The sequence below is a fragment of the Acomys minous genome (assembly GCF_964271855.1).
Source record: "Acomys minous genome assembly, chromosome: 16".
Classification (NCBI taxonomy): domain Eukaryota; kingdom Metazoa; phylum Chordata; class Mammalia; order Rodentia; family Muridae; genus Acomys; species Acomys minous.
In genome coordinates, this window is record NC_140498.1 from 42540311 (window position 1) to 42662206 (window position 121896).

At 49.5% G+C, this 121896-nt stretch overlaps 2 protein-coding genes and 1 long non-coding RNA gene across 7 annotated transcripts; 1 reads left to right on the forward strand and 2 right to left on the reverse strand.

Annotated features, from left to right (window-relative positions):
- Positions 1–45784: 45784 nt before the first annotated feature.
- Positions 45785–91225, reverse strand: SRL (sarcalumenin). Of its 2 annotated transcripts, XM_084764025.1 has the most exons (7): positions 91144–91225; positions 62335–63657; positions 59562–59663; positions 58691–58786; positions 53702–53818; positions 51950–52183; positions 45785–48964 (listed from the first exon to the last, which is right to left on the reverse strand). In XM_084764025.1, the coding sequence occupies exons 1-7, from the start codon at positions 91202–91204 to the stop codon at positions 48153–48155; spliced, it is 2745 nt and encodes a 914-aa protein (XP_084620151.1). In that variant the 5' UTR covers positions 91205–91225; the 3' UTR covers positions 45785–48152. The 2 variants fall into 2 exon arrangements, with proteins under 2 accessions (XP_084620151.1, XP_084620152.1); XM_084764026.1 differs by lacking the exon at positions 62335–63657 and having other exon boundaries at positions 91144–91218.
- LOC311587355 lies at positions 55642–66082 on the forward strand. The gene is made up of 5 exons (XR_014775827.1): positions 55642–55894; positions 59958–60127; positions 60437–60554; positions 63578–63679; positions 65489–66082. It is a non-coding gene; the product is annotated as an uncharacterized lncRNA (long non-coding RNA).
- Positions 91226–103977: 12752 nt separating the features above from the next.
- Positions 103978–121355, reverse strand: TFAP4 (transcription factor AP-4). 4 transcript variants are annotated; one of them, XM_084764049.1, is made up of 7 exons: positions 121336–121355; positions 110683–110848; positions 110475–110573; positions 109953–110123; positions 108770–108910; positions 106502–106657; positions 103978–105010 (listed from the first exon to the last, which is right to left on the reverse strand). In XM_084764049.1, exons 2-7 carry the CDS (start codon positions 110755–110757, stop codon positions 104813–104815), a joined length of 840 nt encoding a protein of 279 aa, XP_084620175.1. In that variant the 5' UTR covers positions 110758–110848; positions 121336–121355; the 3' UTR covers positions 103978–104812. The 4 variants fall into 4 exon arrangements, with proteins under 4 accessions (XP_084620175.1, XP_084620173.1, XP_084620172.1 ...); XM_084764047.1 differs by lacking the exon at positions 121336–121355 and adding an exon at positions 120159–120690; XM_084764046.1 differs by lacking the exon at positions 121336–121355 and adding an exon at positions 120100–120690.
- Positions 121356–121896: the final 541 nt, after the last annotated feature.

The following is a 121896-nucleotide window of genomic DNA, read 5'->3' on the forward strand; positions in this document are numbered from 1 at the left end:
AACTTCCTTTGACGCTCGCACTTAGTTCTCGTCCACGTTAACTGCAGGCTCTTGTTCGTGGTGACAAGGACATTGGTGACTAAATTACAGAGCTTGTTTTGAAGAGCCCTCTCTCTGACTATATTTTCTGAACAAACATGCATGCATAAGATATGAAATATTCCTTCTTAATGTGCGCATCTGGAGTCTGGTGTCTTTCACGGCAAAGTTCCAGGTTTCTCCGCGAGCCTGAGGGCCGTGCGTCTTGAAGCCACTCCACGGATACACACATGACTGTTGATGTTTTCTTGGATGGCAGAAGAGCCCCTCTTTTCTTGCCACCCCTCTTTGTGGGAGCCACTCTACAGTGTCATGGATCTGTAAGTTTAGTGCCCTCACCAAAGTTGGAAACATTTGGCAGCTTTAGTGGCTTTGAATACATTTCTGCCTTGGCCTTCCTCTTCTTCCTCCTCTTCCTCAGGCTTTGTTGTTGTTGTTGCTTTGGAGACAGGGTCTGAGTATAAATCTCAGACAACCCTCCTTCCTGCCTTGGCCTCCTGAGTGCTGGGTCACAGGAGTACAACGGCATACCTGTCCTTCCGTCTCAGACGCTGATCTGGTTACACACGTGTTGCGCTTCGTGTCCCACAAGTTAGAGAGGCTGTGATTTCCTCTTCTCTGCCGTGGAGCTATCCTTTATTGTTTCCAAGTTTTCTGATCTATTCTGTAGTGTCTCTCAGCCATTAATTCTATCTGGTGAATTATTTTGCTTATTGAATTTTATAGCTCTAGAAAGCATTTGTTTTCTACATCTGGTTACTTTTTTTTTTTTCTTGTAGGGGAGTGCACAGGCGTTCAGCTGTCACCGTACGCGTGTGGAGGATCAGGGACAACACGCAGGAGTCGCTCTCTCCTCCCATCATGTAGGTTCTGGGAACCGAACTCAAGTTGTTGAGTTTGGCGGCAGCATTTTTATCCGGTTGGGTTTTCCTTTTTGTTGCTGTTTGTGTCGTCCTGGCTGGCCTGGAACACGATGTGTAGACCAAGCCGACCTCTGACCTGCAATGGTCCCCTGCTTTTTCCTGAGTGCTAGAGTGATAGGCATGCACCACCGCACCTGGCCTGATTATTTCTCAAATACCCTCCATTTTCCTCAGCTGTGAGTGATTTCTTTTGCATCTTTGAACACTTTCAACAGAAGTTTTTAAGTCCTTGTCCTCAGTGACGCTGGCCCTGTTGTCTGAGTCTGCATCCATTGGCCGGTTTTGCTCCTGATTATGGATCACATTTTGCGGCTGCTTTTGCTGACCAGAACATTTTATTATCACGCCTGCTTTGTTGAATATTAGGCCTCGTGCTCATTTTTAAGAGCATTAGAATTTGTTATACAGGAGGCAGGTTATCTGCAGGTACACTTGACTCTTTTGAAATATATTCTTTTTCGATTTCTTTGATTTGGTTTTTGCTTTTTGTTTGTTTGTTTTTCGGGACAGGGTTTCACTGTGCAGTCTTGGCTGTCCTGTAGACCAGGCTGGCCTCCAACTCACAGAGATCCGCTTGCCTCTGCCTCCTGCGTCCTAGGACTAAAGGTGTGTGCCACCACAACCAGGCTTGAAGTATGTTTTTAAGGCCTTTGGTAGCTTTGACTCTAGAAACAGCCTGACCGCAAGGGCTCACCTTTTGAACTTTCTCTTGGATGTTTAAAAGGGATTTCTAATCCAGTTGGGCAAAGTCAAATGTTTCCCAACCCTCTGCAAGGCCTAGGAATGGTGTGGTTCCTGGTTCTGCAGTGGCTCCTCGGCTGCCCCCGCGGACCTTGGCTTAGGGTTCCAGCACCTGAAATTTCCAGGCACTCCCTCCCCCTCAGCACAGGATCCTAAGACTCTGTGAATCCTGCCTACTCCGGCCTCTCTGTGTCCTGCCCGTGTTCCCAGAGCTCTGTTAGTCTGCCCTGCTTAGCTTATGTTCCCTCTCGTGCCCAGCTGGGATGTTCCAGAAATACAAGGCTGTTGTCATATTAGAGATTTTACTAATGTAGAACTGGGTGTATGCATGGTTCAACCCACAGCACCATGGGAGTGGGCGGGAGGTCGGCTAGTGTGATTACACCCAGTACCACACTGGATCTCGGTACACAGGTGCAGAAAAACTCTACAAATTTGACAACTATTGATAATAATTTCAAGTATATAAGTAAGCCTGGGGATTTCCTTAATCTATCTTTTTAAGTGCCTTTCAAGGGCAGACTCAATCATCAAGAGCTGCCCGGCCAGAGAACCTGCTCCTAACACCCATGTCAGCTAGCTCACAACCACTTGTAACTTCAACTCCAGGGGGTCCAAAATATGCACACACACACACACACACACACACACACGTAATTTTTAAAGTGCTGAGCAAACCAACACAACGGTAGATTGTAAGAAAAGCAGCCTCAAAAGTCAATGTTCAGGCCAGGCGTGGTGGCGCACGCCTTCAATCCCAGCACTTGGAAGGCAGAGGCAGGTGGATCTCTGTGAGTTCGAGGCCAGCCTGGTCTACAGAGTGAGTCCAGGACAGCCAAGGCTACACAGAGAGACCCTGTCTCAAAACAAACAAACAAAAACAAAAAAAGTCAATGTTCAATAGGATATGAATGACTGCTTTTTCAACATCATCTGAAGTGGTCTAGTCATGTAATAATATAGTAAGAAAAACAAAAAACAGATGGAAAAGGCAGAAAAAAATTGTTATTTATTTGCAAATTCATAGGAAGCACTTACTATACATGATACTCTTTGTCGTCTTTGGTTGGTTGGTTGGTTGATTTTTCAAGACAGGGTTTCTCTATGTAGCCTCAGCTGTCTTTGAACTCGCTCTGTAGACCAGGCTGACCCATCTCCTCTGCCTCCCCAGTGCTGGGACTAAAGGTGTGCACCACCATTTGCTGTATGTAGTGTATGTGCATGTACACTTGAGCACACGTGTGTGCTATGGCACAGGTGAGGAAGTCAGAGGACAACTTGCAAGAGTCAATTCTCTTATATTTTTGGAGGCAGAGGCAGGCAGATGACCGTGAGTTCGAGGCCAGCCTGGTCTACAAAATGAGTCCAGGACAGCCAAGGTTACACAGAGAAGCCCTGTCTCAAAAAAACAAAAAAAGAAAAAGAAAAAGTCGGTTCTCTTTCCACCACATGGGCTTCAGGGACTGAATTTTCATCTCCAGGCTTTGAGGAGAACACCTGTACCTGCTGAGTTATCTCACTGGCCTGAGGCACTTTAGCCAGAGGCAAAATGCACTTGTAGTACTTGCCTGACCACTTAGAGCTCCATCCCAAGAACCAAGTCCACACAGTTGCACTGCCCTCACCCCAGATACCCATGTGCACACACTTAAAATAATAACAATTTTTAATAGTATACTAGTGGTGATCAGAGCCAGGGGGCTGGATGGAGAGTTTATGCTAAGAAGTCTTCTCTGACATGATGAAAATGCTCTAGAATCAGATCTTACACACCATTGTGAATGTACTAAAAGATAGTCACTGCGGCCAGGCCTGGTGATGCACGCCCATGACCCTAGACTTCCAAGGAAAAGGCAAGAGGATCGGAAATTCAGGACGGTGCTGTACTACAAAGTGAGTTTAAGGCTAGCCTCGACTACCTGAGACCCTACCTTTAAAAACCAAATAACGGATGGTGATCAACAGTAAGAACTAAATTATTGAATTGTGCATTTAAAAGTGGTACATTTCACCTCGGATGTAGAGTTGTTAGCATGTAAAGGGGCCTTGGGGTCCATCCCAACACCACAAAAGAAAAGGAGGTGAGATTGGCGAATTCATCAGAACCCTCCCCTGACGTCCATGAGCCCAGCCCGGTGAATGGCTCTCCTCCCCTGAAGACACATCAGTGGAAATTTCCACCAGCAAAAATCCTGGAGACGAGGCACACACTGCCTCTCTGGCCACGAGCCAGACAGCTTCCTTCAGTGGCCATGCCAGCATGGTTCATAAAGCAGCAACAACAGAAAAGCCATTTCTGCACGCATTTCTCGTGACAGAGCAGAGAAAGTAGGTCCTTTTACTCCGTTCTCAGCAATCTCGGTATCTGGGATATCCAGGGTCACAAAGCCATCCTTGTGAATAAATACTGTACTGGTTGCTATCCTCATAGTCGAAGGACATGCTAAATATACTCTAGATGTTGACAGAAGATACAAATGTTTGTATTCCGAAGATATAAAAGTGGACCGATCTGAAATGCTTTGTGTGGCTCCTGGCACACTCTGAGCGCTCAGTAAGTATTAGCTATTGTACTGGTTGAATTCAAAGGCACTCCATTACTTTCTGAGATGACTCCTTGGTCTGACTAAGTCTCTGTTGCTTTGTGTCACACCCTTCAGTGTCCCCACGGAAGCTGTCCGTAGCCATGAGAGCCGACAAACTGACTCAAGCTGAGGAGGCATGGATGGCTGTTAAGGCCTAGGGAGGGCCGCCTCTCTTTTCCTCTGCCAACTGTGTTTCCAAGCAAATAATTCTTGGGCTTTATCACATCAAAGTCACCAGTATTATAAGAATGCATCATCTTCTACTGACAAAATTGACCCTATTGCCTCCCAGACTGCTTCTTCAGGGTGGACGAGGGCCTGTCTGTGCTGAAGCAACAGTCAGCGACACAGCAAACAGGGCAACCCAGAGACCTGGACTTTTATCTGGGACCGTGACAAAGGGACCAAAGAAACGCCCACCCTCAGAACAGCCCACACCCCCACCCTCACCGGCATCCCTAAGCCTCATCCGGATCCTCCTCTCTGCACCCACAATCCCAGCAACACTCTGACCGAGAGGCCAGGCTGGGGAGACCTAGGGTACCAGACACACCCAAGGTGTCCTCACCACTTCTCAGAGACAAAACACCCTTGTTGAGAAGCAGAAAAGTAAAACCTACAAATAATTAAGGCTAGGGCTGACAACATTTCTTGCTCCCAAGCTTGATAACCTGAGTTCAGCCCCCCGGGACTTATGTAGTAGGAGGAAAACTGCCTCCCCCGAGGTTTGTTGTTGTTGTTGTTTTCTTTTCCTGAGCTCTAGATGTGCACATACACACAAAAGCAATAAATAAACGTAATTTTTAATTGTAGAAATGAACAATCGGAAGAAAGAAAGAGAGAAAGAAAGAAAGAAAGAAAGAAAGAAAGAAAGGAACAATCAAGGCTTGCTCCTAAACCCTTGGAATGCTCCAGCTCTGACCTGTGTATGTGGAGACCAGACATGGACCCATATAGCTTTACTGTTACAGATAAGAAACGCAGATATAGGCATATCTCAGTGAAACATTGGACAAAAAAAAAAAATCTGACCTAATCCCTCAACCCAAGAAGCTGTTTGCATTATCTTTATTTTACTGATAAGAAAACCGAGCTCTATAGAGCCAAGGTTACTGGCTTAATCAAGAGATTGGTCAAGCTGGACCTGTTAGGAAGAAGCTGCCCCTGAGGTGCACAAGCCCCTCTTTGAGCTGTACCAAGCGTTCTACTATGGCTCGGCTGGTCTAGACTGCACAAGGGGTGGCCCCGTTTTCTTCGTATGCTGTCTTCCCCTCTTTCTTTGGAGTCCCTTCTGGGACAACAGGTCCCAGCGGAGTATAGCTTCAGTCAAGTCTCCCCACGAAGCTAGCCCCAAATACCAGGTGGAACCCGTCCGTTCCTCCCTCCGTCTTCCGCCTGAGTTTCAGGCTGCAGTCACCGCATCAGGGAACGTGGGCCAGGCTGTTGCTCTTACCATCTGACCTGGGGGCAGACATGTGGCCACCTCTCTATCCCCAAGCTTAACTCTGAAGTCGGCCGGAGCCAGCAGCCAAGGAATGCTGGCTGAATAAATGAACAAGTGCATAAATATTTCCTATCTCATACATGTTGGTTCACACTGTTACTTTTCAGAAATGACAGAATGTCATAACTTTTAAAATGTAGAGTACTGGTTAGATTACATAGACGCATACCATCCCTACTGTAATGGAATATGCGTGTTTTAAATGTGTAGCTCATATAACTTGATGACATTAAGGACATTTGCATCGTTCTACAATGACCAGCATATGGTTTTCATTTCCCCATGTTAAAACTCTGTCTCAGTGGGCACAGCAGTGCACGCCTTTATTCCCAGCACTAGGGAGGCAGAGGCAGGTGGACCTCTGTGAGTCTGAGGCCAGCTTGGTCTACAGAGCGAGTTCCAGGACTGCCCTGCCAGGACTGTTACATAAAGAGACCCTGTCTTTAAAAAAACAAATGAAAAAGCCTCTGTCTCCAGTGCCACTAGCTTTACCCACCTCCCCTGCCCTGCCCCAGCTCCCCTCTGCGTAATTCTGAGTACTCTAAGCACCCCACCTGAGCAGAATCCTGTCACTTCCTTGCATCCGGTTTATTTCACACAAGCATGTGTCCTGGAGAACATATGTCACGTCACGACAAAAGTCACGATATTCTTCAAACGCATTCGCTGAGGGGACTCAGGAGGTGATTCAGCTGGTGAGTGCCTGCTATGCAAGCCTGACCAGCTGAGTTCAACCCCCAGCGTCTACATCAAAAGCCGGATGTGGAGGCCTGTGCCTGCGAGTCCAGGGAGACAGAGAGAGGAGCTACGGAGCTCCCTGGCTGCCTAGTCTAGTCAGTCAATGAACTCCGGGTTCCAAACCTTGTCTCATAAGATGAGGTGGAGAAGAGTTGATCTCTTTGACCATTATAGGCTCTTTCTTCAGGTGTACCTGACGCTTCTAGAAGACAATCTAAAAATGGCAATCCATTCACACATGTGCTCTTGGGAACACATGCATACACACTGCATGCACATGTATGGAAACAAATACTTATGCATACACTACACATGCACACACACATACGTCTATGCCACACACACAGATATACCACAAGCACACATACAGATACATCACATGTACACACAATATACATATGCCACACACACACACTGTATACATACACACAATATACTATATATATGGCCACCACACACACACACACACAACATACACCATATGCCACATATACACTCAACATATTGCATACAAAATAAAAAAAAGAAGTGTAATAAAAGTTAGAAATGAAGCCTCAGCAAACCCATGCTGCGGGCAGAGCCTCTTACCCACTTTGTCCTGTGGGAGAAATGGCGAACGACAGTCTTGGCTCTGAGTTATCAGTCACCTCATTTCCATCTCAAAGGCTCTAGTGAACTACTTCCTGAAGGAGAGGCAGTGGACCGGCCTGCCTGGTCCTGGTCTCTATCCTTGGAAGGGGCTTGCTTCAGCCTACAGGCCATTACAGACTCTTTCTCCACGTGTACCTAATGGTTCTACAGGATAATAAAAAAGAAAAAAGAAAAGAAAACATGGCAATGGCTAATGGGAGGAACTGCAAACACATCAAGAAACGAGCAAACAAGTGACAGATGGGGAGCATGGCCCCTCCCCAGGCCGTTCTCTGGGGTAGCAGGATGTGTCCACATACTGCATCTCTGGACCCTTGGGGGTTCTAAAAGGAAGCAAGACTTTCCACCACATAACTTCGGTCCTTCCACACCCATCACCACCTGCTACGTGGCCACCAAAGAGACCTTGGGCAAAATGAAAATGAGAATTTCTAGCACGTGTGGAGGTGGGGGCAGAGCCAAGAAGGCAGCAATCTCCTGAACTCCCGCCGAAAGCCAAGTCCTACACCATCTGCCTCCACCTCCAGTATCTCACCCAGCCATCTCAGTGATCTAGCACTGAGAGACGTCATGGCCTCCAGGGTCACACTGCTAGCTTGTGTTGGGACAGGCAAACAAACTCAGACTCAACAACCTCAAGGCTCCTTTCTTTACTCATCACCCCCCATACCCCATGATGCTAGTAGCTCACCCTCATCCCTAGTCCCCTGCACTGCCCTCCACCTGGACCCCAGGCACGTATCTTAGAGAGATGCGCTCACAGAGGGCCTGATGCACAAGGAATGAACACTGCCGTCCACCACAAAAACAGTGGAGAAGGTCCTGGGAGGGGACACATAACCTCTGAGACCTTAAGTGTGAAAGGAGCAAATGCTGGTGGCACTGACAGCTTGAACACAGGGAGAGCTTTGGACTGCATTGAAGAATGCTCGGGCAGTTTTGCTAATTAACGATAGCTGAGTCATAAGGAAAAAAAAAAGTTGGCTCCAGGCTTATGCTGCGGGATGGGTGCCTCCTTGGAGTGCCTGAGTAGGCAGCCTGCCGCCTGCAGCCTCCACGCTCTCCTCCAGCCCGGATGCCAGCCCTTCTGGCACTTTCTCGGGGATAAAGCTGCAGAGAGGCAGGAGGCCTAGCTCAACTGGCTTAGGGGAGCTCAGTTTAGCCAAATGACCAGTGAGGATGGGTGCAGTAGAGCAGATAACAGTTGATCTTGTGAGCTGGCTCAAGTTCAGTTTAGGGGTGACAACCTTTTGCCCTTGGCCAGAAAACGCTCTCTACATTGATAACAAGGCTCTTAAATTTTCACCTCCGAAGCGGGGGGGGGGGGGGGGGGGGGAGGGGGGGGCTGGGGGGGGGAATTAGCGGTTCACACCTTTAATGCTAGCACTCGGGAGGCAGAGACAAACGGATCTCCGTGAGTTCGAAGACAGCCTGGTCTACAGAGTGAGTTCCAAGACAGCTAGTGCTACACAGAGAAACTCCTTCTTGGGGGGGGTGGGCAGGAGGGACTTCCAAAAATGGCTTCCTTTGGAGTTCTCTCCTCTTGGAAGGGGGAGGGGGAGGCATAATCAACTGGCCTGTGGTAAAGTGCCAGAACAGAACCAAAGGCACCTTGAGCTCCTTGCTCATGTGCCCAGTGAAGGAATCTCTGAAGGCATTTGCTGGTACCCTCGATGAGTGGAGAGTGCAGATTCTCAAGCAGGCTGGGAGGCCCAGTCCGAGGTTGCTACAGCTCCTGAAAAAAATCTTTACACTGAGCCAAATCTTTTTCCTGTGGCTCCACCCTGTTCCCCGTGTGGCACTGGAACAAGTGGGCTCCTGTTGGGAGCAGTCTTGCAAGTTCAGCTCCCGCTCTCCTGTTCTCCAGTTCTCTGGGGGTGCTCTTGGGAACTCTCCTGACAGCCTCTCTTTGGCTTGGGATGCCTCCCACAGGTCAGTCCAAATTTCCTAGCACACCTTTGCCCGTGTGTCACAGGCCGATAAGGAGAGAGCAGTAGGGCCCTGGGTTTCTGTTTGCGCTCACACAACCTACTAACCTATGGAAAAAACAAGACTCCAAACTGGAGGCTGCAGGCTCAAGAGACCCCAGGGAAGGCAGCGGACACGCCCACTCTGTACTTCCTGCATCGAGCTGCAGCCAGACCTTCAGATTTGCTCATGTAAAGAGATGGGTAAGGCTGCTAGGCACGTGTAAAAAGAAGGAACAGGTGAGTCTGAGCTGGATCAGCCCTCACAGGAGCTTTTTAAAAAGTCTGGGCAGGGCTGGAAAGATGGCTCAGAGGTTAAGAGCACTGACTGCTCTTCCAAAGGTCCTGAGTTCAATTCCCAGCAACCACATGATGGCTCACAACCATCTATAATGTAACCTGATGCCCTCTTCTGGCTTGCAGCGGTACATGTAGACCACTGCATAACTAATAAACAAATACATTTAAAAAAAAAAATCTGGGCGACCCAGGGCTCTGCCATTTATTTAATGCCTGACTCCCCTCTCTGCCTCTCCCTCTTGTCATCCACCTCCTCCCCTGTCAAGCATGTGGCTGATTCCACCACATTTCCCAGCCTGCGACTGAAGGGCAGTGGAGCCAGGCCTCAGGGAGACCATTTAGTTGCTGCTGTTCCTGCAACAAGTCACAGAGGCTCATCAGGTACTGGACACCTCAGAGGCCACCCAGGGAAGGCCCTCCAGCCTGTGACAGACCTGCCTGTGAGGGACGCCAGATCCGGTGGGGAGCACTAAGGAGGTGCTCATTTCAGTGGACAAGGAGAATAAGAGAACCCAGGCTTCTTGTCTGACGAGTTCCCACCCAGGATCAGCCTGTCTCCAATCTCCGCACGGAGGAAGGGGTCTCTCACAGCGCCCAACAGGCCCCAAACCCAGACACGGCCTCACTGTCCTGTTTTTGGTTTGGTTTTGTTTGGTTTTTCTTTTGCTGCTTTACTTCCACCCCTCTGGTAATTCTAGTCCCTTCCAATAGAATTAAGAGTGCTGCTTCGGGGATTAATTTAGTAAAAGCTGTGCATTGCAGTCTTCTGTGTGAAGACTACAAACGAGTGTTGGGAGACATTAAAGACGGCCTAAATACATGCCGGTGGGTTGGAAAACAACATTATTAGCATGTCTGTCCTCTGAAAATTATCCGCAGGTTCAGCAGAGGCTAATTTGTCTAGAAATTGGCAAGTCAACTAAATTTTAAGTGGACTTTTTAAAAAGAGGGGTAGAACAGCTAAACTGCTGCTAATAGGGAGCAAAGGTAGAGTAGTTGCATTAGATGCTTCAGGACTTGCTACAGGTCGCAGTTTTTAAGATGGCAGGTGCTGCAGTAATATGCAAGAGAGAACCTATGAAGCCCAGGGTAGACCTGCATGCATAGTGAAAGTTTGATTTCTTTTTTTCCAACAAAGGCACCAATAAAAAACAAAAACAAAAACAAAAACAAAAACCATCCTCCTGGTGATGGTGGTGGTGGTGGTGGTGATGGTGGTTTGTTTGTTTTTGTTTTTGTTTGTTGTTTTGGGGTTTTTTTTTCCAGTTTTTTGAGACAGGGTCTCTTTGTGTTAGCCTTGGCTGTCCTGGAGTCGCTTTGTAGACCAGGCTGGCCTCGAACTCACAGCGATCCACCTGCCTCTGCCTCCCGAGTGCTGGGAGTAAAGGTGTGCACCACCACACCCGGCGGCAGTGGTGGTGGAGTTCTTACTTATATCAGTCGAGGGCAGATCAGATGGCAGTCCTTTGTTCATCCTAACTTGATGCTTGGCTTGGTGGCCAAGGCTGTCTCACACACCTACGACTCATAAAAATCAAATCAAATCCAGGTAGCGCAGAACAGGAGGAGGAAGGCAGACAGAGACCTGTCCCCCCCCTCCCAGCGCATAGCACGGGAGGGTCACACGCCTGCTTGCAGCCATGCCATGCAACATGCACGGAGGATGTCACCCAGAGGCCCGACGGCCCTGTGGCCAGCCTGCAGCAGAAGCCACCACAATGGGTGAGTATGTGGTGATCAGAGGGAGAGAAGGAAAAGTGGGGCAGCTTGAGCACTGTGGAGAGAGAACTGGAGAAGTGGGGGTGGAGTGGGACAGCCTGGCATGAGCAGCCAGCCCTGCCACCCAGGCTATGGTGAGGTCCCAGACAGCCTGGCATGAGCAGCCAGCCCTGCCACCCAGGCTATGGTGAGGTCCCAGACAGCCTGGCATGAGCAGCCAGCCCTGCCACCCAGGCTATGGTGAGGTCCCAGACAGCCTGGCATGAGCAGCCAGCCCTGCCACCCAGGCTATGGTGAGGTCCCAGACAGCCTGGCATGAGCAGCCAGCCCTGCCACCCAGGCTATGGTGAGGTCCCAGACAGCCTGGCATGAGCAGCCAGCCCTGCCACCCAGGCTATGGTGAGGTCCCAGACAGCCTGGCATGAGCAGCCAGCCCTGCCACCCAGGCTATGGTGAGGTCCCAGACAGCCTGGCATGAGCAGCCAGCCCTGCCACCCAGGCTATGGTGAGGTCCCAGACAGCCTGGCATGAGCAGCCAGCCCTGCCACCCAGGCTATGGTGAGGTCCCAGACCGAGCTGCCACTTAGGACCATGTCTAAGTTATGGCTACACAGTGGCAGGGGTCTGTGCCGACATCTGTGGCTCATATCACCACTAGAGAACATAGGGATGTCCCTGGTCCAGGCAGCCACTCGGGACCACGTGGATGTCCAGGGATTGTGCATAACTGGCCTCGCCTCTCACAATGACAGCACTTGGGAGAGTAGGTCCCATACCTTGTTGGGGCAACATAGTACAGTTGGCCCTGGTGGAGGGGGCACAGGTGGAGAGCTGGCCCCTGGCTTCTGTTGTGAGGTTGGGTGAGTGTGGGAGTGATGCCCTCCTCCTCCTCCTCCTCCTCCTTCTCCTCCTCCTCCTCCTCCCTTGCCACTTGCAGCAGCAGGGAGACCTGACTCTGGGGTCATGAGAGCCAGAGAGCTAGCCCTACCCCTCACTGGCTGTAGCACTCGGGAAAGCAGGTTCTGCGTCTCACCTGGGCAATATAAAGGAGCTGGCCCTGATGGTGAAGGCACAGGTGAGCCAGCCCCTGGGGTGTGAGAGTCCCAGCCCCTTGCAGGCTGCAGCACTTGGGAAAGTGGGCCCCAAAACTTGACTGGGTAGTACAGTAGAGCTGGCACAGGAGGTGTAGGTGTGGGTAAGCTGCCCGAGGTCACGAGACCTGACCCTGCCTCCTGCCGATGGCAGCATGTTTTGGGTGGCCTAGCTGGAGCAGTGTTGGATGGACATTGGGCTCAGCCACCACCCAGGCCCAGATCCAGGACTCTGAACTGACCCACTTCAAAATCTGTAACATCCGCTAATGGTTGGGAATATGTGACAGGGCCAGTCCTGCTGTTCCAAAGCTGCAAGATCTCCATAACACAGGGCAACAACAGGATATCTGAGAAAAGTCCCAATGAGGATCCAGTATTGATGATGTCACAGAAGCCAGAGATCTCAAACCAGATCAGTGGCTCATTGCAATGAACATTTGCAAGTGAAGATGTGCGGACAGAGGGACGTGCTCTGTGGGGGACACGGTGACACACTACAGCTTCCACCGTGAGATGTTTTCTCTGCTTTGTTTTTGTTGTTTGCGTGTTTTATTTGGGGGGGGGGTTGCAAGGGTGAAGGGCAGATATGACGAGAGCGGGAGAGGAGCAGAAATGGGGTGCATGTTGTGAAACAAAGAACCTATAAAAAGGGGGGTTTTGTTTTGTTATTTTTTTTTCCAGCAAATTGTCTACCTCTAAGGGGAAAAATGAACTTCAACTCCTTACATCATAGCACAAAGTAAGCTGAAATAGGGGTCTGGAGAGATGGCTCAGTGGTTAAGAGCATTTGAGGCTCTTCCAGAAGACCCAAGTTCAGGTCCCAGCACCCACATCTGGAGGCTCATAACACCTGTAACTCCAGGAAAGCCAGCCAATGCCCTCCTTCTAGCCTCTGTGGCTATACGTACACATGTGGCATACACTCATACAGACACACACGTGCACAAAAATAAAAATATAGACTCAAACATTGGGGGATGCCTCAGCAATTAAGAAGCCTGCCTGGGGGCTGGAGAGATGGCTCAGTGGTTAAGAGCGCCACCTGCTCTTCCAGAGGTCTGAGTTCAATTCCTAGCAACCATATGGTGGCTCACAATCATCTATAATGTGATCTGCTACCCTCTTCTGCAGATAAAGCACTCATATGCAATAAATAAAATAAATTTTAAACCCTTCATTTAAGAAGAAGAAGAAGAAGAAGAAGAAGAAGAAGAAGAAGAAGAAGAAGAAGAAGAAGAAGCCTGCCTGATTTCCAGGTGGTGGTGGCACATGCCTGTAATCCCAGCACTCATGAGGCAGAGGCAGGTGGATCCCTGAAAGTTCGAGGCCAGCCCGGTCTACAATGTGAGTCCAGGACAGCCAAGGCTACACAGAGAAACCCTGTCTCAAAAAAAAATAGCCTGCCTGTTCTCCCAGAAAGCCAGGGTTCAGTTTCCAGCACCCAAAGGCAGCTCACTCCCAACCATCTAGAATTGGATCCAACACCTTCTTCTAACCTCCCAAGACCCCAGGCATGTGCATGTTACACCTCCATATACGTAAGCAAAACATTCATATACATAAAATAAATAAATCTAAAGACAATTTTTAACTAAGTTGAAATAAGCTCAAGGCCTAAAAGAAAAGCTAAATTCATATCACATCCAAGACAAAAATATAAGACAATATCTTCATGGAATTTATGGGAAAACACAAAAGGCATTAAACTTGAAAAATAGTGTCTTTGCCAGGTGTGGTATTACACACCTTTAATCCCAGCATTTGGTAGGCAGAGGAAGATTTCTGTGAGTTCAAGTCCAACCTGATCTACATTGCAAGTTTCAGGACAGCAAAATCTGAATAATAAGATCTTATCTAATAATAATAAAATAATAATTTATTTTTTAAAATAACCATAGTGCCTAGGTTTTTTTTCTGGATGCAGCGATTAAAAATTAAAAAGCTAAAAAAAAAATTAAAAAGCTGAGTGAGCAGTTACAGTGAGATGTTTCAATGGGTACAAACACTTAATACCAAGCTTGATGGCCTAAATTCAATCCCTAGAACCCACAAGGTGGAAAGAGGGGAACTGGCCTGCACATACATGTTATGGCACATATACACAGGTACCAAAACAAATACACAAAAATAAGAAGTAAATGTTCTAAATAATAAATATAAATAAAATTTAAAACTCTGACAAAAGTAACTTCCTGGAGAAAGGCTCACCGTTCAAGGTGCAGCCACCCACGACAGGGACGTCATGGCACCAGATGTTTGAAGTAACTGGTCACATTGCATCCACCGTCAGGAAGCTGAGAGTGGCGAGCACGTGGCATTACTCAGTTCTTGTTCTCCGTTTATACAGTGCAGGATCCCAGCCAGGGAACGGTGCCGCCCACAGTAGACAGGCCTTCCTACCTTAATTACCACAGTCAAGATAACCTCCACGGGCAGGTGCAGAGCCCCATCTCCCAGATGATTCTGGATTCTGTCCCATTAACACTTAACACTAACCATCACAGGCAGTAAAGAAGAACTTATCAAAGGTTTTAAACTTCAGCAGAGTGTGGTGGTGCGCACCTGTAATCCCATCCCTAGGGAAAGGGAGACAGGAGAACTGCAGCAAGTTTGAGACCAGCCTGGGCTTCCTAGTCGGTCCCTGAGCAGCAAGACTCTGCGTCCAAAATTCTCACAAATTTATTTTGTTGTTGTTGTTGTTTGTTTGTTTGCTTGAGATAAGGTCTCACTATGAAGCATTAGCTGGCCAGGAACTCGGTATACAGACCATAGATCCTGCCTCCCAAGTGCTTGGATTAAGGGCATACACCACCATGCCCCACTCACCAAAAAAAAAATCACAAGCTTAAATTTAACACATCCACCAGAATAACTATAGTTAAAGAGACTAGCTATTCCCAAGTTAGTGAGGCTGTGGTGCATCCCAAGACTCCCAGACTTTCTTCATGGGGATTTAAAATGGCAAACCCACTTAGAGAAAGGCTCTAGCTACAAAATAGAACCCTATATCCAGCAGTTTTACCTCAAATGTCCATGAAAACCTTTGTATAAGACTATCATACTAATTTACTTAAAATAGAAAAAAATAAATGTCCATCGGTAGAAACTGTTTTTTAGCTGTAAATGGATAATGGCTTGTGAGACGGCTCTGTGGGTACAGGCACCTGCTGCCAAGCTGGACGGCCTGAGTTCAATGCCCCGTCCCAACATGGCGGAAGGAGAACTGGCTCCCACTAACACGTGAAGTTTTCTCCTGGCACATGGGCTGTGCTACATACACACATTTACACACACACACACACACACTAAATAAATATAATTTTAAGACTATTCAGTCATCAGGCGGTTGTGGCACATGCCTTTAATCCCATCATTTGGGAGGCAGAGGCAAGTGGATCTCTGTGAGTTTGAGGCCAGCCTGGTCTACAAAGTGAGTCCAGGGTACACAGAGAAACCCTATCTTAAAAAACAAACAAACAGGGCTGGAGAGATGGCTCAGTGGTTAAGAGCACTGCCTGCTCGTCCAAAGGACCCGGGTTCAATTCCCAGCACCCACATGACAGCTCACAACTGTCTATAACCCCAAGAACTGAGACTCTCACACCAATGGACATAAATTAAATAAAATATTTTAAAAATTTAAAAATTAAAAACAAAAAAAAAAAAACTATTCAGTCAGCCAGGCAGTGGCAGCGTACTCCTTTAGTCCCAGCACGCCAAAGGTATTAAGTCATAAATTTAGAGGGGGAAAGGCACAAACTACTGTCACAATGACATGAACAAATCTCACAGACATTATTCAGAATAAATTTTTGTTTTTGTTTATGTTGTTGGTTTTTGTTTGGTTGGTTGGTTGGTTTTTGGTTTTTTGTTTGTTTGTTTCGTTTTTTGTTTTTTTGTTTTTTTGGTTTTTCAAGACGTTTTTATGTGTAGCTTTGGCTGTCTTGGACTCCTTTTGTAGACCAGGCTAGCCTCTGCCTCCTGAGTGCTGGGATTTAAAGGCATGCGCCACCACACCCAGCCTTCAGAATAAAAAAAAAAAGTTTAATTATTTCTCTTTATTTTTTTAATGTGCATTGGTGTTTTGCCTATGTATGTCTGTGTGAGGGTGTTGGATCCCCTGGAACTGGAGTTACAGACAGTTGTTAGCAGGAATTGAACCTGTGTCCTCTGGAAGAGCAATCAGTGCTCTTAACCACTAGGCCATCTCTCCAGCCCCCAGAGTAAAAAAAATTTTTAAAGTCTTATGAGAATGAGCAGAAATTCAAAATCTGATTATAGTCGGACACCTTATAAGGGTGTTTCAGTCACCCATGGACCACAATACATAGGCAAGCCACTGCTGTCCTGTGAACATACGACCTGTGAGGCTCAGTGACAGTGTGCCTGCACAGCACCATGATCCTGAGGTCATTCACAGTGCTCTGTCCCACAGGCCTGTACCCGGACCATCACCACTGGGGGCTGGGGGCTTCAGGGAGCAGAGAGTGACTGGGATTGCAACCTTGACAGCACTTACTATGGTAATGACAACGTTCTATATTTGTTAAAGTCTCAGACACATTCATATATAGTTTCCGTACCTGGTGTTGGTGGCTCACGTCTTTAATCCCAGCACCTGGGAGGCAGAGGCAGGCGGATCTCTTAGTTGAGCCAGCCTGGTCTATAGAGTGAGTTCCAGGACAGCCAGGGCTACACAGAGAGACCCTGTCTTGAAAAATCAAAAAAAAAATAATAATAATAATAGAATGCATAAGGTTTTTACATTATATTTGATTATTCTGTGTATGAATGTTTTGCTTGCATACATGTGTGCATACCACATCCATGCCTGATGCCCTCAGGACTTAGAAGAGGGTGTCATATCCCCTGGGACTATAGTTACAGATGGTTGTGAGCTTCCATGTGGGTGATGAGCACTCGGGCCTTCTCCGGGAGCAGCATGTGCTGCTCTTAACCACCGGCCCCTCTCTCCAGCGATTTTTAGAACATTCAGTTATACAGTTATTGTCACTATTTAAGTCCAGAAAAATTAGTCCCCTTAGCACTCAGCTTGCATTGAAGAATGCTCAAGCAGTTGTTGTAAGAGGGGAACCACTAGTCTACTTTGTTCTGTTTGCTGAGCCTAGACTCCCGTATAAGTGGAGCCACACAACCGACTGCCTTTTAGGACTGCCTTTCTCCTCCTAAGGTGTTCTCTAGGCCCGCCTACGTAACATCCCTCCTCGGGGCTGAGTGGTGCTCTGTTGTATGGGTGAACCACGTTTTGCTCATTCATTTATCATTCCAGTTGCTACACATACGGGGAGGGAGGGGGGTGCTTGGCTGGGAAAGATACAAGAGAGCTTTCTGAATAATGCAAGCGTTCTTGGCTATACATTCATCAAAACTTATCCAGCCACATAAAGCAATCCCCAGAAAAAAGAGAGAAAGGATGGACAGATAGACGGAAGAAAGGAAGGAAAGAAAGGGGTTGGGGACTTAGCTCAGTGGTAGAGCGCTTGCCTAGCAAGCGCAAGGCCCTGGGTTCAGTCCTCAGCTCTAGGGGAAAAAAAAGGAAGGAAAGAAAATACATTGCAAGAAGTAACGCATCCTTCCCCTTCCTTTGGCGTGTTGCCGATGAATACCAAACACGAGTGGTGGCCTAGTGGGGACTGAGCCATGTGTAGGGCCGCCCCGCGATGCCCAGGTTAGGTGGGTGCACTTCACCAGCTCCACTCACCTGCAGCAGGGTGCACTGTCCTACAGAGGCAGCCAAATAAATACCTTTTGGGAAGCAGAGGATGTCCTAAGTAAATGTGTAAGGATAGGTGTCGTCCTGAGTGAGTGTGCATTGTTGACATGACCACGGCCATGAACCAGGCCTGGGTTGAGGATTCCCAGCACCTCAGGTCCATGGAAAAGGCAGCGCCTTCCCCTGGTCAGGCTTAGGGAAATGGCAAAGCCTTCTGTTGGTGCCCTGTGAATGTTACTAACATGTGCAAAAACTAGCAACTGCAGCTTCCTCCTCCAGGACCCGAGACTTCCTGTCCAGATGGGTTAGCTCCTCCTCCTCGTGCTGCCCACAATAAAAGCACTGATGTTCTGGATACAGTAGGGGTCCTCCGTCAAAGCTAGTACAACCCAACTGATTTGAGTTTTCCTGTTGTCTCTTCATTCACACAGTTTTCCAGAACCCGGTGGAGCAGGATGCAACACTACCCAAGGCCCTACTTGCTGAGGAAGGGCTGTGGTCTGTCTGCTTTGGCCAGGACCAGCCCTTTTTGTACCCTGGAGCTGAGTGATCTCCATCCTCCCTTGGAGATCATCTGTGCCCTTTGCTTCCTAGGCAGCTCCGACAGGCCGAGCTGTCCTTCAGGATAAATTTTTCTTGCAGTAAGAGAGAAAGAATCTAGTCAGCCTGGCAGCTCTTGCTCTTAATATAAATAAATCAATACACTGATATCTGACTACACATTTAAAAAGCAAGTCGCCAGAGGGAAGCCACATTAAGGAGTGGTGGGAAATGTGGGTGAGGGCATAACAAAGAGCCACCAGAACTGGGAGGGTAGATGTAGTGACCAGTGGGTCAGAAATCAGTGAGCGATGATTAGCCACACATACACACACACACACACACACACACACACACACCGTCTCCTTGTCAAAAGACACTTATTAGTATGTAGGCTGGAAATGGTCATGCCAAGTTCAATGGCACGGTCATTTGGTTTGACCCGGTGGAACACTGTGTGCTGCACTGGAGACCTTGGTCCTGATGTGTTTAGGTGTGGGGACCAACAACAGGACATATGCAGAAAGTAGCAGCTGGCAATGTGTCAGCAGGCACCGACTGCTGTGCCAAGCAGAGCTATAGGTCATGCGTGCCATAGAAGCTCAAACAGTAGACAGAGCTTCACACTGCCCCGTCCACATGTGCTGTGGGCTTGCTCCGTACCAGCACCTGGGTAAGATGGGCCGCCTGAAGGCAGTGGTGTTCAGAGGCTCACTCACTGGCCAGCCCTGTAGGCTTGGCTGCAAGCAAAGAGTTGCGGTATACTGTAGTGACTTTCTTTATTTATTTATTTAATTTTATTTTATGTACACTGGTGTGGGGGTGTCAGATCCCTTCAAACTGGAATCACAGACAGTTGTGAGCTGCCCCGTGGATGCTAGGAATTGAACCCGGGTCCTTTGGAAGAGCAGACAGTGCTCTTAATCACTGAGTCATCTCTCCAGCCCCCAGTGTGGTGACTGTTAACACAATCTAGAACCTCTGCCTGAGAGTAAGAGTGCCGAGAAGGGGTGCTCTGTGGAAGAGCGAAGACAAGCTGGGGTCAGGCTGGGACTTTGCTGAGAACACAATGACTCCCGGAGTGAAAACACAGAGGCAGAAACATGTGTCCCCCACAGAAGCTTGATTCAACCAGAGAGCGGCTCAGGCCCTAAGGGGCAGCAGCAAGAACCAAGGCTGGGTGCTGGAGAGATGGCTCAGTGGTTAAGAGTGCTACCCGCTCTTCCAAAGGTCCTGAGTTCAATTTCCAGCAACCACATGGTGGCTCACAACCATCTACAGTGAGGTCTGGCGCCCTCTTCTGGTGGACAGGCATACATGAAGGTGAAACACTGTATACTTAAATAAATAAATCTGAAAAAAAAAATCCCTTTAAAAAAAAAAAAGAACCAAGGCTGAAGAGTATGCGGCTGGTGGGGGCAGATGATCTCTGGAGGAGACAGCACAGGTCTCTCACAGCAAGAAGAATAACACAAACAGATGAGAAGTCGCAGGCGTCATCGTGCATAGGACAGATTGGACGTCGGGCTCCTCCGAGGTGCTTAGGGTCTATATCTCAGAGCCTGTAGACATGTCACCTCGCGGATATAATTATGAAAATGAGAGGTTATCCTTATTGTTTGTGTGGGCCCAGGAAATTCACGAGAGCTCTTATCAGAGGGACGCAGGGGATGATGGTCCTGGGAGTCAGGCTGGCAGCAAGAGGTTGGAGTGATGTGAAGCAGGCAGCTTCCAGATGCTTCAGTGGCAAGGGATTCTCTCCTGGGGCCTTCGGAAAGAAGAGGGGCCCAGTGACTTACCCCATGGTACGGACTGCAAACTTCTGGTCTTCAGAACCTCCAGCTGCTAACTGTGTGCCTTGACCCACTAAATCTGTGGTTGTTCGTTATAGCAACAACCAGAAACTGGCGCAGCGGCAAGTCAGCAAAATGCACAGCTGCACGTGGCCCCTTCTAGAAACCCCGCTTCACGCTCCGGATGGAGATGTTCTCCTCCGGAGACTTCATTCCAGCAAAAACAAGGAGCTGGAGCTCACACGGTCCTTGCAAACGTGGGCGCATGTTAGCTGCTGTTTCACTCATTCACCCACAAGGCAACCAAAATGGAGCTAGGATGAGCCACGGCCAACACTTCTGTCCTTTGTAAGCCCGGAATCTGGTATGGGAAACGGCCGTACAACATGTAGTTGTAGCACAGCACCTAAACGCTTGGATGGAGGTGAGGCAGGGGAGAACACAGGAGCAGAGAGGAGAAAAACGGTAATACGGCTTCTCCCGGGAAGCAGGTCCCAGCACCGGAGACCTTAGCCTGGCCAAGCAGTCAGAGGAAAGGGAGCCCACGCAAACAAATGAACCACAGTAACCAAGCCGGGGGCAGGAGAACATATGGGAAACCACAAATTAACTGGGTATGGACTGACCAGAGACCAAGCTGAGATAGGAGGTTCCTGGCAGATAACACGTGGGCAAACTGTTTCCTGGCCGCTCTCTAGCTCCCTCTTAGTTCCTTCCAGCAGCTGCAGGAAGGCTCACCAGGCAGAGAGAGGCAGAGATAATAAAAATCTGCATCACAGACAAAAGCCTAGACACGAGCTCTCGGCTGCAGAACTCTGACCCCCATTCCTGCCTGGGTATGTCCTGCCCTCCCTGCTACACCTGCACAAAGAGGCGACACATTTACCTCCAGAGGCAGAGTCCTGTACTGGGGCGGCCAACTTCTCTAGCTAGCTTATGGCTTCAGACATTCCTGGGTAGCTGACGGGCCAAAGGACAGTGACGAGCCGCAGTGTTATGTCCTGTCTGCATGCAGAGACCATGGCTGTGTCTTTGACAAAGCATTACACATGTGTAGTAAGTGGATGGTATCAGCTTAACCACAGGGGTGTGTAAATCTCTTGTAAAAAAAAATGGAGTGAGAAAGAAAGGAAAGATCCCAAAGAGGAAGACACAGCTAGAAGGAATGGTGCAGCAGCTCCCTGTGCATAAGGATCTGCCTGCACCAGTCTCTCCAACACCCGAGGGCTTTCTAGGACTCCTGACCTCAGAGAGCAAGCTCAGGATGTAAGTGGCAGTGACCAGGGGACAGACCTTTTGAACCTGCTGATCCTAAGCCAGACTTCATGCCTCAAACCTATAATCCTGACCCTCAGGCTGGACCAGGAGGATTGCCATGAGTCTGGGGACAGCCTGACCGATGAGACCTTGTCTCAAAACAAGTCAACAAATGTAACAAACCACTGATCTTGTTTGCAGTGCAGATCCAGGCCAGGAACCAATTATCACAGAGGGAGGACCCTGGAGGAACTACGTAAATACCGAGGGGGAAGATTTGGAGAATAATTTTTTTTAACTTGCCACTGCTCAAGGACTAGGGCTCTGAAGTCTGGAAGCAACTTCATTTTTCCTTTCTAAGCCATCAGAGATGAATCAAAGGAGAACTCTGTGTCTTAGTAAGTCTGCGTTGGTGTGGGCCCACACTAGGCAGAACATGGTGGAGGGGGTAGGCACAGTGATCATCCCAGATGGTGCAGCCATGGAGACGGGGGCTGCAGCAGGGAGGGCAGTGTGCCAACCGTGAGAGAAGACTGATCCAAGGAAAGCCAGAGGAGCAACATGTGGGGGAGCTGGTCACGGCACAGACACAGGCTCTCTAGAGAGGTCCCAGCAGAATCCAGGCTCCTCGCTGCTCTTCAGGCAGGGACGCAACAGCTGCTGGCCTCACTCCACTAGGCATGTGGAACTTGAAGGAAACATGCAAGAGTTCAGGAGTTCTGCCTCAACTGCTCGTTGTTTGTACAGTCTTGGGCCAGTCATTTCCTCTTCTGGAACCGTCTTCTCATGTGGAAGGGTGGGCGGAGGGTCTGTACTATCTTTGGTAAAGATCTAACACCTTCAGAGGTATTGTTGGATTATAAGAATTTGAGTCGGATGCATGGTATACACTCACTTATAAGTGGATATGAGCCACATAACACAGGCTAACCACACTACAATCCACAGACCTAAAGAAGCTAAATAACAAGGAGGACCCTAGGGAGGATGCTTAATTCTCATTCAGAAGGGCAAATAGAATAGACACCAGAAGCAGTTGAAGAGAAGGAACAGGAAGGGAGCCTACCATAGATGTCCTCTGAAAGACTCCACTGGCAGGGGATCCAAAGCAGATGCTGTGATTCACAGCCAAACTTTGGGGTGGAGCCCAAGGAGGCTTTCAGAAGAGCTGAGGAATAGAAGGACCTGGAGAGGACAGGAACTACACAAGGAGACCAATGGAGCCAACAAATCCAGGGGAGGGGCTGCCGAGACAGATGCACCAACCAAGGACCATGCATGGTGAGGACCTGGACCCCCAGCACAGTCTCCTTGTGGGTCCCCTAAGATGTGGCGTAGGGGCTGCCTCTGACATGGACTCTAGTCCCCACCTGTTGATCACTTTCCCCTGGTGGAGCGGTCTTGCCAGGCCACAGAGGAAGAGGATGCAGGCAGTCCAGCTAGGACCTGATAGGCTGAGATCAGATGATAGGGGAGGAGGCCTTCCCTTTTCTGAAGATCAGTGAGGGGGAAGCGATGACGAGGAAGGGAGAGTGGGACTGGGAAGAGATGAGGGAGGGGCTACAACTGGGATGTAAAGTAAATAAATTAAAAATAAAATAATTTAAAATTTTAAAAAGAGAATTTGAGTTGGGCATGATGGTGCAACGCCTTTGATCCCAGCACTTGGGAGGCAGAGATAGGCGGATCTCTGTGAGTTCAAGACCAGCCTGGTCTACAAAGCGACCCTGTCTAGAAAAACAGAACAAACAACAAAGAATTTGACAACGCTACCTCAAACTCTACCAAAATCTGCTCCTAACACCCATCACCTGAAGCTCCCTAGTCACTTTCTTACTGTGTCAGGGAGGCAGCCCACAAGGAGCCGCTCCTCCAGGCTTTCCAAGGAACCCGCTATAGGAGACATGCAGGCTAAGACCTCAAGAAAGTGCCTGGCACTCATTCAAGTCTATTGTTGATGCCCACTGCCCGAGTCTGTGAAAGCCCAGGGGCCTGGTGGCTTTGTCTGGTATTGTGTCCAGGGCTACCCCACCATGGAAGAAGGACCCTTCCCCAACTCACCAAACTTACTTAACTCAAGGACCTTCCAAAGCTTCCTCCAGTTAGACTCTTATCACAACTGAGGGCCACGGGGCCAACAGCAGTGCATCCCAGCCCACGGGAGGTACCTCTGACAACGGATGGGGAACCCCTTAGACGTTGTCATCACAAAGGCAATGTGTAGGGGCCCGTGTAACACGGCTTAGGCAGTGGCTTGCTCTGCTCCCTCTGTCCCTGGCCACCACCACTGTCCAGGGTGTCCTCGCTCTGAGCAACTCAGACTCCACAAGCTGGTTTGCTCTTCTCATCCACCTTTCCACATGTAAGTGCCCGAGGAGGCCTGTTCTCTTCCTCAGATGAAGGCAATATGTCTCCTAGAGTGGTGGAAACTGAGCAATACCGATGACAGAAACAGATGAGTCAGGATTGATGGGGGACATGGGGAAAGAAGGGGTCTAAACTTCTGGGAACAGACGTAAATTCATCCGAATGGTGCAGCCTTCACTCCTATGGGGGGGGGGGGGGCAGGTGGATAAACGAGCAGCAACACTTTGTTGTTATTGTGGCTTCTGCGCTGGCTCTCCTGGCAAAGATAGCACCACAGCAAGTAATTTTTTGAGACATGTCTCACTATGTGGCTCTGGCTGTCCTGGAGCTCATTACGTAGACCAGGCTGACCTCGAACTCACAGAGATCCCCACCTGGCTCTCTCTTTCTGAATGCCAAGACTAAAGGTGTGTGCATCATGACTGGCTAGCAAGTAATTTTAAGATCATTCATTCAAAGCGTAGAAATCGCTGGCTGCCAGTGTGTTCACAGTTGTGTGCCCATGACAATTCAATCCTATGGTATTTTGTTAGCCCCTAAAGAAACCTCTACCCACCAAGTCACTTCCTAAGCTACTCCTGCCCGGGCGACCTCTAACCTCCTTCTGTCTCTGTGGATTTAAGAAATAACATCCCCCCCCCTTTAGGTCATTTTTCTACTATTAGAATATTCCATTATTATGTAGCCTTGCGGTTTAATCCAGATCTCAGAACCCACGCATGGAGGATCAGCAAGCACTTGAAGATGCACAGCAGCCCTAACCAATAGGGAAAAGCAACCGAAACCGCAATGAAATGCCACCCAACACCCTGGGAAATGGCTGCTTCCCATCAAAACCACAAACAAGTGTGTGCTAGGATGTGGAGAGAGATGGGGATCTTTCTTCACCGTTGGTGGGAGTCTGAAATGGCGAGGCCATTGTGAAAAGCAGCATGGGGTTCCTTAAAATTTCTAAAATAGAACCATCTTATGATCCTGTAATTTCACTGTGGGCTGTGTGCCCAAAAGAATTGAAGGCAGGTGGGTAAGCCACGCCGGGACATTCACTGCACAGCTGTTCCGCTCTGAGCAGGCTCCCTCCCAACTTTCAAAGGTGAAGGCAACTCAAGCATCCACATCCAAGGATGGATGGATAAACAAAATTGGGGTGGGGTGCAAAGGAATGCCACTTAACCACAAAAAAAAGGAAACATTCCGACATAGTCCACAATACGAATTAATCCTGAGGACATTAAGTGGAATTACAGCTCACAAAACGACAAATACTGTGCTCGCTACGTTCATCTCACAAGATGACAGACTGTACGATCCCATTCTCATGAGCCATGTCTAAAGCAGCCAGAGTCACAGAGCCAGGAAGCCGAGTGGTGGGGCCTGGGAGCTGGGGGAGGGGCAACGGGAGTGGGTGCTTAGTGGGAGCAGACTTTCAGCTGTGCAACAGAGTCCGGTGGATGGACAGTGATGGTTTCCAATGGCATGAGTGAACTTAATACCACCAAACCATACACCTCTAATGTGCTGGGTAGAGCACTTGCCTAGCACTGCATAAGGGCCTACTTTCAGGTCCCAGTTTCACTATAAATAAATCAATAAATATTTTTAGCCTGGACTTTTAGGGCTTAGTGAAGGGATTTAATCCCAAACAATGGCCTCCCGTAACATCTTTGCTCTGGTGACTCCATTGCTTGAAGTCTGTCTTTTTTTTTTTTTTAAGTCTGTCTTTCCTGTCAGCTAGAGAAGGACATGGGTTACTTGTTGCTTGTTTTATTTCTTACCATTGCAACATACTACAGAGCAATCGCTCCATTCTGAAGAAAGTGAGAATCTGAGCTGGGGCGGTGGTGGCGCACGCCTTTAATGCCAGCACTTGGGAGGCAGAGGCAGGCGGAACTTTGTGAGTTCAAAGCTAGCCTTGTCTAGAGAGTGAGTTCCAGGACAGCCATGGCTAAAGCAGAGAGCCCCTGTTTCAAAAAACAAAGAGAGAGAGAGAGAGAGAGAGAGAGAGAGAGAGAGAGAGAGAGAGAGAGACAGAACACATGTACATATGTAGGTACAAATGCATGTGTGCACACATACATGTGCATGCCAGAGGACAACTTTAGGTACACTATTACACACACCTCCTTTGGGACAGGATCTGTTTTTCCTTCCTTCCTTCCTTCTTCATTTGTTATTTCTGGGGTTGTTTTTTTTGTTTGTTTGTTTTGTGTAGGCTTTGACCTTTTCCAAACCTACTTTATTTGAAGTTCTTTAATGCTTATACTTCCCTTCCAACCCACCTACCCTAGATAGGAGAGAAAAGATGTTATTGGGAACAGGAGAAGTAGACCTTTTTGGACTCAGTTCCTGGGAGCAATTTCCTTGGTGTAGTCGGCAAGATTTCAGCAGACCAGCAATTCCACCAAAGTTGCTGCTGGAACCTGGAACAGCAGCTGGAGCCCCAAAGCGCTCTCTGGAGCTTTCTCTCTAGGAGCGTCTCGAAGTGCAGCCAAACAATACCAACACCCAAAAAGCCCCTGCCTCCTGTTTTGGATACATATATATATATGCTCAGAGTCTGTACTAAGATGTGTTTCAGCTGGCAAAAACCAAGCCCCCACTCGAGGTGGTTCATCTTCTAGTGGATAAACATCACCTGATATCTCATAAGTCTGTTCCCCATCCCACACTGGGGATCAAAACAAAAACATGTTTATATCCACTACAGTTTTGTTTTGTTTTCTTTTGCTTGCTTGCTTTTTTTTGTTTTGTAGACCTGGCTGTCCACTCTGTTGTAGATCAGGCTGGCTTAGAACTCACAGAGATCCACCCACCTCTGCCTCCCAAGTGCTGGGATTAAAGATATGTGCCACCAAGCCTTGTTTTGTTTGTTTGTTTGTTTGTTTGTTTTAACTTTATTTTGTGTATCTGAGTGTTTTGCCAACATGTATGTGTAAACACCATGTACATGCTTGAGGGCCAGAAGGGAATTTCGGGTGCCCTAGAGGTGGAGGTTGTGAGCCATCTGATGTTGGCGCTGGGAGCCAAACTGGAGCCCTCTGCAAGAGCAGCACATGTTCTTAGCCCCAGCACCTCCTCTCTAACCTCTCCGTCTAGCACCTGGAAATGGGTTTTAGAGATTGGATTTCGCCTGCTCTTAGGCTTGCAAGGAAAGGGCCTTACCACCTGGGCCATTTCCCAGTCCACTACCAGAGCATTTATTTGGTGGATTTGGTGTCCCCTGACTCTGAGGGGCAGCTATTCTCAAACGTGGGCCCCAGGAAAATATACAGCGATCACTATACTCGAAAAGCATCCCTTGCCTAACATAGGAGGAGTTTATATTCAAGGACAGCCTGGCCAACTTCATAAAATTCTGAGTCAGGAACAGTCATAGGGGAGGGGAATAAGGGGAAAATGGGAGGGAGGGAAGAATGGGAGGATACAAGGGATGGGATAACCATTGAGATGTAACAAGAATAAATTTTTTAAAAAAAAGAATGCAAAAAAAAAATTCTGAGTCAGAATAAAAAGCTAAAACTGACCTGAAAACGTAGCTCAGTGGTAGAGAACCTGTTTAGCAGCATGCTCAACCCACAGTGTGAAGAAAGAAGAAGAAGAAGAAGAAGAAGAAGAAGAAGAAGAAGAAGAAGAAGAAGAAGACGACACCTGAAATCCCAGCACCCCAGAGATGGAGGTGGGAGGATCAGGAGTTCAAGGTCACCCTCAGCTATGCAGGGAGTTTCAGGCCACCCAGGACTACATAAGATTGTATCTGAAGAAAAAAACACGCTATTCTTCCTCTTGAAAATAAAAATAGTGCCAGGCGTGATGGTGCACGCCTTTAATCCAAGTACTTGGGAGGCAGAGGCAAGGTGAATCGTGAGTTTGAGGCCAGCCTGGTCTACAAAGTGAATCTAGGACAGCTAAGGCTACACGGAGAAACTCTGTCTTGAAAAAAAAAAACAAAAAATAAATAAATAAATAAAATAGTAATGGCATAAAAATGTTAAACAGTAGTCAGTCATGGTGGCGCACACCTTTAATCCCAGCACTCAGGGAAGCAGAGACAGGAAGATCTCTGTGAGTTTGAGGCCAGCTTGGTCTACAAAGAGAGTTCCAGCAAAGCCAAGGCTACACAGAGAAACCATGTCTCAAAAATACACATACATTAAATGGTTAAACTTAGACAACATTATCAAAAAATTATAGAGTATACTTAAAAATAAACACTTAGGCTCAATTTGGGTTTTTTTGTTTTGTTTTATTTTTTGAGACAGGGTTTCTCTGTGTGGCCTTGGCTGTCCTGGACTCGCTTTGTAGACCATGCTGGCCTTGAATTCACAGTGATCTGCCCGCCTCTGCCTCCCTGAGTGCTCGGGGTTAAAGGCGTGCGCTACCACCGCCAATTTGTTTTTCTGCTCAGTAGCTCTCAACTGTCAGCAAACAGGCTTAATCGATAATATCTGCAAGCTCAAGTTACTGAATTCCAAAAACAACAAACACAGGACCAGAGAGATGCTTGCTGCCAAGCCTGACAATTCACATCTCAGCCATGGGTTCCACACATGAGAAAAGAACCCAGTCCTGCATGCTGCCCACTGACCTCCACATGTACGCCAGAGCAAATGAGGGTGCTCATGTACACACATAAAATAAGTGTGTTTTTTTTTAAAGAATGCCAAACACACAACACACACTAATTCACACTCTGTTTTTTAAACTATGAGTGCTAAAATCTCCAACTGAGCTGCCTCCCAGACCTGCCGCGTACTTCCTGACTCCGTGACGTAGATCTTGCTATGTCATTGTGCAGAAATAGAGCTAAGGCTCCCAGATGTTTAAAAACTTTCCCAGGGAGATTCAGACCAGTCTTCAGGTCTCATAACAAGCACCATGTTTTGTTTTTATTAAAGGACACTAGTCCTCAGATAAATAAACAAACAAATAAACAAATAACAGGCTAGGAGTGGTGGCCCAGCCTGGTCTACAGAGCAAGTCCAGGCAGCCAGGGCTATAACACAGACAAACCCTGTCTCGGGGGGAAACAAAAAACGGAAACAACAAAAGGAAACAGGGCTAGACAGAAGGTTCAGCAGAGATGGCGCGGGGAGCTCAGAGCACTTGCTGCTCTTGCAAAGGACCTGGGCTCAGCACTTGACACCCACACGGTGGATCACAAGCACCTGTAACTCCAGTTTCAGGAGATCCGATCTCTTCTTCTAGCCCTGAAATGCACGGGCATATATGTAGTGCAAACACACATGATCAGGCACACACACATAGATATAAATGAAAATAAATAAATACAAGACAGAAACACAGGAGCACTGTTTTCACATCAGTTAGGGACCCGTTTAAACCAATCTGACTCAAACAAACAGCAACTTTTCCTCAACCTCCTTCACCAAACCATTCTCCAAGAAGAATTTTAAGTTGAATTGATTTTCTCAAAGTCAGAATCCTTTTAAAAAACATAAAACCAGCCGGGCATGCTGGCGCACGCCTTTAATGCCAGCACTCAAGAGGCAGAGGCAGGCAGATTGCTGTGAGTTCGAGGCCAGCCTGGTCTACAAAAGCAAGTCCAGGACAGCCAAGACTAGCACAGAAAGACCCTGTCTCGAAAAACCAAAAAAAAAAAAAAAAAAAAAAAAAAAAAACCAAACAAATAAAAATATAAAACCATCCCAGACGCCCAGTGCTGCCCGTAACACTTGGCACAGAGGTTTCCATATTCCACTGTGGAGGCTGCCGCTGGCTGGCATCGGCTCCCCAGCCCTGGCCCTGCCTGGACCTGAGGGGGTCCTCAGCTCTTCCCTTGCTCTGGAATCAGCAATCAGGCATTGCTGGCCCTGACCTCCATGCTGCGAAAGCCAGACTTTCTGGAGGTAAAAGGCAGGATTTGTGGAGCCTGGGGGTGCTGAGTCCTTGAATCCACATGGAAATGGGGTACCCTTTCTATCAGCAGAACTGGGAATACTTTTGCTAGTGACCTCAACTGTCTGCTGCCCCTCTTCTGGACCCATATTGGGCTCCTTACCTTTGCTTTATGGGGGCGGGGGGGGGGGGGAGGCGTCACACAGGAATGTCACTGCGTAGCTGTGTTCTTCTTGTCTTTTGAAGGGAAGTGAACGACACATGCTTTCAGGTTTGATGTGAAGATGAGCATGCTACTTGTGGAACTGTCTGATCCACTGCTTGTCAAACACAGCTTCCGTCTTCCCTTCTGCCATTGCGTCCAGCCCTATGGCTGGCCCCTTGCGCCTTGCTTTCTCATATAGCCGTTACAGGTAGAAACTCAAATTTCCTACCTTCAAGATTTCTCACTCCATTCTGAAAGACCCAGATTATGCGAGGATGCCCAACAAGGGGGCTTTCTGCCAGCATAATTAAAGTTTCTAATCAATTGACTTTGAGTCAAAGGAGGCGATCCAAACAGATTGTCTAATCAGACGAGCCCTCCAATGCAGAAAATAGGAGAGGAAGTGAGGGGTCCAAGCATGGGGAAGTTTTACATGCTATTGCTAGATTGCAGGTGGAGGGGAAGCGCCAAAAAAGGGTAGGCGAGTGGCCTCTGGGAGCTGAGAACAACCCCAAGTGACAGTTATCAGGAAAAGGGGGATCTCGAGTCCTCCACTGCAAGGACACGGCCCCCACCACCAGCGGTGAGCTCAGAAGCAGGCCTAAGGCTGTTTCCAAGAGCCTCTAGCACACAAGTTTGTTCAGTTGTGTGATGCCCAAAGCAGGGGACCCAAGCACAAGCCAACTATGGCCGAAGGCTTCTTTTTCATTCTTGGTGGTGATGGTGGTTGGTCTGTCTGTGTAGCCCAGGCCAGCCCTGAACTCTCTGTCTCTCTGAGGATGACTTTCAATTTATAACCCTCCTGCCTCAGCATCCCAGATTACAGGCATCTGTGACCGCACTCGATTTATTCAGTACTGAGGATTGAACCAAGGGGCTCCTCGCATGCCGGGCAAGCATCCCACCAACTGCGCTGCACCCTCAGCCCCATGCCCGGGCTTCTGTCCTCCAGAACCCAGATATGCTAAATGGATACTTGCTTTCAAATTGCCAAAACTATGGCATTTTATAATGCAGCAACCGGGCCAGAAAACTGACTGGGTCAGAAACAAGCTGAAGAACAACCTGTGGGAAGCAAGTCTCCACGGTGCCTATCCGTCCCTCGCGCTTCCACCCCCGCTAGACCCACCCCACAGCTTCTAGGATCGCCCCGCCTCGCCCGTCTTCCACGTCAGTGATTCTCTGCCACACCCTTGGCTCTCTGGGGGGGGGGGGGGGCTGCCTGCAACCGGGAATTCCCTGAGCCTCCACAGTCGCTATCTTAACCATACTGTTAAGAATGGCCAACTCAGAAGCCTTAACGTCCTTTATCTTGTTCCCCAAAGCACCCAGAACGGAGCCAGACACACGATAAACGCAAGTCTTTGTTAAGAAAGCCATTTTCTTTCTGCGCCGGTGACCCCCAGGACCAATGAAGGTGTTCAAAAATAACTGGGTTACAGGCAGACAGAGCCTGGCTTCAGGGCCACCTGGAATCAACAAAGCTAATGACCCTCAGGTGCTGAAGCTGGGCAGTCATCCGTGCGCACAGTCAGGCCTCCATTTCTTCAAACCATGTCCCGGCTTTCCATGCCAATTTACAAGTAGGATTTGCAAACAAAGGAAATGAGAAGAGGAGTGATGAGGAACTCTCACAAAGTACACTACCTGTATTTTGTTGAACACAGTTCTTTTCTTGAATACCCATCATGTACAGACAGACAAATAAATCATTGTGGCCCTTATATTTGAACAGTAATCTGAGTTTGCCCCAGCACACAAGTCGGGCCATCTTTGACTGTTTAGGAAACAGAAAAAGGAAAGACAACACAATCAGGTCTTCTACAGGCAGGCAGTGGGTGGAGTTCCCTTTAGCATCCTAGCCTGCCCCCATGACTCCGGGTCTGACTTCTGTGCCCCACCCTGGACTCCAATAGCATGCATATGATGTCACTGTCTAGATGCGCAACAGACCTGGCAAAGCCCTCGAGCAGAGATTAAGAACTAGACCTATAGCATTTATGTACAGACTCTCACAGTCTATAGGCTGGGTCACATGTCTCATTGGATCCCTCCCCCCCCCAGTAGCCCTACGAGTGGGTGGGATACCATTATCTCCCGGGGCTCAGAGTAGAAGGCCACCAAAGTAAAACGTGGCATCAATCCGTGTTCTTTGGGCCAGAAAGATGGCTCAGCAGATAAAGGCATTTACCACAAGCTTGTTGGTCTGAGTCTAACCCCTGCCTCCTACAAGCTGCCCTCTCACTTCCGCATCTTGTCATGTGTTCTACAGTGTGTATATGCCTGTGTGAGCGGACACCCAGCACACACACACACACACACACACACACACACACACACACACACACACAATCAGTCGAGAGGCTGGGATGATGACTCAGTGATTCAGAACACATGCTGCTCTTGCAGAGGACTGTTCCCAAGCACCCACACCAGGCAGCTCACAAACACCTGTAACTCCAGCTCCAGGGAGAACTCAGCAGCTCCGGCCTCTTAGGGCACCTGCTCTAAGCTGTACCCTAGAGTTAGATGAAAAAGTTGGTGTGGTCCTTCTGCTTGAGCTGTACGAATGTACATGAAATTAAACATAACCTTAAAGAATATGCCGGACATGGTGGTACGTACTTTTAATCCTAGCAATTGAGAGGAGGGAGGCAAAGGCAGGAAGATCTCTGTAAGTTCAAGGCCAGCATGGTCTACATGGTGAGTTTGAGGTCAGCCAGGACTACATGGAGAGACCTTGTCTCAAAAACAAACAAAACAAAAAAAGATGTAATTGTAAGAAAATTAAAAACAAGCCAGGTAATCCCAGCATTTGGGGAGGCAGAGGCAAGTGGATCACTGTGAGTTTGAGGCCAGCCTGGTTTACAGAGCAAGTCCAGGACAGCCCAGCACCCACAGAAAAACCCTGTCTGGGGCGGGGGGGAAAGCATAAATAAATAAATAGTTTAAAACATGTTCTTCTCTGATTACTGTTTTGGATCTAGTCTTTGGAGAATCAATCGTGTCAGGTAGGTATTAGTGACTAGTGGGAGAGAGCCCTCTCTGCAGAGAGGCAGGGCTGAGGATGTGGGGCTACAGTGACCCAGAGCTTGCTTAGCAGGAGGGCATGAAGAATCTTTGCCTAATTATAAAGGTAGCACTTTGTATCCTAAAGGATTTTCTTTTTTTCTCACTCGGTCTACACACCATCAGATTAGGGAGCAGCGATAGTGTCACTAAAGAGCCATCCGAACTCGGCCCCAGTTCTCTGACTCCATGCTCTAGGGGAATCTTCTGTCCTCTCGTGCCCCGTTATTATCCCTTCAGTCCTAAGAGGTCAAGACCAAGATAAGGCTAGACAGAACACTTTTTTTTTTTATAATATATCTGTGTTTTTATTTTTTTTTTCATTTTTTTTCTCCTTTATTAATTTATTCTTGTTACATCTCAATGGTTATCCCATCCCTTGTATCCTCCCATTCTTCCCTCCCTCCCATTTTCCCCTTATTCCCCTCCCCTATGACTGTTCCTGAGGGGGATTTCCTCCCCCTGTATATGCTCATAGGGTATCAAGTCTCTTCTTGGTAACCTGCTGTCCTTCCTCTGAGTGCCACCAGGTCTCCCCCTCCAGGGGACATGGTCAAAGGTGAGACACCAGAGTATGTGAGAAAGTAATATCCCACTCTCCACTCTACTGTGGAGAGTGTTCTAGACAGAACACTTATCTTGTGTGTTATACAAACCCTACTTTTTATTTATTTATTTATTTATTTTTGGTTTCTCGAGACAAGGTTTCTCTGTGTAGCCCTGGCTGTCCTAGACTAGCTTTGTGGACCAGGATGACCTTAAACTCACAGCGATCCTCCTGCCTCTGCCTCCCAAGGACTGGGATTAAATGCTTACGCCACCACACCCAGCCTACAAACCCTACTTTAAATCATTTTTCTCTCTGCCTTTCTTGGGTTTCGTTGTTGCTTGGGAGACTTGGAATCTACCATCAAACTAAGCCCCCAAAGCACTCACAATGTCTCCTGCCAGAAACAGGACCCAGGAAGCAGGACCATTCCATTCTGATGTTAGTATTATTTTTACAGAACCAATTCTACATAGCTGAAGTGCCATGGAGAATGAAATCTGCTGAACTATTTTCATCCATTGAGCAAAACAGTTTTCTGAGTGACGAGCCACTCTAGTGGAGCCACTGGGGGTAGAGAGGTGAGGCACACACGTGCTCTGCTGACAAGCACCTCATGATCCAACGGAGACGGTGCAAACCCAAATCCGTGGATCAGCAAAAAGGGCTGTGGAGAAGCAGAGGAGACTACGCCAATCCTGACTGAGGAGAGCAAAGGATTTTCACGGAAAAAGAAAAAAGAGGCATTTGAGCTGCGCCCTGCAGGATGGATGGAAACTAATGACTTGTAGGGAATGCATCCGAAGGAACCAGGATGGACATTTGTGTGGCAGCAGGGCCACAGCCCCATGAAGGCCACATAGAGGGCTGCAAAAAAGAGCTGGGGCCAGCTTGGACCTCTGAGGTAGATTAAGTAGATCCAACCTGCAACCTGAGACCAACGGGCCTAACCCATTTCCTTTCTTTCTCAGAGTCTGTGGTATTTCTAGTCCATGCCCCTCATGTCAAGCTTGCTGCCTTTCTGCTCTTTAATCAGTTCTCATGGTTTTGTTGTTTCCAACTAGAATAAAATAAAATAATGATAGTGTCGCCTGATTCCTTACGAACATAGCCAGGGGGCATCTATAGCCTACCTCAGCCCTGTACTATAGTGTCAATTATTAAATTAGCCATGGGTTCTATTTTTCTCTCTGCTGCTGTGATAAAACATTCCAACCAAAAGCAACTTAGAGGAGAAAAATATTTATTTCATCTTATGCTTCCAGGTCATGGTCTGTCTATGAGGGAAGTCAGAATAGGAATTTGAAGTAGAAATCATAGAGAAATACTGCTTGCTGGCTTTAACTTAATTAGCCGCCTTCTTCTTCTTCTTCTTCTTCTTCTTCTTCTTCTTCTTCTTCTTCTTCTTCTTCTTCTTCTTCTTCCTCCAAGACATAGTTTCTTTGTGTAGCCTTGACTGTCCTGGACTCACTTTTGTAGACCAGGCTGGCCTTGAACTCACAGAGATCCGCAGGGCTCTAGCCTCCCTGAGTGCCGGGACTATAGGCGTGTACCACCATCCCATGGGTTTAACTAGCCTTCTTATATAACCTAGGACCACCTCCCTAGGCATGGTACCACTCACAGTGGGCTTGACCTTCTACATCAACAAGAGGATCCCGACACATGCCCACAGGCCATCTAATCTAGGCAATTTCCCAATCAAAACTTTCCTCTCAGATAACTCTAGGCTGTGTCAAATTGACAAGGCTAAGTAGGACACCATAGATACCCATAACCTATTCGTTGGCTGACTGCTAAAGTCAGTTGGCCCAAGAATCATTAGATGACAGCTTTATGAACAAACAGAACAAGAAAGGGCAGCTTGTGGATCCCCAGCCAAGATAGCAACAGGGAAATAATTAGAAGGCTTGTACCTTCAGTTTTCAGATTACATTTTCTATAGCTGATCTAAATTTAAACCAAGATGCTCAGACTTGTCCGGTCACCATATAGGACTGCCCTGCATTTCACCTTCTGATCTCTCTTAAGACCGAGATCCCAAACTTGGTTATTAGTGCAATGTTTTCTAGTTCCTGCTTGTCAGTGTCTTACATGAGCCCGGTGCCTCATCTTTCCTTCTGCAAAGAATAACAAGGACAGCAGAAATCTCGTGACCAACCCAGTGCCAGAGAACAGAGTCAGTGCTGAAGACAGATGTGAGAAGCACTCTGAGGCAAACAGCAGTTTCCTGGCTGCTCTCCAAGAAGCAGATCCTCCTTGGGAAATGGAATAGGCTCAAAACCCAAACAGGTCACAGACACCTACAAAGCTGCATTAGGGAGGGGACCGCACAAAAAAGTACCCGAACACAATCAAGTTCAGGAGCACAGAGCATTGGTTTTCAGTGTTCTTCCTATGCCCTCAGGAAAAGGCCCACAGCCCATAGGCCATGGAAGCCTTTTCCTACTAGACCCTGATAGGTCTAAACTCTTGGCCCTCTCAGCTCCTCCACGTGCCATTGGCACTATAGTATACAGCATCACCAGAGGCAAAGAGCTCTAACCTTAAGGCCTACTCCAGTGCCCCATCTTTAATCTAATTACTCTCACTTGCTCAGCTCCACCCCCGGGAAGGCGGAGTTAGTCTCTTCTATGCTACAAAAAGGTCCTTAGTGTGTCATGGTTACTATAACATATACTTGGAGACTTGGGGTGGGGAGAGGGTTTTTTGTTTTCTTGTAACCCTTCTACCCGTAGCCCAATGGGACTGTAGGTGATTTTTTTAAAGTGGGGGAGGGTTCAAGACAGGGTTTCTGTGTGTAGTCTTGGCTGTCCTGGGCTCACTTTGTAGACCAGGCTGGCTTCAAACTCACAGAGATCCGCCTGCCTCTGCTGAGATTAAAAGGCGTGCGCCACCACGCCCGGCTTGAAGGTGATTTTAAGAAAGAAAAGAAAGCTCATGTCCTTCCACAAGGAAACAGTAAGGTCCTGGCAGAGCCCAAGTAAAAATCTAAGTTGTCTGATGCCCAGAACGGGAGCTACTTTCTATGGCAGGTCCAACTCTGTGACTGCTCACCCACCTGGACTTTGACCCACTGGGACAGGGCTATTTGCTGTCTTGCGGGAGCCCAAGCTACTATCTCTAAGGAGAGTCTTCTGTGCCTCTCCTGGAGAAGTGTTTTGATTCCCAAGGGCTCTGAGCCGAGATGTAGGTGGTGACAAAGTAGGTGAGTCATCCCAGCCCACACCCGCTCTCTGTGGAAGGGGGCCCAGCATCTGTCTGTCTTGGGTGATGTGGGAAATGAATTTTCTGAACCAACTCGGGCCCCACATTGAAGGAAGTATGCAGTTATGGGCAAGGCCTACCTCACCCCCACAGGGATAAGATCAGGCGTGATGCTTTTGCTATCTGGACAAACATAAAGGAAATAGGATCAAAAAAGCTACAGCATATGGTTAAGGTGAAAGGTCACACCTACCACGCTGTTGGGCCCTACCTGGAGAGGAAACAGTGTGTTTTCCCCTGCCCGCTAGCTGGTATATCTTCCTTCCTCCACATTTAAAGCTTTCAATAAAAGCACAAGGAATTTCACCTACCCCGTCTTCAACCCCAGTCTCTACCACGGCATTTATTTCACAGCTGAACTTCATTCTAAGCAGTTATCCCATTAAGGGAAAAATCTTCACTTTGTCAATTCTCTCTGAATGAAAACAGGTAAATAAAAAGGAAAGGGCATGACTTCTCCTAGGTATGGTGAAGGAGAAAGTTTATCATAGATACGTGAGCGAGCATAGCCAGAGGCAGAGACATCTGGGAGAGCCTAGCGTGGACATGACCAGACTGAGGAGATGAGGAAGGGAGGGAGAGAGGAGAACCAGGGGCAGCAGCCAGGAGGCCCAAGGTACAAAACGGGGGCACAGGTAAACCAAAATGGCTGGATTACATGGGGAAAGGCAGCCCCTGGGCTGGAGAGTTCAGGTTAGGGGGCCGGGTATACCAGCCACATCCTGTAGAGGTAAGGACTGAAGGATGCAGGGGCGGATGCCAGGTCCGCTGTGACATGTTGACACCTCAGCACTTTCTCCCCGGTTTGAGACGTAAGACTCCCCACCATAGAAAGCTCACTTACTGCATTTGTTCTCTGGGGCCTTACAACATGCAAGGTCCTACTACACCGTGTGCCAGGCCTCATCTGGGCTGAGTTTTGAGGAATGGGTTGGATGTCGGCATTATAAACAGGTGGAGAGGCCTGTAGGTGAAGGAGACGCTATAAAAAAAAAAAGGAGTTATACTAGGACAGAGTCAAATGTTAGGCAAATCCACAAAAAAGTTAAAACAGCACCTGGGCTACGCCGGAGCCTAGGGAGCACAGGCAATGGCACAAAGCAAAGGTTCTGAATAGCAAGCATACGAAGTGAACCCAAACACTCAGGCAACAGGCTTATTCTGAATGACAAGTGTGTCAGGGTGAGCCTTGAAATAGAATGAGATCAGCGGTGCCTCTACTCTTACTGTCTGTGGGCTTCCAGTTTTTCTATTATGGACTTTGTAGGCTGCATCTGAGAAAGAGAGAGAGAGAGAGAGAGAGAGAGAGAGAGAGACTTAAAGGGAGGAAGGGGCGGGGGGGAATAGAAATGATGTAACACAGTGTACTTGTGAATGAAATTCTCAAAATCATAAATAATTAAATTTTAAAAGTCTGAAATTTAAATTTAAAAAAAGTTCTATACACATGAGCTGACGAGATAGGCGACATAGCGTAGCAGTTAAAAGCAACTACTGCTCTTGTTGAGCAGCTCATAACTTCTTGTGATTCCAAATCTGAGGGATCCAACACCCTCTTCTGGCCTCTCTGGGGGCACACACACACACACACATAGAGACATAGACACACACACACACACACACACACACACACACACACACACACATACATATACTCACACAGACATGTACAAAGAAACAGATACACATGTAAATAAAAATTTTAAATATCATTTTTAAAGCTTTCTAGGTGAAGTCCCTACTTTCTACATAATGGACTGCTGTGAAATTAAATAAATAATGGGTATGAAGCATCTAGCACAGGGCCAGGCTTATAGCACACCCTGTTATTTCCTTTGATGAGGGGCTTAGATTAGGACCAAAAAAAAAATTTTTTTTTGAAAGGCTACTGAACCCTCTAGGAAAGAAGAGGTCAATAAAGACTCTGAAGAGGACACATAGAAGAAAGAGCACAGTGGTTTTTAAGTGTTTGACTCTACAACACATCATCTTAGGGGTGCTGGTAAAACTCCCCACCAAATGGGTTGTTGCTTATCCCTGAAGAACTCTGTGTTCCTCCAGAAGCATCCGCAACGCAATTAGCAGAACTGAGCCTGTGGGTGGACCGACAACAAGTAGGAGTTGAGCAGAGGCGAGGCAGCACCCTGGTCCCCTGCCCAGATTGTGGGGGGATCTCGGGAATCAGGAGGTGGAAAAAGATGGCTCCAAACAGACATTCGTAATTCCAAAAGCTCTCTTACACTCGGAAAACCAAACAGAAATCCAAGATACATTTTCAGATTTCCACACTTGCTTTTAACCTACAGAAGATGGTCTATTAAAACCAGCAGTGGAAGACGCCAGCGACACCGTGCTGACGTCCTGTAGCTGTCCCTACATAAGTCCCACGGGTAGATAAAAAGAAAAGAAAAAGCCCTTTAGTGAGCCCTGCCACTTACTGTGACTGCTTTGTTCTGCACAGACCTGCACTGGGAAGCCACCCTTGTCCTTATGCTGGGGAAATCCCTGACTTCCCAAACAGAATGACCTTATCCTGTACCCTGACGGAAGACACAAAGTGCTGTGAATTCTGGTCCTGTCACTGGATTAGTTCCAGAAAGAGTCTAATAATCGTATTTTATGAGGAGGAGGAGGTTTGTAGGGGAGGGTGCTGGGCGTACTCCAGGGCCTCACACGCATTAGTCAAGTCCTCTGCCTACCCCAAAGCGATGCCTTCTTCGTTTTGTTTTTGGTTTGTTTACCTACTTGCTTATTTTGAAACAGGGTCTCTGCACTCTGGCTGTCTTAGAACTCGTTATGTAAAGTAGGCTGGCCTCAAACTCACAGATAGCTGCCTGATTCTGTCCCTTTTTTGGGTTTTTTTGTTTGGTTGGTTGGTTTGGTTTTGGTTTTTTGGCTTTTCCAGATAGGGTTTCTCTTGTAATCTTTCTGTACTCGCTCTGTAGACCAGGCTGGCTTCGAACTCACAGAGATCCGCCTGTCTCAGCCTGTCTTCTCTTTCTTTGGTGCTGCCTCTAAAGGCATGGGCTACCACAGCCAGCTCTGGCTTCTTAAGTAAACTACTACAGGGTCTCTTACAGCTCCTAAAGTTGGTGATTTGGGGAACAACCCAAAGAATTCCAATCCAAGCACAATAGTACCCCTGGTAACCTCAAGCTGCCGCTTTCATCAGTGTCACTCCTGAGCTATTCCCTCCTTAGGGTAGGAGGTCAGATTAAATTCAACCTCCCCTCCCGCCCCTGCTCCCCGCTTCCTGTAATCCCAGCCCTCAGGGAGACAGAGGCAGGCCTATCTCTGTGAGTTTGAGGCCACCCTGGTCTACAAAGCGAGTCCAGGACAGCTAAGGCTACACAGAGAAACCCTGTTGCGACAAAACAAACAAACAAACAAAACACAAAACAGTGTCAAACTCCTGGGATCCTCTCTTAAAATCCTCACTCAACGGTTTCACCTAGGGGCTGGCCCAAGAGAAAATAGCCCTCTGAAAACTGGCAAGCACCAAATTCCCTCTGATGTTCTTTCCTTGCCACGTAATTTACTCTCAGCAAGTTCAAGGCCTCTGTGGATCCTAAATCAGACGTTTGGGGGTGCCTCGGGGCTTCAAAGTCGTCCAAAGGCCAGGCAGAGCCTCAGCAACACGGGCCCTCAGGACACAGTCTTGTCCCCTGGGTAACTCTGCTGGCTTCGTGTCCTCTGGCTGGGGGCTGCGGGTGACAACCTGCAAGGACCAGATGCACCTCATGGGTAGGTCCATGGGCACTGAGGTGATGATGGCGGGCAAGCACCTCGCGCCCACTAGGTCTGTGACATGAAGGAACTGAAGGGACTTGGAGTCTTGAAACCATCTAGCGCCAGGACACCCAGTCACTGCCAGCTCCCCAGAGCCTCAAGGAAGCATCTCAACGCCCTTCCACACCTGCACTTGTGCTGTGCCATGGGCAGAATGAGGTGAAGGCTGCCAGGGTCCAGAGCAGCCTTGATTGTTGCCGTGTGTGTGCACAACTAGGCTACCGTACTGTGAGCCTGGCTGCCTGCTTGCAACATGCTCTGTGGCTGGTGCCTGTAGGACCCGGCCCTCGTGACTGCAGCCATAGGTGGTAATTCCCGCTCCCGGAAGGCCTATTCGTGTGAAAGAAGCCTGGCTTGAGAGACTGGCCACGTTCAGTCAGGAGCCCTGCTTCCCCCACCTTGGGGACCCTGGTTCAGAACTGGCCTCGCTTTCCTTACGAAGAGCGGGAGGTGCACTGGGGAAGTAGGCCAAGGCCAGGTGCAGTGACAAAGTTTCCTGCAGTCTTATTAAGAAGAACCAGATTCGGCCCCAGAGAGGATGCCAGCTGCACCCCATGAGTTCCAGATGTGCATCTTCCCCCTGCCCTGTCCACCTGTGGCTATGCAGAGGTAGAGGACCAACAGTAAGTAGTCCTGTGTCCTCACAGGGCCACAGGGACACAACACATCACCACGTCATATCCTTGCCTCCACAAGCACTGCCACCTGTTAACTGGCTTCACGAGATAGAATATCCCAAGATGTCGTGGGGAACCAGAGAAGGGACGTGGACTGGATCTCCTTAGTGCCTGTGAGGGGGCAAGGTTCAACTGGGGCTGCCAGACAGTGCAAGGCTGATGGACTGAGGTTCTCCTTCAGGGTCCCAGCCTTGGAGTGGGACAGAGACCCCAGTGCATGCCACACGGCAGGTCAAGGGACAAGCAGGAGACTCCTGGGTCCCAGCAGAGCACTGCCAGCAGCGTCTTCTGTTTCTTCATACTGTTCCCTGCCCAGAAACTTGACGTAGTATAGATTCCCTGGACTTTTACTTTTAAAGCCCCGTGTTCCCACCATGATTGATCTGTCCTTTTCATCCTCTCTGCCACACAAGGGTCCGCTTTCCTGTGAGTGTAAACCCTCATCTTCCCCAGGACCCACCATCATGTCCAGCCATCAAAGAGTAGCTAAAATCGCACTCACTCACTCCCAAACTTGATCACCCTTGCTGGTGTCCTGGTGTTCTAATGGTCTCTGAAGAGGCCGGTGTTATGGAAATGCCTTTTCCAACAAAGGTAATACATTCCTGTTCAAATAAATATAACAATTTCAATTCCAAAAAAAAAAAATTCAATTCACAGGTTCTAAACAAATGGGAAAAAGACTTGACGACTGAAGCAGGAAAATTACTTTAATCTCAAGCATTCCAGACCAGCTTGGCAACATAGCAAGACCTCATCTCAAAACAAATGGGTAAAAAACAAACAAACAAAAAAACCCTTTGTCAGATTGTCCGGATAATATGATTTGGGAAATGTCATCTTATTCCTGGAGACTTCTGATCACTGCCGCTACTGTGCCTTGGGTCCCCACTAGGTAGTTACTTCCCAAGGTTAAAAATTATACCTTACAAGCCCAAAAAACTTCCGAGTCTTTGAAATACTACTGAGAAAATCACTAGCCCTAAAACAAGTGGGAATATGATGAATATTTTCATACTCTTCACAAAGTCATCTTTGTTTGTTTGGGTTTTTGTTTGTTTGTAGTGGGTTTTTGTTGTTTTGTTTTTCTTATGAGACACTTTTGTTTGTCTGCTTGTTTTTGAGACAGTCTCACACTGTGGCCTCCTGAGTGCTTACAGGACTTACGAGCACTTGGGGAGCTGGGGCAGGAAGACCACAAGTTTGAGGACAGATGACTACGTAGCAAGTTCAAGGTCAGCCTGGGCTCCATAGTGAGACTCTATCTCAAAAAGGCTTTCTTCTAACATATGTTTCTTGTAATTTTTCTTTGGCTCTTTTTTCCTGTTTGTTTCCTCCTATTCTGGTTTGCTTTTATTTCTATCTTATAATTATTATTCAGATGCCTGTTTGTGTTCTAATGAGAGAGAAAGAAAAGGAATGTATTTGGATAGGCAGGGAAGATCTGGGAAGAGTTGGGGGAGGGAAAACATAATCAGAATATATTGTGTTTTTAAAAATCTATTTTCAATAATAATAAAAAAGAAGTAAAGAATATAGTAAGGATGTCAAGCTGTTTCAGCTGGGTACAGATACTTGTATTCTGCCCTGATGACCTGAGTTCAGTCTCTAGAACCCACACAGTAGAAGGAGCGAACAGACTCTCAAAAGTTGTCCTCTGACCTCCACATGCATGCATGAACATGCACATGCACGCGCACGCGCGCGCACACACACACACACACACCAAATAATAAATAAATCATAAACAAATTTAAAAATAAAAAACTAAAAACTCAAGCAAATCTGCAGTTTGAGAAAAAGGCCTAGGGTCAGAAAGGCAGGGTTACCTAATGTGGCAAATAACCTAGCAGAGGCCGTAAAGGGAGCTGGGTAGAATATTCCAGCTCTCTCATATACACACCCTGGCCACCCTGATCATCAGACGCGTTGGTAAAAGATGACTAACAATAGCAACAACGACTGAAACTCACTGGATACTATCTGTGGAGTGCATGTACCGAGCCGCTTACTCCCTACCACAGCCCCTTAAGGGAGGAACTGTCAGTGTCTCTGTTTCATGAGTAAGGAAACTGAAACACAGTTTAGTCATTTTGCCCAAGGCCACTTGTAACAAGCCCAGGATTAGTTCCAAGCAGGGTGACTCTACAGTCTGCGTTTGGACCTCTGCTCGCCAGCTCCCTCCCTCCAGCGTTGTGACGACTAGACAGTGCTCAGGCCTCAGTGTAGCACCCGGCACACGGTGTGATCGTCCCGCCTCTGTTAGGTATAAGTATTGTTCTGCTTACAGGGCTGAAGCCCAGTTCCCAGCACAAAGGAAATACTTTAGAAACGTTCTTTTCCTAATGGTCAGTCCGCACTTTCCATCCTATACACGTTGTAGGCAGACAGACCACGCCCCAGAGTGCAAGCAGGTGTGGGGAAAGTTCCTTTTTATGCTTGAGAGTTTAACCTTAGGACAAAAGGCAGGCACGGCCCGCTGAACATGACATACAATGTTAAGCCACTGGTCAGTGTATTTTTCTGTTGCCTCCTCCTCATCACCTTCATGATCTTCTAGAGAACAATTTCTTTGTATTAGGAAAAGCCCAAGCTTTATGTCGCTCAGGGGAAACTGGCATTAAATATTGCTAGTACCTGTGTAGTTTCTAAGCTAAGACATACCTGCAAAGCCAGGGGCTGATAGGGTGTTGTTCCTTAAATGCCTCTTCCTGGGTCTCCATCCTGGGTGGGCCATCCAGGTACACACACACACACACACACACACACACACACACACACACACACAGAGTCACCTTCCCCTACAGCATCCTTGTATTCACTCCAGTAACATACAAATGAAGGGTACTGGGTGTCCAACACTGTACACTTAGACATCTTTGGGCCACAAGTGCACACATCTCCGCCTGCTTCCCCATTGCGTCATATGAATAGCCCCTTATATGTATAACCACATTAGACGCCACGTGCACATACCCTCCCGTCCCTCACACTTCCTGACTGTGTCTAGAATGGCTTTTGCCTCTGTCTCCTCCACTTCCTGTTTCCTTCTCAATTCCCATCATGGCAGCCCTGAGCTGTGGAACAGAACAAACTGGAGGCAGAACTTGGCCTCTTACTTGCATTTCTCTTTGAAAAAAAAGACTTGCAGGCCGGGCGTGGTGGCACACGCCTTTAATCCCAGCACTCGGGAGGCAGAGGCAGGCGGATCGCTGTGAGTTCGAGGCCAGCCTGGTCTACAAAGTGAGTCCAGGACAGCCAAGGCTACACAGAGAAACCCTGTCTCGAAACACCAAAAAAAAAAAAAAAAAAAAAAAAAAAAAAAGACTTGCTGCCTGCCTTCTCTCTTCCAGGGCAAAGGTCTATATTTCTGGCCTAGGCAACAGGGAGTCCAGGCTGCAGCAGGTGAGCAGGTCAGCTTGCTGAGTTGTTCAAAGACAGACCTAGATACGGTAAGCGTGGGAGAGTGTGGCCCACTGTTCAGCCCTTGGATCAGCCCCTCCCCAGCCAGAGAACCCAGAAACATTGGCCTCAGCCGCTGACGGGCACCCATATGGGTGGGGCCTAGGTTTATGGGCCCTGATGCCCCTTTGGGGTTCTTTCCCACCTTCCACCTCTTCCCCAGGGTCCACACTAGCTCTCAATCCAGGGTATGAACTCTCTTAGGAAGGCCGGCATGGTGGTACACCCGCCTCTAATCCCACTGCTCCAGAGGCAGAGGTGGGTGGATCTGTGAGAGTTTGAGGCTAGCTAAGACTACGAGAGAAACCGTGGCTCAGGAAAAAAGAAAGAAAGAAAGAAAGAAAGAAACCTCTTAGGAGGATCTCAGAACAGAAAGCATCCAAATTAAGGAAGCCCTGGTCTGATCAGGACACCCGAACTGATGAAACGTGGCGGGATGGGTCGTGGCTCAGGGAGCTGGACCATGTTCAAGAAACACACACCCAGACCTGCAGAGGGACGGTCACTTTCTGGGGTAGCTAGAGGGAGGTGACCACCCTTACCATTCAGACAGACATTGCTCCGTCACAGCCACAGGGACGTGGCTGTGTGTAACAGAAGGCACTTGGTACCGCTACCTGAGCTGTTTCTGTGAAGGTTCCGGGAATGGAAATTTCACGCGATCCCTATTCCAAAGGGATAGTGCCCTGGATGTTGGACATGAGGAACTAAGGTGCTGCAGAGGGAAAGTTCTTTGGGTTTCCCATCATATAAATGTGAGGAACTGAGGTATCTCCCACACCCAGGATGCTAGGTGCTAGAAAGAGCTACCAAAAGAGGCCCGGGAAAACATGTAAATCACGGGCAAATGTTTGTAAGTGTCCAAGCTGTCCCCCAGAAACTTGAAAATAAGTATACTCTACTAGATAAAAGGAAAGCACGACGTCCACCTGGCTGGAGACGATCAAGACAAGGAAGGTGTTGAGGAGACATTGGAACTTTATTGAGACGTTCTCCCTGATGAGACCAGAACGGCAGGGATGCTGGAAAGGTCAGCCAGCGTGCAGGCACAGACACGGATGTTCCACTCAGGAAATCTCGGGATCCCGTGTTTCTCCTGCAATGAAACCCCCTCCTCCTAGAGTCAGAATCCTGCTCAAGACCCATCTCTGCGGAGCTGGGCAAAGAGTGGGTGCTGAAGCCTGTGCCGACCCACCAGCAGCCTGTGGGCAGGAGAGGGGAGTGAATCGGAAGGTGAGAAGAGGATCAGAGTGAAGACAAAGAAGGAAAAAATGGAGAAAACTCCAAAAGAAAGGTACCACCACTAGGGTACCCTTCCCTCCACACACAAATACTGTAAAAATGTATTGGCCTTATTTCACCTGCTTCCTTCCAAGCATGCAGGCACTGACAAGCTAGGACAGGGTCCGTACAGCTCAGCTTCCCCCACCCTACAGATGTGCCACACAGAGCCCACAGGCATGAGGAGCATCAAAGGGAACGGTGGGAGGGACAGTCTCCCTAGAGGACACGTGATGAGGAGAGGAGGAGAGGGGTGTGGGGGTTGGATGTGTATTTTGATGGGAAGAAAAATCCAAGGCAGACTGCAGTTCATCCACCAGGCCCCGCGGCTCACCCTTATGGGAGGAATGCACTCCTTGGAAACAGTGTCCTGGCAGCTCTGGAGTTTTTGACTCGTGGGAAGTTCAGGGCCTTCCACAAAGCTAAAGCAGCAGCCTCCCTTACGGCAGGGACCAGACTGCTAATTATTCAGAGAAACACAAGCTCCTAAACTGAAGTTCTCTGTGAGGCCCCCGCTGATTACCAGTCGGCTTATACTACCTACCTGATCCTCAGAAGGTATAGCCTCGGCCCAGCCTCCATTCCCACTTTCCTTCCGCTCCAGGTAACTTCCTGGTGCTGGTAGATCCCAACCCATGCCTCACAATCAAGGCCCCCAGGACCGCTTGCTCCAAAAAAAAAAAAAAAGCAGCAACGGTGCTCAGAGGAAGCCTTCAACACTGTCTGAACTTCGCCTTGCCTGCTCCTTCAGAACTCTTCCCCTCCCAGGGCTTCTAGCTCCCCTGCACTCCAAGGTGGCAGCATATGTCTTCCATGCAAGACACACTCTCTGGAGTCCTCTCTCCGTGCCCTCCAGCCTGTCATCCTCCTAGCCATCTCTTGTACAGTGGACACAAATGCACACTCACTGGTGTCTGAAGGTCCTGACTGTCCTGACTGCACGCAGTGGGCATGCGCAGAAGCTCGGGTTGAACCCGAACCTTGGCCTTACCTAGCACCAGTACCAAGGGGCTGGGGCTGGGGCTGACTCTGGGGATTTCTCTCAGTTGGAAGTACTGATGCATCAGGGAATGGAGAGAAGGGAAGGGAGAAGCTTCGGTTCTGGAAACTAAAAGAAACATGTCCTCTGTTAAGTGCTCCCACAAAAAAGTTGTAAAACAGCTTCCCCACCCGCCCCCAAACTTGGGAGAAGTGCCTGTCCAGAGAAGCCGCCAAGGACAGGGAGTGAGGTCTCCACTGTCCTCTCTGAAAGCCAACATCTTTGGGATCTGAGTTTTCCAAGACATGCAACAGACAAAGACACACTGCAAACCACCTAAGCCCCTGAGCCCTTCTGGTGCTTTAAGTAAACCATGTAAGAGGAAAAGCCCTTGAGTACACCACCCCCTTACCCTCCTTTTAGGGACAACTAAGTGTCTGAGCTCTCCAATAGGGACATCGGTCAAATGATACTCGGGGTGGCAGGTCAACACTATTCTGAAAACCCCTGTTTTAGTTTTCTGGACGCCCCCATCCCTTGGGAAGACAGGGACAAGATTCCAAGGTTGGCTCAAAATTCATGAAGACCAGACTCAAGGGACTGTCCACTTCTGAAAATCAACCCAAGCTTAGGAGGGAACCAAGGAGGGGTAGGGATTGAACAAAGAGGTGTGTGAAAGGAGTTAGCACACCTGAGAACACTCTGACTCGGGAAATGTCAACGGAGTTAAGCTTACTTGACCCTTGCTGTCTTAGGATTCACCAGAATTCAGCTGCTCTCTGTGCCTCCAAGACAGGACCCAGGAGAAGCAGGGGGGAGGGGCCTGACTTGCCTGTGTCAGGCCTTCTAAGAGAAGCAACAAGACAAGCACACTGTCATTCACAGTTTTCACTCTCCTCCACACAACCCTGTGCCTTCCCTGCTTCGCCGGCCTCAATGAACTCCCAAATCTCCAATGCAGACTGATTGTCGCCAGTGTGGCTCAAAGGGTTAACAATCCAGGACTTCTCAGACAGGCAGGACACAAGCGTAATCACCAATGGGGACCCAAGAATGGCCACACACAAACTAATGCTTCTTGTACCGATTCTTCGGGGTCTCGCCACAGCCTGTTTTGTCACAGTTAGGGGCACCTGGATTCTTCCCAAGCCCAATGCTCCCCAGAAGGCTGGGGAGCTCCTGGGTGATGGCCCGTTCAATCTTCTCCAGGAAGCAGCCCCCCATGTACGAGCACTGCTGAGAGAGAAGTTTGAAATTGGAAATGGGGTTGATGCCAAAGAAGTCCTTATAGGCCTCGCGGTTGGGGAGGTCAAACTTGCTGACATTGGTCTTGGCCAGGATGGTCTTAAAAATGTAGAATTTATCAGGATCTTCCACGATGTCCTTAAAGACCAGTTCCCCATCACTGAAGAAGGTCATTTTGTCCTTGTAAGTCTGCAGATACCGGTCAACCAGAAGGGCGTGAATTCGGACTCTGATGGCATGCTGGCGGATAAACGCGATCTTGTTCTCTAACCTGTTCTCAATCACCTGGTTCAGGTCTTCCAGGAGGGAGATCTCTTCCTTGAGGAACAACTCACGGTGGGTGTCGGGCTTATAGTCCTGCGGCCAGAAGGAGCTGACATAAACCCGTGGAGGCTCCGTGACATTGATGAGAGGGGCCAAGCTCCAGAAGAGAGCCCCATACACCCGCATGAGCATTTGCGTGGCCAGGTTGTCAGCCTTGTTCAAAATGATCCTGATCTGGGACTCACGTCCCTTGAGTTGGCGGAAAAGCATCTCCAACTCCAGACCCACGTCCAGCTTGGTAGGATCAAAGACAACAAAGATGAGGTCGGCTCTGTCGATGAACCACTGACACACGTCGTTGAAGGGGTAGCCTTGGAGAGACATGAAGGAGAAGTCAAACTGAGTGGGGCACACACAAAGCCTTTGCACCTCCCTTCCATACTAGACCACTGCGTGGGCTGAACAAGTCACAGCACTGGCAATTTCCTGGGTTCCTAATGATGGGTGAGCACTGTCTCTTGTTCTTTGTCAACCTTCAGTCACGAACAGGCTGACCCATGCTTTAATATACAGTAGCCTGGAAGTTTTCTCCAGAGTAGAGTTTGTTATGCACTGTGTGGCACTGTAATCCCAGCACTCAGGGAGGCAGAGGCAGGAAGATCTTCAGTTTAAGGCCAGGCTGAGCCACATACGGGACTAGAGAAATGTCTTGTTGGCTAACAACACTGACTACCCTGCCCGATGACCCAGGTTCAGTCCCTAGCACCCACATGCCACTCACAATTGTCTGTATCTTGAGTCTCAGAGGAGCTAGCTCTCTCTTCTGGCCTCTGTGGGCACCAGGCATGCCCACAGACATACATGTAGGCAAAACACCAGTACACATAAATAATAATCATTTTATTTTATGTTTGTTTTGTGAGACAGGGTTTCTCTGTGCAGCCCTGGTTGTCCTGGAATTTGCTCTGTAGGCCAGGTTGGCCTTGAATTCAGAGACCCATCTGCCTCTGCCTCCCAAGTGCTGGGATTAAAGGTGTATGCCACCACTATCCAGCTAAGAAATAATAAAATTTTTTAATGAAAAAAGCAAGTGGTTTCCCAAAGGTCTAAAAGATCCAGGGCAACGGCTAAGATGTTGAAAGCAACCAGGAAGCCGGAAGGAGAGAGGCTGTGTGGGTTAAAAGAAAGAAATATATGTCGAGTGCCTGCCAAGACCTGGGCCAGCCTAGCATTTGGGCTCTGCTTTGGCCAGCCAGATCATAACTGCTCTTAAGTTCTTGATCATCAGCTATAAAATCACAAAAAGAACAATAACACCAAAGCTGACGCAAAGACCACTATGTTAGGCTGGGTATGGTGGCCTACTACTTTAGTTGAAGCACTCAGGATAATCTCAGCACCGAGGAGGCAGAGGCAAGGAGATCTCTGTGAGTTCGAGGCCAGCCTGGCAATCACGACAATTTCCAGAATAGCCAGAGCTGTCTCAAAAACAAAACAAAACAAAACAAAAAACAAATAATAATGTTGACAGAGAGAGATTACTGGTGTTGTTGTGAAACAGTAAAGCAGCCAGCTGCAGGTGCTCATTACATTTAAGTCTTCTCACTTGTTTCCTTGATTTTATTTATAAAGCAGTAAGATGAGGAACACCACTGTGGTGGCCACTCTTAGTTGTCAACTTGACTACATATGGAATTAACCAAAACCCAGGCAGCTGGGTTCACCTGTGAGGGACTTTTGCTAATTAAATTATTTGAGGTGGGAAGAACCACTTTTAATCCGTGTCACAGCTTGGGCAACCTGCATAAAGAACATGGAGGAAGGGAACGTGCTGCATAACGGACACGGAGGAAGGGGGCGTGCTCTCTCTGCCTACTTGCCCTCCATCTCACTGCCAATTCCATTCCTTTACTAGCATTCAGGATCCCAGGATATAACGAAGACCAGCGGAGACGCCCAGCCTTGTGGACTAAACAACTACTGGATTCTTGGACTTTCTGTTGACAGACAGCCATTGCCTGTAATCCACTCTAATAATCTCCTTTAGACAGACAGACAATGATACATAGAGAGATAGATTCTATAAGTTCTGTTTATCTAGAAAACCCTGATCAATACAGTTCTGAAAACACTATTTTTTATAATGATCAATCAATCTATTAAGTGATCTGATTCATAATATGGGCTAATATGGTTATCATTAACTATAAATTATATTATCGCTAATAGATCAGGGTCTAGCTATAACCCAAATACCCAAATGTAGGTCCTAACCATAACTGAGGTTTGCCATTTGATCACATGTCACTATGACTGCCTGTTTAAGACCCTCAGTGCAGATAGCCCTGTGCCATGGCAGTGTTCCGTGCTTACCAGGGCCAGAACAGCAATCCTCTGCTGTCTGAAGGCAAGCAGGGCTCTAGGAAACCTAGTGACCATTTAGGCTAAAGCAGATACTGGCAATAAGAAGAGATGGGGACCATGTTCAATGGAAAAGAAGCCTAAGACCCAGGTTAACCAGAATTCAAACACAATTCACCAGGATCCAGTTAGGCCAGGCCCTTTAATAACCAGGACAGACTGAGCACCCAAAGACGACTTGTCCCCAGCTTGGACATCTCTGAGACATTGCAGAGACGACCAGTACTCCTAGAACAATACTGGCCATCTCCAAACTCAGTCAGCCCTTTAGGGGGCAAAGAACAAGACACCAAACCCCAAGGGTCACCACAGCAACAGTAAAAGGAGTAGAAGCAAAGAGTGCATCTCTTGGTCTTGAATATTGACCATCCTTTCCTCCTGGCTGGCCTACCACCCTCTGCCGATCACAGTGTCCTAAAACATAGCTCTTGGTATTCAGAAATAGCCCCCCCCCGCCGCCTCTGTGCTGTATGCATGTGAGGGTGCGTGTGCACATAAGCGGGCATATATTGGCCAGATGAAGATGGCAGATGTCTTCCTCTAGTGCTTTCTGCCTTATTCTTTTAAGACAGGGTCTCTTGACAGTCAGTGGTGGTGCACACCCTTAATCTTAGCATTCCAGAGACAGAGGTAGGTGGGTCTCTGTGAATTTGAGGTCTACAGAGTGAGTTCCATGACAGCCAGGGTTCCGTGGAGAAACCCTGTCTCAAAAACGTGAACATAAAAATAAAAAGACAGGGTCTCCCATTTCAGCTAGGCTGGCTTGGCCACAGAGCTCCAAGGACCCACCTCTCCCCACCCTGCAACACTGGAGCCATAGTCACGGCAACCATGCCTGGCTGTTTACATGGGCGCTAAGGATTTGAACTCGGGTCCTCATGCTTGCAGAACAAGTGCTCTTACCCACTGAGCATCTCCCCAGCCCCCTAAATTACCTCTTTCTTGTTGCTTGCGGTTCTCAATGATGCCCGGTGTATCCACAAAAGTGACACGTTCCAGGAGTTTGTGGGGAACCTCAATGCCAATCAGCTTCTCCAGAAAATTCTGCCCAAACTTTTCCAGGGGCGAGAAGGACCGGGCACTGTCAGCAGCCATGACGATGCCCTCGATGGTTTTCAGTTTGGGCCCGTGCATAAGGACAGTGAACTCGGAGGTGGTAGGTTCAGCACCTGCAGGCATGGGTGAGAGGTGGGAAACAGGAAGCACTGAGAAACAGCCTCCCGGAAGGGGTGTGAACAAGCAAGGAATCTTGGGAAGGGCTTCCACAGGGGCAGGGCAGGTTTGCCAGGCCCCCTCCACCTTCTCACTTTGTTTGGTTGGTTGGTTTTGGTTTTTGGTTTTTGAGACAGGGTCTCTCTGTGTAGCCTTGGCTGTGCTGGACTCACTTTGTAGACCAGGCTGGCCTCGAACTCACAGAGATCCACCTGCCTTTGCTTCCTGATTAAAGGCGTGTGCCATCATGCCCGGCTCACCTTCTCACTTTTAAGTGTGCTGAAATATACACAGAACATAATACTTAACCATCTTAATCATCTTCAACCCTATTGTTCAATAGCATTAAACATACTTACATTATCGTGCACCCAGTTATCTTCACTCTCCATTTCCAGAACTTTACCATCTTCCCACGCTGAAACTCTGCCTCCATCAGGTAGTAACTCCCCATCCCCCTTCCCTGGCAGCCTGAACTCTTTTTCTGTCTCTGAATTTTTTTCTGTTGTGGCACCTTATAAGAGTAGAATCATAGCCGGGCGTGGTGGCGCACGCCTTTAATCCCAGCACTCGGGAGGCGGAGGCTGGCAGATCGCTGTGAGTTCGAGGCCAGCCTGGTCTACAAAGCGAGTCCAGGACAGCCAAGGCTACACAGAGAAACCCTGTCTCGAAAAACCAAAAACCAAAAACAAGACAACAAAAAAAGTAGAATCATACAGGAATCGTGCAGTATTTGTGCTTTATTGCCTGGCATGTTTTACTTAGCATGTTGTTTTCAAGGTTTATCCATGTGTGGCAAGAATATGTTCTGACAGCATACATGTTTCATTCCTTTCTATCTGTTCTAGCAGATGTGTGTGCGTATGCACGTGTGCACGTTTGTGCACGTGTGTGTGCATTTGTGTGTGTGTGTGTGTGTCTGTGCGTGTCTGTGTTGCATGCAGCTGCTGTGGCACAGGGGTGGCGGTCAGAGGACAGACCACCATGGGTCTCCTCACCTTCTACCTTATGTGATGCAGGCGTCTCTTTCGCATTGCTCCCTAGGCCAAGTCAGCTGGCCTCTGTGCTTTGAGGGATTCTCCTCTCTCCAGCTCCCAGCTCCCTACAGAAGTTCTGCCATCACACACACATGTGCTACAGTGCCTGGTTTCTCTATGGGCATTAGGGGTCTGACTTCAAATCATCAGGCCTGCACAGCAAGCACTTTTCTAACTAAGATGCTGCCTCAGCCCTGCCCGCTCCTTTCTAAGGCTAAGTTTCCGTTGTACACTCAGACTGCATTTTTGTTATCCCTTCGTCCAGCAGTGGACAGTTGAGCGGTTTCTATTTTGCGGCTTTCACAAATAATGCTGCCATAGATGTAGTGGAGCTGCCGGTTCTTGCATGAAATTCTCACTAATATTACCAAAAGCATACAAGTGCTTTAATTTTTTCACCTTATTTCACAATCTATACACCCTTCCCCAAATCCTCACCTGTATAAAGCTGGTAGCGAGTGTCTTCCAACCCAAGGAGGTAGTTTATCATGGTGGACTTGCCAACGCTCCACGGTCCCAGGAACAGCACCATCGGCTTGGAAGTAATCTCCCCATCTACAGACAACAAGCATTAGAAACGGACGTGAACTAATCAGTTCTTGCTATGGGAGCAGCACTGCTCTCCAAAACACTCTGCATCCCCTGTCATCCAGCTGCTGTGGGGGCTACATGGCTCCCACCGGGCCAAGGTCAGTGGTGCTTTTGTCGCTTTATAAGAGCATCATTCACTCAACAGACACTGGGGGGTCATTGTTTTGACCTTTTCCAGATCCCTGCTCCAGACGGAGGAGCTGAGTGAGTTGATACACACAGGCTCGGGCTCATGCTGGGTGCGGTCTCCTCGCTTAATCTAGAGAATGGTTCACAGAGAGGACAGAACTTCTACGTTGAGGAAGGCTGAATGTTGCTACCCAGACCAACAACAAGAGAAGAAAGGACATGGAAGAGACATATACAGTGTTGAACTGTCTGAACTCCAGGCTCTGCAGCTTTCCTCTCCTCTTCACTGTGGCTTCCAAATCCTCACCTCACACTGGTCTCCAAAGTCCATGAAAGGTCTTCCAGGGTCTAAAGGTGAACACCAAAAACTGCAAATGCTTAGCTGGGCCCTGAGGCCAAGGTCCTCCCAGGCGGCATGCGTGGGCTGCCAAGTCTACTTAGCTGCGGGGGAGGGGGCCCAGAATTCTGAGGTGTTTTCAAATGTAGGGATGGGGGGGCCTAGAAGGGTGCTCAGTGGAAGAGCGTTCCCATAGTGTGTGTGAGGACCTGGATTCAGTCCCCAGGCCTGCAAACATATAGACTCAAAACAAATATGGGCAAAGAGGAAGATGAGAGCCTTTGCACAGAGCCACGGTTTACCTCACTGTTGCTTTCTCCGTTCTTTTCTGAACTAGCTCCACTGAGCACCTATGTCCTCCACACTCTCTCTTCCTGAGCCTTGCAGATGGTCCTCAAAATGTAGTGCTCCTTTTTAAACTTTTTCATTTATTTCTTATAAGTTTGTATAATGTCTTGACTCAAAAGTCTGAAGTACAAAAAGACCCACTCTGTCTAGGCCATAACACCCTCTGTAGTAGGTAACTAATGCTGGGTTGTTAGGGTTTTTTTGTTGTTGTTTTTTGTTTTTTGTTTTCTATCAGACAAGGCTTCTTTGTGTAGCCTTGGCTTTGCTGGACTCACTTTGTAGACCAGGCTGGCCTCGAACTCACAGCGATCCACCTGCCTCTGCCTCCTGAGTGCTGGGATTAAAAGCGTGCGCCACCATGCCCAGCTTCTATTTTCTTTTGATACAAGGTTATGTTATATTTCCCAGGATGTTCTCAAAGTCCTGGGCTCCAGAATCAAATGATCCCCCTGCCTCAGACTCCAGAGTAGCTGGGGCTATATTTGTGTGTCACTGCACTGGACACCAGTGCTAATTTCTGGTGTTTTTCAGCTGACTTAATATGTGTGGGCGGTGTTGTAGTCCCATCTTTTCTCTGCGGTGGCACCTGGCTTTTGGATACACTGGTTTTGTTTCTCTGGAGTAAAGCAAAGTCCTGGAAGATGGTGTCTTTGACATGGTGAGCACACATCTATGGCCTGGCCCCTTTCCTCCTGTGTGCAAATACACAGGGGAGGCACTCGGCCTTGAGACAGGATAGATAAGCACCTCAAGGGGGTTATGCCCAGTTACAAAAAGCCAGCGCTGGTTCTGTGAGTTCTGAGACCGACAAGCTGCCGGTGTTGCTGTTCCAACTCCTCACAGCAGGGGGCATCGTGGACATATGTAGGAGACCAAGTAATAAGCTTGAGGGATAGGGGTCATGCAGGAAGCTGGCAAGACATTAAGATAGAGAGGCCAAATCCAGAAAGGGAAGCCAGAAAAGAGCCAATTGGCCTTTGCTGAGAGCCAATCCGGGGGCAGCTGGCAGCCTCTTAGCCACCGAGGCTTTAAGTCTGGAGTTTCCATGGGAGGGCCATGCCACACTTAGTGTCAGAGGAGCAAGAGAAGGCAAGTATGGAGGACAAAAAAAGGCAGCCGTTGGGAGGTTCTATAAGCCCACACCAGGGCGCACACATCCTCTAAGAAACAGAAGAGGACACTGGCTCTCACACTTGTAGGAACAGTATGGAAACTAACAGAACCAGGTATTTACTCCCTGGGGAAAGAGGTAGAATCACAGCCCTGACAGTGGCTATGCGGCCAAGGCAACCAGCACCGCCTCTGTAGAGTAGGATTATACATGTGCCCTCAGATGCCACAGCTACTCGATACACGGGGAGAGACCTAGGGGAGAGACCTGTGGTATCACTCACAATTAAAACAAGGGCTGGGGTTATAGCTCGGTGGAAGGGCACTTGCCTAGGATGCTCAAGGCCCTGGGTTCCATCCCCAGAACTGAAAAGGAAAAAAATAACAATTATGAGAGCTTTAAAACAGGAGTAAGAGTAAGTGTGAGTATAGCTCAGGAACAGGGCACCTTCTTAGCTTGTCTGTAGTCCGGGGTTCTAGCCCCAGCATGGATAAAACGAGTTAACACTTCTAAGATCAGCGAACCGTGGTGGGGCGGGGGTTCTCTGGTTCATTCTTGAGAGTACAGATTGGAGTATTTCAAAGCAGATTCACAACAATGATCAAAACACTCAATTCTAGTGCCCTGTATTGGTTTTTAAACATTTATGTGTGGGGCCTGGATGTGCAAGAGGTAAGATTACAGGCGTTGGTTCTCTCTCCTCACACCGTGTAGGTCCAGGGATTGAATTACGGTCATCTAGGCTGCAGGGTGCTTGTACCCCACCAAGGCCATCTTGTCTGCCCCTCCACTGCACTATTTTAAAGACAAACAAGCAAACAAACAAAGCATGTCCTCCAAATATCTGTACACAGAACATATAGTGATTCTGCTCGCGTTTGGAATGTTTTGATTTCATTTTGTTCAGAAAGTGTCTCGTTCTAAAGCCTAAGGTGGCCTGAAAGTCATTTTGTAGCCCAGGCTTTAACTTCTTAGTGATCCTATTGACTCAGCCTCCCAAGTGATCGACTGTAGGCATAGCCACCATGCCCACGTTTGGAACATTAAATATCATTATTTATTTTGTGTGTATATACATGATATGTTTGTATGTGTATGGGTGTGCACAGCCCCAGAGGCCAGAAAGCAACTTGATTTTCTCCTCCTCCCATGTGGAGTCCAGGAACTGAACTCCGGCCATCACACTTGGAAGCACGCACCTTTATCTACTAAGCCATCTTACTAGTTTGTTCGTTTTGTTTTTCGAGATAGGGTTTCTCAGTGTAGCTCTGGCTGTCCTGGAATTCTATGTGAAGACAAGGCTGTTCTCAAACTCATAGAGGTCCACCTGCCTCTGCCTCCCCAGTGCTGGGATTAAAGGCGTGCGCCACCACACCTGGCTCCTGTCTGTGTCTTTTTAAAGATAGAAAATGGAAGCACCTACTGTCCCTCAGGAACCAGAAACTGGTTGTACAGAGCCTAATGTATTCTTGGAAGGCAGGACCAAGCAGACTCAATAAAAAATACAGGGGAGGCATGCATCCATGCACATACATGTATATGTATATACACACATGTATATACACAGCCGGCATAATATGAGCCCATGTATGTAAGAAGAAAAAGACATTTCTGTGCGCATAGGTAGAGAGGAAATGTCTGGAAGAGCCTATTACATCCTGTAGTTTTGAGCACTATAACAAGACTGTGATAGGAGGTGTCTCTGGGAGTGGCCTTAGATTGGAGATCAAGAAAGAAACTATGTGTGTTTGCACGTACGCAAGTGTATGTGTGTGCTGTAGTGTGGTGTTTTGGGGACGGAGTCTTGCCATTTAGTAGCCCAGAACTCACTGTGTGGCCTACTCTGTCCTCAAAATTACAATTCTCCTGCCTCTGCTTCTCAAAACCCAAGCTTAGTTTTACGCCATCATGCCTGGCTTTGTTTTTCAACTTATATTATTTTACATTACTGGATACAAGGGAAACAAGTAAGTCTTACTTTTATTATTTTGAAAACCCAGTTTTAAAAGAATCCAGACCCTATCTGGATGTAGTAGCACATATGTGTAAAGCCAGCTCTCAGGAAGCTAAGGATGTAGTAGCACATACGTGTAAAGCCAGCTCTCAGGAAGCTAAGGATGTAGTAGCACATACGTGTAAAGCCAGCTCTCAGGAAGCTAAGGATGTAGTAGCACATACGTGTAAAGCCAGCTCTCAGGAAGCTAAGGCAGGAGGCTCTCCAGTTCAATAAGTTCAAGGCCAGCGTGAGCTACATGGTGAGACCTTGTCTCAAAAATAACCATCCTATCATTACCATCATCATCATCATTATCACCCTCATCACCACCACCACCATCACCATCATCACCACCATCATCATCATCCCCATCACCATCATCATCACCACCACCATCATCATCATCCCCATCACCATCACCATCATCATCACCACCATCATCATCATCCCCATCCCCATCATCATCACTACCACCACCACCATCATCACCACCACCATCATCATCATCCCCATCACCATCATCATCATCACCACCACCATCACCATCATCATCGTCCATGCCCACTGGAGGCCTTCCGGAAGAGACAAAAAGGAGGCAGGGAGAAATCTAGGTCATATGGAGGCCCATGTGAACAGGGGCCCTGGAGGCTCTTGAGCTCAGGAGGGACCACAAGGCCTTACTACACTGGAAATCAAAAGGCCCGCTGCTGAGACAAAGTGCTTAACAAGGAATCTCTGTCAAACTCTTACAGTACTGAGCCCTCACTCCTGTAGGAAAGGCACTTCCGGACCTAAGCTTCTGTCCTCCCCTCCTCAGGCAGGCTCAGCTCCTAGAGTCCTGTGAGCCTCTGTGACCACCAGGGCTGTGTGAGTGCGTAGGAGGTAAGCGCCCAGTCCCGGGCCATGGTGCTGTACCTGTGATCTCGTGCTGTCGCAGCTCATTGTACTTGTAAGACTGCTCCAGGGGCTTGATGGACGTGTGATAGATCTTGCGAAGCCGCTGCAGCACCGCTGGGAGAGAGGAGCAAGCAGCGAGCATCAGACAGCATGGATTTAACTGAAAGCCTCATACTCTGTTCCTCACCTCAGTACTGTTTCCAGAAAAACTAGATTGCCTTCAACCTGACTGAAGCTCTTCGCTTGGGAGATGAGAATCTTAGTATCTTTGCCTCTGTTGACGCTGCCACATTCTAGAGGGTAAGGAGGCCAGGCGCCCAGCGGGCCCGTGGCACAAGGCTCCTGGGAGAATTCAGACTTGCCCCGTGTTCTGTGGGAGCAGAAGCCCAGGGTGCAACCGAGAGCTGCGGGGTGTGCGCAGCACAAGAGGACAGTGTGGCGAACGAGAACCAGGCTGGTAAGGTTCTGGTCCTCACGCTGCTATCCTCTGGCTGTGTGCCAAGAGCAGATTTCTGTATTAATCTGAGCTGCGTGGCTAGTTAATCAGCTAAGAGAGGCTAACAAGCCCCTTCTGAAACCCTTGGTCCATTATAGGGGCAAAATAAAACAGGCGACAGGAAAGAGCTTTGTAAACCAAAGCAGACAGGATGAATTCTTACTGGCCATCCTCCCTGCCCGAGGACAGTGGTGGGGCGCATCCCACAGGTGGTGGCTCTGGAATTCACCCTCTGCTCGGTTATCTTCTTCCTCCCAAGCCTAGGCCCTGTTCAGAGTCATCTCATGTAGCCCCCTACTTCTGGGGTTCTCCTCTTCTCTGTGGTCCCCTCTGGCCTCAGAAGTGCAAGGTTCTGGTGCCCTGGATCCCAGCCCATCTCCTTTCCCCAGTTACCTGAATAATCGTCAGCTGGCTTGTCCTCGTTCAGCATCAGGGTTTTCTCAATGTGGGAGCGGTCCCTCATGGGGGCTTCTTCACTCACATCCTCGGTCTCCTCTGAGAAGAGAAACAGACAGTGTGGGGTCAGAGCAAAGCTAAGCAGCAGAGACTAAGCCTCACAGAGAGGGAGCAGGGCTGGGCCTCAAACAGATGCAGAACAAAGTTGCCAATTTTAAGTGTCTACAACTTTTAAGGCCCATGAGATGTGTGTGTTGCGTTCATATATGTGCTAATGCACATGGGTTTGCATGAGCACATGTGTGTGGACATGTGTAGAGGCCAGATGTCAACCTCTGATGTCATTCTTCCAGATCTGTCCACCTCATTTGTTTATCTTTTACTTTTGACCAGGTCTATCATTGGCACCTAGGGCTGGCTCACCAATTAGGCTTGGCTGGCCAGTGAGCTCCAAGGGATGCGTGCGTCTGTACTCCCCAGTGCTGGACCTACCAGTGCACAGCACCACAACTGGCTTTTTCTGTGGGAACTGGAGAGCAAACACAGGTCCTCACAGTTGTGAAGTAAGCATTTTACAGACTGTGATGCTTGGTTTTCACGTCAACTTGCCACACAATGGTGTCACCTGAGCCTCATTTGAAATTATCTTGATTGCCTTAATATAGGAGGGTTCCTAGGCAGGTGGGCCTGGGCTATGTTAGAAAGCAGGCTGAGCAAACCAGTAAGCCAAACAAGCCCCTTTCCCCTCCAAGTTTTGGGTTAGTGTTTTATCACAACAACAACAACAAAAAAAAAAACACCTAGGACACTAATGAAGCCATCACCTCACTCCATTTACCGAGTTTCTTTCTTTTTAACTATATTGAGCACAGAATGTGGTGGCACACACTTGTCATCCCAGCACTCAGGATACAAGACAAGAGGATTTCAAGTCGTTCCAGGCCAGCCCAGGCTGGATAATAATAAAACAAACTGAATACCTAACACACGGTAAGTACCAAATGTCACGCTGGCAATATGGTGACACCCACACAAGCACAGCTTCTGCCCTTAGGTAGTGGTCCTGCAGTCTAGTGGGGAAGGGTTGATGAACTGCCTTTAAAACATGAAGTAATCGTGAGCAGCAAGAAGGCTATGGTGGCTCTGAGGGCCTAAGAAGAGTGTCTGCAGGGTTAGTAGGGGAGCCAGAGAAACCTTCCCTGACATCTGCTGGTAAGCCAGAGTTAGCAAACAAAGGACAGTAGCTTTCTGTGAGGAGCTAACTGGACATCCTTAAAGACCACCACAGGGGCTTGCGTTTTATTCCATGACAAAGATAGCCACTGGGAGACTCGACTTCTACACAAGAGCAGCTGAATGGGCATCCTATCAGGAGCACACTGACGGGAAAGGAGTGGAAGGAACCGTGCGGGCATGTGAGTGCGTGTATGTGCTGGCAGCCACAAACATGTCAGCTGTCACACTGACCAAGCAAACACCCACCCCTGATGAGCCCTGGAAGAATGCGGTCCACAGGCCTCTAAGGTCTCTCATTTCTAGCAAAGCTGCCTCCTCAGGGATTTTGGATGAGGGGGATGTCGTTTCGGCTCGTGGGATAAAGGGAGGCCAGTACCTACATGCCTTCTTTTTTTTTTATATACATTTTTTATTAATTTATTCATATTACATCTCAGTTGTTAGCCCATCCCATGTATCCTCCCATTCCTCCCTTCCTCCCACTTCCCCCCTACTCCCCTCCCCTCCCCTATGTCTGTGTCTGAGGGGGACCTCCTCCCCCTGTATATGCTCATAGGGTATCAAGCCTACATGCCTTCTTGTAGCATTTCCAGCAGTCCCTGATCCCACTGCCAGATTAGGAAAACTCAGCAAAGGGGAGGAGCATACTGCTTGCAGCTCTACCTCCTCACAGAAAGCATAAGTGTGTAACACGTGGTGCATTAACAGCATTCTGCAGGCTGAGGCAAGAAGGTTGGCACCTCAAGGCCGCTGGAGTACAGAAGCTCCTGTCTCAAAACAGGAGAAAACGGCTTCGTTTTAAGGAAATCTGTCAGGAGGCCCTCTGGAAAAGCGATCACATGACCCAGCCTCTGGCCTGAAGGCCCCCTTCTGATCTCTACACACACACACACACACACACACACACACACACACACACACACACACACCGCTCTGCCAGTCCTAAGCACATCATCCCTAATGTGAGCTGCCCCTAGCTCAGCCCCTCTCCTCCTCCGTCCCCTCTGTAGGACCGAGGGAGAGCTGCTGGGGGGTGCAGCCAGCTTTAGTTCTCACATGCTGAGCCTGACCCCTTGGTTCCTGACTTTCACACCTCCAGTAGAAGGTCTTTGAGAGCAGACTTGGGTTCTGGCACACAAAAAGAGTACCCGTGGTTCCTAACCTGCCCCACCAACTCCCTACACTTCCTTCCACGAGCCAATCTCAGGACTGGAAACCTGCTGTCAATCCCCTATCCTTTAAGACTGATCTGTATCTAGCAGCCCTAAAGAGGGGCCTCTGTGGTTCCAACACAGAAATGGCCAGATCTCTCTGGAGCCTCTTGCTAGATCCCTCTACACTGAAGGTAAGTGGCTAAGGAACTGCCTACGAAGACTCTCTGGACTGACCCAGGGGCCAGGGCCCTGCCTAACCAACCCAGAACTAGCCAGGGGTTCTCCCGCCCACCCTGTTTGTCCCCACAAGATACAAGATTCCCATAATTAAGGTATCTGCTGCCAAGGTTCTGGGATTTCCCTAAGGAATTAACTCCTACCCTGGTAAGTAGGAGTCCCTCTCCCCTGCTGTCTCTCTTCAGATGCCTCTGCTTCCGTGTCCTGGGTCTTGCCGCCTTCAGACCCTGTGTTCAAATCTTCCATGTCAAGCTGGGCCCCTTCCTCCTCGTGTCCTGTGGCTCCTGGTGCTTCCTGGGGCTCTCCAGCCTCCCCAGGGATGCCCCCCTCTTCTTCTGAGCTAGCTCCATCTCCACTGTCTTCTCCAGATTCTTCTTGGGATGGAACTCCTCCTTCCTCACTTCCACTTTCTCCATCATCCTCTTCTTCAGGGGAGGCTTCAGCCAGGTCCTCCTCTGGCATCCCTGACACTGTCTCCCTGGCCTCGGAGCTCTGGGTATCCTCAGACTTTTCACTCGCCTCTGTAGCTGAGCCAGATGTCTGGCTAGGTCTAGGCTCCCCCTGGTCCTCAGCCTTCTTCTCCCCAGCTTCTGAATCAACCTCAGCCTTTAATTCCTCTGCAGCATCTTCTGCCTCTACTCCAGAAGACTCACTGTCAGAGACGGCATGTAGGTCTGTGGACTGGTGATCAGGCCCTGAGACGGCTTCATCCGCTGAGTGCAGGGAGTGGTCCTCTGCCCCCTCCCTGGCTTCTGCAGCCTTGTCAGCCTCTGAATCATCTCCAGTGGGTGTGGCATCCTGGGCTCCATCTAGCTCTGTGGATTGGCGATCAGACCCTATGTTTCCCTCACCCTCTGCCTCCACTGCATGGACCTCTTCACCCTCTGTGCTAGGAGGGCCCTGGGTGGCTTCAGATTCTGGTGTCCCTGCTGAAGCATGTTTCATAGGGCTATGTCCTAAGATTCCCTCAGGGAATTCCTCAGAGACCTCACTACCACCCTCTGGTACTTCTGCCTCCACACTGGCAGCCCCCGCCTCTGTGGGGAGCCCTGGCCCAGCAGCCTCCTGTCCTGGCTCCCCTCCAGAACTGAACTCTGGCCTCTCTTCTTCTGGCCCCTCAACCCCTGCTGGAGGAAGGGTGCCTGCTGCTGGCGGGACCTCCTCTTCCTCCCCAGGCCCTTCAGCATCCCCAGGCGGAGCTGACTCTGCAGCTGAGGCATTGGATAGGCTAGCTTCAGATTCAGAGCCCTGGCCGTTGGCAGTGGAAGGGGCCCCTGCAGGGGTCTGCTCCAAGCTCTCAGCCTCCCTGCCGTCTGGGTAGTGAAGGAGCAGGTTCTTGTCTCCAGGAGCCGCATCTGTATAAAGCGCCCTTTCTTTCTCCTCTAGACTTGCGTCTCCGGTAGAGAAATGATTCTCCAACAAACTGCCAACATCTTCTGTGCCACCCGAAGCAGAGACTTGCAGTTCTAAATGATTAGAACATGACTGGTCAGTTCATAGGGTTGGCACCGCCCTGCTTCTCAAGAGTCTCTGTCAACCTAGCTCCAATTGCAGGGAGTGCCATAAGTGCCTGGTGTCCAGTGTTATGCCTCCCAAACTGGGCCCCTTGGGTCGCCTACCTCCCTCCATGCCTGAGGGGGCTTACAGATCGGGGGGTGGGGGGGCTAAGGATGTAGTAACCCAAGAGTCCCCAAAGCCTGATCCTGACCTTCAAGTCTTCTCCCTGGGTCCTAATGACTATATATGGATAGAAACTCGAGAGTGAGCCTTTCCAGTCCTTCCTCAACCTTGGAACGGGTGTGGCACGTGCCACCTGGATCCCGAGGAGATATTCCAAGATAGGACAAATGCTAGCGCATTCCATTCCTTCTGGGTTCCTAGAGTCATTAACCAGCATGCTTTTTATACTACTATCAGCAAAGGAGTGAAAACAGGTGTTTGCAGGCCAGATAATCTTAGGTTACAAGGCAGAGTACTTAGGGGATTACTTGTGGCTCTCGGCTTTATTAAGTCACACGTCTAACTCTGTCCCCTTAAGGGCAGGCATTTGCTGGCCTCCCCACCTCAGATTAGAGGGAACAGGGCCTGAGGAGGACACTTCCAAAATAGGCGGGGCCTGGGCTTCCCAGTGGCCTCAGCCAACCCCTTCTGAGGGGATCCCCTTCTAAGGTCCTGCAGCTGTACCCACAGAGCCGAGGGCACAGGGAGAACGGAACAAGCAGGGGCCCAGTTTGTGCCAGAGACTGCCACCAAGGCTCAAGTTGAGTATTTTTGGAAAACGGGGTGGGAAGCAAAGCTTGGACCTACCCCTTCTGACCTTCCCTCCCAAGCTGAGATCCGCTTAAGTAGGAGGCCTGCCCAGAAAACTGCAAGCCCACGGGGAAGGGGTGGGACGCAGGCTCCCCACTTCAGTGTGGCTAAGGCCTCTTTCTCCACCTCTGTGCTGGAGAAGGACACCCCCTCTTAGACAAAGCCTGGTGCTTGCATCTCCTACAGCCTTTCTTCTCCTGATATCCCACCTCTTGCTAGTTCCTAAAAGGCAGGGGCGGTCTCCGGGCATTGGGAATGGGTGTTTTCTCATTAGCTCCCACAATTAGTCAGCCTGTGTCCCCTCCTAAAGGTGGAAGGCTCAGGGGCACTTATTATAGAGGAGCCTTATATACAAATGTATAAAACTTCATGCCAAGCGTATTAGAATGCACAACTATTTGTAAGCTCACTCATCCTGTCAGGCAGATTTTAGACCCAAATTAGTGATGGTCTTTGGTTTGCCACAGACACACGGCCACCATATGACCAAGAGGTGACGAGAACACAGAATTGCCAACTCTTAGCCCACAACATATTCAGAGGACACAGGGGAACCTTCTGATGAGGACCCAGCCCCTGACTACAATGCACCCTCTTTCCAGGATCATGTTTCTGGCTCCTGGGTAGCAGCATTTGTGTTTAATTGTCTGTTCCCAGCTCTTAAGACCCTTGTCTGCCCTACAGAAAGTTCTAGAAGTTTGCATTTACATGCAGGCAGTAAAAATTTCCAGTCCCTTAGTCTCAGCAGGATATGGGGGAGGAAGGGAAGGTAAATATTACTTGCCCCAATTCCTTCCATTGCATTTCTAGCTCCCGGAGAAGAATCTGTGGTCTGTGGCAAGAATTTAGTTTAACCTAAGGAGACCAGCAGTCCTGTGGGCAGCAGGATGTATAAATATATATGAGATATATTCATATAATTATTTACTGTGCCAGGCAATAGAAAACATCTCAGTCAAGACTTAGGCTTACTTGCTTCTCTTACAGGTGAAAATTTGGGCCCTACACATGTCAGTAATGGAAAGGACATTGCCTGAGCAGGGTTATTATTGCTCAAAGTGTGGTCCTGGGACCAGCTTCCTCCTCGGCATCACCTCGGGGCTCTCTGAAGACAGGGATGCCAGGGGCCAGCCGGGACGCACGCACGCACCCACGGAACAGTGCACTTATTTAACAAGATGCGCAGGTGACCGGTGTTCACCTTCCTGTGGGCTGAGAGGCCCTGCTTTCCACCTCTTCCTCTCCGCTCCTTCCCTGTGCTTCTCAACATTCTCAACAGCACGGAATCACCTTGTTCGTGACTCTTTTATTTCCTCCCGTCCCTTAGTGGTTCAGATTTAAACTATCCAGGATGCAGCCCCAGCGACAACAAAAGTATCTTCAGTAACCCCCAGCACGCAAAGTTACAACCTGCTGCAGCTTCAAAGAAAGAGAGTTCTGACCCCAAGGCTTCTGCTTCCTGCTCTTCCGCATTGGGAGGATCCCCACGCTGGGAGTTCCCAATGTGGGGGGTGGGCCTCCAAAACCTGGCATCTTTCCTTGGAACCAAATTTTCCTCTGATGTATTTAGCCCTGTGCAGAGGCTCCTGTTATTCTATGATGACAAAGACGGTGATGCTGATGACGATGATGGTGACGACTGAGGTGATGATGAAGATGGTAGCAGTGCTGATACTGAGCTGAACAGATTCTCGGTTTGGCTTCTTGTTACGTTTCTGATATTCTCAAAAGAACCTCTGACTCCAGTGAGAGTGAGAAGCTGGCATTATCCAAAAGAGCATGAGGAATGAGGTGCTGAGGGGTTGCCTGTCCTGCTGGGTTTCCACCTTTGGTTACTGGACCGTGTGTGTGTGTGTGTGTGTGTGTGTGTGTGTGTGTGTGTGTGTGTGTGTGTGTGTAAATATATATAGAGACATCTCCCATCGTTGGTTCTTACATCTTAGAGCCAACCTGACCCTGAATGTCTGCTGAACAGTTTGGACTGAAGAAGACAGGTGCCCCCACAGCCTTCCTTCCCAGGCTAACACTAGCTGCTCTGGCAGAGAGTGCTAGAGTGAAACCAGCTGTCCTGCTGGGCTCCCAGCGCTCAGCGTCAGGAACACTGGACCCAAGTCTGTTGTGGGAGGTACATCTGATGCTAGGCTCCCTGAGATCCAACGCCACTGTCCTTCCCTCCCTCCCTCCCTCCCTCCCTGGCTTCTTGCCGGAGCCCCTGCTGCTGCCCAGAGCAGGAGGGATGAGAGGACACAGAGGAACCCGGCTGGGCTGAGTTCTAGTGGAATGAGTATGGGTCCACATCAGGACATGAGGTGTCATACTGTATGAACTGTGGCCAACGCAGCCAACCTCGGCTCTGCCCACGCCTAGGCACTGACGTCAAGGCACATGAATAGCAGGCCCCCGGCTCATCCCCAGAGGCCCATGGAAGGCCTAAGCACCTCACAGGCTGGGTTCCAGCCTCACTCACACTCAGGCACAGCCTAGCACCCCCTCTACCATCAGCCTTCTTGAGGAATTGTAGTGACAATTTTGGTTTCTTTAAAAAAAAACACACACAGCAAAAGGAGCTGGAGAGATGTGTCAGTGGTTAAGAGCACTGGCTGTTCTTCCAGAGGATCTAGGATCAGTTCCTGGCACCCACACGGCAGCTCATAGCTGTCTGTAACCCCAGTTCCAGGGAATCTGACACCCTCACACAGACATACATGCAGGCAAAACACCAACACCCATGAAATAAAAATAAATAAAATTTAAAAACAGCAATATCATAAGAATATGTTTTCATTTTAATCCCAGGTGTGGGGGTATGGGGCTGCTTCGCAGCAGCTGACAATAATTTGCCTCGTGCTCTAGCAGAGGTGTGATTTTGCCAGCTATGGATTTTTTTTTTCTGTGATTGGGTGACATTTGGAACTCTGGAGTCTTTTCGGAGGAATAAATGGGTTGTTGGTTGATTGTTGGTTGCTGTTGGTGGCGGTTTGTTAAGTAGTCATGCACAAAGAAGAAAGTAGATATCCTGACAACGACGAATATCAAACTTGCTCCAAGGAACTCAATGCCCCTAACCAGCAGGAAGTACTCCAAGGATAGCATCGCCCACTCTCCGACCCCTGACTTTATTCAGGGATCTCTTTCCTTTCTTTTATCCTTTTTTCCTCTCTTATCTAGTGTTAGGGGGTTGAAAAGGTGGAAAAGAGAAGAACCTACAAAATAGCTAAGGCCAGCTACAGGGAATCGAGGCTTTTTGCTTCTTTACCAACCCCACACTGGATATAGCTTCCACATACTGCTGGGTTCTCCTCTTTTCTCCCCAGAGTCAAGCACCCTGACTTTGTTTCCTCTACTCCTCCCTTGCTCCACAGCACTTTCTGTGGACTCAGAGAATTGATGAGTTTCCAAGGGCCTGTGAGTCCAACTGGAAAGGAGAAAGCTCTGGCCAGGGAGGGGCTTAAAGGCTGGCCAGGGGACAAGGTCAGGCTGGGACAGAGCCCTTGTCTATGGCCTTCAGTCCAGTGATCTCACTGCACCTCGGTGGCTCACCTGCTTGGGTTCCAGGAACCTTAGGAGAGAGGGGAGGTGAAACAGCCTAGAGATAAGGCTCCTTCATACTCCTCGCCCCCCTAAATCTATCTGCCCTGGGGCTTAAAGGATCAGAGCTGAAGACTGACAAACATGACTTCTTTCCTTTCCGATCCTGGATGGCATTTTTCTCTTTGCTGATCTACGGGTGCAAAGTTCTGAGCTAGATCCTGTCCTACCCTGTGGCTCTGAGGCACTGTGGGGTCCTTATTCTTTGATCCTCCTGACAGCCCTCTCAGGCAGAAAAGGCAAGATTGATCAGTCTCTCCTGAAGTGAAATAGAAGACGTTTGTTCCACAAGCCATCCATGCGGAGTTCTTCCTGGGAATGGTGGAATCACACTCGCAAAGCTTTTCTAGCACTGCATCTGGGATCTGGGGTCAGGCCAGTGTGTTGTTGTGTTTTATACGACAACTCTAAATAACACCAGGGCTGACACCTTCAGAACTAAGTCTTCCTCAGCACCAAGTCCCAGGGAGCTCTGTCCCCAGGTTGATAGTGGAAGTCTAAAGAACAGCTCTCAGAAGCCAAGAGCTTTTTGTTTATTGGTCTGTTTGAGCTCACCGCAATGCAAATCCCACTGCAAGTTTTCTCTTTGGGCCTTTTTTATTGGGGGGAGGGGTCTTACTAAGTACCCCTGATCACCCTGAACTTGCTATATAAACAGCAGACTGACTTTGGACTCAGATTCACTTGCCCTGCCTCCCCGAGTGCTGCGATTAAAGGCCGAGCTGGCTCCTTAGCAAGCCTTAATAAGGATGGCTGAAGTTCTCCTACATGCTATCTCACCCATTTGCTCTGGAACCATGAAGCTCAAAGTCATGTCTAAAGTGCAATACCTTTTCACCGTCACTCATACACACTTACGCAAATGAGCCATCAATAGTAATAAAGGTGCCAGGGAAAGAATCATTTCCTGGTTCTACAGGAAAGACTTATCAGGAGCGTGCTGGCCTTGGAGCACACAGGAGTTCCAAGCCCCACCAGTTGCCTTTGGCCCACACGTCAGCGCCTCATGGGCTGTGTCTCCAGAGTGACTGGGGAAGCATCGGAACCCCGGCTGCGGCTGCTCTCCTCACACTTTCAGAAGTCTTCGGCTGCCCCTTCTTTCTAGGTCTGGTCTCTGGTCACTGCTGGGCTGGACAGACATGTGGCGGCAGCCTCTTCCGCTCTCTTCATTTGTTTATTCATTTTACTTATTTGTTTATTTATTTTACCTTATTACGGAGTGACTGCTCACCATTCCAGGTAAAGACTTCATCAATGTGCCTGACAGCTGATGCCATTTAGAGTTTCAACAGAGAAGTGTCTGTCAGAGCAACGGTTGACTCCATCCACTCTAACCATTCTTTGGCCTTTATCCCTTCCTCCAGACAAGGGTGACAGGGTCCAGTAGAAGAGGCAGTGGGGGTTTTCTTTGGCTTCATGGCCAAGTCTCTGAGGTCAAGGCTAATCCCACCAGTACAGCTCGTCCATGGACGGACTCTAGCCCTCAAATGGTTCAGCGAGGGAACGGGACACAGCAGCAAAGGCAGCAATCACAGAGAACCATCTCAGTGAGCAACTACTCTAATTTCAGTAAGAAAACTTTAAAAAGTGCCTGCCTTGAGGCCACAGCGTCTGCTTCTAGAACCCAGCTGTCCCTGGGCCAAGCCAAACCCTCACTGCCACCTCCACTTAGCCAATGATTACAGCAGCTATGTTTAGCTTAGAACACCTTCCACCATCATCTCCTCCTCCTCTTCCTCCTTTCCTTCTCTTCTTCCTCCTCCTCCTTTTTGATTTTTTTGAGACAGGGTTTCTCTGTGTAGCCCTGGCTGTCCTGTAATTCACTCTGCAGACCAGGCTGGCCTCGAACTTGGAGATCTGCCTGCCTCTGCCTCAGAACAGGTACTTCTTAGCCTACCTAAACTTCCTTTTCCTTTGAAAAGGGTCAAAGACTTTAGTGCACTTGTTTTTAATCTATAAGGTGTACAAAATTGACAGAATGACTTTTTTTCTACTCCACCCCTAATTCGGATGACTACTTGCCTTGAGAGGTATACAGAGAAATTGCTATAAATCCCACGATCATTGGTAGATACAGAGAGGCTTGTGCTTGTGATAGGTGCCGGGGGACTCATGAGTGTTCATCTTTGTCTTGCTTGTTTGGCTGCCTAGTTGGCTGGTTGGGGTTTTTTGTTGTTTTGTTTTGGTTGGTTGGTTTTGTTTTGTTTTATTTTGCTTGAAATAAGCTCTCAGATACCCTGGTCTGGCTTCAAACTCGTTATGTAGCCAAGGCTGGTCTTAAGCACCTTTTGTCTCCACCTCCCAAGTGCTAAGATCACCAGGCCCAGATAACTGGTGGGTTGTTTTTTTGTTTTGTTTTGTTTTGGAGACAGGGTTTCTCTGCATAGCCCTGGCTGTTCTGGAACTCAATCTGTAGACCAGGCTGGCCTTGAACTTACAGAAATCTGCCTGCCTCTGCCTCTTGAGTGCTGGGATCAAAGGTGTGTGCCACCACTGTTCAGCTAATTGTTTTGTTTGTTTAAGCCAAGGTCCTGCATACAGTTGAGGCTGGCTTGGTACTGTATAGCCCAGCCTGGCCTCAACCACAGCAGTCTTTCTGAGTTAGCCTGAGTAATGTATTACAAGCCTGTGCTGCTATGCCTGACTTGCTCACTCATTTTGAAAGGTGAATACCTATCTCTAGGAGAAGCACAACATTTAGTCCTGAGCTGGAGTGTAGCTCAGATGGTAGAGTGCTGGCCTAGCATGCACAAAGCCCTGGGTTCAATCCCAGGACTGCATAGCTGGGGCTACACGAGACCCTGTCTCAAAAAAAAAAAAAAAAATTAAGTCCTGCAGCCTAGAGTGGACTGATAGAAGGGATGCTCTATTGAAAGCTGTTTTTCCAGAGACTAGCATAAAAATCCTCACTAGGGACACAGAGGCAGGCGGATCACCATGAGTTCAAGGCCAACCTGGAAATCTTGGCTCAAAAAACAAAAACAAAAAAAACAAAAATCCTCACAAAAGCCACTGGGTAACAATGTTCTCATTTTGGAATGACTAAGCTGGTAAGCCAGGGCAAGGAAACAGAAACACAGAGTCTGAGAAAGACTGAGGCAGGAGTCTGATCCCCCTACTTCCCCGCCTCCCAGCCTGGAGAAATTGGATCTCCCTGGGATCGGTAGAGAGATGCTGGGAGAGCTGAGGGTTTAACTTTTGGGTGCCAGCAGGGACATAGCCTGTGGGAGAGAGTGCAAGACCCTGTAGATGCCACAGGTTAGAGGCGCTGGGCCTTAGCAACTAAAGGAACAACAAGACCAGATCCCCATGTCTTTCCCAGCCGAAGGAGGCAGAATTTCTGCTGGGTTCCAAAGCTTGGGAAGTAGACCCAACACCTTCCCCAGTCTGGACCTGAACCAAAGTGTTCCCTTGCCACACCTGACAGGCTGAGAAGGCTTCTGAGCCTTAAGCCAAAAGAGCAATCTCTCTGGGTGCCCTTGGGAATCTAGAGCACTGGGCTCTGGACTTGGCTGTTTCACCGTCTGCATGACCTTGGGCTGTCCCTTTGCACACTCACCAAATGCAGGGTGTAATACCCCACTTTGGCACCACCACCACCACCACCACCACCCCGCCGCCCGGGAGCATTTTAATGATGCTTATAAACATCCAACAAATGTTAGCTATGCCAATTATTACTTCCTAGAAGAGCAATGACCCCTGGCCAAATCCCAAACGCACTGCATGGCTAGAAGAGAGCCAGCTTTGGAGAAGAGGTGCACAGGCTTGCCCCTCACCCTACACCTTCAGACCCTCTGGGTCTGGGAGCTCAGTCAGGAAGCTAAGGAAGGTCTTTCTACTCAGAGCCCCTCTCTCCATCTTGAGATGGTCTTGCCCATCACTGTCAGAGAGTCTGGTGACTGGAACAAAGGGACAAGCCCAACCTTGATGCTGTCTGGACAGTAGAAACTCCCAGCACCTCTAAATCAGCGGTTCTCAGCCTTCCTACGGCTGTGACCTTTAACGCAGCTCCCCAACCATAACATTATTTTTGTTGCTACTTCATAGCTCCATTTTGCTACGGTTATGAATCATAATGTAAACATCTGTGTTTTCCGATGGTCTTGGACGACCCCTGCGAGGGTCGTTAACTTCCCACGGGGTCTCAACCTGCATGCTGAGAACCACTGCTCTAGAGCAAATCCAAGCATTGCCCTGAATCCTCCCTCCAGGGCCTGGAATGCCGCTGGCAAACATGTCTAACATACTCAGACTACCTGAGGCAGACCATTCCAGAAATCTGAGATTTTCCCCAAGTGGCCTGCTTACCCAGCACCTCAGACACATGGGACATACCCCTAGGAAAGTGGCCCACAGAAAATGCCCCTCAGGCCAGCTTTCCACAAGACTCGCTCTCTGGACATCTAACCTTTAGCAGTCATTACAGGCACATCAATCTGAAAATAGCCTTCTTCTCTGGTGGCTTTAAGGGCAACTAAGCACCTGAGCTCTGCATGCCCCCACCTCACCTACTCAAATACTGAAGCCAGATGAGGCTCTTGTCACCAGGGCACCCTTAAGCTGTTACTTTGTCTTTGGCAGCTTTAAGGCCAGCCAGAGAGCCACAGAAGGCCATATATTCCTTAGTTACCATGAGGCTCACTCCAGAGGAAGGGCAAAGCCAAGGGCAGGGCTAGAGCAAGTGCACATTCCCCACTCCCTGACCCAGGCTGACCCTCCCCAGTCAATGCTGAGGGCCACATGGCTGGATTTGAGGGGCTCAACAACAGGCCATGACAACAGTTTATAGCTCAACCTGCTATAAGGGTCTCCTCAGTCCGTTCTGGACATCAGCCAAATCCCTGCACTAAAGCCTGAATAAAGTCCTGCATTGGTTCCTATGGTCACCAAAACAAAGTACCACAAACTTAGCAGCTTCAAAGGGTAGAAATTCAGTGTGTATGTGTGTGTGTGTGTGTGTGTGTGTGTGTGTGTGTGTGTTTTGCAACTCAGTTGAGAGTGTGCTTGTTTAGAATGCATGAAGGTCTGGATTTACTCCACAGGAGTAGTGGCACATGTCTGTTTTCCCAGCAGAGGCAGGAGGGTCAGAAGTTCAAGGTCATCTTCAGCTATTTAGTGAGTTTCAGACTCATAAGGGCTACATAAGACTATTGAAAAAGGGGTGGGGGGTTGGGCTGGAGAGATGGCTCAGTGGTAAAGAGCACTAGATGTTCTTCCAAAGCACCCAGGTTCAATTCCCAGCATCCACATGGCAGCTTACACCTGCCTGTAACTCCAGTTCCAGGGGATCCAACACCGTCACACAGACATTATGCAGTGAAAATACCAATGCACATAAAATAAAAATAAAGATTGAAACACGTTTAAAAAGCCAGTCGTGGTGGCATATGCCTTTAATCCCAGCACTTGAGAGGCAGAGGCAGGCAGACCTTTGTGAGTTCGAGGCCAGCCTGGTCTACAAAGAGAGTCCAGGACACCCCAGGCTACACAGAGAAGCCCTGTCTCGAAAAACCAAAAACAAAACAAAACAAAATTTAAAAAGAGAGAGAGAGAGAAGAAAAGGAGGGCTATAGAGATGGCTGTGTGGGAAAGAGTGCTTGCTACACTGGGCACAGCAGCGCACGCCTTTAATCCCAGCACTCAGGAGGCAGAGGTAGGTGGGTCTCCCTAAGTCTGAGGCCAGCCTGGTGCAGGACAGCCAGTGCTGCACAAAGAAGCTCTGTCTGGGAAAACCAAAAAATAAAAAAAATGTCAAAAAATAAAATAAAGAGTGCTTGCAGCTGTTCCAGAGAGAACTTGCATTCAGTTCCCAGCACCCGTACTTGGCAGCTTCCACCTGCCTACAACTATAGTTCCGACATCCTCTCCTGGTTCTTTAGATACCACCCACATGTAGAATACAATCACACACACACACACACACACACACACACACACACACACACTCAGACACACACACCTTTTTTAAAAAAAGAAAGAAAAAGCTGGGCGGTGGCACATGCCTTTAATCCCAGCAATCAGGAGGCAGACAGAGGCAAGCAGATCACTGTGAGGTCTACAAAGTTAGTCCAGGATACCCAAGGCTACACAGAGAAACCCTGTCTTGAAAAAAAAAAAGAAAGAAAGAAAGAAAATGAATAAGAATTCATTCTCTCACAGTTCCAAAGGCCAGGGTTTGAACACAGGCATCAGTTGGGCCATGCTTCATCAGAGCCTGTCTTGCCTCCCTGGCTCCTGTGGTCTGCAGGCAATCCCTGGCCTACAGCTGCCTCTTTCAGTCTGTGTCTCCGTCTTCACTGGACCTTTTCCTCCTCCTCCTCCTCCTCCTCCTCCTCCTCCTCCTCTTCCCAGAGGGAAGCCACCATAATGGACATAGAGCAGTGGGAACTCAGCTAGCAACGGCCACAACAGCCCCACTTCCAAAACACGGGCACTTGGGTTGGGACTTACTCTTATCGCCGGGGTCACAGCCCATCTCATAACAGGTGCCGCGATGGCCCTCGTGCCTGGACATCCCTTCTGCTTCTCTGCAGCTTCCAGCCTTGCCTGCTCCTCCTACCACACCCCTTACAGCGTCTCTTTTGTCCGTATCATTTCAGGCTACGTGAGTCTCTGTCGCCTCAATTCCCTCATGTCCTGCCTTCACTGGGTGACGTGACAAGGCGCAGAGCCTGCTCCCTACGGTAGTGACCTATCTTCCAGGCTGACATCTCCTGGAAGAGTGCCATGCCCAGTACTTCTTTAGATTTATGTCATCTGTGCCTGAAGAGCTATTATTCAAATCGCCTTCACTTCTAACCCGTCTCCAAGACGCCCATCTCACCGTCCACCCCTGACCCAGGCCCAACTCGTGGTCGTACTCCCGAGCGCGGCTTTGAGGATCATGCCCTTGGATCCTCCCTCCCTGATCTCATGCTTACTCAGATGTGTCTGTTCTATGTTCCTGAAGTGTCTGTCACCTTGTCCCCAGGGACATGCAGAGAGCTGGGACTTAGCAGCTATGCCTGCAGTATGAGCACCTGATGAACGAACGTACTGAGAGCATGTGGCAGCAACAGGCCTCCTTTCCCAGTCAGCGTTCCTGAGGGGCCAGCTAAAAAGGCCACCCAGCCCTTCCCATGCCCTGTGTGTTCCACATGGCCAGAGAAATGAGTGCTGCCCCACCTCAGTGCACCCTTCTGGTTGTTCCTATCTCATGCGAATGAAAAGCCAAGCCCTACAGTGACCTAGAGACACACACCCTCTGGCCTGCTTCCCCTGTGACCTCGTCTCCTACAGCACGTTGTCCACTCTGTCCAGACACTTGGGAACTCTTGCTCTTCTTGGGCCACCCTAGCGTCCCTCCTGGCTCACGTGCTTCATGTGCCCTCTTCTGAGTTATGCTCTTGCTGAAAACCTTGTCCTGATGTTCCACCTCTTGTCAGGCTTACTGCAGCTACCCTGCTGAAGATCGTCACCCACATAGCCTACCTTTTCCCCTCTGCCTAGTTTTATTTTTCTTCACTTCGTCTACTGTTTTCTAATGCACTGCATAATTTATGTGGTCTCTCGTTGGTTAGGAGCTGTTTCCCTTAGCACCTAGAATAGTTATTTGTGGGGAGGGGCACAAAATGGGTGGATAGAAAAGAGATAGTTGGATGGAAAAATGGGATAAATGGCAGCAAAACGAAAGATCTTTCTTCAGCTCAGTAGCAAAATAGTTCCGTAAGACAAGAGAAGTGCCACTGGGCTGTGTCCTGATGCCAGCACTTAACCTCTACAAGCCTAGTTCTCATGTGATGATGACAGGGCCTTAGGAGAGCTGTCTTCCTAGCTTACCATGTAATAACCAAGTGAAGTGAATTGCTGAGCAAAATCTCCTCCCCTTGAAGGCATTAAGATTTGAGTAGAGGGTGAGATGAGTAGGCAGAAAGCCAGAGCTGACCACCCAGCGCCAGTGTCCATGCCTGAGAAGGGACTGTGGACAACACAGGCTCTGAGTAGCTGCTCATGAGATGTGAGGTTATTCAGGGTCAGGCACCGCCGGAGACAAGCCAAGTGTGTGAGGGGAGCTGTGATACGGTTAAGAGGGTAGGAGAGAGCTGGACAGAGCTGAGCACACAATGCCAGCTAACAGTGGAGACCTGTGGGTTCCTTGAACTAGACCTCTGTGGGCACTGATGAACACCTCTTCTGCTTGTTCTTTTAAAAAGGAAATAGATTAAAGGTGGGAGAGATGGCTCTGCGGTTAAGGGCACCGACTGTTATTCCAGAAGACCCAGGTTCAAGTCCCAGCACCTACATGGCAGCTCAAAATTGTCTGTAACTCCAAGATCTGACACTCTCACATAGACATACGTACAGGCAAAACACCAATACACATAAAATAAAGGTAAATAAATTTTAAAAATAGCTAGGCATCCGTAATCCCAGCACTCAGGGAGGCAGAGGCAGGCAGATCTCTGTGAGTTCGAGGCCAGCCTGATCTACAAAGCGTGTCCAGGACAGCCAAGGCTCAAAAACCCAACAAACAAACAATAACAAAGATTAAGTTGGCCCACCCCAAAATCTACATCATCTGTGAACTATTAGAGTGCAGGAAAGGGCTGGTCCTGCTGATCCAAAATCTGCAGGACCTCCTTGTCACAGGACAACAACAGGATAACAGGGAGGAGTCCCAGTGAGGATCCAGTACTGATGGTGTCACAGAAGCCAGAGACCTTGAGCCAAACCAAAGACTTACTGCAAGTGAAGATGTATGGACAGAGGGCTGTTCTGTGGGACACACTGTGACACACTACAACTTCCACAATAAGATGTTTTCTATATTTTGTTTTATTTATTTTTTTGTTTGTGTGTTTTTTATTTTCTTTTGTCCAGGAAGTTGCAATGGTGGAGGGCAGAAAAGGGGACAGGGAGATGAGTGAAACTGGGGTACATGGTGTGAAATTCACAAAGAATCAATAAAAAGGGTTTTTTGGCTGAGTGTGGAAGCACACGCCTGTAATCCCAGCACTTGGGAGGCAGAGGCAAGCGGATCTCTGTGAGTTCAAGGCCAGCCTGGTCTATAAAGAGAGTCCAGCACATCCAAGGCTACACAGAGAAACCCTGTCTCAAAAAAAGAAATCAAAAAAAGTTTTTTTTTAAGAACAAAAAAAAAGAAAAAGAAAAATATTTGGTTGGTTTTTTTTTTATGAGTATGTTTGTGTACATGTGCTATGTATGTGTGGGCACATGAATAGGCCAGAAAAGGACATCAGATAGCCTGTGGACCCAGGTCCTCTGAAAGAGGAGCAGGTGATCTTAACCATGGAGCAATCTCCCCAGAACTCACTGATGAACCATTTCCGAAATGGTCTAAAGATCTAGACTGGGCAAAGGCTGAAAGTGCTCTCCTTACCCAGCTTCCTCCAGAACCACAACGCGCCACGGTGCCCAGCATCTAGACCTGCCTAGATACCCTAGACTCAAACTTGGGCATCTCTGCTGGCCACTGTGGAGACCCAGCTACTCTGCTCTTCAAGTAGGGAACCTCTACACCTGGCAGAGGGGTCTGTGAGAACAGGGACCTCACAGGGTGGTCATTCAGAAGTTTAATCTGAGGAACTTCAGCAACAGATCAGGAGGGCTTCCATATTCCACAACACCAGAGGCTTAGCTCAAGGGGGACAGATACAGGGTCTCACAAAGAGAGCAAGCTGTGCATCATTTCCAACTTCTGGGCCTTCTCTTTCTATCACTAGCCCCAGAAACCAGCTCTCCCTTCCTCAGGGTCTTCTGCTTCTCACTTGCTCCACAGCTGAGGCACATTCAGGCAGTCACCCTCCCTGCAGCGCCTTCCAGGCTGGGCAGCTGCTCCTGGAATTCTCCACTCCAGCCAGCTGTCCATACATTCTTTATACATGTTCCCCTGGGTGTGTCAGCAGAGCTCCAAATTAGCCATGGGGTCATTGTGGGGGCCGCAGGAGCAGGAGGGCCAAGGCAACAGGTGCCCCTCTGCCCAGCAGAATATTGCCCAAGACACACGAGAGCGAAACATTCGAAGGTCGCAACCACTAAACATCTTTTTTTTTTTTTCCGAGACAAGGTTTCTCTGTGTAGCCTTGGCTGTCCTGGATTAACTTTGCAGACCAGGCTGGCCTCGAACTTACAGCGATATGCCTGCCTCTGCCTCCTAAGTGCTGGGATTAAAGACGTGCGCCACCACCGCCCGGCTGCAACCACTAAACATCTTGAGGTTCACAGATAAGATACTACAGAGAGCTGAATCGTGTTCTCTCAACATTCCTGTACTACAGGACCTGAGAATGTGACTCTATTTGGGAATATAGTCTTTGTGGCTGTAATTAGTTAAGATGAGGCCATGCTAATTAGGGTGAGCCCTAAACCCAATGTCTTTAATATCCTGATATGGTGAGGAAAAAACATCCAGACAGGAGAAAAGGCCGTCAGAAAGCAGAGGTGAGATTGGAGCTGAGAGACTAGAAGCCAGGAACGCCAAGGATTGGAAGTTACAAGAAGCTGAGACGGCACAGAGCATCCTCCACCGGAGCCTTTAGAAGTATAGCCCTGCCCATGCCTTGACTGGGGACTTCTAGCCTCTAGAACTGAGCAAGAATACTTTTGTGGGAATTTGTTTTGCATTGTATGATGTGGGTTTTCATTATGTAGACTAGGGTGGCCTCGAACTCACAGACGTCCTAAGTGCCAGGTTTAAAGGTGTGCACCACCACTCGCAGCCATTTTTAATGTTTTAAGCCATCAAGTTTGGGGTAACTTGTTATGGCAACTACAGGAAAATGGCCTAAGAACCAACACCTAAGGCTGACCCTCTGAAACCTGCCAAGCATTCATTCTCGCACACTAAGCCAGATGTGATTTCACTAGTCCCAAACCCCAGACCCCACCCCTCCAGTCCTGGCACCCACATGCCCCAAAGGCTAGTTTGAGCACCCCTCCCAGCCATGAAGCCCGTGTGACAGATGCTCCCCCTTCACTGCTCTCTCTGGCTACTTATTTTTAGCCCCTGATTCCATCTACCTTATATGGTTCTCTGTTCGTCACCTGAGTATGGACTAACCCCTCTCCTGGTTTGTAAGCTCTTTGAGGACAGAGAATCCCAAAGATATTAACAGCCCTGGCAAGAGGGAGACGCTGATAGGCTCCCTTTGCTGTTCTTGTCTTGTGATGGTTGAGGAAACTGGCAGCACACATCAAGTGACAGCACATGCTCGGCAGTGAGAACGGTCCACTAACGTCAAAAAAATCCAGTATCATGCCGGGTGTGGTGGCGGACGCCTTTAATCCCAGCACTCGGGAAGCAGAGGCAGGCGGATTGCTGTGAGTTTGAGGCTAGCCTGGTCTACAAAGCAAGTCCAGGACAGCCAAGGCTGCACAGAGAAACCCTGTCTCGAAAAAAAAAAAATCCAGTATCAAAGAACTTATTTTTGAGACAAGGTCTCAACTATGTAGCTCTGGCTGTCCTGGAACTCACAGAGATGCTCCTGCCTCTGCCTCATGAGTGCTGAGTTTAAAGGCATGGGCCACCATGTCTGGCTTTTTTTCCTTCTTCTTCTTCTTTTTCTTTTGAGGCAGGCTCTTGTGTATCCCAGCCTGCCCTTAAATTCACTATGTATCCCAGGATACTGGGATGACCTTGAACTTCTCATCCCAGTGTCTACCTCCCAAGTGCTAGGATTACAGGCATGTACCACCATGGCCAGTTTATGGGGTGTTAGGGGTGAAGCTGAGGGCTTTGTATGTGTTAGACAAACGCTTTTTTGGAGGGTTTTGTTTTTGTTTGCTTTTCCAAGAAGCCTTGGCTGTCCTGGACTCGCTTTGTAGACCAGGATGGCCTCTGCCTCCTTGAGTACTGGGATTAAAGGCATGCATCACCACACCTGGCTTAGACAAGCACTTTACCAACTGAGTGCCAGCTCCCTTACTCTTACTTTAATCACCTAGTCCCCACGTTGTCAATAGTTTAAGAATTATAATCTCCAATTAATAGGTAAAGAAATGGGTACAAAACGAGTATCGTGACAAATGTTTATAATCCCAGTATTTAGGGTATTAAGGAAGGCGGACTGGGAGGAAGAGGAGGAGGGAAGAAGAGGAGCCAAACTTTGACAGGCTTTGACAAACTTTTACCTGTTGCCATCTAGGGAAAATTCTATTGGAGGCAACTGGGCAGCTAGGTTCTAACCCAATGGCCACTTGGAGGAGGCCCAGGGGCTGCAGTTTGGCAGTGGCCTGCGGGAGGGAGGAGGGAAGGAAGGAGGGGACTCCCAGGCCCCAGGGCTCTCCTCTGGCTTGGTTCTGGGCTGAGCTCCCAACACAACCCACTTCCTGTAAGCACCAAACTCCAGGCCAGGCTTTGCCTGCACCTGTTTGAACTCAGAGTTGTCCCTGCTCTAGAAGGATCCAAAAATATCTGAGAGAGAGAAGAAGGGGGTGGGTCCAGTCAAAGAAGAGCAGGCTAGGAAGACAGGCACTCAGTGTGGCATCCGAGGCCCTTCCCAACTGGCTGCAACCCATCAGGGTGGCCTTGTCTCCCCAGAACATGAGCTTGCCGTTCCAACAGTGTGGCTCTCGCACTGTTCCTGCCAGTGTGAAACTCTGAGCCTCCCCCACGCCTGTGGAGAACGCTGCTCACACAGACCATCTGCTCATTCATTAGACATTATTAAATGCCTTCAATGAGCCAAGCTCCATGCTAAGCACTAGTCACACAGTACAACGGTCTTGCAGGCGATATGTTCCCAGGTCCCCTGTTGGGCACCTGAAACCACACAGTCCTGGTTCTAACTTAATAGCCACTTGGAGGCAGCCCAGGGCCTGCAGTGTGTTCTATGTAGGCTGTGGCTTTTTTTTTTTTTCTGTACATACATACCTATGATGATACTTTTCCATCTGTATTTATGTTTTGGTTAGGACGGAGCACACGTACCATGGCACACGTGTGGAGGTCAGAACGCAGTCTGCAGGAGTTAGTTCTCCCCTTCTACCACGTGAGCTCTGGGGACAGGACTCCTCAAGCTTGACCTTCCTTGCTGAACCAAACCAATGGCCCATGCAGTCTTCATTTACAAATTAAGTGCAGTGATGGCTTGGAGATGCAGCCCACTTAACAAAGTGCTTGCTTAGCATGGGCAAAGCCCTGATCTTCATCCTCAGTATCGCCTAAACCCAGGTGTGCTAGTGCTCGCCTGCAACCCCAGCACCTGGGAGTCAGAGGCAGGAAGAGCAGGAGGTAAAGATCAAGCTGGGCTATGTAGAGAGTTTTGCCAGGCTGAGCTACCTCAGAGCCTGCATCAAGAAGGAGGAAGTGGGATGGCAACCAGACGGCTCAGCAGGAAAGGATGCTTGCTGTCAAACCTGGATAACCTGAGTTTGACGCCCCAGAGCTCTATGTAGTGCCACCTGCAAGTTATCCTCTGACTTCTACACATGCACCAAGGCATGTATGTACATGTGTGCACACACAGAGAGATAAATAAATAAATGCAATAAAATTTTAAATTAGGCACAGTGAGCTAGGGGTCTAGCTCTGTGGCAGAGTACGTATCCAGAATGCGTGAGACCCTCGGCTCCATCCCCAGGTCTGTGAGGGGGTGGGGCATAGTAAAAGAATAACAATAAAACTAATAATTAACTTAGAACAATTGTAAAGTGTTGTGCAGTGCCTTTAATCCTGACTCTTGGGAGACAGAATCAGGTGGATCTCTGTGATCTCAGAGCCAGTGTACTCTACACGGCGAGTTCCAGGCCAGCAGGCCAAAGCTATATAGTGAGACTCTGTTTAAAAAAAAAAAAAGTTATTTAAAATTTATGAATTGTTTATTTCTGGGATCCTTTTAATCTTTTTGGATCATGGTTGATTATAGTAACTGAAGACAAAGCTATGAATTTTGTAAAAGCCTATTTATTTACATGTATGTAAGAGAATTAGTAAAAGTGCAGCTTCCTGCCCTCCAGAAGCAGATGGCCTGATGTCTGTCCCCTTCCTACAAGCCTGGCTGACTCCCTCCGTGGAGCCGACCTTCCTAACTAGCCTGTATCCAACCAGAGTGTAGGCTGCAAGGGGTGTTAGTTACATTTTTCTACAGTGCAAGTCATCTCTCCAAATAGAAGGTCAGCTCTTCAGGGCAGAGGCACCGTCCATTCCTGCCTGTACCATGTGGCTCTGCCAGGACCCTGAAGGTCTGAGAAGGGTCTGTGAGAGCTGGAGACCCCACATCTGCCTCAGCTCTCCCTCCTAGGGAGTAAAATACTCCCACTCCTAGTACTCACTCAAGCTCCCAGAGAATTCCATCATTTTGTTGCTTATTCACATTGCTTCCTGATTCCATCCTGACTAACCAGAGGTGGGGGTGGGGGGGAGAGGTTGTCCCTAACCTGCTGGTAGCCCTCTCATCCCAAAAGTTCGCACATAGCCCACACTCACACAGTACCTAGCATTCTTCAAGCCGGGGGAGTGGGGTGCCGGGGGGGGGGGGGGAGCATGAACCCTCAAGGAGTCTGTGCAGAGAAGAAACTGGGAAAGCAGTGAGTGGAGAAAAGCCCTGCCCTGTTCCCAAAACCCTTAAGAGAGCCGGGAACCCTACCTTTGCTAAGCGGTATCTCATAGGCTCCTTCTGCCTCATTGATGGCCATCCTGCTTTCCTGCACCCCACACTGTACCACCTCAGGAAAGACAGACTTCCAGGGTGACTCCCACTGGCTTCAGTGTCTTCTTAGTGTCCTCAGACTCTGGCTGTGGACGTGCGCACCCCAGGGCAACTGAAGGCAACCCCCACCCTCTCACTAGCTGAGGAAAAACTGGTAAGCTGGAGTGAAAAGCTCACTACAGGGCAGTAGCCTTGGAGGCGTGAATGGCTGAGCTCTCAGCCCTTTAATTCTGATTAAATGCTGGCTAGATTCTACATATTAACTAATTATAACTAACTACATTCAGCTTATGAATAAAATGTAATGCATTGTTACTTGCGCTTCTGGTCTAAATCTGACACTAGATTCATGATTCTGCATCCAAGGTTTCTATCTTGCAGCTGAGCCTCTCAGGAACGGCTGCTCTGGGAGGGAGGGTGGATACATAAGTTGACAAGTGACAGGCATGTCCCCCTGAGGTGGAAAGGACCTGGAACCTTGATTCTAAGTAAAACCGCCTTCAGGAATGGAGAAGAAAGAAGCTGAAACCGGATTGGCTAAGGCTCCTTGCCAGCCATGGCAGCACACACCTTTAACCACAGCACTCAGGAGGCAGAGGCCAGGGCAGCTCTGAGTCTGAGGCCAGCCTGGCCTACAGAGCGAGTTCCGGGACAGCCAGGGCTACACAGAGAAACCTTGTAGTAGGGATGGGGATGGAGGGCTCCCCAACGCTACAAAAACACTACAGCCAGGCCAAAGTAGACAGGAAAGAGACCAGTCTCCAAAACTCAGCTGAATCTGACAGTCCCATTTGTCCCCTGAATTACGCTTGTCATAATTCTCCTGCTGAGCACACCCGGCTGGGGTGGACTCCGGGCACTGAGACCTCGGGAGCACTGAGCAAATCCACTTTGGCAGCGCTGCAGCTGAGCTCAGGGTGGCTCCAATTCTTCTTGCTCAGCACCAGGCAGAAGGTGGCCCACTCTCCAGCTCTGCCCCTTTGTACTCAGAGCTTATGGACTACCTGTTGCCCCAGTATTGTAATTAAGGGGTTCCACAGGCCTTGCTCACCAAAACAATGGGAAATCCCACCTTAGAAATGGATTTTTGAGCTGGGCAGTGATGGTGCACGCCTTTAATCCTGGCACTCAAGAGGCAGAGGCAGGCAGATCGCTGTAAATTCGAGGCCAGCCTGGTCTACAAAGTGAGTCCAGGACAGTCAAGGCTACACAGAGAAACCCTGTCTCAGAAAAAGAAAGAAAGAAAGAGAAAAAGAAATGCATTTTTGGCTGGGCAGTGGTGGCTCATGCCTTTAATCCCAGTACTTGGGAGGTAGAGGCAGGCGGATCTCCGTGAGTTCGAGGCCAGCCTAATTTACAAAGTGAGTTCTAGGATAGCCAAGGCTATACAGAAAAACCCTGTCTCAAAAAAACAAAAAACAAAAAAAAATGCATTTTGGGGGCTAAAAATGACAGTCCAAGCTGCTGAGGACTGGTCTTCCACCCACGTGAGTACAGCTTTTTCTGGCTGCACAGTGGTAGGTAGTGGAGGTGAAGGAGAGAGCAGGTGCCGGCATGGAGGCAGAGAAGTGAGTCAACAAGGAATTACAGGGGCCCTGCAGCATGGCTGCATCCCGAAGGCAGGCAGCTCCAACTGCAGTCAGTGCCCTTCTGAGAAGTCAGGCGGGGGCTGGGGATTCTGAGGAGCCCGGGCTCCCAAAGCAGAAATGCAAGACACAGCCTGACTCACCCACATGCTCCTCCTGCCCATCGCTTTCTTCATGAGGAGGACAGAGGCCTCACAGCCAAGATGAAACTAACGGGGAGACCGGGGCCTAGATGCCTGTCTTCATCCCACAGCTATGGCAAGATCATCATCCAGGTAACTCAGGCCACGTGCCTCCCTGTCAGGAGGGTCACTCTGACTGAAGGTGGCAGCCCCTCCTCTCCTCCCCCCACCCCCCACCCCCCCCACACACCCCCCACCCCGCCCGCAGTCACTCTGATGGAAATGCTGGTCTCTGGCTTTCCCTTCAGCCTCCTCTTCCTCACAGCCGGTTCACAGTTCTCCTTCAGTAGTGGAGACTGGCTTGGCCTCAACTCAAGCTCAGAGCAACAAGTCTCCCTCCACTCTGTGGCCTTCCATAACCTGTGGGTCGAGACCTCTTTGGCAACCCTGTACCTCCAAAAATATTTACATTATAATTCATAACAGTAGCAAAACTACAGTTATGAAGTAGCAACGGAGACAATTTTAGGGTTGGGGGTCAGCACATGAGGAACTGTATTAAAGGGTCACAGCGTCAAGACAGTTGAGAGCCGCTGGTCTAGAGAAATCCCCAGTGCAGGCCGGGATCCTACAGGCACACAGCCCACTTCAGGCCCCGGGTCAGCCTGGGCCACGGGCGTCTAACACGGTATCTACACAAGGTCTCCTCCCTGCTTCCATCAGCGCCACAGAATGCCCAGGCCTTTTTGCGGTCCTTGAGTATTCTGATATCTTAGGCTTCCCATCTGTCATCTTATCTTGTCTTTTTTTTTTTTTTTTTTTAGGTGAGGCCTCGTGCAGTCCAGCCTGTCTCCCCAAAATGACCCTGAACCTCTGATTCTCTTGCTTTCACCCACCAAGTGCTGGGTTACTGGTGTGTGGCACCACTATCCTCAGTTTTGTGTGGTGCGGGGACTGAACCCAGAGCCTTATCCGTGCTATGCAATCACTCTCCTAACTGAAGGACAGCCCCAATCCTCGCCCATGCCTTCAGCCTTCTCCTTTCCTCAGGATCCTCCGCTACTGGCTTAGAAACATGCTTGGTGTTAACGTTTCTCTCTCTCTCTCTCTCTCTCTCTCTCTCTCTCTCTCTCTCTCTCTCTCTCTTGGCAATGCCTTCTGGCCCCGAATTCTGTTACTGGCTTTTATCCACCCTCCTTAATCTTTAACTCCCCACATCTAAATATGTTGCCTCTGTGTGATCACTAAATACTCTTAAATCCCTCATAATCTGCCAGTGACCTCTGGGTTGTCAAGAGCAACACCTCCCCCTGCCCCACGTCTCTGTGACATTTAACCCCCTTGACTGCCCCTTCCTCTCGCAGCCATCCTTTCCCTTGGCCACCAAGGCACTCTCTCTCCCCTAGTGTCCTACCCACCTTTCTGAAGCTTGCTTATTTATCTTCTTCCTCTTCCTGGTCTTCAGTTCCAGTGTTCGCCGAAGATTAGTTCTTGGTCTTATTTTCTCCCTCTGCAGTGGCTCCCTCCTTCCCAGCCCCGTTGGTCTTCTTATAGATGGACTGTATCTCTGAACTCCTAGGCCTGATTTTCATCTAGCCCTAGGCTCCTATCCCATCTTTCCTCTGTTTTTGTTCCTTTGTTTAAAACAAAGACTCTATACAGCCCAGCATGACCTTGAACTCATGATCTTCTTACCTCTGCCTCCCAAGGGCTGGGATTATGAGCATGTGTCAACATCCCTAGTCTAATCTCCTCGTTAATCCCCATCCAGATGTCCCATGGCCGGGCGTGGTGGCGCACACCTTTAATCCCATCACTCACGAGGCAGAGGCAGGGGGATCGCTGTGAGTTAGTGGCCAGCCTGGTCTACAAGCAAGTCCAGGACAGCCAAGGCTACACAGAGAAATCCTGTCTGGGGGAAAAAAAAAAAAAAGATGTCCCGTGGTCTATGACACTCGAAATGACCCAAACTGAACTTTGTGTATGTGTAACAGGTCTCACTCCTAGGTGGCCACCAGAAAGACCAAACTGGTCTCAAACTCACAGAGATCCACCTGCCACTGTCCCCTGAGCGCTGGAGTTAAAGTCATACATCACCACATTCAGCCCAAATGAACATTTAGGACGTGTTCCCTCTTACATAGCAGTGTCTTTTTCTGACAGTTCCTCCAGTGACCTAAAGGGAGCCTATCAGGGCTTCTGCAGCCTGCTCAGGTTGAGAAGTCAAGCTTTTTGGACCCTAACTCCATCAAAGTTGCCTCTCCTTCCTACTCACAATTGTGCTGAGGTCTCCACTCTCTGGCTTACATTCCTGACATGGCTGACTGCTCAGTTCCCCCCAGTCCTGCTCCTTCCTAGCAACATCAGCAAGTACATCTTCCCAACGTCCTCCATGGCCTCCCACTGTCCTCCATCACTCACACCTCACGCTGACCCGCCCTCCTTCTCCCCTTCCTCCTGTCTGCATGTCTGAACCCTGCCTTCCTCAAGGTCCAGCTTCATCTTCCTTAATCTAAAAAGACTCCTCAGAGCCAGCAAACGGCTCAGCAGATAAGGGTGCTTGCTGCCACGCTTGACAACATTAATTAGCTCGCCAAGACTCCCAAAAATGAATCCTCTGACTCTGTACACACGCTGTGGCACACGCATGCCTCTCCCAGTTAACAGATGGGAATATTATCTATTTCATAAAAAAGACATTCCTCTCCCAGCACTCGGGAGGCAGAGGCAGGTGGATCACCGTGAGTTCGAGGCCAGCCTGGTCTACAAAGTGAGTGCAGGACAGCTAAGGCTACACAGAGAAACCCTGTCTCGAAAAACCAAAACAACAACAACAACAACAACACCACAAAGACATTCCTTACTCCACTGAGCGCAGTAACCCTGCTCCTGTTGGGGGATGGTCTGCCCTACTTCAGCATCTCACTTTCTCAAATCTCCGTTATGACACTGTCTTATCAGCCCGGTACACCTGTAAGGAGGAAGCTATCTTTTTCCTTCCTTCTAGACCAAAGGTATGCAAAACGTCTTCCGAATTCCTCCAGGATCATACTTAAAAATCAGCAGGCACAATAAATACAAGGATGGCTATATAACATGATGAAATACTGTAAGCAACATTCCGAGATAGGCTTAGGCTTGGGTCAAGTCCAAACAATGTGCCCATGCCCACAGCAACAGACCCTGTTCTGCACAGCATGCTCTCCCAGCTGTCACCTTCATCCCAGCCAGCACCCAGCCTCATTCCCCCTTAGGCCAACCCCACAACAGAAGCAGCCATCTTGTCTTCCTTTTGTGTCCACAGGAGTTAGGTTCTTCTCAGCCTACACTCGTAAGCAGACACCAAATGGCCAGCTGGTTGTAACTGGCCTTCATGTTACCTGCCTCAGGGGATACGTGAACAAAAGCACAGGGCAAGGAGAAAAGAGACCTGAATTCTGGTTCTGAGCCACCACAAACTAGCTATGTGACCTTCACTGTAACACTCACTCATATGGGACAAAAACAGAATGTGGTTCCCCTATGCCACTAAGAAAGATGTTACTATTTCTTTCTTTCTTTTTTCTCTTTCTTTGTTCTCTGTTTTGGTTTTCCAAGACAGGGTGTCTCTGGGTAGTCTTGATGGTCTTGGAACTCACTCTGTAGACCAGGCTAGCCTCGAACTCACACGAGTGCTGGGATTAAAGGCGTGTGCCACCACTGCCTGTTTAGGTGTCACTATGTCAACGGGATGAATCCATAAGCACATCTTGGCATAGCATTTCACAGGCTCCATATGGAAAATGGGCTTGTCTAGCTTTCACAAACTATTGTCAGGGACATCCCTTTGGGAACTAGAAAGGGTTCTGAGTTTGGCTCTCTCCCCAAGAAGCCTGAATTCACTCCTCTTTTTTATTTTTATTTTTTAATTTTTAATTTTTTGGTTTTTCAAGACAGGGTTTCTCTGTGTACCCTTGGCTGTCCTGGACTCACTCTGTAGAACAGGCTGGCCTCGAACTCACACAGATCTGCCTGCCTCTGCCTCCTGAGTGCTGGGACTAAAGGCATGTGCCACCACCACCCAGATGAATTCACTCCTCTTGAAGTCTCCCAACAGAAGACAGCTGTACTGTAGCAGCTGAACTACCCTGTGGAAGAGAGAATGAAGTTTCCTTCTGAATCTACCAGCCTTACAGTAAAGAAGAGTCTGTGCCCTCAAGGAGTGACATGGACACAGCACCGGAGGCTTGTAGACGGCCACCCCCAGCACACATCAACCCCTTACCATTGGGGTGGCAGGGTGGGGCCAAAGAAGAGTCAAAAATCTGCAAACCAGGGCCGGGAGGAGTATGGAAGAGATAAATGAACACAAAAACCCAGATCCCTGATGAAGGAACAGGAAGCAAAAGCGTTAGAATCAGCCTCTAGCAATGCACACCAATGGCGCCATCCCTAACAACTGATTTCTTAGCATCACCTGCTCACCCAGCCCTCCAGGGAGTCAGAGGAGCCAAGCAGCATTCTCAGAAACTTCCTGGGTGGCCTCACCCCCTACCCCTTTTCACATTTGCCCATAGGCTCTGTCAGGGGAAGGCAGGCAGGGGGAGGGACACGATCCTCCAGTGGAATGCCAACAGCACTGGCATGTGTTTCTGTCATTGACTGGAAAAGTCCCTTCGCTTCTCTGAGTTGTCCTCTCCTTCGCTGTTCGATGAAAACATTGATTAAATCATCTCTAGCGTTCTTGGTGAGACCTCGTTCCCATCCAGGTCCTGAGACCATGGAGAGGAGTCAGGTAATTATAAAGAACTAGGGGCAGCAGGGCAAGGTGGAGACCAGGGCGGCTGGTGACAGAAGCCCATGGCTGCTCCAGGTCCTGGTGTAGGTACTTGTGGCTAACGGCTAGAGGGACACGGGTGCTGGGTCTCCTGATGGGAAGAAGAGGCAACAGGGGCTTCAGAGTCAACCACCCATCTAGAGAAAGCATGGAAGCAATGTAGGGGAAGTAAAATAGGTCGTGGTCCAGGGTTGGAACCAGCGCAGGATAGAGCAAAATGGGAGGTGATGACAGGAGGAAGAGTGGGGATAAACAAGACCTTTAACCAGGATGGCAAATTCTAGGGGGAAACCAACCGCTAGGAAGGATTGCTACTATAAGGGTACAGGGAAGCCATCTGGTGTCTTGTAACCTCCCACTGAGTTCAAGCAGCAGCCATGCAGGGTACACGGTCTACAACTGGGCAGAGAAGTGATAACAGAGCCGGGACAAGCAGGCAGGAGAGTCTGTGCACTAAAGGGCAGGCAGGAGCAGGTCCTGCTGGGAGCAGAAAGCAGCAGCCTGGAGAAACCTTCACATGAAGCCCATGCCTCTCTCCCATGGCAAGAGCTCTGAGCAGAGCTTCTGGAATATTCTAGATATCCAGTTCCCTCTATACAAAGAAAGAAAATAAAAGATGCCCCTAAAAGGACAGAAATTCCTGGGGCTCTGTTGTGTGGAAGCACTAAGGTGGCAGATGGGGCTGGACCCAGCAGAGGAGGGGTTGGACCCAGCAGAGGAGGGGCTGGAAAGAGGAGAGAGGGTGGCGGTGGCTTGGAGCTTGGGATCCAATTACAGGACTGTTTCCATACTTAGCCACCTGACAGCCGCTTGGAATACTCACAACTCCAGTCACCACGGCCTCAAAGAGACCAAATTAACTCAAGGGCAGACAAGGGCAGGGCCCAGCAGCAAGCTCGATGACCCAGAGCCCCCCAGCTTCCCTCTTGCACCCCCCCCAAAGAATGGCTTTTGTCACTCATAATGCCTGCGCTCTTACTAGGTAGGACTGCACCTCTGTAGCTCCAGTCTCATGAGGCAGAACCTTAAAGATCTAAGATGCAGCCCCACAAATCTCACAAACACTAAATGCTTGTGCAGGAGACAAACCAGGGTGCCCTAGATCCCTAGGGAGAGTCTTAGAGAACCTCCCCCAAAGAATCCACAAGGGGAAGCCAGCCTTGGGAGCCTTAAGAACAAGAGAGGTGGCAAAATGATCCGGTGTCCCCTATGAAGCCTATAAATAACCCCCATGCTGCAACCCAAGCCACCGCCTCTGCCATACAAAGTGCTGAGATGTCAAAGAAAAGCCATGGTGTGCAGAGCTGAGCCCTCTTCTTGAGGGAAGACCCTGGCCCTCGTGGAGGCTTTGTCTCTGCATTCCGTTCAGTGGCTTCCGACACCATCAACAGTTCTCAACTTTATGTTCAATTCCACACCATCCTGTCCTACTGTTCATAAAAGGACTCCCAGCCTTGTCTATAGCGTCCCACTGTCCGTGGACACGCAAACCTAAGTCACTAGCTAGAACACAGCCCTCTGTCCTATCTCCCACCAAGAGGGTAACGCGGACAACCTCCAGACCCAAGATGATGTTATTTTTATCCGTCTCAGAGGCTCCTCTAGGCTTGACTTTGGGGGTCCTCTCACTAGCATGTTCCAGCCAGACTCCTCCCTCTGAACCTGGTCTAGACCGCAGATGCATGCTCTCATTTCTTCTTAGAGCCCCTCACTGGCCCCTTCTCTCTAGCACCTCAGTCTGTGCCCCAGGCCCCCGTGAGAAGGGCAGTGGTACCAGCAAGAAGCAAAGTTCTGCTATCAGCCCAGCCCCCTACTCCATTAAGAACTTGGGAGCCTTGGGGGCACAGTGGGAGCCATTTGTGCGGGGGGGGGGGCGTACCTCCTTGTCCTGAAAGCAGCAGGGAGGCCAGGAAGCAGCCGAGCAGGAGCAGCGCCTTCATGGTGACTGCCAAGAGAGCCCAGCTGCTCCTCGCCTCTATTTATATGGTGGGTGCGGGCGGCCACAGCAGGCAGTAGAGGGCGGGGGAGAAGGGTCACGCAGTCACTAGGGCAACTGGGCAAACATGATGAGGAAGAAGCCCAGACCCCCAAGGGCTACTGCAGGTGTTGTCCTAGCCTCCGAGCACCAGAAGCAGAGCCCAGCGGCGGCCTCTCCCAACATGCCTAGGATTGTTTGGTCCAGAGTAGGGGGTACGGGCATAAAGATGGCCCCTGGGCTGAGGTCCAGGAGTTAGGAACTTAAGTCCTCCTAGAATATTCGCTACCTTGCCCTAAAATCTGAGACAGCTCAAGGACCTGGAAATGCCCCCAAATGAAGGACTTATCAGCCAAATCAAAAATCAATCCTACTTGATAGTCGCTGATCTACAATCCAGCAAATAGGCAAACCCACGACACCTGACCTTTGAGGTCGATGACTACAAGCCTATCCTTCCAGGGCCTCTGTGCAGAGAATGCTGAGCAGAGGGAAAAAGGGGACTCAGAGAAGCGCCCGAGTGACGTGGTGTCAGTTGGAGGTGGAGAGGCAGATCCCTTCCCAGCGGGCAGGGGCTCCAGAATGTTCAGTCACCTCTGCAAAGTGCTATTTGATGCAGTCTTCCTCTGGGCTCGTGGTAGCCCTGAAAGGCAGCTAGAGCTACAGGAAGCTGAGAGGTAACAGATGCTGCCGTGTCTGGCTAGGGGGACCGTGTCGCCAGGAAAGAAGGAGGCAACAAATGCCCATGGAGTAAATGAACTAAAAGTAAACTGGGCCTCTGTTACGTGCTAGGAACTTTACGTTTTCTCAAAGCTTATTTTTATGGTACTGGAAAATGAACATAGGGCTCAGACTGTGCCAGAATATTCCACCCCAGAACTATGTCCCTAGCCCTGTGCTTTACACTCTAAATGCAGCTGTATTGATATACAATCAACACAAATATATCATATAGGGTTCTTGTTTTGTGGGGGGGGGTTGTTGTTGTTTGTTTGTTTGTTTGTTTTGTTTTGTTTTGAGACAAGATTTCTCTGAGTAGCCCTGGCTGACTCTCTATAGCTGAACTCGCTCTGTAGACCAGGCTGGCCTCAACTCAGGGACCCTCCTGTCTGCCTCCCGAGTGCTGGGATTAAAGGTGTGCACCACCACGTCTCACTGCGACTCCACACTGCAATTTCATCAGACCCGTTAAACAGCAACGCAGCAATTCAACAAAGGAACCCAGAATCTCAAAGCACTTTCTGGAGCATTTCTTTCTAGGAGCATCTCAAAGCAGAGAGATGAACAGCCAAAGAATAAGAAGATATATATCCTCTCAGAATCAGTACTAGGATGTTTATCAGCTGGGAAAGAGCACGCCCCCAAAAGAGGAAGTTTTTCTTCTAGTGAACAAATGCCATGTGTCCTCTCACAAGTCTGTTTCACATCTCACACTTGGGATCAAAACAAAAACATGTTTACAGCCACTACAAAGGTGACTGGACTTTTTTTTTTTTTTTTTTTTTTTTTTAGACAGGGTTTCTCTGTGTAGCCATGGCTGTCCTAGACTCACTTTGTAGACCAGGCTGGCCTCGAACTCATGGTGACCTGCCTGCCTGTGCCTGATTGGACTATTTTATGTTCCCAAAAGTGCCCTGTCTTGAAAAAACAAAAAAACAAAACAAAACAAAACAAGAAACACTAATGCACATGAAATAAAAATAAAAAATAAAAGAACAATTAGTAGTCTTAACTATTAAACCATCTTCCCAGCCCGTTTGTTGTTTTCTGAGCCAGAGTCTCACTATATAAATCTGGCTACCTCAGGACTCTGGTCATGATAATCCAGCTTCCCTATTCATTTTGTTGATATGTTGTGTAAGGTTGAAATTTTGATTCTGTAGTATACAATAGAGATGTCCCAGTGGATTCTCATGACCAGAGTTATTATTCAGGGCACATAGTTCTGACAGGACAATAATAAAGAAATAGTTCTACTAAAATAGCATGGGATTAGAAATAATTTACTATGTTCAAGATGCATTAAATGTACAGTTATGGCTGCTACAAATGGACACTTAGTATGCTTTGTGTTGCAAGATATAAAAGTACCCCTGTGATGGGGTGGTAGCTAAAAGTCAACAGCAAGGGGAGCCCACCTGTCAGAGTCAGAGGCTGTGAGACCTTTACCTTGCAACATGGTCCACAATTCCAAGTGAAACTAGTTCATCTGCACAACCATATTAAGGATTTCAGGTCAGTCTACTAATTTTTAAGTGTTTTGGAATTTTAATGGGGATTGAAATGAATCTGGTTTCTAGCTGTGGTGGTAGGCTTTGTTTCCTTGATCAGACTGTGGTGCCATTGCTTGGTCTCACACTGATCTAGATACCACTAGGAAGGCATTTTTAGCATTTGAAGTACAGTTCTCAGGTTGGGAGAGTGACAGAGTGTTGGTTTAGCATGCTTCATGAAAGACCTTAGCTCAGAGCCGGGAGTGGTGGCGCACGCCTTTAATCCCAGCACTCCAGAGGCAGAGGCAGGTGGGTCCCTGTGAGTTCCAGGCCAGCCTGGCCTACAAAGGGAGTCCAGGACAGCCAGGGCTACACAGTGAAACCCTGTCTCGAAAACAACAATAACAACAAATCTTGACCCCATTGGGACAGCACTGACACCCACTGAGAGAAGCATCTGGGATAGATGCTGAGAGGAGCCATTTAGGCCCAGCTATGGTATTACCAACCACCATCAATGGGAGGAGGGAGCTAGGATGGACGGATGGACAGATGGACAGATGGACGCTGAGGAGAGGGAGGAAGGAGCAAGTGGTGGGAGAGAAGGTTTCATTCTTGTTCTCCTTAATCTCCTGTCCCTCCTATTTAGGGCAGTCGGGTTGTAAGGAAGTTACCTTTGTTTAATAAATTCCTAATAAAGTCTAATTGTTAAGGCACTAGAGCCAACACATACTTATTGCTACAGACTGTGTTATTTAAAATGATTAAGCCAGATGTGATGACACAGACCTGGGATCCTATCCCACAGGGGTATCGGGCAGGAGATCAAGGTCATCCTCAATGACACAGTGAGGCCCAGGCCAGCCTGAGCTCAAGGCAGGCAAGGCAGACAAGATGGTTCAGTGGGGAGAGGCACGTGCTGCCCAGCCTGATGAATGAGTTGCAGCCCCAAAACCTACTTGGTTGTAGGAGAGAACTGAGTTCTCTGAGTCGTTCTCTGACCGCCACATGCACACCCCCAACGCACAAATAAATTAAGAGTTTCTGTTTAAAAAATGGAAATCATGCTGGGCATGGTGGCGCACGCCTTTAATCCCAGCACTCAGGAGGCAGAGGCAGGCGGATCGCCGTGAGTTCAAGGCCAGCCTGGTCTACAAAGGGAGTCCAGGACAGCCAGGGATACACAGAGAGACCCTGTCTTGGGGGGATATATATATATATATATATATATATATATATATATATATATATATATACAGTAAATGGCTATTATGTATGCTTCCACACTTTTTAAAAAAGAAAAGGAGTACCCTGTTTGGAAAGAGACTAAAAGGGAAGACTCAACAGAAAATAAACTCTTAAATCACAAATTCTCAGAGACCTCAGCCATAAGAAGTCTGACTGATACCATTTCACACCACCCTCCACGGCCACCAGAAAACTCAGAACCTCCAGGCCCCTCTCAGCCTTTAGGAATCCTGGCCCATGGCAGTACCAGCCCCATTTTTACAAGCTGCCAATCCTCGTGCGCACCTGCTCCTGACAGTCTCAGGCTGGCATTCCGGAGATGAAAAGGGAAGAAGTGTGTTTCAGAACACGACCTGAGGGCCAGTGAGATGCCACCAAGCCTGACAATCTTAGAGCCCAGAGGATGGAAGGAGGGTACCAACTCCAGCAAGCTCGCCTCTGACCTCCACATGAGCACCACAGCATTCACATGCCCACACATATACGCACAGTAACACAAGATAAAGATGAAAAACAACCAAGATGACAGGAGGTGAGGCAGAGACAGGAGGATCTCTGAATTTGAGGCCAATATGATCTACAGAGCGAGTCTAGGATAGCCAAGGCTACACAGAGAAACCCTGTCTCAAAAAACCAAAAAAGGAAGAAAAGAAAGAAAAAAGAAAACAAGAAAAAGAAAAGCAAGAGCAGAGGTCATGAATGCAGCACACTGAATTAACACCTGTTGGAGGCTGGCCTGGTGTATTTTATGCTAATTGCTGCCTGCTGTCTCTGTGACCCACCTTGTTTGACCAATAAAAGGCCATCACCCTGGGCAGGGCTAATGGGATAGGCGTGGTTAGGTTCCCAGGCTGGGGGAGACAGAAGGAATCTTGGGAAGAAGGAGGCCATCACGGGTTAAGGGGAGGAGAAGCACACGGCCGGCACAGATGGGGATGGAGACTTGGCCCAGATGATGATAATTAGCAAGTATTTGGGATTATGGATGGGGGTAGCTTGACAGAAATTATTAGAAGCAGATGGCACGTGATTGGGGCAGGTAGCCTATATCTGCCCCACTTTGGGAAGTAGTTTAGGGGATTAATATCTGCCCTGCCCCAGGTTAACTAAGGCTATTTTAAAGCATAACAGGAGTCTGTGTCTTGATTGATTGCTAGCAGGTTAGAAAACACTGCCATAATAATAATTATAGGCCCAATAATAAACGTTATTGGGCCATGCCGGCAATTTAACAGCTACAAACACCGTGTGAAGAACAGTGGATCGTAGAAGGCCCAGCATCGTAGGAGCAGGGTGAGGAGACAGTGTGAAGGGCCACAGGGCCCAGCAAGCTGAGCCCTAGCTGAACATATGGTTCCTGGCACACAGTGTCTGTAGGTTGGTCTGTCATGGGCAGCTGACTCTGTAGACTGTCAGGCTCAAACATTCCTCAAGGATCCAGGAAATTGTCAGACCTTAACTTAGGCAGCATTTGAGTTTGCATCTGTTGCACATTCCAATGGTGGGGGGGGAATGAGACAGGGTCTCAAGTATCCCAGCCTAGTCTCAAACTATGTTGTTGTGGATGACCTTTAACTCCTGGTCCTCATGTCTCCAGCTAAGATTATATGTGGGAGCCACCATGGCCAGCTTTGGCATCTTTTAGTGTTACATTTGCTATTATGGCTGTGTATGAGATGCCATGGCCCAAGGGTGGAGGACAGTGAGCAGCTCTGGTGAGTCAGTTCCCGCCTTTCACCGTGAGTCCTAAGAACTGAACTTCGGTCATCAGACTGCCTAAGACTTCCTGTGTGGTCCAAGTTGCCTCAAACATCTAGCAATACACTCCTGCCTCAGTCTTCTGAGTCCTGAGATTACAAGTGAGAGCTATGAACATCTGGCTAATAATAATAATAATAGGAGGTCATCAGTCTTAGAAGAATTCAAATTCCCACCCAATATAGGAACTCCTTCCACAAAAATCTTTGACATATTCATCCAGGCTATTTGAGCACCCGCTATGATGAGACGCTTAACATGAGAGAAAGTGGCTCCATTGCCAAGTACATGAGGACTCAGAACCAGGCAGTGCTGCAACACCCTTTCTCACCTGCCATCTCAGTATCTTACAGAGAAAGCACAGGACCAGTCCCTTGATGGCAGGGAATTCACCCTGCCCGGCCTCAGTGGCATTTCTTTCTTTCTTTTTTTTTTTTTTTTTTTTTTGCTTTTTGGGTTTTGTGTGTGTGTGTTTTGTTTTGTTGGGTTTTTTTGGAGGTTGTTTTTGTTTTTGTTTGTTTGAGACAGGGTTTCTCTGTGTAGCTCCAGTTGTCCTGAAACTCTTTGTAGACCAGGCTGGCCTCGAACTCACATCGAACCACCTGCCTCTGCCTCCTGAGTGCTGGGATTAAAGGTGTGCGCCACCACGCCCGGCAGCATTTCCATTTCTTACACAGAGAGTTTATCAACACTCTATGCATCCACAATTTCCAGAGCATTATCTTCAGTTCCCACAGGGCAGACGTTAACAGAAGAAATTTGTTGAGGACCTCTGTTCTTTGAAGAAGAGCACAAGCAATTAATCTTGAGAATGTGCATGCAGATAGGCTGCACCCTGGAGTTATCCTTGACTCGGGCCACCTAATTCAGGAAACGTTGCAGCTGTCAGTCCTTCAATACCAGGGGTGTGATGGAAGGAGAGCCAATCTGAGCAGGTCACTCCTTTGCACAGTTGCCAGGCGTAATGCCAGTTTTGCCTGCAGCCCCCCAGTCCCACCCCTTCCCTCAGTCAGCACACGCTCTCGTCAATCAACAGGAGAAGCCTGCAAGGCAGCGGAGCGGCAAGCAGAAGGCAGAAGGTGGAATGGGGTCTGACCCCTCCTCCACCCAGGATTACAGGACAAGACAGGCCAGCAGAACGCCATGCGGAAAAAGACAAATACCGCGCATTCAACCGCAGTGAGGAAAGCAGAGAGACGTGGGTTCAGCGGGAACAGTAGGATGAGCTTGGGTGGGGACAGGGTGAGCCGGGACCAACATCTGACGCTAAGGACAGATGGCTGGCTCCAAGAGGCTGCTTGAAGATTTCCATGTGCTCTCCGTACTGGCCAGGGGCCAGTTAGTGGCCGTTAAAGAGACCAAGGTCACAGGAAGGACCCCTCCTCTACCGATTCTTCAAACCTCTTATGAGGCTGAGGTCCAAACCACAACACAAGGGGCGCATGTTAGGTCATACTATACCAGAAGAGCATCGGAGTGGTTGCCAATGATTCATAAAATACAAGAATGCACCAAGCAGTGGAGGAGAAACAGGAAAAAACACAAAATAGAAGTCTAGGAGGGAAGAAAAAGATTATATATTTAAGACCTAACATGTGCATAAGTTAACCACATGCCCAGTCAGTGTCCTTAAAACGAGAACAAACCACATGCTTAGAAGAAACGAAATTATTTCCACTACTGAGACCCAACCAGATTTTCCCCAAGAATTGTCACAAAGGGAGGAAGGTGTAATGTAATGGCCCCTTGACAGCATTCTTAGAACAGAAAGGACACACTCCCCAAGAAGCTCCTTCCTGCGACTCAAAATAGGGCCAATGAGGGAACCAGGAACCAAGAATAACCAGCCCTGACCTCAAAGAAACAACCACCGTAGGGGCCACCAGCTGCACACAGGGCAGATCTGAGTTGTCACTTCGTTGTGGGTAGGATGGAAGGTGGACACAATCCATTGAGGTTACAGTACTATAAATTAGAAACAATCTAAGATGGCCATCCATAGGTAAACGGATAAGTAAATTACGGCATATTCACACAAAGAACTAGTGCTTAGCAGTAACAATTAACCAACTGGTTCTGGCAGGCAGGTGTGGCCCAGTCCAGATGCTGGTTGTTTGCTGGGACCTTGGAGGCCACACCTGTCCTTAGCCAGCCCTAAGAAACAGCAGGATGGGCACACAGCCTGCGAGTAACCACACCCCTGTAGAGGTATCTGAAGGGAAGCCTAGGAAGGCGAACCCGGCAGAGCTATCTAAGGACAAGAATGGCGTGCTGTTTGGAGTTGCTGCGACAGTTACCCCTGGCTGTTCCAAGACCCACCCCAGGGACTGTGGCGCAAGCCTAGGCTGTGAAGGTCTACAGTTCATAGGTAGTGGCATATCTGAGTATGAACTATGTCTTTGTGACCAAAAAGTGTGATCAAACCCTCAAAACAGAAGGCAAAACCCTTGGCTGATACCACTAGGGCCTCTGGGAAGAAAGGATAGCAAAAAGCTGCATGACACTGGCCTAACCTGCAGTCTGGCCCCCAGCATCTCCTTGGCACTTAGAGGCCATGGTCCGATGAAAGCCCTCTCTCTGCCCTTCCTGCCTCCCCTGCTCACCCCTGCACCAGAAACCCAGCAATGCCTCAACTGGGACCACTTATGTGGAACCTTGACCATATTTCTGCAATAAACTGATTCATGAAAAAGAAATTAACAAAGTGCTGATACATATGCAGGATGTAAGAGGACGCAACTGTAATCCCAACACTTAGGTAGAGAGTGGGGAAATCAGGAATCCAAGGTTTTCCTTAGTAGCACAGTGAATCCAAGGCCACCCTGAAATACATGACCGTGTCTCAAAAAAGTTAAATAGCCTGGGCAATGGTGTCACTCTCCTTTATTCCCAGTGCTGGGGAGGCAGGGGCAGGTAGGTCTCTTGAGTTCAAGGCCAGCCTGGTCTACAGAGCAAATTCCAGAACAGCCGGGGCTACATAAAGAAACCCTGTTTGGGGAAAAAAATAAAATAAATTAAATAGGGCACTGGAGAGGGTATGGTGGCGCACGCCTTTAATCCTAGCACGTGAGAGGCAGAAGCAAGTGGATCTCTGTGAGTTCAAGGCCAGCCTGGTCTACAAAGTGAGTCCAGGACAGCCAGGGCTACACAGAGAGACCCTGTCTTGAAAAAAAAACAAAACAAAAAAGAAAGAAAGAAAAGAAAAGAAATAAGGCACTGGAGAACTGGCTCAGCAATTAAATGGCTCTGCTCTTCCAGAGGGCCAGAGTCTGGTTTCCAGCGATCATGTTAGGTTAACTCACAGCAGCCTGTAACCCCCACTCATGGGGACCTGACTCCCTCTTCTGGCCTCTTCAAGTACTGCACATATGTACACAGACACAAATACACACAATGTTTTTAAAATTTTTTAATTAAATAAAACAGGGCTAGTAAGACATCTCTGTGCCTGCTGGCAAACCTGATGACCTGAGTTCTTCTGTTCCCTAGTAGAAGGACAGAGCTGACTCCAGGTAAGCTGTCCTCTGACCTGCACAATAAATGCAATTTTTTTGTGAAAAAAAAATGTATTTAATCAGCTTAGTTTGACTGACTGGATTTAATTAAAATAAAGTACCATTTGCCAGGCAGTGGTGGCACACATCTTTAATGCCAGCACTCAGGTGGCAGCCACAGGTGAATCTGAGTTCTAGGCACCTGTTCTACAGAGTTCCAGGAAAGCCAGTAGTACAGAGAGGCGCTAAACACAACAACCAGGGCTACACAAGGGGGGGGGGGGGGAGAAGGGGGGAAGGGAGGGAGGGAGAACAGCTTATTTTATTTCTTGGCACAGGGTCTCATGTATTCCTGCTGGCCTGAAACTTACAATGTGGCTGAGGATAACCTTTTAACTCCTGATACCTCTGCCTCCACCTACGTGTTGGGACTATAGGTGTGTTCACATGTAATAAACAAACAAACAAACAAGGTAAAACAGAAGCTGGAGAGATGGTTCAGCAATTAAGAGCAGAGGGCGCAGGTTCAGTTCTCAGCACCAAAAGATGGCTCCCAACTGTCTTGAACTTCTGGTTTTTTGTGGGGGTTTTTTGGTGTTTGTTTTTTCGAGACAGAGGTTCTCTGTGTAGCCTTGGCTGTCCTGGACTCGCTTTGTAGACCAGGCTGGCCGGCCAGGAACTCGCAGCGATCCACCTGCCTCTGCCTCCCGAGTGCTGGGATCAAAGGCGTGCACCACCAGCGCCCGGCTTTAACTGCAGTTTTAAGGGATTCGACTCCCTCTTCTAGACTGCAGGTGCCACGTGTGCACGTAGTGCAAGCTCATAGATCCATGTAGGCAAACTCATACACGTAAAATGAACAAAAAAAATTTTTGTTTAAGTAAAAACAGATGTTGCCAGCTAAATGGACATGGACAACGATGGGGCTTGCCTCCCCGCTCCACACACAAAGCACAGTGTTGAGTGTGATCATCCCTGCTCCATTCTCCCTGCACACAAGAATATAGTCCCAGCCTCACGCGGCATCTTCTTATCTCTCGCTCCGCAGCCCGGGCATCGCGCCCAACCACAACAATGAAGGAGCAGAAGATGCCCGTCCTCACCCTCAGGTGACAATGCTCCTGACATAATTAAGTGTAGTATGAAAATGTGTGTCACCTATTTCTCGGCTGTCTTATGGCGTCTCCTGGAACATTTTAAAGTCACACGTGAAGAGAAGTCCCAGGGACACAGTCTGAACGACTAGAAGTGGCCTCGAGCCTCGCCGAGCCTGTTAGCGCGGCAGCCGGTGGGCGGGACCAGATGCGCCTGCTGGCGGGAAGGCCCGGACGCTGAGAGGGCGTGGCTAAACCCGGAAGGGGCGGGGTCGCGCGCCGAGGACTTCCACAGCCTACAGAAGAGACCGCCTACCACCGCGGGGCGCCAGCGCTTTTCCGGAGACGGAGTGTTTCCCTTGGCTCCGCCCCGCCCCCAAGCGCCTCCTCTGCCTTATGGGAAAAGCAGAGACCGGAAGGAGGCAAAGTCTCGGTTCCGCCAGAAACAGGCATCCTAGACCCATAGCGCCCTCTGTTGGTACTCTCAGAAGTTGCATGGAGCCGGTCCTGCCGACCACCTCGTAAGAGAAAATTAGGCATAATGCTACCTAAAGACACCGGACTCAAATGGCTACATACTCTCTGACTCTTTACCTAACATTTTGTAAAGAGCAGAACTATATCAGATATACCAGGGAAACAACAGACTTGAAGAACACTGCGGAAGTACTAATTCCTTTCCTGGTGGTGACTACTCAATAAAAAAAAAAAAAAGCCCTCACACAATCAAGTGTGAGTTTCAGTTAATGCAGTCATACTGCTTTGTGCGGAGGGTGGGAGGGTTGGGTTTTGCTTTGTTTTGCTTTGTTTGTGACAGGGTCTCACTCCCCAGCCTTGAAATCACTATAGAGACCATGCTGGCCTTAAACTCAAGAGAGCCACCCACCTGCCTCCTGAGTGCTGGGACTTATTTTGTTTTCAAGTACGCCATGGTATATCCCACACACATGTGGAGGTCATAGGACAACTTTCAGGAGTCAGTTCTCGCCTCCCACCACGTGTGTCCTGGGGACCAAACCCAGGTGGGCTTGGGAGCAGGCACCTACTGACTCCTTTTGCCAGCCCCACTCTTCTGTTTTGAATACTGAAATGAACTTGGTGACTGCCTGAGATGGAGAGGAAAAGTAACAAAAAGGTTTAGGAGAAGGGGCCCATTCTGAAGTTGTGGAGATATGTTTGAATTAGTTAAGTTTATTAATGTGAGTGGACTAGGTTTACTTGTAAAATGACAGATCGTATGCCTTGTAAATTTCTAAAAGCCTTTTTCATTTACTTATTTTTGGGTTGTTTTTTTTTTTTTCAAGACAGGGTTTCTGTTGTATTCCTGCTATCCTTTGTAGAGATCCACCTACTTCTGCCTCCGAGTGCTGGGATTGCGGGTGTGCATCACCACACCAGGCTCTAAAAGCGTTTTTAAGTGTCTAAATTTTTTCCACTTCTTTTTTTTGAGACAGGGTTTCTGTGTAGCCTTGACTGTCCTGGACTCACTTTGTAGACCAGGCTGGCCTCGAACTCACAGCGATCCACCTGCCTCTGCCTCGAGTGCTGGGATTAAAGGCATATGCTACCACCCCTGGCTATTTTTTCCACCTTTTTACTAAATAAGTTCATGGCCAGAGGCATGCTGGAGATGGAAACTGGCTTTTCTGCACTAACTTTAGTCCCATATAGAGTGTGCAAGAAGTGGGCCATCTTCTATAAAGCAATCTTCCAGTCACAAAGTTAAGAAGCTTTGAAGGACAATCTCCTCCTTGAACTACCATTACTTAACAACTTCCAGAAGAGGAAACAGGTTCCAAGGAAGTGACTGACTGTATGAGGTTGAACTGAGCACTGGCAGGCCATGGGCAGGGCTGGACCACTTACATGGCGTATCATAGAGATGCTTGCCTTCCTGTGTGCAGATGAAAACGCTGGCCTAGGAGGGTGAGACTCATCTTCCCAACCCTAGCCTGAATAATTCCCATCGTGTGTAGCCAGACCACATCAAGACAAAGCCATCCTTCCCAAGGTGTTTGCTGAGATCAGCAGCCCACAAAGGGCCCCCCACCTCTACCATTAGGAACAAGGGCTGGGTGCACACAACGTTTTCCCAGAGTCATCACACACCCCCATCCCCCACCCCCCAAGGCTACTGCTGCTGCTTAACCACTGAGCACTGCTCTAAGCCCAGGTCTGAATGAGCTCTGCTGTGTGTGGGCTCAGAGCCATAGAAAATAGGTGCTTGCATGGAGGATAGAGAAACTTTGGGAAAGCACAGCCATCCCCAACCGTCCCCTGCTCTGGAAGTTACTCTCAGTAAACTCAGTTACTCATAACATGCTGAACTGGCTTGAGCTGCTCTTTGGGTTGTTGGTCCCACCCAACAGTTTGGAAACAGGTCTTCACTCACAAATCTCTAGGAGGATTTGTATACTGAGAAGAGGGGCACACAGGAAGTAGTAAGGCTTATAAGTGCACCAGGACCTATAAGGACCCACGTTCTTTCTCCAGAGAAAATGCGGCTTGATTATTGCTCCCCACCACCCCCGACCCGTGGTGGTTCAAACAAGTTGGGGCCACTGGCTTTAACGCCCTGCGCACATCCCATTGATGAATATTCCAAGTAAGTCCTTGGGCTGTGAGGACCACAGTCTCCTCAGTGCAACTTGACCCACAATTCTCAACTGCCATTGTGTTCACACAGTCCTCTCTGGATTTGGATGTCCACAGAATATCCTGGGCCAAGCAGCCCAGGCCAGGTTCCCAGAACATCCTCAAGAAATACAGCATCGCCCTCCATGCCTTTAATCCCAGCACTCGGGAGGCAGAGGCAGGTGGATTGCTGTTGAGTTCAAGGCCAGCCTAGTCTACAAAGTGAGTCCAGGACAGCCAAGACTACACAAAGAATCCCTGTTTGGGGGGGCGTGGGGAATGACAAATTACAGCATCTACAAAACAAAGTACAAATTTTATTTTGTTTCTTTACAAAGGCACAATGGCCTCTTGGTATTTTGTTCCCTACCCCCACTTTCTTAACAAAATATAATAGCTTCTCCTTGGACACAAAGACCTCAAAATTGTAAAAAAAAAAAAAAATTTAAAAATTACAGAAACCAAAAACCAACAACAAACAAAACAAAAAGAGAGACAAAGACATTTTTAGGGTCAGTGATAGGAACCCTGGAGGGCAAGGTGGGGAGTGGCCAATTCTGGTGCTGATGGGGGGAGGGGAGAGGGGAGAATGGCAGCAGCAAACCCCAACCGAGAAGCAGTGTAGATCCCCCCTGGGTCCCCAGAAAGCCCCAACCCAGCCTGACCCCCCCCCCAACCCATGTAAGTGCTTAAAAGAGAAAAGAGAAAACCAAATAGAGGAGGGACGGGAGGCTGGCTCTGGAGAGGGAGGAAATACCTAGGGCTTTTGTTTGATTTTCCCTGTTCTTAAAAACACGTTTAAAAATGGAAGGAAAACAAACAAACAACAACAACAAAAAAAAGCTTTTTGGCGGAGAGAGGCCAGGCACCTCAGTGTCAGCTTCCCCAGCCCCAGGGCCGAGGCCCAGCCCTGGAGTCCCGAGGCTCCCACGCCCGCGTGCTATATAAACCACCACAGCCCCGGGACCTGGGCTCCGGTGGCTTCGATCAAAGGTCGACTTACAGTATTGAAAAGGAGGTCATAAAAGAGACCCAAATGACATGATCATTTTGTAAAAATTTCTCACTCATTCTCCCTGTTGTTGCCCCGGCCTCCCCTAACCCCTAGAGGGGAGAGGAGGGCTGGGGGTGGTCAGGGAAGCTCCCCGTCCCCCAAAGGCTCCTCCCGGCTCTGGTCCATGGCATCGCTGTCCGAGGCGGCCTCCGAGTCGGAGGCGGTATCAGAGGTGTGGGCCTCTGGGCAGCCGCGGACGGACTTCACAATAACCGCTCGCCTCTGTTCCTCTTCCAGCTCCTGTCGGTCCTGCGTGCCCTCAATGTGCTGGATGGCCTGTAGGGGAAGCGACAGTCCATTGAGCAGATTCAGCTGCGGAGACCCGGCCAGCCACTGCAGAGTGAGTGCCCTCAGCCAGCTGTTATCTGACCAAAAGCACAGACTCAGAAATAAGCTTAGTAAGGGGTGGGCGGGCTCAGTAAGGAAAAGACCCTTCAGTTAAGCTGCGGGGCCTGCCTTCCAAAAGACGGAAGCCTTAGATGTTAGAAATAACAACGGAGGAGCCGGGCGTGGTGGCGCACGCCTTTGCTCCCAGCACTCAGGAGGCAGAGGCAGGGGAATCGCTGTGAGTTCAAAGCCACCCTGGTCTACAAAGCGAGTCCAGGACAGCCAAGGCTAACACAGAGAAACTCTGTCTCCAAAATGAGAAACAAAAACAAAAACCAAGAAAAATGACAACGGGGCTCGTGTGCTTATATACTGTGAAGTCTACTAAGTTAGTAAAAGGTTCTTTGCTATTTACGTCTATTGCTTGCTCTCCCAAAGGTCCTGAGTTCAATTCCCAGCAAATACATGGTGGCTCACAACCATCTATAATGAGATCTGGTGCCCCCTTCTGGTGTACAGGCGCACACGCAGGCTGCTCGCTGTTGTATTCAACTGGCTGGGCACAGATGATGCAATGTGAGTGCCAGGAGTCGCTAGGTGTCTTCTGAGCTTCTGCTTTTTTATTTGTTTTACTATTTATCAACTAATTGGTTTTTGTTTAATGTTGCTCACAGCGCTAATAGGAGGCCTAAGTATTACCCACTCATATAATAAAGCTGAAAGGGAGATAATTCAGTCTCCAAAGTGCTTGCCTTCCTAGCACAAGGGCTTGGGTTCAGTCTCCAGCACCCCTAAAGTCAGGCATGGCAGTGTGAACCTGTAGTCTGAGGTGAGGGCAAGGGAGGCAGTCAGAAAGATCCTAGCCTATCCTAACTGTTGCACAACAGAGTCCTGTAACAGGGTCCCACCTCTTGGCTGTTTGGCTCCCCAACTCCACCTTCTTAACGAAACATAGCAGCTTCTCCTTGAACACAAAGACCTCAAAATTATAAAATAAGGAGCCGGGCAGTGGTGGCGCATGCCTTTAATCCCAGCACTCGGGAGGCAGAGGCAGGCAGTTGCTGTGAGTTCGAGGCCAGCCTGGTCTACAAAGTGAGTCCAGGACAACTAAGGCTACACAGAGAGACCCTATTTCAAAAAAACAAAAACAAAAAAGGAAAGAACAAGAAAAAACAAGCAGGGCGCAGTAGCGCATGCCTGTAACCCTAGCATTCAGGGAGGCTGAGGTAGGCAGATCTGTGAGTTCAAGGCCAACCTGGTCTATCCATCGAGTCCTGGACAGCCAGGGCTCTTTGTCCCCAGGCACAGGGAAGGGCACCTATCCAAGCACCCAGATCTTTTCTCCTCTGACACAGGCTCCACGGTGCTCCTTTCCCTATTCCCTAGTCTGGTCAATAACTGGTCAAATCCCACAAGCCACCCTTCCCCGAGCCCAAATACCTGCACGATGGTGTCCAGATTTTGCCGGGATGTAGAGACAGAATTGATGACTGAGGAGGGACCCATGGTGACTACGTTGATGTGGTGGGAGGAAGGCGGGGCTGGCGCAGGCACGATCACTGTGGGGTGATGGGTGGGGGCTGGAGGGGGCAGGAGCTGCAAGACACAAGTCCTCAGTCTCTCCTCCCGAAGGTCCCAGGCCACCAACCTTCCTTATTCACGTAGTACTGCTAGTTTGGATTTTAAGTGTCCCCCCAAAGCCCATGTCATAAAGGCTTGCTCTCCAGTATGGCAGTATTGGAAGATGAAACCATACATTGAGCCTACACTGCGCGTGGTGGTGCACATCTGTAACCACAGCAGCCAGGAGCCAAGCAGGATGATGACAAGTGCAAAGCCAGTCTGGGATACGCAGTGAGTTCAAGGCCCACATGGGGTTCACAGCAAGGCCCTATCTTAAAGCCCTATAATAACAGCAATGGTGCCTAGTGTCGGGCGGTGGTAGTGCACACCTTTAGTCCCAGCCCTTGAGGGGCAAGCAGATCTCTGTGAGTTCCAGGACAGATGGGCTACAAAGAAAAGCCCTATCTCAAAAAAATAAAACCAAAAATAATGGTTATTGTTATAATAAAAATGGAGCCTAGTAGAAGTTCTTTAGGTAATTGGGAAGGCATACCTTTCAAGAGGGCAGTTAAGAGCCCAGCTTTGTGTGAGTTCGAGGCAAGCCTAGTCTACAATGCCAGTCCAGGACAGCCAAGGCTACACAGAGAAACCCTGTCTTGGGGTGGGGGTGCAGGGGGAGGCAGCCCAGCTTCATTCATTTTCTCTTTTTAGTTTCCAAGTCATGAGGTGAATGGCTTTTTGTTCCTGCCATGTTATATCACCTCTCCACAGATCTAATCAACCCCAGCCTTCAAAATTTGAGCCAAGCGCTGGAGAGATGGCTCAGAGGCTAAGGGGTCCTGAGTTCAATTCCCAGCAAATACATGGTGGCTCACAGCCATCTATAATGTGAACTGATGCCCTCTTCTGACATGCAGGTGGACATGCAGGCAGAACATTGTATACACAATAATAAATAAATCTTTAAAAAAAAAGTTCTTCCAGAAGTCCTGAGTTTGATTCCCAGCAACCAAGTGGTGGCTCACAACCATCAGTAATGTGATCTGACGCCTTCTTCTGCAGATAAAGTACGCATATACAATAAATTTAAAAAAAAAAAAAGAAGAAGAAGAAAAAGAAGAAGAAGAAGAAGAAGAAGAAGAAGAAGAAGAAGAAGAAGAAGAAGAAGAAGAAGAAGTTCTGAACTTAGTAAATTGACTCTGGCTGGTCACGGTGACACACGCCTTTAATCCCAGCCTGGTCTACAAAGTGAGTCTAGGACAACCAAGGCTACACAGTGAAACCCTATATTGAAAAAATAAAAATAAAAAAGCCAGGCATGGTGGCACATGCCTTTAATCCCAGCACTCAGGAGACAGAGGCAGGTGGATGGCTGTGAATTTGAGGCCAGCCTGGTCTACAAAGTGAGTCTAGGACAGCCAACTCTACACAGGGAAACCCTGTCTCGAAAAACCAAAAATAAGCCGGGCTTGGTGGCGCACGCCTTTAATCCCAGCACTCGGGAGGCAGAGGCAGGTGGATCACTGTGAGTTCGAGGCCAGCCTAGTCTACAAAGTGAGTCCAGGACAGCCAAAGCTACACAGAGAGACCTTGTCTCAAAAAACAAAACAAACAAAAACCAATAAATAAATAAATAAATAAATATTTTTTTTTAAGTAGCCTGATCTAACTACTGAGCTCCTGACTCAAAAATAAAAAATAAAAATAAAAAGGGGGGGTGGTGCTTAGAGTGTTGCTCTATGGGAGAATGCTTGCCTGGCATGCACAAAGCCCTGGGCTCAACCAGCACTATAAATATATATATATATATATATATATATTTTTTTTTTTTTTTTTTTTTTTTTTTTTAAACAAGAAAAAGAAGAGGAGCATAGTTCCTGGATTAAGACAGGGAGTGGTCAAATACCTGCTCCAGGACAGGTTATCTGACCTTTCCCTACCTCATTTTCCACAGCAATAAAACAGTGTAACAGTTCAAGCTCCAAAGAACTGCTCTGAGAACTCTAGTCTGTGTTCCAATGCTCTCAAGACACCTAAACCCCAGCAGCACACCCGCACTGTTGTTGGCACCTGTGTTGTCGGAGGCCTGACTAGACTCTGAGATCCCCACGAGAGCCCAAGGGGGGGGGGGGCCCTCCTGCTCACCTGGGTCCGCAGGTGCTGCTGTTCCCGCTCCAGCTTCTCCTGGTGCAGCAGCCGCACCTGCTCCTGCTGCTGCTGCAGCTGCACCTGCTGTGCAATCACCTTGAGTTTTTCCGGGTACATGTGGGCCTCGAGGGAGCGCACCTGCAGGTGGAACAGACAGCACTGAGAGGTGGCGCAAGGGCGCACCTGCTCTACCAGCTGCAGAGGCCATTTACTCACTAAAACCTCCAACCCTGGGCACAGGGCAATAGGAACCTAAAGCCCTGGCAGAGAGCGCCCCCTTCTGGGCAGACCAAAGGCTCGCCCCACTTCGCCTCTCAAGTTTTGTCTCAACTGTTCCCACCACAAAGAAACCCCCATTCCCTTCTTGTCTGATAAGCTGGTTTCCTTACAGAAGCCATGGAGCACACCTGGGGGAGCCAGGCCAAACCCTTCCTGGTGCCACAGCTCCTATGTAGGCTTATTTCAGCGGCAGTTTTATATGTGTGCATGCTGGGAGTTGAGCCTAGAACTTTCATGCTAAGCACTCCTGGTGGTGGCACTGAGTTAAAACACCCCAGCCTGGCGGTGGCATATGCCATTAATCCCAGCACTGGGGTGAGGGGCGGGGAGGGGGGATATGGTAGAAGAAGGTAGGTCTACAGAGTACCAACCCTCTTTAGGAAGCAAGAGGAGGGGGGGGGAGGGAGGGAGGGAGGAAGGAAGGAAGGAAGGAAGGAAGGAAGGAAGGAAGGAAGGAAGGAAGGAAAAAAACCTGTTGACTAGCCCTTCTCACTCCTATGCAAACAGACCCTCTGGAGAACAGACTGCCTACTCCTAAGCCTGGTATAAAGCAGGTGTGTGTGTGTGTGTGTGTGTGTGTGTGTGTGTGTGTGTGTGTGTGTGTGTTTCCTGGATAAATCCACACCATGTGCATGTCTAGTGCCTATGGAAGTCAGAAGTGGAAGATGGAGCCAGATTTCCTGAACTGACACTGTATGTGTGTGCTGGGAACGGAACTGAACTCGGGTCCTCTGCAAAGCAACAAGTGTTCTTTGCCACTGAGCCGTCTACCTTTCCAGCCCCTAGAGAAGACACTATCGTCAATACTCGCTGAAGGGAGAAACGGACCGGGAACGGAAGACCACAGAAACCATCCTCCACGCTTGAGCATCATACTGGCCAGCAGAGGGCGCTGCCTCACCTGCTCCTCCAACATCATCCGCACCGAGCGCTCCTTGTCCAGCTGCTGCCTCAGCTCAATCATCTCTCTCCGGAGGTCCTCAGCCTTCTCGTCCTCCCAGATGTCAGGGGAGCCAATGCCCTCGTCCTTGTCTTCTGCCCGCCGCCGCTTAGGTGATGAGCCACTCAGCTCCTGGGGACCCCAAGAGGTTGGTGAGGGCGCTGACACACCCAGAACCCATCCAGAGGTTACGGGGTTCTATTGCAGCGCCCCTACCCAAGACAAGTGGACTCATACTGGAGAATCCATTCTGCAAATCCACCAAGCTCCCAAACGCCAGGCGCGGAAGAACGGACCTAACTCTCTAGAAAAGTCACCTGCTTCCTCCAGAGCCTGCTCCACCGTACTTGACAAATAAAGAAACAAGCCCAGGCAGGAAGTAGGCAAGATAAAACTGATAACCATACACGCATCCCAAGCTCATGGTTTGGGCAATGCCCACACACGGAAGAGGGAGGCAGGCACTTCATCCCCATCCGGTACCTGGATGAAGCGCTTGAGCTGCGTATTCTGTTGCAGGAGTCTCGTCTTCTCCTGCTCAAGAGAGAAGATGTACTCTGCCGTCTGCTGGAGGATGGCTGCCTGAGGGCAGGAGGGAAAGAATCAGGTGATGGGCCTCCCCCCCCCCCATGCCCCTCCCCCCGTGGGAGCATGACACCTCCTCCAGGAAGCCCTCCCTGCTGCTGCCCACCTTGCTGAGTTTCTCTCCATCTGTGTGGGGAATGAGTGTTTTGAGGGACTGGAAGCCGGCGTTGATGCTCTGCATGCGCCTCCGCTCGTTGCTGTTGGCGATCTCCCGCCGGATCCGCCTCTCCTGGTCCCGCTGGGTCTCAGGCGTCAGTGGAATGTTAGCAAGGCTGTCAGGGAGAACAGAAGTAGATTCAGGAGAGACAGCCCCTGAACTTGACGTTCCCCCTGTCCCCCAGAAGGCCCCTGTCCTCATAGTGCATCATTGCCAGAAGGCCCAGGGGGAGCCTACACCCCTTCCCCGGTGATCCAAGCAACCCTGAGGCCTGTACTAGGGCTTGTGCCCTGGGATGCCCAGTGGACCAAAGCAGCTGCCAGTGGACACGGGTCTGCTTAGAACCCATATCAACACACACACACACACACACACACACACACACACACACATACACACACACGGGTTCACAGCTGGGCAGGCCTCACCTTGCGCTCTAGCCAGGTTGGAAAGACCCGGAAACCTGCATAGCTAATCTCTCTGGTTCTTTTTTTTTTTTTTTAATTTTTATTAATTTATTCATATTACATCTCAATTGTTAGCCCATCTCTTGTATCCTCCCATCCCTCCCTCCCTCCCAATCTCTCTGATTCTAATGCAAGAGGACCCCAGACAGCAGCCAGAGCCAGCTCTTGGAACACTTCAAAGCTCTTCACTGTGTATCTGGAACCACCTCCTTCAGTAGCTCACACTTTGTCACTACCGTTCTAAAGAGATACGCCTCCTCCCTGCCTACTGCCACAGCGGTCTCCTGCCAGGAGCAGCCACTACCCCGGCCACTATGTACAGCTAGGAGTGTACAAAGGACACCGACAGGCAAACATTCACTCCACATATGGGACACTGGGTCACCCTCCCCTTGGGACAGCTCTGCTTTATCCTGACCCATCCCGTGGAAGACTCACTCCCTCCCTTGGATGAGGCTGCTACATGCTGCAGATGCAGCAGCTAGCCAGCAGGGTGAGGGAGAAGGCAGGCAGCAGTGATGGGCCCAACGCCACTGCTCCCAAGGGGGTGGGCCTGTGTGTGGCCTGGAGGAGGTATGCCCCCCCCTTCTCAGCCCTCCCCTGCAGCTCCCCCCTCCCGCCCCTGGCCTGATGGCTTCCAGATGCTGCACTCTCAGCAGAGGCCTTCAGCCCCACCCAAAGCCACAGCCCTGGCCTCTTCCTGAGGGGCCCTCCCAGGGTGACCTGCTCCAGGCTAGAGGCAAGGGAACATATACCCCCGGGTCTGGGGAAATTTAAAAAAAAAAAGGGGGGGGTCTGACACCTCTCACTTCGTTAATGTGGGGGGTCTGAGGTCAAGGAGGTGCCAGGTCTAACTCTCTTGCTGTGAGTTGGCCTCTGCCTCTATCCCCAGGGAGCACGGGCTGCAAAGCGGCCTGGGGTGGGGTGGGGGGGGGCACACATCTGCTGCAGCTGGAAACAGCTGAAGCCGTCCGGCCCCACCCAGCCTACCCCATCAGCTCCCTAAAGGACCCTAGTAGCATCCCTGCCCCTTCCAGGGCCCCAGCTTCCTCCCCAACAGACAGCTGGGAATGAGTTCCCTGTTGGCCACTGCGGGAGGGGTGAGAGGGGTGGGGCTGGGGGGCCTTGGAGGCAAATCGTCTCCTTCCCGCTTGATCAAGCCAAGTCCCTTCATTCAGGGCCGAAAGCCCAGGATCCCAGACCACTCTGTCTCAGAGTACATGTCCCTCATAGGACCTGGGAATGTGGGCACCGGCGAAGGCTGCAGGCCAGGAAGCCTCGCATCCTTCAGCCCCAAAAAGGGGAGGGACGAGAAATGGCTTCTGGAAGGAGACAAGGACTCGGAGCAGGACTAAGCCACAGGTGTGCCTGGGTCCTGGGAGGGTGGCGCGGAATCCAGCTCCTCTAGAGCCCTGTGATGCATGCTTCACAGTAAGACGTTAACTGCCGCAGGCCTTTGGGGGAAGAAGAGACAGACGGTACATGACAGTGCGCGCGCGCGCGTGCACACACACACACACGCACACACACACGCACACACACACACAGTCACTCTCAGCACTTAGGAGGCTGATGCTGGAAGAATGGGAGTTTTGAGGCCAGCCTGGGCTACAGAGGAAGACTCTTGTCTCAAAAGACAAACAAGAAAAAGATGAGGTGTTGGGCATGGTGGCCCAGATGCCAGTAACACCAGCTCTTGGGAGACAAGCACAGAAGCTTAAGTTTAAGATCATCCTCAACCACATAGCAAGTTCAAAGTCAGCCTGGGCTACATGAGACCCTGTCTAAAATTTTAAAAAGGGGGCGTGGGGTGGGACGAAGAGCTAACTAAACAGTTAAGAGTTCTTGCTGAGGCAAGGCGGTGGTGGCACATGCCTTTAATCCCAGCACTCAAGAGGCAGAGGAAGGCAGATCGCTGTGAGTTCGAGGCCAGCCTGGACTATAAAAGCGAGTCTAGGTCAGCCAAGGCTACACAGAGAAACCCTGTCTCGAAAAACAAAAACAAAACAGCAACAACAACAACAAAAACACATAATCCAAGCACTCGAGAGGCAGAGGCGGGCGGATGGCTGCGAGTTCGAGGCCAGCCTGGTCTACAAGGTGAGCCCAGGACAGCCAAGGCTACACAGAGAAAACCTGTGTTGAAAACTAAACAAAACAAACAAAAGAGTTCTTGCTGATCTTCTAGAGGACCTGAGTATCGGGTGGCTCAAAACTACCTGTAACTGCAACTCTAGGGAGTCGACAGCTTCTTCTGGCCTCGGTGGGCACCCCTTATATATAAACAACTTAAATACACATCACATATGCATACATACACACAGAGAAAAAGAGAGGGGCAGGGAAACAGAAAGGAAGCTACCCCATGATAAAATCCCCACCCCACCTTAGGACTGATCTGGGACTCTCCCACACAATTCCCTCAGTCTCTGGGCCCCTGGTAGAGATGTCCCAAAGGCTAAAACTGACCTAAGGCTCAGTCTCAAGAAAGAGCCACGTAACCACCCTCAGGCCACCTTGAGAGCTAGCCTATCTAAAGGGCCTCAAAACACAGGAGTATATTTTTAAGATAAATAAATAGGGCTAAGTCTGTAGTTCAGCTGGTAGAATGTTTGCCTAGCGTGCTCAAAAGCCCTAGATTCAGTCCCCAGAAATACATTAAAAGGGGGGAAAAAAGATGACATCATGTCACCCATCTGTGATCCTTGCAGTAGGTGGAGGGAGGACCCCAAGTTCAAGAACAACCTGTGTTTTCAGAGAACCAATAAATAGGCCTGGAGAGAAAGCCCCACAGTGAGAGCACTTGACTTCCAGGTAAACAGGAGGAAGGGACCAGTTACAGTAAAAGGTGGCATTGGGATGCCATGGACGGCAGAACAGGCTCTATACTGTATCCCAAGACCAACTGTGTGACTGTTTCCCAGAAAAGGAGGGTCAGGCAGCCCAGAGTTACTGGGATAATTCTTTTTTTCATTTATTGATTTGCTTGCTTATTTATTTATTCATTTATTTATTTAGGTTATTTTGAGGCAGAGTTTCTCTGTGTAGCCCTGGCTGTCCTGGAACTCACTCTGTAGACCAGGCTGGCCTGGATCTCAGAGACCCACCCACCTCCTTTTTGTTGTTGCTACTCTTGTTAGCTTGTGACAAAGTTTCAGTCTTTTTTAAATATTTATTTATTTACTATGTGCACAGTGCTCTGCCTGCACGTATGCCTGCCTGCCAGAAGAGGGCATCAGATCACATTATAGATGGCTGTGAGCTACCACGTGGTTGCTGGGAAATGAATTTAGGACCTTTGGAAGAGCTCTTAATCTCTGGGCCATCTCTCTAGCCCCTTTTTTTGGTTTTTCGAGACAAGGGTTTCTCTGTGTAGCCTTGGCTGTCCTGCACTCAATTTGTAGACCAGGCTGGCCTCAAACTCACAGGGATCCGCCTGCCTCTGCCTCCCTGCATGCCAGGACTAAAAGGTGTGTGCCCTTGGCTCTCCTGGCTCTAAGTTTCACTCTCATAGCCCAGGCTAGTCTCAAGGCATTCTTCCTGCCTCAGCCTTCCAAGTGCTGGGATTGTGGGTATTATTACACAACCGGCTTACTTCAGATTCAGAAGAACCGGCTTGATTCAGAATTCTTTCTCCCTGGCTTTCACTGCAGCAGTGAGCCATGATACATGGTCCTGTGCTGTGCAGACAGCCAGAGCTGCCTCTCACAATGAATGGGTGTGCCCTCTATTAAGGCTCACACACAACCAGATGCTGAACAACTAAATGGCTGTGACTCTAAGAGCAGACCCCTGGATGGAGAGACTCCCCCAAGCAAGGTCATACAGGACGAGGTGCAGAGGCAAGCAGTCAGTCCCCTGCAGGTCCCAGCCACCCTTGAAACTGCAGCCCTGAGAACTAACCTCCACCCTCTCCCTATCCCCTGGGACATGGGCTAACTGGGGAGCCCAAAGGAAACCTCAGAGGCCCAGCCCTGAAAAGCTGCATCACAGAACTCCCAGAATGAGAAGACCTTGGGTCCTGGACAGTGAACAGGCCAGGCCACTAGCCTGACTCTTCGAAATGTTCCACCTAGCCTCCGTGCTTAGGAACCAACTGCTAGTTAACATGGCCAACCCCAGACACAGCCTTGAGGAAAGAGACCGTCCTTGCAAGCTACTCTGCATGGAGGACTTGAGTTTGCCTCAATTACTCATCTGGGCATCTCAGAAAGCTCCAGGCAACAGTTAGCAGACTACACAGACTCCCCCAGTAAAGACGCCTGAGACCACTGGCATGGGGTGGCACTGGCCCGTGATGACAGCCAGATTGCCACTGATCATGGGTTGCTTGGCTTCAAGAATAAGGAACCGGGCTAATGGGGAAGAAGCAAAGCTAGGCCACCCAGCCTTGAGTCCCAACCGCAGGGCCGCTCTCCAGAGTAAAGAGCGGCAGCACCCTAACCAGATGCTCGGGAGCACGAGGGAGGCCGGCCGCTCATACCTGGATCCCCGCCTAGTCCAGGATCCTCCTGCCCGGCCTAAGGCCAAGGATCCCCAGCACACTCCACCCATTTGCCAGGCCACGCCCTCTAACTGGCCACCAACAGCTCGCTTTTCACATGGCCTGGAGCCACTGCAGCGCCCTGACAGCCCCTGACCATCCTGCCACTCTCCACTTGACCCAGAACATACCAAGCCGAAGATATTGAAGACATCTCTGTCCCTGCAACTTCATCCCATCACAGGGAAGGCTGCACAGGGCACAGATGCCAACACCTGCCTTGACACTTCCGAGCTGTGAAATCCTAGCCACTGACATCTTCCCGCTTCAGTTATCCCCACTTTCATCAAGTGGTAATGCTTGCCGCCTTACATAAGATCATGGTGCCGCTCATTGGGAAGCCATTTCCTCTCAAGGGTTTCTCTTGGCTGTCCTGGACTCTCTTTATAGACCAGGCTGCCCTCAACCTCACAAAGATCTGCCTGCCTCTGCCCCTCGAGTGCTGGGATTACAGGCGTGTGCCACCATGCCTGGCTTACAAGTACTCTTTTAAAACTTTTTTTAAATTTATTGTACAGTATTCTGCCTGCACATGAGCCAGCAGGCCAGAAGAGGGCACCAGATCTCATCATAGATGGTTATGTGGTTGCTAGGAATTGAACTCAGGGCCTTTGGAAGAACAACCTCTTAACCTCTGAGCCATCTCTCCAGTCCCCCTTAAAGGTACTTTTAAAGAGTGTATAAGATAACCAGGGTAACCAGGGTGACAGCACATGCTCCATCACTTGGTGGATAGAGGCAGCAGGGTCAGGAGTTCAAGGTCATCTTAATATACAAATCAAGTTGTAGAACCTCTCTTTTAAGGGGAGTGGGAGACACTAAGGAGATGGCTCAGCCACCATAACCATAAGAACCTAAATCCAGATCCCCCTGCATCCACATAAAGGCTGGGCACATTATATCCGCAACTGGGGGGCAGGGGGAGTGATGGGGGAGGGCACAGACAGGTGGATCCCTGGAGCTCCTGAGCCAGCCAGCTGCAGCTGCATTGGTGAGCTCCAGGTTCAAGTCAAGGCCTGGCCTCAAAAACAAGGAGGAAATGCTAAAGAGGAGGCAGAGGAGCTTGGGACACATATGCGGGCTAGAGAGGTGACAGAGAACTTCTATTACAGAGGACCCAAGTTTAATTCCTAGCACCCACACAGCAGCTCACAATTCCAGGGGATCTGATGCCCTCTTTTGGCCTCTGAGAGCAGGGCACACATGTGGTGCACATGTACGTATATAGGCAAAACAGCCGTACACATTTACATTTTTTTAACTTTAAAAATTAGATTAAAAATATGAATAAACAAATAACATGGGGAATGTTAGGTCTCACACTCAGGACAAGTGGCGGAGATGCCTATTTGACTTTTTTTTTTTTTTTTTTTTTTTTGGTGACAGGGTTTCTCTGTGTAGTCTTGGCTGACTAACTTTATAGACCAGGCTGGCCTTGAACTCACAGATGCCTTCCTCTGCCTCCCTGAGTGCTGGGATTACAGGCAGCCAGGCCTATTTAACAAACGAAAGCGGTTGCTGGCCTACAGCTTCCCCGCCTTTAGCATCTCTCAGCACCTGTAATCCTCCTGACAGCATTCCCACCGCTCCAGCCCAGGCACTGGGATGTGCTTCCCTTCCCCGAGCCTCTGATCCCTGTATAAACTCAGCCACTTTGGCTTCTAGCTCCACTTTTCTCTGGGTTTCCAGCTACTTTCTTTTTTTCTTTTTTTTTCAAGACAGTGTTTCTCTGTGTGGCCTTGACTGTCCTGGAGTAGACCAGGCTGGCCTTCACAGCGATCCACCTGCCTCTGCCTCCTGAGTGCTGGGATTAAAGGCGTGCACCAAATAAACCATACCTAGGAGCTTCTCATGGCCTCATTATTTTTTTTTTCCACTTGTCTGGAGCTGAACAGGAAGCAAGTGAAGAAGTCATGCACACGCGCACACACTTGCATACACATACACTTACAAGGATGGCAGCCACCACGCACCTGCTGAATTCTACCTTCTAGGCACTTCCTATATCCAATTCTCACAAAACCATTCGGCACTTCAAAGTGTGCCACTGCACCCTATTGCTCCTTCTGGTTGACTCAGGAGGCATAGTAGTCAGACAGGGAGGGGTGGAGCAAAGTCCAACAGCCCGAGGCAAACCAGGGGCCATCCACCTTGCCCAACCGGCAGTCCCTACTGGACAAGCCTCCCAGCTGTGGCTCCAGCTGAAAATGAACACACCTAGAGGCTGGAACTCCGTGCCCAGTGCGCAATCAGCAACTGTCTCCATGCAACACAGGCGGAGGACCTGTGCAGCTGTAGGCAGGTTAAGGTACTCAGTCACTAGGCCTGACAACACTCAATGCTCCTTGAGGGTCTACTGCCTGCCACCAACACAGGGCTGGAGAAAGGGACAGAGTGAAGCCAGAGTGCCAAGGGCGCTCAGGAATAGCAACCAGAGGCCCCTACTGTCTCAAGCCTATGCAGGATCGGAACCAGAACGGCCTCTGCAGAATCCGGAGCAAAGCACTCTCGACTCCCAGCCCAGCTCAGAAGAGCACGCACTACAGCACAGGGGTCAAGCCCAGCTGTATATTTGCTCTAACCCCTCCGTTTCTTAGCTTCTGTATCCATCTTTACAAAGAAATCAGAAAACAATTTAACTCTCACCAAGACTGTGACAATTCAATGAGAAAATCCTAGCAAGTGAGTCCCCAGAAATATTTGGAGTCCAAGAGTTTTGTTATTGCTGTTTTGTACCCGCTGGGCCCTCAGAGGGGCCTTGTTTTAATGCCAGCTGCGGGAGGGGAACGGGGGGGGGGGGGGTGTGGTGGGGGGTCACAGAGGGGCTGCCGGCTGCTAGATCAATCAACAAGCCATCTATTCCCTATGTAGTGGCTCTCAACTTGAAAGTAAAGTGGGATCCTTGCCTGGATTTTACACCTCTGAAGCAACCTGCCCCACTGGCATTGCTTGTCTACCAGCCCGTGCCACTCATCGGGCTCCTCCTCCCCCTTCAATCCCAGCCCTGCCTGGCTGGGGTGTCGGAGCACGTGGCCCCAGCCCTGGGGAGCCATTACGCTCCTTGAGCAGCGCGGCAGGCAGGCAAGGGATCCGTAGGTTTCAAACTTTAAGCGCGCTCTCTTTGCGTGCACCACCATGCTATTCCGCCTGGACCCGCCCGCCGGCTTGTAGGGTTCAATGAACAGAGGCTACAGGGCCAGCAATAGGAAGTTCCAGGCATGGTCATTTAATAAGAGCCCAGGGTGATTCAGCTACAGGTTGACCGCGATCTGGTTGATAGTGAATCTGGGAGCCACCTAAGTAGGACCAAGCTCACTAAGCGGTGTCTCAGGAGAGCTTGCAGACCTCCGACCACCCACCTGGCCAGGAGACCCGGCAGTTTGGGGAAACAGACACGGAACAGCAAAGTTTGCAGAGGAGACCCACATACAATAAAGAGTACACTTGAGCCTAGAAGCAGCCTCAGGTGCACCCTCCCCAAAAGGCCTCCGCACCTGGCCTGCCTAGCCCACCCAGTTGGCTAGGGTCGAGCTTTGTGCAAGTAAAGCGTGGCCCCGAAGCGCCTACAAGTCCCACAATGCAGCACCGACCCGGCATGGAGAACTACAGCTCCCGCGAGGCCGCGCGCGCAGAGGTCCGCCTACTACAAGAGGGCTGCAGAGTCACGTCCAGGCCTCGCTAGTAAACAGCGCCCGGGCGCGGGTAGCGGGCGAGCGAGCTAGTGACTGCCAACGTGTAGGGGACCGCGACTTCCCTGCTCGAAGCACGGACACTAAGAGTCCACGTACGCCCCGCAGCCTCGAACGAGCACGCCCCCAACCCTGCTGCATCCCTGTTCTCTGCAAACGCTCACACCACCCGGCTACCCGCCCCCCCTCCCACCCTGGAGCCGCGGCATGGCTGCATTGTAGCTGTCCTCACGCACGCCCCAGACCCCACGAAAACCTCTTTAGAAGAGGGTTCCCAGAAAACGCGAGGAAGCAAGGAAAGGAAGGAAGCCAAAGCGGGCGGGGGAGAGGAGGAAGCGCGGGGTGAAAGCCACCAGCAGCAAGCATGGCCGGGACTGCTGCAGCACCACGTGGGTCTGTTTGCAATTTACAAACGTCGCGACTCTCGCCCGCCTGCAGCGGACAAAAGTAGCCAGGGCCTTTCGGGGTTCCCAGGTTCCAAGGGAAGAGGGTCCCCAGGCGGCGCGAATAAGGCACAAGAGACTGCAGCCGACCCGGTGGCTAAGAAAGGCGAGCGAGGTCGGAGGCGCGAGCCATGCGTGCGCACACGCGCACCAGCCCAGGCGGGCTGGCCGGGGGCTGCAATGGGAAGAAGGGGTTGGGGAGGGGGGGGAGGAGCAGTACACACCTACAGAGCCCTCCTATCACTTCTTTCTCTGTTTTCCTGAAATGTTGCAAAGAGGGCACCTTCTGAGTGGGCACCATGAAATACTCCATAGCGATAGGCCCCCCTCCTCTGCACGAGCCAGGTCTCGCGGTCAGCCGGAGAATGCAAGATGGAAATCCGAATCAAAGGGCAGCGCCGGACGGAGGTGCAGAATCGGCCGGTCCCAGATGCTGGCGGCAGCAGCGGCGGCGAGGGGAGGGAGGCGGGCGGGAGGGGCGGGAGGGAGGTCTCTCCAGCCTGCCTCCCCGGGCGTGTGTATGTGTGTGTGTGTTTGCAGCTGATCAGATGTCTGTTTCAAGGCGGGAAACAGCTGGTGAAAACTCAGCACTCCCCCGGCCTCCTTCCGCGGAGTAAGGAATTGCATGTAAACAAAGGACTATTTGCAGCGCCCCCCCCAGGGCGACTGGATGCTGGGGCGAGAAGGGCGCAGGCTCCTTGGGACCGACTGCAACACCGGTCTGCGGACCTAACCCGGGGAGCAGGGGTCCCCGGTCGCCAGCTGGCTGTGGGGGACTCGGTGTGAATGAAGCAAGCAGCGGCCCAGCTACATGCGCCACTATGGGTGATGAGGTCCATCAGCTGACAGGTTGGCAAGCGTAGCTGAAAAGGAAAAAAAAAAAAAAAAAGGACAACCACCGCGCGGGATCCCAGCCTGTGCAACCCAGGGTCCGGTGGGGACTGCCCAGTGCAGGGTCTTGTGCACCACTGCCCATGGGGACACGCGCTGGGCGGGGCTGCAGCAGCAAAGGGAAAGCTCCTTTGGGTGTGTGCTTCGGGCTTTTGCTTTTTCATGATTGCCACTGCAAGGAGCGGAGCCACTCTGGCGCTCTCCCTTTCGAGCCGACCCGGGCCCCCTGGAAACTTGCGTCATAGCCACCGCTTCCCACATGTAACTTGGGACTGACTCTGACCAGCCGCCAGCCTCCTCCCTCCTCTCTGCCCAGCTGGCTGCCCGGCCCGGACTCTGGCTGCAGGCTAAGAATTACAGAATGTGAAGGGTACAGATGGCAAGGGCAGGTGCGCAGGGCACCACGGATGTTGGGGGCTGCCCTAGAAAGGGAGAACAAACGGGAAGGAAGGGGAAGGCGGAGGCAAGCCAGAACAGCAGCGGCCCCCGAGGCAGGCTGCCAGCGCGGCCCGAAGATCCATTAGAGGTCTGGTGGCGGCTGCCAGGTCCTGTCCAGGCTCCTACACTACCTTGCTTTCCGGCTTCGCGCGCAGCGGGCTGCAGCTTCTCATTCATAGAGAAGAGGGAGTGGAACTTACTCCACCGGCAGAGGGCACTCTCTACTGTGGGGGGGTGGTCTAGGGCAGAGAAGGGGGGGGACACTTTAGGGGTGAGCTTCCGTCCTCCACCACGCCCCCATCTTCCGGTCCCCGCCTTCCCTAGACTCCTGGAGGGCTTGGCCCCAGGCTCAGGAAGCCCACGCCTGCCTTGGAATGTCCTCACCCCTGCTCAGCGCCTTTCCCTGCCGCATCCGCCTTCCAAGGTTCCACACAAATCGCGCCTCTTGGTTGGAATACCTCTATTAATAACAATTGTTAGTTATTATTAGAAAAATTGTTATTAGATATCACCAACATCCAGGACATGCCTAGTTCGTTTTGCGTGCATATTTGTCAGTCTTAAGATCAACCGGTTAAGCCGTTTGTCTAAGATCAATTAGCATCTAATTCCCCAGGGAGACTGAACTTAAACTGCAGCACACCCTAGCCAGCTGTGCGGTGCACACTTGGAGACTGAAGACAGGAAAGTCT

What these genes read in the sequence shown, in the direction of transcription:
- SRL (XM_084764025.1), bottom strand. Translation starts at nt 91,204, where the DNA reads ATGAAGGCGCTGCTCCTGCTCGGCTGCTTCCTGGCCTCCCTGCTGCTT. An exon ending in GCTGCTTTCAGGACAAGGAG is followed by an intron (nt 63,658 to 91,143) that starts GTACGCCCCCCC and finishes CTAATCATTTAG; the next exon opens with AACTGCAAGTCTCTGCTTCG. An exon ending in AGGGACTCCTACTTACCAGG is followed by an intron (nt 59,664 to 62,334) that starts GTAGGAGTTAAT and finishes TTCTCTTCTCAG; the next exon opens with AGGAGACCGAGGATGTGAGT.
- TFAP4 (XM_084764046.1), bottom strand. Translation starts at nt 120,188, where the DNA reads ATGGAGTATTTCATGGTGCCCACTCAGAAGGTGCCCTCTTTGCAACAT. An exon ending in AGCAGCACCTGCGGACCCAG is followed by an intron (nt 106,658 to 108,769) that starts GTGAGCAGGAGG and finishes TGTGTCTTGCAG; the next exon opens with CTCCTGCCCCCTCCAGCCCC. An exon ending in ATCTGGACACCATCGTGCAG is followed by an intron (nt 105,011 to 106,501) that starts GTATTTGGGCTC and finishes CTTCCCCTACAG; the next exon opens with GCCATCCAGCACATTGAGGG.